The sequence below is a fragment of the Scomber japonicus genome, chromosome 7, assembly GCF_027409825.1.
Source record: "Scomber japonicus isolate fScoJap1 chromosome 7, fScoJap1.pri, whole genome shotgun sequence".
Taxonomy (NCBI): domain Eukaryota; kingdom Metazoa; phylum Chordata; class Actinopteri; order Scombriformes; family Scombridae; genus Scomber; species Scomber japonicus.
The window spans coordinates 16,228,026-16,361,652 of NC_070584.1; the positions used below are offsets into that span (position 1 = coordinate 16,228,026).

The 133,627-nt window shown below is 39.4% G+C and overlaps 5 protein-coding genes across 6 annotated transcripts in view; 1 reads left to right on the forward strand and 4 right to left on the reverse strand.

The window, feature by feature from the left end:
• Nucleotides 1-5,161: 5,161 nt before the first annotated feature.
• dmrta2 (DMRT-like family A2) lies at nucleotides 5,162-6,980 on the reverse strand. Its single transcript, XM_053322532.1, has 2 exons — nucleotides 6,515-6,980; nucleotides 5,162-6,042 (listed from the first exon to the last, which is right to left on the reverse strand). The coding sequence occupies exons 1-2, from the start codon at nucleotides 6,978-6,980 to the stop codon at nucleotides 5,162-5,164; spliced, it is 1,347 nt and encodes a 448-aa protein (XP_053178507.1).
• Nucleotides 6,981-17,749: 10,769 nt separating this feature from the next.
• Nucleotides 17,750-80,107, reverse strand: faf1 (Fas (TNFRSF6) associated factor 1). Its single transcript, XM_053322966.1, is given in 21 exon segments — nucleotides 17,750-18,989; nucleotides 20,312-20,391; nucleotides 25,804-25,887; nucleotides 25,890-25,935; nucleotides 29,587-29,664; nucleotides 30,083-30,163; nucleotides 33,996-34,084; nucleotides 34,207-34,343; nucleotides 39,620-39,774; nucleotides 46,126-46,207; nucleotides 46,340-46,403; nucleotides 46,524-46,647; nucleotides 46,842-46,937; nucleotides 55,305-55,391; nucleotides 60,666-60,771; nucleotides 69,172-69,281; nucleotides 69,915-70,006; nucleotides 70,134-70,402; nucleotides 72,627-72,673; nucleotides 75,633-75,701; nucleotides 79,832-80,107. Coding segments are annotated over 21 exon segments (2,040 nt in total). The 5' UTR covers nucleotides 79,892-80,107; the 3' UTR covers nucleotides 17,750-18,905.
• Nucleotides 80,108-84,183: 4,076 nt separating this feature from the next.
• Nucleotides 84,184-86,180, forward strand: cdkn2c (cyclin-dependent kinase inhibitor 2C (p18, inhibits CDK4)). Its single transcript, XM_053322967.1, has 2 exons — nucleotides 84,184-84,306; nucleotides 85,824-86,180. Exons 1-2 carry the CDS (start codon nucleotides 84,184-84,186, stop codon nucleotides 86,178-86,180), a joined length of 480 nt encoding a protein of 159 aa, XP_053178942.1.
• A 6,514-nt stretch (nucleotides 86,181-92,694) lies between these two features.
• rnf11b (ring finger protein 11b) lies at nucleotides 92,695-115,122 on the reverse strand. Of its 2 annotated transcripts, XR_008321604.1 has the most exons (4): nucleotides 114,572-115,122; nucleotides 96,584-96,753; nucleotides 95,344-95,899; nucleotides 92,695-95,179 (listed from the first exon to the last, which is right to left on the reverse strand). XR_008321604.1 is itself a non-coding variant. In XM_053322536.1 (3 exons), exons 1-3 carry the CDS (start codon nucleotides 114,692-114,694, stop codon nucleotides 95,728-95,730), a joined length of 465 nt encoding a protein of 154 aa, XP_053178511.1. In that variant the 5' UTR covers nucleotides 114,695-115,122; the 3' UTR covers nucleotides 92,695-95,727. The 2 variants fall into 2 exon arrangements, 1 of the variants encoding a protein (XP_053178511.1); XM_053322536.1 differs by having other exon boundaries at nucleotides 92,695-95,899.
• Nucleotides 115,123-117,170: 2,048 nt separating this feature from the next.
• Nucleotides 117,171-133,627, reverse strand: part of ttc39a (tetratricopeptide repeat domain 39A) — a 23,369-nt gene continuing 6,912 nt past the window's right edge. The window contains exons 3-19 of the mRNA XM_053322537.1: nucleotides 132,526-132,630; nucleotides 125,459-125,590; nucleotides 123,319-123,359; nucleotides 122,932-122,999; nucleotides 122,758-122,822; nucleotides 122,562-122,661; nucleotides 121,924-121,989; nucleotides 121,571-121,679; nucleotides 121,425-121,492; nucleotides 121,266-121,325; nucleotides 120,841-121,002; nucleotides 119,326-119,417; nucleotides 118,974-119,094; nucleotides 118,647-118,758; nucleotides 118,310-118,424; nucleotides 117,954-118,070; nucleotides 117,171-117,728 (exon numbers count right to left, since the gene is read on the reverse strand). Coding sequence (XP_053178512.1) covers nucleotides 117,614-117,728; nucleotides 117,954-118,070; nucleotides 118,310-118,424; nucleotides 118,647-118,758; nucleotides 118,974-119,094; nucleotides 119,326-119,417; nucleotides 120,841-121,002; nucleotides 121,266-121,325; nucleotides 121,425-121,492; nucleotides 121,571-121,679; nucleotides 121,924-121,989; nucleotides 122,562-122,661; nucleotides 122,758-122,822; nucleotides 122,932-122,999; nucleotides 123,319-123,359; nucleotides 125,459-125,590; nucleotides 132,526-132,590 — 1,608 coding nt within the window. The 5' untranslated portion in view covers nucleotides 132,591-132,630 and the 3' untranslated portion in view covers nucleotides 117,171-117,613. The remainder of the gene's footprint in view (nucleotides 117,729-117,953; nucleotides 118,071-118,309; nucleotides 118,425-118,646; nucleotides 118,759-118,973; nucleotides 119,095-119,325; nucleotides 119,418-120,840; nucleotides 121,003-121,265; nucleotides 121,326-121,424; nucleotides 121,493-121,570; nucleotides 121,680-121,923; nucleotides 121,990-122,561; nucleotides 122,662-122,757; nucleotides 122,823-122,931; nucleotides 123,000-123,318; nucleotides 123,360-125,458; nucleotides 125,591-132,525; nucleotides 132,631-133,627) is intronic.

The window sequence follows — 133,627 nt, forward strand, 5'->3', positions numbered from 1 at the left end:
TGATAACCCCCACCATACTCTAATCATAAAAGTACCGTGTTCTCAGGTCAGATCATTCATGTTGATCCATTAACACTAAATGTGGTGAAAAAAGTGTTTCTCAAATACTTGTATTGATGTGAAGAGATATCACACATGATGGAGTGACGGTTCAAGAGACAGAGGAAGAGAGGGCAGTATAGGTGATGGTGCAGAGAGAGATGGTGGGGGAGGAGGCAGGCTGGTCAAGGGTGCTCCTGGGGCAGAATGATGAAGGGACCCTTTGAAGTACAGATAGGAATGAGTTTCCCGAATCAATACCATCTAGGGTTGCTTTGTTATTAATGCATATAGAGAGGAGACCATATTCAACACTCCTTACCTGAGACCAAGAACCCCTCATATACACATATACACACACAATCACATGCACACTGTCCTGCTGCCCTAACCCTCATTCATCATTCATTTCCTTTAGACTTACCCTAATCTTATAGCAATTATTCACCCTAAAATTTGGGCTTGTTTTTGTTCCCAAAAGGGCTACAAGTCCCCACAACATGAGTAATACATGGTGCACACATATTTACCATTCTACCTCTGCTTTCATCTCCCTTTCCTTATTCCTTCTTCCTTCATACTTCTCCAAACATTTGACGTTCTCTTTGACAGCTGAATGCACCAAACATCTCAAAACTGGGGTGAGGTTTAGGTAACAGCAGTAGGTTAAGGATTAACAACATGTGGACTAACACTCATGTATTCATGTTTCCTTATGATATGGAACAGTGGATGTCTAGAGGTCATTGGTTCAACTGATGACAATTTTTAGTTATTTTCAACACTGACAGCTTTATTATTGAGACAACTCTATTGCTGGTGAGCCAATAAAGCATTATAATGTCTGAGTGCATGGCTCAACTTACATATTTATTTATTTCATTTATTTATGTATTTTTCTGTGGGTTTACAGAGCTGGAAGAGTCAAGACTCTAAATTCAGTCCAGAATGTGCACAATTGTTTCCCCCTCAATGCTGTTTTGTTTTGCTGTTATCTATTTGTTATTCTGACAGTAAACCAAACAGTGGCTCTGAAAATGAAAATGGGTTTTATGTATGATAACCTAAATGGATTTCTCTCTCTCTCTCTCTCTCTCTCTCTCTCTCTCTCTCTCTCTCTCTCTCTCTCTCTCTCTCTCTCTCTCTCTCTCTCTCTCTCTCTCTCTCTCTCTCTCTCTCTCTCTCTCTCTCTCTCTCTCTCTCTCTCTCTCTCTCTCTCTCTCTCTCTTCACCGCTCTGGCAGCCTGTGGCTATTTATCTGCCTATGTCTAATTATTCATCAGTGAACAGTGAGAAAGAAGCATAGAAACCAGAGTTGTGCATTTACTATAGCAGACCAACATTTCTCTCCAAACTGTTTTTCTTCCTCCTATGTGTATCACATTTTGCTTCAGTTTCATTTGTTTCTTACACACTGGACCATCGGCGGTCGAAGGTCGATCACTTGAAATAGATCAGAATATTGTAGATGTATTGCATTATGGTGAAACTATTAATTGATTAGTCACAGAGATTTTACTTCCAACAGTGTCTCAACTCAAATGTTTTTGTCCAGATAAAGAATATTGATGACTATAATGCTAATCAGTGTAATCACCATTGTGACCACACATCAATGTAAAACTCTGTCAGTGCTTTTCACACAAATGGCCAGCAGAGGACACTGTATGTTCTGTAGCATGCCAGTCAAAAGCCAAGCCAGCACCTGAAGTGTTTGCTATGTGTATAATGTTAACTTGCATACACAAATAAGAGTTCCTGATTGTCAGGCCTTTGTCAGGATTAGTTTAAGTCGAGCAAAATTAAGTGCATACAAACAGAAGGTACATTTTCAATGAAATATGAAACCTGTGAAATGATGGCTTAGATTAGGAGTTCAGATTGTGTTTGAAACTACAAACCTCACAATGATAACATCTTTAATGTCTGCAGCCACGGGCTTCCACTGTGAGCAGTAGACTGAATCTTATTGACATCTGTGTTGAACAATATGTAAAACTGAACTATAAATGTAATTTGTTAGACAAGACTGTCATCTAGTGGTGCTGTCTGTTATATACACACACATCCAACACTTCATAAATATGAAGGGACTCATGGAGGTGACAGCTCCCTTCCACAATAAGTGTCCATGTCAGTAAAGTATTGGTTGTGATGAAAGATCTGCTGGCTGTCCAACATAACGGGGGCATGTACGTCCCAAATTTTCAATGGTTATCTGCTTTCCTCTGATTTTAGAGATGATGGTGCTGAACAGCAAAGAGGACAGATGTTGCTCATAAAGGCAGGAGATCACACCCACAACAAGACATAATTGACAAAAGACATAAGAAATGTGATATTTAACTCCATCATCTCACATAAATAATGTTACAAGAATTATATTAGTAAGAAACTAAAGACACACTCATGAAAAGTCTAAATCGACTATGAATCCATTAACATTAACAGAATGGCAGCTATTAATATGGATTTTATAACCCATTACGGGCCAGTTAAGGAGCAAAACTAGTTATTATCCAGAATGAAAAAAGTTAAGCAGGTATTTTGATACAAATACTTGGGTGTAATGATAGTCCTGTGATATGTTATCCTGGAAAGATCACACTGAATTAAAGGACGAAACAGAAGTTATTTACTCTGCCACCTTCAATCTTTTGGGGCACAATGACATACGTCTCTCTACTGCTGTGATTATGAGTGGTCTTCAGTATTGTAATAGGAGATACAGAGCTCCATCATTTAATAGAGTTAGACTGACACACTCTTCTGTACACCAGTCAATCCTAAAATTAAACATGGAGCTTAATCCCAGATTAAATGTACACTAAAGGGCCTTGAATATTGTCTTCTGTGATTGTAATGCTGTTAAATGTTTGTATTTATCAGCATCATAATCAGCATCATCATCACCATCATAATATAATAGTAATTGGTAATCTCCAACTTTCCATTTACTGCAGGTTTTTATTGCTATTTTTACTTCTGCACAGCTGATTCAGTGAGAGGCTTCACACTTATTCAGGAACATCTATGAATCAGCATTTAACTCTTATTTGGACCAGTGATGCAATATGAGAGCTGAGGGGTAAAACAAACCTCGAAAATGTACGGTACTGACACCGGTGGACCTGCAGGTGGCGCCATTGTTCTACAGAAATGATAGACTCTTCCTTGAGGCAGTGAGATCGTTGATAGGGTGTGGAGGGTGTTGGCAGAGACAGAGCTCAACCCAGTGGATCATCTGTGCGTTTACCAGTAAAACCAGCAGTAAAACTATGTCGTCCTACTGGCGAAATAATGTCTATTAAATGTGTATCGGGAGGAGAACCCATACAAGATTTAAACACCCCCTCCAAAAAAAAAAAAAACCCAAAATGGTTTAGGTCGGTTTCTTCTCCTCCATAAATAACTGCATGTTTGTTTGTTTTTTCTTTTTTTTAGTATATTTTATTATAGACACCGTTATGTTAAATAATACGAAACAAAACATTTATTCTAAAACAAAAAAACTTAAATATTAATTTCTTTGCAGTCTAATTTTCTTATGTGAATAAACTCGAACTTCACAGCTCTTTAATCTTGCTCTCCTTGTGTGTTGATGCAGGATTGACATTGCGCTTCTGTTATTGTGAGATATTTTAATTGTTCAGCTAATTACGTAGGCTGTAGTTTAAGTTCATATACTCTCATTGCTCTTATAATTGGGTTTGATGCGAGGTCAAAAAGGATGTACAAACTAAAAAAGGTTTTCGGTGTTCATCAGCTGAAATTGACCCGCTGGCTGCATAAAAAACCATCTACAGTTTGTCATGTCCAATATGAACTAAAACAGCTAAATCTGTATAATGCCAAATTAAGCCTGTTATTCAATGAAAAAAAAGTGGATGGATGGGGATGCTTTATGAAATGTCAGTTATTGTCTGTCTATATCTTCATCCTCTGTTGGTGTGTGCAATAAGCAGTCTGTTAAATTGGTAAAAAAATAAAAAATAAAAATGTATATATATATATTTATTTATCTTTCACGCATCGATAATTTTACTGGGTTGGATTTTCTGTCTTGAAGTGTGTTTTTTCGTCTTCATGTGCAGAAACAAATGATTTTACTTGTCCGAGGCCTACTTTTTTTTTTTTTTTTTTGACACATCTGGAAGGTTCCAGCAGATGCATCGCGACACTTTGTTTTTACATGTGTTCTGAAATGATTTTACATGTGGATAATTTTCTCACAACAGTCACAACAGCAGTAATAATGATAATAATTATTATTATTTTCCACTTTCTTTAAAATAACATTTATTTCCATCATATTCATACAATGTGACAGCACAGCGTGGAACATCTGAAGAGGAATTGACTTGATTTAGCACTTTGTCACAAAATATTTGAGCTGACTAAAGGATAAATGAAGAGTCAAATATAGCATAGCATTTCATAGTACTAAATGCAATATATAATACAGGCAGTTGGACAAAGAACTAAAAAGAAAAAGGTGAGATAAGTGAAATAATACATAAGAAAAAGAGGGATGGCACACATCATTAGTTCAACTTTTACAACAGGAAAATCTTTAAAAGGGTTAACATCCGAAGGATACATGTTGTAATAACTTAAATGCATATTTGAAGGTTGAGTGTGAAAATTGTGTTAACTTAAGTTTTATCAACCAGTTGCAAAATTTGATGGGCTTTAAATAGTCATAACTCTTTTTTTATTATCCTAAATCCTGCAGAGTTAACATGAACATCAGCAATAAAAGCATCTGTGTGTAGTTTCAGCCTTTTTGTGCATTGACTGGGTTCACTTGTTACTTCCAGTTTGATCATAATTTGGAATCTATAAATATCTTTTCAGTTATTTCATTGATGGCATAATTAGGTTCATACATGGGAAATGTCATCCAGACTGTTGTAGTGTAACATATAAAATCATTTTTGAAAATTACACATAAGTAAGTTAAGTTTTTTTCGCTCCTCTCAGACCATTTGACTACAAGCCAGATAATCCTATTATGTACAGTCGCCCATAGCCAAAACGCATCACAGATTTTTGCCAGAATATTCAACACTTGTGGCTACAAATACAATGGAGTTTGTCTCTAATGGTCAGTCCAGCAGCCTCACTGTTTATCCGGCGTGTTGTTGACCAAAGGGCCGTACAGGCCGCTGGCATAGCCTTGCTCCTTGTGTAACATTGTCCTGTCCCTTATCAGGTCGCTAAAGGCATAGTCCATCGGGGGTCTGAAACCTAGGGTGGGCATCAACCCGGTGGTGGAGTAGGGCGTCATGAAAGCCAGTCCCCGGCTGTGTGCGGAGTAGGCCAGACGCAGGGGGTTCAGTCCCAGGTGGGTACCCAGAGGATAGGTACCCGGGTCAGCGCCGAAGTGCGGGGCGTTGGGCTGCAGAGGTGAAAACGCAGAGCGGTTACTCAGCGTCATGGCTCCGGGTAACATGGGCCTCGTCGGGGCGGTTGTGGATCCGGAGGACGACGGAGGCTGCTGCGCGCTTTGCAGCATCCTTTCCGCCGTCCATGCCTCATCTGACCCGGCCTTGTTGGCGCCCTGAGCCCCGCTGTTGTTGAGGATCTGCTCGATGGCCTGCACCACGTCCTTACCACAGCCTTGCAGGACGAGCTCCAGGACGCTCCGCTTGTGGCTGGGGAACACTCGGGTCAGGATGTCGATGGCGTTCATGTGCCTGGAGGCCGCGGAGGAAGGGGAGGGCTCCGGATCGTCTTTATCGGTCTCAGAACCAGAATCCGAGCCGAGGGAGCTGACGGACCCAGGTGTCTCCTCGCCGTCTTTTAAGGGCTTTGACACCGGAGAGCTGATGAAAGACTCGCTATCTCCGTTCTCTGAGCCCGAACCTCCGTGTCGGCCGTCCGGGGACGAAATGCCCGGGGCCGAGTCACTTTCGGTGGACGCCGGTTTCCCCGCAGTCTGCTGAGAGGTGACGGATCCAGACAGCTGGCTCTTTGAAAATAGCTCGTACTTACTTGAATCTGTTGACACAACCAGAAAATCACAATGCTTAGAAAGGAGACACAACACATGTCAAGTGCCAAAAACATGAGTGCACACACCGTTACAGTAGGCTAGGCCTAAAATATAACCGCAATGACTCCGCAAGAGTGGAGGAACCTGCAATCATATGAGCAATGAAGCTCACCTGTGCACCTGTGACTGCAGGACACGTTTTAACAGTAATCCCGTCAGTTTTATATCAGCAGACACACTACACACTCAAAACAGGTCTATAACAATTTAATATGAATGACCTGATTCTAGTCCAATAATTAAAAAGCTGACAACAGCTATTTAACTGCATTCACCTGACTAATGCGTTATAAAAGGGCTAATAACCCTCTCAGGTCCGTGATTTCTAAAACAGCTGGAGCCTGGAGGTTTTTATACACTGCTCTAAAACAACACACAACAACACTTAGAAACATTGATATTCATGCGTGCAGCTGCTCCACTCACCTGAGTTGCTCTCGCTGCTGACAGAGCTGAACACTTCGTAGTTTGGACGTGGAGGTATGATGCCATTGGCGGCGGCCAGGGCGAGTCCCTCCGCCGTGCCGTAGAGCAGCTGTAGCTCCCGGGCTTCGTTCTCCTCCTGAGCCTGCTGCCGACGCAGAGCCACTTGTGCGGCCATGACCCGCTGCCTCTCTGCGATCAAGGTGCATTTAGCACACATGCAGTCCTTCCAGCGACAGTAGCGCTTGTGGCCCTTCAGCGCTGAAACAACGCCGTGGTTCCTGCAGCGGGCACACTTCGGGGTGCGGGGATACTTGTCCGAAGCACGCAAGATGAGCGGAGGGCCCCGTAGCAGGTTGCCGGACATGGACACCGGGATTGAGGCAGCAGCGGCCGCTACTGCTCCTGGGTGGACTTGAGAGGCAGAGGAGACAGTGGGGAGCTCTTGTCTGAGATCCATGCGTGCTCCTCTCACTGATTTCTCACTTAAGACTTACTAGAAACAAGAAAACGTCGTTTTGATGTGAATGTTCAGCCGATCACAGCTGCTCAGCGGTTCTCAACATCTCTGTGCAACAGGTGAAGTCAACGATGTCTGTCTACTGGCGAGATTATCATGCAGGAAAACGCTCTGATCACAACGATATAAAGTGTTCAAGGACTCTGCTGAAATAATGATCACAGTCGACTTTAAATCCAAAAAGGACAGGAGCCGAGAAGAGCGATCGTTCCCGCTTCGACACAAAGTTAAAAGTGTTCCAGGAGGAGCCGAGGTTGCTACTCGCCGCAGCCTGAGACACTAACTTCCTCCAGAGATTGTCAGCGGATAGGCTACAGATCCTCTCTCCCCTCTCTATTGTTGCTCCTACGTTTTCATTAGACAAATTTGACAACAATGTGGCGTCTGTCATTGGCCAAAGGGGGAAGGAGCAATCTGATTGGCTTGCCTCTTTTTTTCAACTGTGTCCACCTGAGTTCTTTTTTTCCTCCAAATATCAAGTGTTAAGAATCTGAAGGGAGTTCCGGGAAAGCTCTAATCGATTCTGTGTATTTCCAAAAAAATATTTTTTATAGATTTGAAAGAATATTTCAGTCCCATTAATCGGGCAAAGCAACGGGCCTTAAGATTCATCATCGCAAGATAGGCTAGATATCGCCAAATAGGACACTGAAATATAACAATAGCACTAAAAATGAAGGAAAAGTTTCATTCTTTTGTTTTGTAAGATTTGAACTTGTGTCCTGTATCATTTGGCAACATGTTTGTTTGTTTATGCCATCCTTGCGTCTAAATGTATTTATACTGCTAATTACAGCCCAGTTTAAGATTTGTATTTTCCCCCAAATAAAGATGATGCGTGACTGTAATCTCATCAGCCTGGAAGGTAAGTATCATTTATTTTATTGATTAAAGAAGATGTAAAGTTTGCTCTGTCTTTTTAAAAAAAAAAGTCTATGCAGGTTATCAAGTGCAGAAAGTGATCATATCCAGTGGTGTTGAACGGTGCCCGCGGCTGGTGGTGAAACACACCGTCGTCCACCTTTATAAATGGTCGTCCAAATGATTATTACAGGATGGAATATATTGTTATTCGTGTGACTGTGAGGACATTCATTTACTTCAATGGAAACATTTCCTCCAAATAAATAGTCTCGCGCTGTACTTTTGTCAGTAACATTAAACATGTTATTTTCGTTAAATGTGTGAAGCTGTTGGTTGTGTGGATTTAAATAAGCCGACATACTCCCGTTTTTATGTCTTTCATTCGTTTCTTTCAATTTCTTAGAAATAATACAATTTGAAACAAGGAACACTTGGAAATGCACTTTAAAAATAAACATATATTAATTAAAAATGATCCACGCAATAGTTTCTGTCTGTTGTGTTTAAAGAAAAGGTAGGCCTATTAAAAATAAAACAATAATTGTTCTTCAGTTTTTCTTCTCTCTGTGCCGCCAAACAATACTAACAGTATTTGACAATCATTTGTTCTGGCTCCGCTGATTGTTTGATGATTGCATGAATAACAGAAATAAACCAACAAAAAAATCAACATTTTTTAATTGTTTAAATTGTTGTTGTTGTTGTTGTTTTCGTAATAGACACGCGGATTCCTCCAAATAATTATTATAAATGTATATTATGTACAGACAACATATTTATTGCCAGCTAAGCATTTATAGTGATATATTCTCAGCTAATCATATGTTACATCCCAATATCATAAAGTTAATAAGAAAAATAACAGTTTTATTGTAGCCTTTATGACGTAGTATTATTATTAATTATTATTATTATTATTATCACTACTGCTGCTATTACTAGTATTGTTATAATTATTATTACTGTTGTTATTATTATTATTATTATTATTATTATTATTATTATTATTATTATTATTATTATTATTACTACTACTATTTACGTGCAAAGTCCTATTAAATGAAGTTGTCTTAATTATTAATACATAAGTCTGTTTGCAGTATTTTAAAGGCTTGGTTATGTGCGACTGAAGACACAAGATATTTCTGTATTTCTTTTCTTCTTATTTTTCGTTAATATCATTTTGAACTTAATCAGAGTTGACAAACAGCAGACACTGCATGTGTTGTTCTTAACGGTAGAGTACTGATATGCTTCCATAGATTTATCAAGTCTTCATCTCACAGAGCTACAAAGGAGCAACGCGCGCAAACCACCTGCTCCCTCACCTGTTCACTCGGGAGGAAACTCATGCAGCCACTTCAGATTAAAAAGTTATAGATGTTTTTTTTTTAATCAACAATTGTCAGTCCCTCAGAGGACGAGAACAAGTGAACAACAACAACAACAAGCTGATGGAGAAAGAAATGGCTGTGCAGCCCTCCGTCTCTCCCCTCCCAGCCTCATTGTTTACTTTCTGAATCACTGTAAGCAAATGCCATCTGTTTCCCTCGCCGCTGTCATCTGCACCTTAATTACCTAGCCAACAGGCTAATAGAGACGATATTAAAACTACATCTTTTTGACATTCAAAGTAATTATCTGCACGGGCGACGTTCTCGCGGGATCAAACGTGCGCGTCCTGCATGCGTAAAGTGATAGTTGCAAACTGCAGAGAAGGCCAAGCGCTCACTGGAGAGATTAGAGGCATCTACTTTCACCTCAGGAAGACTGATTGAAAAATAAAAATAAATAAAAAATAAAATAAAAAAACAGCCTGCACTGCTCCTCAGTTTAGGAGAAGCTGCTGTGCAAAGGAAATCTAGTTTTCATATAAGCTCTTTCCACTGTTCAGAAAAGCGGGTTTATGCACTTGAAGTGTTTATTGAGTGATAGAGAGCTGATAAGACTCTGTGTTTAATATTATCACAAGTCAATTCAATCTGAAGGGTGCACAAGCAAATTAACTCAATCATGCTCCGGTTAAATTAACACTAATTTGCTGACTTCAAGGCGTGTAAACTGCTGCGTGGTTCAGGGTTATATATTTATTATTTTAGTTTGGCTGAGCTCATAACGGAAAGTTCTCTCTCTCTCTCTCTCTTTTTTTTTTTTTTTGGAAAAAATATGCATTATGGTAGGGATTAAGTTTACTATTATTCCTCCGGGCCCAATTAAAAATGCCCCCCGCGCAATTAAAAGTGACTGTGAGCACTTAGAAAATCCAACATTCTTTTAACCACTTCATTAGGCCTATGCATCCAAAAAAAACTATGCGATGCTTTCATTTCTTTGAACGAGGCTACAGCCGAGTGGGTTTTTAACACCCTTTTAAGATCACAACAAAGGCCATGCTTGACCCAACATATGTAGCAGCATGTTTCCGCTGCCCTGCACCCCGGTGCGGCTTTCTAGCGGCCGCTGCCCCGCCTGCAGCCCGGCTGGGCCCGGATCCCCTCCCGCGCTCTCCCGCTGCAGCAGCCGGCTCTGTCACACAGAGGCAGAGGTTAGAGTAGCAGTTAGACAAGGGACCGCGGAGAAAAGAAACGCACGTTTTTTTTTCTCCACACAAGTATTTACACGCTTGACGGGCACACCGAGTAGGCCTGGGCTTATAGACAAGAGGCTGTTAACCTGCCACTTCACAGCAGCTCCACTGCGCCGGGGAAATGGATCAGGCAGGCTAAATGCATTCCTTTAAAGGCAAAGTCAGAGGAGCAGTGAGGGCTGAGCACACACATGAAACAAGAATGTGCTGCTTTTTATGCACAACGGATCCATCATTTCAAATAGCTATAAATAAGCGGCCATATGCGTAATAATGACTTCAAAATGACAGCTTTGCAAAATCACTTCTTTTTTTTATATAAATCTTACTGGGCAATGAACCGTACAACAAAACGTATTTGCTGTTGCATTATGAGCGTAATTACTAGACATCATGTTCACCGTTATTAAGAATAAAAATGAGTACACACGAGGCCTGTTATCAAGTCTTTAATACCATTTCATTTAAAGGTGCAACAGTATTCAGGATCCTTTTTCTCAAGTGAAAGTAGCAAGAATGTTAAAATATTATAGGCAGAATAAGTTACAATAAATGATAAATAAAGGTATTGCACTAGGTAAGCTTAAGAAGTATAATAACAATAATAATACTAATTATTATTATTAGTAGTAGTAGTAGTAGTAGTAGTAGTACTGGCATTATATAATTTTAAAAAGTTTTTATTGTGCATAAAATGTACCATGTGAGAGTGTATTATTATATATTTTGTTTCTGGATTCTGAAAAAGTATTAACAACCATTGTTTGAGCTTACTTAACCATCTTAATAAAGGTGTAGTACTTGATCCACATCCACCTATATATTTTAAACTACGGCTGTCAGTAATAAAAAAAAAACCCACAATATTTCCCTCATAAAATATTTCTTATAAAATGTAAAGTAATGATCTGCACTGTGCTTAGTGGGCCTGCAGGAGAATAAAGGTCCTCTAAAGCAGACGTGATGTGCAGACCGGCCTTGCAAAAGTCACAAAGACAAACAGCTATCTGGGATAAATTTCAGCAGGATTGGCTGAAGAGGGCCATGAGCTGCAAACACTTGAGCTGAGGAGACACAGAGAGGTCTCTCAAGCATCACTCTTCACCCGCTAGAATAACACTTATTTGTAAATGGGGGATAACCCTGCCATGGCGTATGAATATTTCAAAGATTTGAAGGGCTCCTCCCTGCCAAAACTGTTGGCCAGCACTCAGGCAATCTCTCTCTCTCTCTCTCTCTCTCTCTCTCTCTCTCTCTCTCTCTCTCTCTCTCTCTCTCTCTCTCTCTCTCTCTCTCTCTCTCTCTCTCTCTCTCTCTCTCTCTCATCTCTCTCTCTCTCTCTCTCTCTCTCTCTCACACACACACACACACACACACACACACACACACCACACACACACACACACACCACACACACACACACACACACACACACAGAAAAAAAAATACCGTTTTTGTGCCCCCGAGGTAGGTTGGCAGGGATTATCTTTGTTTAATGAATGGGCTACAAGTATTCATCAACACGGCGAGATTATTGGGCTCACTCACTCTCCCCTATAATGGCATATAACTCCTGTGTGTGTGTGTGTGTGTGTGTGTGTGTGTGTGTGTGTGTGTGTGTGTGTGTGTGTGTGTGAGAGAGAGAGAGAGAGAGAGAGAGAGAGGTAGTGAGAGAAAGAGAGACAGAGACAGACCTACACACTGCAGCCAATTAAAATGCACTCCCCCCTGCTCTATCCCTCCACATCTGCCTCCTTTTCTCCACCGACGAATGGCGCAGAAAAGAAGGAAGCTCATGAATAGGCGCTCATTGAGATCACAGATGGAGTATGGCTTTCTTTTTGCTAGAAATTTGAGAAACACCATTGTCCCCAATCAAAACTCAATGTGTTTGCCTACAATGGTGCCGGGCTTTGAGCTCCGCCGCTTCAATTGGCCTTGTTTTTGAAACTTGAAGTGTTCAGCACAAAGACTTGGCCCTCCTAGATGTCACCACCGCTACGCTTCTGTGTGTGTGTGTGTGTGTGTGTGTGTGTGTGTGTGTGTGTGTGTGTGTATGAGAGAAGAAAAAAAACACAATTAATATGAAGCTGTAATTACTCTCCTTCAAGCCACTGCACCCATTCAGGACCCCACCGGCCCATTTATTGCTTTATCCCATGCGGCTGATAATCCGACATGTTTTTATAAGGCCTCTATAGCGGTTTAAGGACACAGATCTAGAGGTGCAAGGCTCCAGGCAAGAGAAGTTATCATACTAATTAATACCAAGTTAATAATAATAATGATAATGACAATAATAATAATAATAATAATAATAATAATAATAATAAGCCCAATTTCTTTATTAATTAACAGTGCAGTTCTTCATATTTACTCATTTGTCAAACCAGTAACAGCTATTTAGATATGTTCAACCTATTTAGATTCCCGAATCACGACAGTAGATATATATATTCGTTTATTTTAAATATTATTTAATTATTAACTATTAACTATTATTTAAAATTATAGTTAACGAAATAAACAAGGAAGTAACTTTAAAAAGAAATCCATTTAATTATTCGGACCATTAGCTATTAAGTCTCAAATTATTAAAAAAAAAAAAAAAAATCAAACTAGCCTATATATTTTGAATCAACATTACCGCTGCACGCGCCTCTTGGCACAGTCGCCACCAGTGCAACCAGTGTGACCAAAATCGCCTCATGTTTAAAGACTATTCTAAATGAAAAAGATGTTAGTTTTTGGTCATTTTTTGGAATGATCTCCAATCTCTAAACATTTATAAATCATCGATCATTTATAGACTTTTACTAAATATGAAAGTGTGTTCTCTGTCTGGAGTAGCCGTGCTAATGGTCAGGTGATCTGAAATATACTCATTTCATTTATGATGATTATCAGCACAACACAGCCAAACTCAGTGGGTGAGAAGATTAAATGTGACATTATTTGGTCTAGGGTGAAAAAGAGCAGAGCACGTTGATACATAATAAAGAAAGAAAGACATGAACTATGACCAAAAACTTTCCTAAGACTGTTTAAGCAAACCTTAAACACAAACACTGATTTTCATGAAGGAGAGCCCACAAGTCATCTGGCCGATAAAAGCTGATTTTATTACTACAGTGAGGGTTGTATTTGTTTTTTGGTGCTGTACATTCGGCCACATGTCTTTTTATTAAAAGATTTTCACCCAATAAAAGTGGATAATCTGTCAGATCCTGCTGGAGTCACCAGGTGAACACTGGCTTCTGTGGCTATGCTCAAACTGACAGCTGTGTGAGCTCTGTGAATATATATCTGAAAAAAGACTAAAGAAAATTACAATTACAGCTAGAATTTGGTTGTTTTGCTGCCTTTAAAATGTAATTTTGTCAGCCTGTTTAAAAGCATTTTAATGGGCATTGCACTAGAGTTTATGTTGAGGGGGAAAAAGGAAAATGTTACATTTTCTTGAAATAAATACATGTTAAAGTGTTTAACAAAGGATCCAATTGTACACATTTTAGCCTTGTAAGATGTTTAACCCATTTCAAAGCCAGATTTTTAAAATCAGATTGGTTGCTATTGTGTCATTATCAAGAGAGAGAGAGAGAGAGACCCTCCTTTTGTGCCCAAACCTCATAGATTCTGTTTCTTTGGACTGGGCCTCCATCTCTGAGAAAGTAAACTTGGGTTGACCCTCCAGGTTAGGGCAGTCTGGGATACGAGCGATGATCCTGTGATTCAGGGAGCTGCCTGGCCCTTGAGATCCCAGTGGGTCCCACTTCAAAAGGAGGGAGGAGAGATCACTTGTGTCAGGAATTTTGGTCCTTCGCCAGTGGGCTACATTCTTGACCCCAGCGGAGCTGGTTAAACATCATGGACGCTTCCCTCTTTTGTCACCAGAGAATCAAGACAGCAACCTGATGTTGCCACCACTGAATCTGTGTCAGGGAAGCCGGCAGAGTAAGCTCATTAGCACACAGACACTTTCTCATCCACCCTGTGTCACATTTAAAGGGTGCACGCACTGATTAAGATGTCCAACTAAAGTTTGACCAATATGTCAAAGAACAGCTGATATTACTCATCCAGCCGAGTCCAAACATGATGCCCCCTCCATTATGAGGTCAACAAATTAAAAAGTCAAAGCAGTTAATGTGCTTAATGTCTAAAGGGAGTGATGGTGAATACTTTGAAGATGATTTGAAAGGATTTTCATGCCGCCCAGCCTCTTCAGAAAAGACATGGCATTTATTGATTTTTGTCTGTTTACACTCATTTTTGATCAATCATGCACCCATGTGCTCAAATACTTCCCTACATGAAAAGCTCCAAAGGTTCTTACCCATCCAAAAAATGAATCAGATCCTCTCTACTGTGTGATGAGAAACATCTTAATAAATTATTTTGTTCTGAAATAAAGTCCTAACATTTTGACTAAACCCTGTTACACAACTGTCATTCTAGTTTCCCTCAAACAGTTAAAGCCCAGATGACTTTTTGCTCAGTGAAACAACTAATGACAAGTTTGATCAGGTAAAAGAGAGAGATATCATTATGTCTCATTGGCATTTCCGACCCGATCACCATCATCTGCTGCAGTGGTACAAAAGGAGCATGCCTGTGCACATTAGAATCAAAAAGCTGCGTGATAGAAACTGTAATCTCACACTCGAGAGGAGCTGCACTATGTACACTGTTCCCCCAAGGAAGACACTGACAGACGAGCGGAGGTGCACCTGTCTGCCTGTTGCATAAACGAACTCGACTTCATGCTCAGTGAGCTGCTCACCCTGCTCTGACCTCACCCTCGCCCTGAGCTACACACACGCACGCACACACACACACACACACACACACACAATAACCTATATGAACAGACTTCTATGTCTAAGTAATACAAATGTCATCCACAGACATTTAACATTTGCCCTTAGAGCTTCACTAAGTTCAGTATTTCCCTCAAGCAGAACATTTAACATTAAATCCAGCTCCTACTCTCACTTGTCAGGACTTCTCACTGACTTTTAAGGATTTGTTTGGCAGAATTGAAGGACACCAATGTCATGTTCAGATGCCAAATCAGTGTTTAACATAAGCTGTGTCAAGACATAGTGAGCACATATATATAATTTTAACTGAAACATATCAGCTACTACACTAATTTCCATAAAAGGTGATCATTGTAGCCAAGTTAAGGGATCACTGAAGACATACCTGTTTGGACTCTTTGCAATGAAACCTGCTTCACTCTCCACAACAGCCACCAATAGTGTCAAGGCCCCATCTATGACTCCTTCCTGAAAAAGCCGAAAATTTGCACACAATACACTTATTTATACCACTTGTACACAGAGTCAGTGGCAAAGATTTTTCGTCCTATTTTAAGTCTTTTTGAGGCCTATAGAAACCTTTCATTTGTATATTATAGTATGTCTTCTTTCACAAAAATGTTACGCAAAATTAGCTCAAATATGTGATTGTTTTTGACACTCAGAGATTAAAACAGAAAGTCAGGATTTGTCCTGTGATGTCTCTTCCTCTCTATCTCTGCCAGTGCCTTCAGCAATATGTCTTGTCTGGTCAAACCCAGGGAAGTGTGGCTGGCTGAGCACATTAGGGCAACTCATTCCTCGCGTGAGAAACAAGACAGCCACTGAAATTCTGATTAACACACACGCACACTGCAGGATGCTTGTGTGACACACACTGTGTATCACACGAGCGATCTCATGTTTTTTTTTTTAAAGCACAAGAATAACTCACATTACCAGAGCGTGATATGAAATGTCTACATGGTTGTGAATGACCTTTTAAAACAGTTTGAGACACCTAAGGATTTGATGCAGTGCTCATGAGATTCATGAGATAATTGTCTATTTCACCCACAAGGATTAAGTTGAAGCCTGCAGAACTCCCATTTCACACTGAGAACAGCTTAAACAGACTCTCCTTCAAAAAGTTCTCCACCTATTCAGTGTAGATTAATCTAATCCAGCTCATAAAGAAGATTTGAGCTACTCTGGGACTAAAGGAGGTCTTATGTTGTCCCCCCCAAACAGACAAGAGTTGATTTTAGTGGTCAGGTACAGCATTCGTCTTCTTGGTAGGAAGAGAAGTCAGACTTTATATTTCAAGACTCTCATTATTTCCTGACATTAACCTTCTTCTGTAAAGCTGTGTTTATGATCAATCAATGTTCTGAGAAAACTCACCTTCCCTGACTCTTCATCATTTCTTGAAATTGTTCATCATAGCCAGCATTATTTAAAAATGAATCTTGTCACCATTAAAGTACATAACATAGTTTAGTGTGACACAATTATTTAATATTTTAGCATGTTCTGTACACTGTCTGTAGAAGAAACTAACTAAATGCCTCATTATGAATAATAGCAGTTAAAAAATGTCTGTGATTTGACTTTTGCTTTGCTCTGGATCGTTGTTTTTACATGATTACATGAGGTCGCTGTAATCTGCCCACCTGTTTATTGATGAGGGCTGTTTTTCCTGATGTGGTTTGTTTATGACGCCCGCTCTGCTAAAGTTCTCAAACTTTGCCTTTAGCTGACAGAAGAGCCCTGCTACAGATGGAGGGCTAAGCCTGCGTGATCTCTCCTCGCTGAAGGCAGGAAATTGGCTGCGGTGTGGCTGATATTACCAGGTGGCGTGTGAGTGAGAATATTAAAACATTTTGTTAAGAGAAGTATGTAAAAGGTCTGCCAGAGATATGATGATACATATCTAAACTTTGACATCTATCTGGACAAACTTTGTCCCATATTCAGGTTATCTCCATTGTAATCAGTCTGCGCTCTGAGGAGGTTGTTTTTTCTCTCATCTCGTTTAGTCCACCCACAGCTTAGACACTAACAAGAAACCGCCAGTATCACAGAACTACCTTTGTAATTTACACTTAATTTACAAATTAAGTTTCTGGTATCTGTAGTTTTCAATTAGGAATCCTCAGATTTTAAAAGAATGGAAATCTGGAAAACCATTAGTTTTTTTGTTTGTTTTTAACATTAAACCCTGAAGTCTACTGAGGTATAAAGCATACCTAAGCATACATAAAACAATTTTCAAACAAAATCCTAAAACATATTTTTGAAATAAAGTCAGATGATCTTCCATCTTGTGGGTTGCAGAGTATGACATAAGTTTGAGTAACTTTTCTTATAATAAAACAACATTACAATAAGACACCGCAACCATCTCAACAAGGTGAAAAAAAAACATGTTTCAACAGATTTACTGGTGAGACGAATTGATGTTCATATTCATATATTTTATATAATGTATATCAAACTAAAACTAATACAGCATCAAACTTAAAAAGGATCAAGAGAAAAAAAAAAGAAAGAAAAAAACAACTGAAAACTGAGCAATTTGTTGGCTTGTGGAGCAGTGGATGTTAAAACCAGCCGGGAGCGGAGAACAGATCCTGTCGCATCCCAGTGGCAGACAGCGGACGGAGGGGGTGAAGGGCTGGAAGGTGAGGAAGGGAAGGGGAAGGTTGAGGGAGAGATGGAACGGGGAATTTGGAAAGGTAAAGGTCGGATAAATACAGGTGGAGATGAGACAGCCCCCAAACTTCTGCAGGGCAACATCTCTTCTTGCTGTTCATTTTATTTATTTATTTTTTTTAAGCATTTTTTTGATTTCAAACACAAAAACCATGTTCTAAAAAAGCAGCCTCGGTGTGTTGAATGTGGAACTGGGAGAGAACAAGTCCATGTTTTTTTTTTTTTTTTTTTTCCTGTGACAAAGATTTGTCTAGTCAGTCTCTCAAATGCTGTTATCTCACTATGTTGTGTTTATGTTGTGAGGGGGAAAACCATGACACAGCAGTTGGAAACGTGAAGTTGTGAAGTGTGTGTGTGGGGGGGGGAGAGAGAGAGAGAGAGAGAGAGAGAGAGAGAGAGAGAGAGAGAGAGAGAGAGAGAGAGAGAGAGAGAGAGAGAGAGAGAGAGAGAGAGAGAGAGAGAGAGAGAGAGAGAGAGAGAGAGAGAGAGAGAGAGAGAGAGAGAGAGAGAAAGAGAGAGAGTGAGAGAGAGAGAAAGATAGAGAGAAAGATAGAGAGAGAGGGAGAGATGAATGTTTGGCTGTGTGCTTGTGATACTGTCTTTGCTCCTCTGTGCAACATGTGTACACTAGGCATTCATGTACCACGACCAGGCCGAGGGCAGAGAAGCTTACTTGCACTTGTGTGTCACTGGATGTGCATGCCAGTGAGTTCATGTACGTCTGAGAGGGTGGTCTTTGTGTGTGTTGGTGTGTGTGTGTGTGTGTGTGTGCGTGCGTGTTTATGTTCTGTAGGCCCAGACTGGAGGGGAGGGGGGGGCCATGCTCGGTGACTAGTGTGTGTCCAGCCAGTTCATCAGTCAGTCACTTGGTCCTCTCAGCTATCAGAGGGCCAGTTTCTACTCTTTAGCCTCCAGAAAAAGCGTCTCCTGTGGAAACAACTTGGCCTCCAGCAGAGTTGACCCTGGATCCAACTGGGTGATCTGCAGAGAGACCACAGGAGAAATAGAGGGAGAATGTTAGACCACCATCAACTTAACTAATAATTATTTTTTAAAAATGGGTCAATCTAGACAGTTATGAAAATAATCAAATGTCAGAAAATCTGTGAAAAATGCACTTCACAATTTCCTAGATTCTAAAATGTCATCTTCCAATGTCTTTTTTCGCACCAACACTTAAAATACCAAAAGATATTAAATTTAGATCAATATAAAACGACTGAACCATAAATGACTGAACCAACTTATTATAAATTTCTTACATGATCAGTACTTAAAAGACATCTTGACCAAATTAGATAAGATTCATGGTAACAATCCTACAAACTGGACAAATCTTAAGTACAGGTATTGCCAAATGGGCAGTCAGACATGTTTTAAAGTCAGTTTAACAATATTATTTTAACTGCATTTTTCAGATTTATCTATGTTAGTGTGGACATGGCCTCAGTCGCTCGAAATCCCTTGGTGACTGTCCCGCCATATATGCCCTGAGATCCAGGCTGGAGAACAGTGTAGCTTTAGTGCTGCACTCATTTCATTGAGTGTGTGTACGCCATGTATTATTCTAACATTGTGTTTTAAAAAAAGTCTAGGCAGTAATCTGAGCAGCTAGAGCTTTGTTTCCCTATGAGGACCATCAGGTTTATTTTCTTAAAAAGGCCCCAATCCAGAACAAACTGACAAAGGTTACAGGAGAGGAGAGCAGAGAGTGTGTGTTGTAAAATCTTTTTGGTGTGTGTGTGTGTGTGTGTGTGTGTGTGCGTGTGTGTGTGTGTGTGTGTGTGTGTGTGTGTGTGTGTGTGTGTGTGTCTGAACAAGAGAGAGAAAGAGACAGGGATTAAGAAGAGAACTTTGTGCATTTTGGATGACTAATAATGACTAATTTCACCTGAGAAAAAGGTCAAACAGAAACGTAGCCAACGGTGGAAAGAAACATCATTCTGTGTTGAATACACATATTGTTGAAAAGCAGAGGAATAATGCAGTACCACCCACAATGGAGCTGATTGAGTTAGCTGACATGAAGGCAGTCTGACCTATGTTTTTTAAAACAGGACAATCTGACTCTCTCTCTCTGACACCCACCACCCCTGTGGGCCTCTTAGCTTATGTGAGCTAATCACTTGAGGGGTTGTGTTACATCAGGCCAATCTAACACCTGGGCTGAATGGGCTGTGTGACGGCGAGGTGGTGTGACACTGAGATGTGTCCAGGGCTTATCTGGTGGCTGCTGCGTCAGCTCCTCTGATTAGGGCTCCTATTCTAACCTCAGGGTGGGATAATTAACCAGCTCCCTGTACCTGCTGTAGAGGGTCGAAGGGCAAGCCGAGAATGTTAAAGGTCAGCCTCCAAACAAGCAGAGTGATAAGTCTGAGACAGACTATTGTAGGGAATGAAACGTGAACTGTGACCATGACCTGAGCCCCAACTTCACCTACACTCAACCTCCATAGAATACATGACAAGTGTCTAATCAGCGTCGTAACAATAAAGTATTTTAATAAGTGCAAAGGTCTTTTCATTTTGATTTGATTTCATTCTCATTGAATCCTTGTTAGCTCCTTAAAATCAATTATTCTATACACTGAAGGGGTTGAGAATGAGTAAACATATGTGATATAATAATATATATAATATAATTAAAACAATCTACACATTTAAACTTGTGTTAACTGCACAATCTGTAAAATTAGAGGATGTTCAAGGGCTCAGAAAAGGGTGAGAAAAGGAAAAAAAGAAGTCAAGTAAATTAGGGGAAAGTGAACACGTCAGCATCAGACAACCGATCCATCTCCCAAGGGAGTTCGGAAATGTCACACCATGTGCACACCAGCGGTCTTTGACTCCATGTCTTTCATCTCCTTGTCCTCATTTCGACGTGTCATTTAGACTCTTGACTTCTCAGCGGGGTCCCGAGGAGCTCGGTGCGGGCAGGGAGGGGCTGCCATATCAACCTTATGCCCTCACCTAGTCGACTGGCTCATAGCACAGCAGGGAGCGAGATGCCACGAAGAGCAGTAAAATTGTGTGTGTGTGTGTGTGTGTGTCTTTATGAGTGTGTGTGTTTGCTGTAAACATATTCCATCCCATTGGTGGGGAAAACGACCAACAGGGCTGCCGCGTTCCTTTTCCCACCTTGGGAGCGGTGTTTCGCAAATGGCTGCCATGCTAATGAACCCGACAAGCTGTTATGACACCACAGCATCAGGTAAGAGTAAATGAGGCTATGGGGTGGAGCAGGTGTGTGTGTGTGTGTGTGTGTGTGTGTGTGTGTGTGTGTGTGTGTGTGTGTGTGTCTGTGGACTATATATATAAGCGTGTGTGTAGCTGTGAGTGAATTCGGATGAGAGTTTGTGCTAGTGGTGCACCAGGGAGAAATGACGGGGGGAGAGCAGCATCTGACTCTGAAAAAGAAAGTAGGGAAACAAGATGCCACACTGACACAGGAGACAGGCGCCATCGGTGATTGTTTACATTGTTATCCAATTAACAGACCATAAGCATGGAGGCATCTGTCAACAAACAAAGCTGTTGTTTTTCCTCTGCTCTGCCTAAGCCATATTCTCTCCTCCTGTGCCTACACAGCCATGCATACATACATACATGCATGCATACATACATACATAAGACAGAGTCTAGCTCCCTGGTTTGCAGTTTGATTTTAACTTTGAGTCAATATAGTTTCCATCAACCAATTCTGATCAAATCAATCAGCTGAATTAGGGAAATGTCTGACTAACTTAAATGATGTCATTCATTTCAGCAGATTTCTTCTGACTTTGTGGAAAAACATGTTCATTAAAAATACACAACAAATTAACTGAATTGAACTGTGTCTGTCTGAACTCTAAAGAAATAATACAATAATGGGGGCTCAGCATAAAAAAACCCTAATTTTAAAACTGGAACCAAATGAAAAGACAGATGGTGTTTCTCGGCAGTCTTTGATATTTTATTATTCTTTACTTAATAAAAAAATTGTATGACATAAAATACTCAGCTAATACGAACCCCATGTATTTGGCATTATCAAATAACAGATTTCACCACGGTTAAAACCACATAATTAGCTCTTAATGTGAAGTTTAAAATAAATACCACAATTGTAAGTCACTTGATTCAAATGAATAAAACACACTGATAACAGAGGAGGCGACACTAAGCAACGCTCAGCAGTGAAAGGAAAGAAAGGGAAAATAAACACAGACCCTCAAGATGTCCGTTTCCAACATAATCAAATGTGCAGCTGAAATAACGCATTTTTAATGAAGCCATTACAGGCTCTACTATGTTAATTAAAACCAAATAACTTGTCTGTTTTAAACTAGTGTTGTCAAGTGTTTATTTGGCCAATTACAAAAGCAGTGGGAGATCATTATCTGCTGCCAGGAGCGTTGACAGCACGTAGCGCCGGGGCGTGAACAGAAAAGAACAGGCCAGAATACGGTACTTCAAAGGAAGAAATCCACCGCATAGACTGGATGAGGGGGGAACAGGGAATGTGGAAAAAGAGAAAAGGAGAGAGCAAGTGAAGTGAGAGCAAATAAGATGGACTAGTTCAAAAAATGATTTAAGAATGTTAAAAAAGAAAGAAAGAAAGGGATTTAGGGAAAAGGTGAGAATGCACATGGAGAAGTATATAAAGGCTAAAGAGCAAAAGTAAAGTATAACTGCAAAAGAAAGGGACTGTGTGAGCAGGAGAGAGGGAGGTACAGAGGCTGGAAGAGAGGGAAAGAGGAGGGAAAAGGGAGACAGAAGGAGGGAAAGCTGGAGGGAAGACAAGGAGGAGGAGGAGGAGAGGGCTGAAGGTGAGAAAGGGGCTGAGAGTAAAGAGTAAAAATTCAAAGACTGCAGCTTTTAACATTAAGAGATCAAGGAGATACTGGCCTCAGACGGAGCCATGGCAACACACACACACACACACACACACACACACACACACACACACACACACACACACACACACACACACACACACACACACACACACACACACACACACACACACACACACACACACACACACACACACAATCTATTTTCATAGATGGAGCAGGGTGCCATACAGCTCTCAGACAGGTTGGGAGAATATTGTAAGAACAGTCCTGACGAAGCAACTCTGAATGAAACTACTTTGAAAATAAACAGCTGTAGCTCTTCCTGTGAATACGACTCTTTCAGATAGCAAGAAAAGAAAAACAAAACGAACCAGTATAACAGATGTAAAATCTATTTCAGTACAGTGCTCGGCCTCTTCTGTGCCGTTGTTTATTTTTTCTGCATCTCAGGTTTTGTCTGACAATCATTTGGACCATTTCACTGACAGAGCTGGAAGAAGGATTAAGAGAGGGTGAAAGAGAGTACAGTATCACAGTGAGAAAAATAAAACGCTTGTTTGACAGTGTTTGGGTGTCTATGAGCAGCCGGGCAGGAAGGGGCGATTGCTGAGTAGGAAGACAGAATTATTATACCCACAGTCTAAACATGTTCACCGCAAACTGAAGGAAGAAGACCTCAGGCCTTTCAACGGTGGTTTGTGCTCGCCTAGTATCAAAGAAAAAGGAGGAAATTCTTGAATGGAAAGCTGAAAACTGAAACACTAGAAACCCCCCCCCCCCCCCCACCCACACCCCCCTTTCTCAAACTCGCTGACAGTCATAGAAACGGAAAAGGGTTAGCTCCCTGAGCACGGCTAAGCCTAGTACAAATGATGCCAGTGTAAGGCCTGCTGTAGTGCTGAAGAGATAAGCCACTGATACCAAATGTTGAGGAGGAGACTGAGTCCAAAAATTGAAGACTAATAGACACTTTTTGGCAAAGCAACAGGAAGGTGGCAAAAACAGGAAATTAGACACTCTGGCTCTGATGATTTATCTCAAAGTGTCAAAAGTTGATTTACAAACAGGATTAAACCAGTGTTACTAGATTTACTGATTCACTGTATAACTCTTTCTGCATGTCAGTAACGTGTTAGCTTTAGCCAAAAATATCATACGGAGCTTCACTTCATTTTCTCAAGTTGAACTGAGTAAAAATCTCCAATTTGCTGTACAGTTGAATGAGCAGAAATTAAATGAAACAGGATGATGGAGAGAGAAATAGCAAAAGAAAGAGTGACACTGCACAAAGCCACAGAAAACTAGAAAACAGAAAGAAGGTTTCAACAGTTGTGCAGTATTACAAATGCAATAGTGGTCTATCCTCTATCCTCTGATCCTGGCAGAGCAACAGTGAGAGCGTCTGGACGGGATGGAGGCTTTCAATGCTCCCTCTCATTTAATTACAACACAGAGCTGCAGGATTAGACAGGGGCCTGTGTTCACAGCCTCATACTGGCACTACCACTGATCTGCTTCCCTCTTCTCTTTCCCCAAATCTCTTGCCTTTCTGTTTTCTGGAATTATCTCCCATCTTCATCTTTTTAATATTTTTCTCACTTGTCATCTCTAACAAGTTCTCTTTCCGACAGTTTCTCTGATTAAATCTCTTCTTTGTTTAAGCTTTTGTCTTCTCTGTTCTCTTCCTACTAGTTGTGCAGCCACCATCCTCTTCTCGCTTCTCTACCCCTCTAATCCTCCCATCCTGTTTTTGCTGGAATTTCATCTGCGATGCAGACACATCTTTATCTCTGTCTCAAACACATGTTTACTCTTGATTATAAAGAGACAACTGTGAATCCTTTAAGTGACAAAGTTGTGAGCGGGGCATGTGTTTGCTTGAAAATATTTGTGCATGTGTTGAAGTGTGTGATTGTGACGAAATGAGGAGTGTGAGCTACGCGTTAATGTGTGTGTTAGTTTGAGGTGTTTGTGCCCCAGTGGTCTCTACAGACTACAATGGCACACTGCCTGGGCAAGCCTACACACACACATACACATACACACACCTCTATACAACCACCACCCACCCCTCAACATGCACTCCTCTCTTGATTAATGGAAATCCCATTTTTGTTTCCAGCAGCATGGCTAATTAAACTGGTAGTTAAAACAGTGCTCATTAGCTCGCTACCATAGAGCGCTACGACCAAGCCCTCTAATGACTGGTTGTAGCTGGCTGATTGCTGCCGGGCGTCAGAAGAAGAGCCACAGAGAATACTACCGTTAGTGCTGACAACTGTATCCTAACACAGTCATAGTGTACTGTATTCACAACGGGCTGATACTAATTAATATTCACGGAATATTAGGTGTGCGCAGGTGGATGGATAAACACTCGAATTAACTTGTCCCATCACAGGAACGAGTAAACAAAGGCAGTGATGCACTGGTGTTGCTGCAGCACACAAACACTGAAACTTAAAGACAAAACAACAATAATAAAAAGCAGGAAATAAAGAAATTGTCAATCAACCATAACATACTGTCTTAAATATTGTCCCTGCTGCACACCACCTACAGCTGCTGCTTAACTTTTAGCTCTGGCCGTCAGGAAAAAGCCAATTACAGCTGTGGATCTCTCCAGCAGAGATGTTAGCTGTGGCCGAGAACACTTCATAACCTGCTGCTACTCAGCTGAGGTATGGACAGATTTAGCAGTTGTTTGCGTGGGCAGAGAACTGTTTTGAAGGACGGCAGAAAACAGCGATTTGACAACAGGACAATCCCAGCTGTGAATTCTAAAAGCTCACGTGTTGATCTTTAAAGCCCTTTCATTGGACGTCTGTGAGGAGAAAAGAGGTTAAGGAGTCCTTTTGTGTGTATGTGCAAGTAGGTGTACCACTCACATTCTACGATGGAGAGGAACTTTAACACGGCAAGTATCCCTTGGAGGCCACACTATCATTCCTCACCATAGCCTGCCCCTCCGAAACGCCTTTCCACAAACTCGCCACTTGGTGTGCGGATTCGCAGTTTGCTGATTTGCTCTCCTGACCCCTCTTCGGCTCTGGGCGTAGGGCCTGCTCCAATGACAAGCGGATTGCCTGAAAGAATGGATGGGAGAAATACAGTACTGTGGTGACTACAGCACAATAAACAGCTTAAAATCACTGCAGACAAGTTCAGCTTTATTTCAAAGTTTGTTTGAAGGTAAAAGATTTCTCTTTTGTGATTACACAAGACAAATGTTGAAGTAAAGTTGCAAATAAACAGTAACGATATCTAACAAATATTTTCCTCAGTTCACAAAATGATGCACACTATGACAGTTAAATGAGAATTAGAGAAACAAAAGACTAATAAAAATGATTTTGGTAGATACAGTAGTGATTCAAAATGCTAACTGAAGGAAAGAATATTTGCATACAGGTGATAGTGAGATGCAGCTGTCATTACTAGTGTATATTAGAATTACAAAGTCACCATGTAATAGTGTTTTGTTGTGGAAAACAAATGCCTTCCTGAAATTTTTTTGTTTGTTTTTTTATTAATTTAGCCTGTTTTGTGTACAATTAAAACATCATAGAAAAGAATATTGTGAAAGGGAAGAAGGAGAAAAGCCATAAAGCAAAAAAACCAACCTGATTTTTAATCAAATGTATTCATAAAAATTTGGTCTGCCTTTCTGTGTTTATAGTAAATGTAAACCCAAGATTCAACAGTAACACTGACAGTTATAAGGATGACGGCATACTATCAAAACAAGGTTGACAGACAACCCAAGAAGTTGCTCCCACAGTCTGATTACAGCTCTGTTGCCTCACATTAATTAAAGGACCTTCTTGTCCTGAGAATGTTATTAAATTAGTTGCCCTGTGTCTCACCCTGGTCCCTAAAGCCTGGTGTAGCTCAATAGGCTGCCAAGCAGCAGTTCAGCCTACTAAAAGCAGAGAAGTATATTCTTGATGCTTTATGTTTTCTTGCTGTTGCTCAGTTACTCTGCTGGGGAAATCTGAGATTGGGTATGTTGATTATATCAGTCTATCGCAGATAGTTCAGTTTCATAAGAGCTGATAAGAGTCTATTTTATGGATAAAACATTTTGTAATACTGTGTACAGACAGTCACACAGTGAGCATGGCTTTGCTAGCACAAAAGACAACCATCAACTGTCATCTTCCACAGCAAAGCTAATCAGCTCTCCTGTGTTCTAAAAAACGCGTTTCAGCCGCTCCCTCGAGCCTCCCTCTTCTTTCTGTTTCTGCCCCTCACCTCCTCCTCCCTCTGCTTGTTGTTCCTGTTTGGCCAGCCGGGGAGCATATGCTGTGACAACACGCCCCGGCTTTATTTACACACCATAATGCAATTATATTTCATAAGAGTGTACAACAGTAGCTCATTAGCAGCTTCTGGTGTTGGGTGGGCAGGGTAGGGCGCGTGCCGCTCCGCCATCAGCCCCCTCAGGTATAAGAGCTGATGCTGACTGAGTTAAATGGCCCCCCAGGGACGAACAAGTACACACACACACATACACAAATAGTGTGTGTGTGTGTGTGGTAGTGGTGGACATACAAATGTAGTCAACCACAGACACAAGCATAAACACCCACACAAGTGTAAACACCCACACAAGTGAGAGGTAGCGTCCCTAAAGAAACCACAGGACACGCGTCTGGTCGAGCCTCAGGCCCGCGCTGCTCCACACAAATAATCAGGAGCATCTTTCCATCCATTTATCTGCCTCTCCAGCTCTGCTCTGCTAACCACAGAAAGCAAACAGATGACGGGTGGCAGGAGTGGTGATGAGGGGGTGGGGGGGTCGCACCTGACAGTCACACAACTATATGCGGAGACCCCCTGAAGGAGGTAAATAGTAATGTCATCCCATAAAGGCACAGGAAACACATACACACTGCTGCCCCCGACTCCTCCCACCGTTCACCAGCTCCTACTTTCATCTCCCTCTTCTTTGCACAAAAGCATAAAATCACAGAGAAAGCACTCCCACAGCATTGTTCTGCCTCAAAACCCTCAAATGAATACATTTAAAAGATTATTATGAAATTAAAGTAACAACAGCTACAATGCAGATTTAGTTTAAGAGTCAACTTAGATAATAAAGATGTGTTAAAACAGTACTGTGGTAAAAATATGAATCAGCACATCAAAATAATTGTAGCCTAAAATTAATATCAAGAATAACACTAAAATGTGCTGTCCTGCTCTCTTGAGTCTTTATGTGAGAAAAATAGCATCTACATGGGTCCTTCTAGATTAAAATCTGCGAGTTCTGCAAAGGGATAATAGAGCAGGAGAGGAAAGTTAAAAGAAGCAGTAAAGACAATTAATTGTTTCGATCAAAATCTATGTTTATAATGTAATCTAATGTTACAGTGAACAGGAGAATGTGAATAAAATCTATTGTAAATAAGAATGATTTTTTGGTCTTACTGATTTAATCTCCAACAAATCACCTTTATAGTTAGACTTGTTTTTCAGCACACCAAAAACATATTTACCCACTTTTTTTTACCCAGAAATGTATTTTAAAAAACAACAAATTAATTGATAAAGAATGGAAACGATAAGTAGTAATAACAGATAGATATGTATCAAATACTTTTAATGCCCATCTTTATTTCCCAACTTTTTCTCTATGCGTCATCAGAACTAGAAGTACACATCAACACTACCCATGTACATGTGCATACAAGTGCACTGCACTGCCTCTCATGTTGTGATATGAGGGCAGGTGCACCTGTTTCCCATTTCAGGTTAACAAGAGTTAAAGGAAACGAAGTTGATATTTTCTGGGTTCAGCAGCTACTACTGGCACTTATATTTGTAAGGATCTAGACTGTAGCACACGTACAACACTAGTATGTTAGCACAGGTAACAGCATGGAACCCATGACGCTTGGGTACAGAGAATTGATATAAGAAGGGCCATGGTGGCTATTGTTTAAAACATACAAACATTTGGTTGATGGACTACAGTGATATAATTAAGATGGCTGGGCCTGTGGGCTCTTTTGTTGTTGTCTGTTTAACTGAAGTGACGGATCACCTGAGTGAGCCGGGTCACCCAATACCTCTCAGTGTGCCAAGGCTTTCTGCTGTTGAGTAAACAACAATCAGTGAGGACTACACTGTGTTACAATAGTGTGTATTACAACGTCGGTGCAATCCTCACAGACAACTATTCTTTTTCCTGTATGCGTGACAGTGTGTCTGCCTGTGTGTGTGTGTGTGTGTTTTCCCCCTCTTCACATACAATAATTGTTTTCAAGTGAATATGTGTGTTTGCTTAGGTTGTGTATGTATGTTTGTGTATGAGCCTGTGTACATGAACTGCCTCAGTCTTTTGTTCATGTTGGTTTCAATATGATGGTTGTGTGCTATACCAGTGTAAAGCAGTTAAATACAACAATAACTGTGTGTATGTAAGGTGACATTTACAGGGATGGGCTTCACTGTAATTAGGATATTTCATTCTTCCAAAATGGCTGAATGCCTGTTCGCACACACTACACATGCTTCACTGACTGGCAGGCTTCACCAAAACCGCAATCTAATTGACTCATTATTGTGAAGTGAGAATATGACGGATAAAAAAAACGGCTCAATTGCACAAAACATATTACTGTGTGCTGGGGAAACATATCCCTGTTCAGTCTTGTACTGATAAAGGCAGAGTTATAATTTGAGTTATTTCCGTAATGTCATATTGATGAGGATATGACTCTTCTCCTCACCTCCTTCTCCTCCTCTTGCTCCTTTCTCATCTGCTCCAGGCGAACCTGCTCGGCCTCTTCTCTCTCTTGCGCTTCTCTCTGAAAAAAAAAGAAATTAAATTTGTTCAACGGACGTAACAGCTTAATCCAAATTAAAATCCTGAGTGATGTGAAATGCTTAACACTGAAACTGTTTCTCACAGGTTGTCACGTTGTTTTGATGAAGCATTAGTGAAGTTTCAATGGTTATGAAGGAACAGGTTTTTCAAGCCGCTTACATGTTAAGGCATTGCAACTTTGTGTGACTGTTATCATTTCCAGCTGAGTGGTTATCAAGTCTATGATTCAATCTTATTCTCAGGAGCCAAAACTAAAAGAAGCATAAAGTAGCATTAAATCAGTCTTGTCTGAAATCTAAGAGCAAATCTAAATGTTTGCGTATTCTAATATACCAAGCTAACTCATACCTGTGTTACAAGTAGACCAGTATCTTAATAAGTTCTGTTTTTTAAAGTACCTTCTTACGGTCAGCCTCTAGAGACAGACGGTATGCCTCGTCTTGTTCTCTCTTCACCGTCTCTCTTGCCTCACGCTCGTCCTGGGTACAGAGAAGGAGAAAAGAAAGTGGGGCCCATTAACTGACAACATAACAAACGATACACAAGCACAAAGCATCTAAGCTGGATTGCCGGGTGTGGGAGCCAGAGAGAACCATGCAAAAGAAAATGCAGCATGTCAAGTGTGGTTACGTACAAACACCAGGTATGAAAGAGTAGCACCAGAGGGGAATTCATTGTGACCGGGCTGTCATTTACCAGACCCTGAGCCTCCTTTATGTTTCCTCATCTCAGTTTCAACGTCCTTTTCTCTTTTATTCACTCTGCCTCTCTCTTCCTGTTTGTACAGAGGGAAGGGGACAGGCGGCCTTTCTCTGTCTACCTGCTGTGGCTACAAAGTGTTTTATAAAGACTGGGACTAAATACGAGTGTCCATTGTGTTAACAGTGCACGGCCATTAGTTTTCTCTTTTCTGAAGGCCCATGCTGTGTGCCAGCCCGGATATGGCAAAGTAAGCTTATTGTGATGATCAGAGGGCCACTGTGCAGCTAAGCAAAACGACAGTGTGTATTGTTGTATTGAATCAGAAAATGCAAAGGATACATTTGTGCTTTTGGCTTGCATAATAGATGAACATTGAAAGGAGACTGTAAAAGAATGGAAGAGGGGGACAAAAGCATCAATAGTGGCTGCCGTCAAAAGACTGGCCTAGAGTCACGCAAACAAGTCGCACAGTAATTCATTGTCTATATTCATTTTGTACAGATGTTATACATTTTCAAATGCACTGTTTTGAATGACCTCATGTGCATGAAAGGCATGACATGAAATGTTAATTCACCATGTATCTGCTCAACCACAATGCGGTTTTAAAGACCTTATCTTTGGAGAAAAAAACAAACAGATTGTCCACATCTATATCTTGGCTTCTCATCAAGTTGGCTTCTAGTGGTGATAATTAGCTCCTACTTAAGTGTTCAGAAGTCCAAAATGCAAGCTGTCATACATTTAATGTTTTCTCAAAAATAACAAATAATGGAAAGTATTGCCAAAAACAAATCATTTTTGTTTGCTGCTCACTTTTGGAAAAAGTGGCTGAGATCTATATTAACATTTGCAACTTTTTACTGGATTTGAATCCCAGCTGCTGGTCTTTCTGTGGAGCTTGAATGCTCTCTTAATGTTAATTGTGTGTTTCTCACAACACAAAAAAATATGCATTTTGGTATTTAACATTACTCCTTTGACCAAGACATTGACCTCAAATTATACACATTGTTTCCCATATAGAATGACTGAATACTCCAAAAACTGTATGCTGGTTAGTTGATTAGTTTGAATAACGGCAAGTGATGCTGACAGATGCAGACCACAAGACCCTCAGTGAGTAGTCAGTTGATTAGTAACTGCTAAGCTAAAACACAGACAACCATTGGAATGACTGGCGAGTCAGAAAGGATGCTTGAAGTCACAATGTGGCTGTGCAGCTGCTCCATTTCCAGACAGACACAAAAGTCACTGTCGGAGTGGAATGTCTGTACTTGTGTCTGAGTTTGCCCTCAGAATGGTGAGGTGGAAAAATAGAAGAAAAACAAAAAGAAAGAGAGAAAGAAGGGAGATAGAGAGAGAAAGAAAATGAACAATCAAATGAGAGCAGATATAGTGAAGATAGGATTAGAGCAGTGTCAAGGTTGATTTCACCGTGGAGACGCGATAGATCCTGTCAGATACAGGATATACTCAAATCCTGTGGTTATTGGTACTAATAATGAATAATCACACTAGTACATTATGCTTTCATCATCACTTATACTCTCTATGCTCTTTTTGTGACATTTCACAAGCTATTTCCTTCTGGCAGGCAGCACCTGGGCAATTATTACACTTTATTAACCTTTCAGAACAACTTGACTATACACTTATGCCATGGCAAATATGATTTCTTATCTGTCTGACAGATCTCAATCCAGTTGTTGCAATGATTATAAAATGAGTGATAACAACCCAATAATAATATACTATTATTTTACGATGTTCCCATAAATACAAAGAAAGAAAAGAGTAAAAGCTGGCATTGGATGTCTGTTCAAATTCTCATTTACACATTCTTAGATGAACTAATTCCTGATTTAAATCAAAATGTTGTCGAAGTTAGACTGATCATTTAGACAATGTGAGAACTCTGGCTTGTCTGTTCAATGAGAAGAAAAGTTAATGTACAGTAAGTGTAGATATATTTATATGTATCAAAATAAAGTATGAAAAAACTATCCTTTTTGTATTGGAACCAAATTCGGATATCAATACCTGGCTTTAAGCGTGAACCAAGATCAGAATACACCATCTGACCTGACACATGTACATACTCAGAATACTTCTTGTCTTTAATGATTATTTGAAATGTGACAGGAATGGCAAACCCAAAATGACACAAGAGCATTGTAGCAATAATAACAAGACAGAGAGAATAGCTGTCACTCAATAGTGAGTAACCCACCTGATGATGTCTAAGCCTCAGGGAGTGTGTGACAACAACTCATTCTTTATCCACTGCTCCCACAACTGAAATGCTATTGACTGTTACATTAGCATTGTCAGAGAGGCGTACTGTTTGGATGACTGACTCTTGAACAGTTAAATTTCTAATATATTGTGACATCTGTCATCTATGGATACAATACTCAAAAATGAGGCACAACAATGTTGATGAGAGTCTGACAGCAAAGTGTGGGAATAAGAGACCAAAACAAAGAGCTGACACACTCCAAAATATCAGAATGTGTGTTGTAAAAAGGAAGAACTGGGTTTACTAATGATTATAAATAAAACCTAACCGAGTGAATCTTTAGATACTGTCAGATATTATTGTCAATTAAAATTTTTATTCAAAATGTGCTTTTTAGTCTGTCTGCAGAGACTCTATATTCTGCACTGTTTTTAATTCCTAAACCTCTGAACATAAGTTATAATTATGAAAGAGAAAAACACAGCTTGGCAGGATTATTCTAATACTCAGTAGGCCAAAAAACCTGCCTGGACAGAAACATGTAATGTGTCATTCACTGTCTGAGTAAACATATACTTGAAGAATAGCTAACTCTGATAGCTAACAGTGACAATGACATGAATGGTTAACAGGGTCAGGTGAAGAGGACCTCCCTGTGTTACTTTCCCAGATTCCTGTCTATAGATGAAAGACTTCCTCATGGTCTTCTATGGAGTGTATCCCTGAATGGTGTTTGTCAACTTTCTATTGCAGTAAAAGAGGTAGTTGACAGACACAGTGCAGCACAGTGTTGCCTACACACTGGAGTGAATGGGAGATGAGTCCTGTACCTATTACCAAAGACTGTAGTTGGCACAATAAACTAGAACTAAATGGGAATGAGGTGAACTGGTTAAAAAGTCTCTGTGTGTCATTTCATCAAAACCACAACACTTCTGATCTGCCCCAGCATGCTGCTATTTATCTATTAGGCAGAAGAAGAAGAACTAAAGAAACTCCTCTCCATGTGATCTTAAGTAACAGTTTTTTATGAATGTGGCTGTATCCATTAAAAGGTCAGACAGGGTTTCAGACAAATGTGTAAATAAAAAAATAGGTAATTTGAGGACACAAGAATTAACAAACTTGCTAGTTTAGTCACAGAGCAGGCACCGTTTGCTGTGATTTTATTTTATTAGATGGGCATGTGTCAGTGTTGTCTCTCCCTGCTGTTAAACTCACCAATATGAAACAGATTATTCAATCATATATTAGCAAGTCACAGATAGTTATTTCAAAATAATCAATTTTCTTAATCTTTAACAATCTGAGCTTGACATTTGTGTTTCTTTGTAGTCTCAGGTTTCCTGGTTGTGATCAAATCTTACCTCATCTTTGATGTCCTCTTGTTGTTGTGCTGTGAAGATCTCCATTGCTCCCATTAACCTCATCATCAGCTCGTCCACTGTAGTATTGCCTGAAGAAGAAAAACAATCACTTACAATGCACAATGTGTATATAAATCTCTCTTTTTACATCATTTACAAAAGTATCTATTGATAGTACAGTAAATCACATTATCAATAAAGTCATAATTACCTTGAATAACATTTAGAACTTCGTTGGATGTGCGTTTTCCCATGACTATAAGGAGCAGAGGGAACTGGTCTGTCTTGTATGTCCGTATAGTCTGTGTCACTACACTGCCAAAGTGCCTCGTACACATGGTGAGTAGTCTGAAAGACAGAAACAAATGTAATGCATTTATTTTATTTATTTCATTTGTATGATTGTTTTTATAGGTACTGAACACATTTTTACTGGATAAAAAATAGCAATAGAAATACATAGAACCATCAAACAACGAGACACATACATAAACACAAAAGCATGAACATACACACGAACAGACTTCGCTTTCAAATATACCCAGCTTTCAGATTGACGCAGAAAAGAGAAATACACACAACTCGTGGCATTAAGGACTTTAAAACCAATTCTGCTTTTTCTTATTCCATCAGAGTGACATGCTATCTCAATTGGAACAGCAGATGAATTAGTATTCCTCACCAGACACCCAGAATTGATAGGGCAGAAGAGGATTTCTTATTCCATTACAGAACTTTTTAAATTAACATTTCAGGGAGGGAAAAGGGTAGCAGGCAGCCGAGGCCCGCCAAGCTCCCTTTAAATGTCATAATATTAATGAATTGCTATAGACTGAATGCAAATATAGATTAGCTTTTTCTCTCGCCTTTTAATAAGATCTACTTTAATAACTGGCTGGTAAAATAGAGAAGTAATGGAATAGATGGAGAGACAGCGGGTCAGAGGAAGAGGATGAATGGAAGGAATGCTGTCTTGAGAGGGGGGTGTAACTCATTAAAACATGAATCCAAAGCTGAGGAAGTTACTTGCAGACTTCTCAAACTGCAAAAAGGAACTCACTGTGGTACTTTTGAAATAATAATCATACCAGTACATTTTCAAAATATGGATGTTAAAGTAAGAGAAATACTATAGCCCCTCAGTCCTATAGCCATACTACAGTCATGCACAACTGCATTTAACACTTTGAGAATATGAATCAAACAAAACTTCTATAGACGCTGAACTTTGAGTGACCCACGTTCTGCAATGAAGAAGTTGGGTCCCCTAAATCCCACTGATCGTTTTATCCTAACACTTGTCCCTGTTCAAACCTCAACTGGGGTAGACCATAACAATAGCCCACAGGGAAACTCTAACCTGTAATGAAAGGCCAGAGAACAATGGACACTAACTTGAAGGGTAACTCAATCTTAAATCTCCCATCAAGCACAACCTAACCTGCTTGGGTTTCCTATCGCAAAACTAAGGAAGTCAGTCCACCACAACAAAAATCATCATCACAATATAAAAACAGCTCAATCTAGAAACACAATGTAGACCTAGCTTGTGTCCACTGTTGCTTAGGACTTGAAAAATGCTTTAATCACTTGTAAATCAAACTATAGAACAAGTATGGAGACACAAAGGGCAGGAAGAAGTCAAGCTACTCCAGGACCTGAGGTGAACAGTTCAACACAGTCTCATCCAGCCATAAGATAACATGGTAAAGAATGTAGCCTAGTCTGTACCAGACCTGTGGCCTTTAAAAACCTCCAGGGGCAACTAAATGTAGAGGAAACACCTGCATGAAACTTGCAACTAATATGAGTTTAAGGCGTCGCTCCAATGATTAATGTGACTGACGGCTTCTAATTTGTCACCTATCCCATCTCCATTTCTCACTGCACATCCTGACAGCTAAAATAGTTAATGTTTCCCTGAACTGTCACCTTGCATCTTATCACGTCAAAGTGGTGCATGAAGATGCGAGTAGACTGGTTAGACCTGACATTTGCTTCACTGAGCAGCTGACGAGTCAGGGTAGTACAGTAGCACTGCAGGGAATGTTTTTGCAAGCCAACTGTATGGGAGTGTGTATGGGAACCGGATGCTCTGATAGCTCACTGTGTCATACACACTTTGTTTCAAAGTGAACATGGACATGTTTTGATTTGAAAATGACATTTTGTTCTTCGTCTCAACCAGTTATGCTTTCAGGTAGGAGGATGTCAAAAGGACAAGTCAAGTGTAAAAAACATTTTTTCCCAGCTGAAGACACCAAGTTACCCTTAAAGGTTATCAAAGAATAAAATGAACACCCAAATTAAAAGTATCATTGTGTTGCATTGAACCAAATTGTACAGGTGTTCATGTTATTGTACGACCCTATAATACTGAAGAATTAGCACAAAAATAATGTCAAATAATGATAGTATGGACTATATGTGTAATAGATTTGAGGAGGCATGACAATACACACTCATAATATGGTTTAAGTCTTTCAGAGCATTTATCTACTGATAGTTTCAATATTTGCCATCTGCCATGAATGTACAGCACCTGTACAATATATCAGATTCATTTCCCATGGGTGACAATTACACTGGCATCCAATCAGCAAAACTGCATTTATGCATAATTAATCATTTAACTGGGAGGCCTGTACAGAGAGTGAAGCAACAGGCACATTCCAATATCAGCAGGTTCATCACACACTCACACAATCAGGATAACGTTTTAACAGCCTGTGTGATTGATGCCAATCACCAGTCACTTTGGATCAACCAGAGAGCGTGAGAATGCAGAAACATGGTGTATGTGTGAGTCAGTGAGTGTGCATATGTGCATGCATGCTTTAGCAGCAAAGCTGTGACTAGCTGTGTGTGATGAAAAGCTCCAGATGTTGCCTGCCTTTTAATGTGCAATAAAAAGGCTCAGCTGGGGCAAAAAGCAAAGGAGGCCAATAGGAGAGAAAGGAGAGCGGAATGAAGGAATGAAGGAAGGAGGGAATTCCCTTAAAAGAAATAATAGAGGGGTGAGGTCAGGGTCTGAGTCTTTCTTAAATGGCTCCTACCAGAGGGCAGGCTTAACTCTGGTGGTTCTGGGGAGGGGCGGTTGAGGTGGTGGGATAAAGAAAAGAGAAATACAGAAAGATGGAAAGATCAGCAATGAGATGACAAGAGAAAGAAAAGATGTAGCAGAAAGATGAGGGCAGGTGGGACATAGTGGAAGCTTGTTCTGAAACAATGGAAACTACAAACCCTCAGCAGGTCCACCTTTACATCCACCTCTCCACTGCTCAGTACTTGAGCATGCAGAGGATTTGATCATCTGTCACACGTTGCAGACTAGATTTATTTTTTCAAATTCATACTTTTCAAAAACATTCACTATCTGGTGAAAAACATCCATCCTAATAGCTGGACCTGTGTAATAAACAGGTGCTGCACTGACCTGTCAGTTCTTAACACAGACTACTGGAGCTGCACACAGACTTTGAGCATAAATGGGGAGATAGAGATGTTTGGACTTCAAGGGAGTCCTTCGTCTCCCACTGACCCTCTATTCAGACAGCTTAGTCAAGATTGCCCAATCAGGGGCCTCACCATGCAAACACAACGCCTTTTGTTAGCATGCAACCTCAGAGCTTCAAAAAGAGAATGAAGTTGAAGAGAGAAAGAGAAGACAGAGATACAGGGTGTGAGCAATGGAGTGAGAGCTGAATGCCAGCAATTAAGGACAAGTCCACACAAATGCGAATAGATTTGAAAACGCTGTTTATGTGTCAAATGGGGTTCCCTCCACACAAGCATTTTTAGATCATTTTCTAAAAGTGAGCTGTCCACACTAATATGACAAAACAAAGATCTCATGCTCTCTCTTTGAAGGCCGAGATTTGCTGGCTTTAAATTGAAAAAAATATATCTACACAACAGTAAGTGATGAGATGTGGCAAAGCACTAATAAAAACTGTCTAAGAGAGGGATGAGATAGATAGTAACATGTTCCAGACAGCTTCCTGATCAGGGTACTCTGGCAGACTGCAGATCCCTCTGCACTCAGTCAAGCTACTCGCCTACTGAAATACATTCAATATCCTCTCTATTAGATACACCACAGTATTAATGCAAACAGTCTACTCCTCCAGACGGTTAGTCACATATAAATAAAACATAAGGATTAAGCATGCAGTCAGGGTTGGGAGGTTCAGTTATTGCTCCATTTATCTCTACAGTACCCTGAATGCGGGATCTATGAGAGGCCTGTTGCCCAAAAATATTAAAAGGTACAATTCTTTTTTTTTTTTTTTCAACCAGGGCCATCATTCCTATTTATTATCAAAACAGATTTCTCATTATAGCTTCATAAGGAGACTCCAGGGAATAACATAGGACACAGAATCAGTGTGTTGTAGTAATTTGATAATTTGGGTTAATTTGGTAATAATGTGTACTGTATGTTCACTATTATTTCTACATTAGAATATACATCTGGTTTAAGCTGGACTGCTTTCTGATCACTCAAGTTGTGACAATGCATAGACAGCAGAACTATTGTGCTAGATTCAATAATATTATAAAGGTGTTCCTATTATTAGGCCTCATTCACATACAGTTTGTATGCACTAATCTGTGCTTAAACCATACATACAAACGTTTTAAGCATAAAACGTATATACTATATATATATAGTCAATATTCATACAATGTAAACTGTATATTAGAATCACAATTATTTAAAAAATGATAAACATAAATTTAAAAGTGTGAAATTAGAACAATTTATTTACTAATTACAAATATAGTTATGCAGTTGTAATATATAAATCATCATAATAAATGTAATTAAATTATTATTATATTAAAATTATTAAGATGACAACAGCTTATATATCAGAATTTCCATATTGGAATGTGACCCTGATAAATTTCTCCGGTCAGATTTGGCTGTGATGAATGCAGGTTAACCAGCAGCTGGTTAACCAGCAGCCTGTTCAGTGTCCTGACAGTTCAACCAACTTTTTATTTACTGCGTGGTCATGGTACAACAGGTACGCTGCTGTATACAGGATACACAACCAGGCTCTAAACGGTTGTGCCAATGACATGTTCACCAGCCAAATCTGCTTTTTCTGGCTTCTACTTCTGAAACTCATGGGGAGTAAAGTTTTTCTAAATGTTTACCATCATGATCATCTTTGCAATGAGTGACAGTTCTCTCCACTGCTGCATTGCTCCAACAGAGCTTTCCTTATATAGAGAAATGGAGGCATGGTAGCATGCTAATTACATATATCGGGCATGCACCTGTCAGTTTAGAATTATTCTGATTCACTTACATACACATGGTGATAAGAACTAAAATAAGCACACTCACGTGTCATAAAACCAATATTTTTTTGTAAGTGACAACATTTCTATACACATATTGTGTCCACCCCATGAATGTGTTCAGTACCAATAAAATAGACAGATATATATTTCAGTCAAAATTAACAAACTATATTCATTATGGTTGTACTGTGTTTTGCCAAAACTTTCTTTTTTGTTTTAAATTAAACATGAGAATTCAGACTGTAACTGCACTATGCCTGGCGGTTCATCTGAAAATAATTAAACAACCATCTGGTTAACTTTGGTACCTGGCTTTGTTAGCTTCTTTAGTGACGTCCCAGGCCCATGTGATGAAGTTCTGGCTCAGATAGGAGACAATAGAGTCGGCACACATCATTTGGGAGCAAAAGACGTTGCTGAGGACACTGTCATCATTGTGGAGGTAGATGGCCAGCAGCTTCCTCTGTGGAGAAGAGCAGAATGAAAAAGAGTGTTAAAAGTAGAGAACAAAATGCACAATAGAACTTTTGTCGACATTTTTGTCAAAGAGTCAAAAAGCTGTTACATTTTTTTTTCATTGGGAGTAGATTCAGTGTTGTGGAAAAATAAACAACACAATTATACAGCTGGCTTTTAACAAATATTTTAAAGTTTGTATGTGAAAAGGAATATTTTTCATTATAAAAACTGAAATCCACACTAGAAATGAAAAAAAGGTTAGTCTTTGAAGATTTGAGATCTCACCATGTGTGAGTGTCTCATCACTGTAGAGACATTCCCAAATTACATGACCATAAAATGACACGACAGAGCCAGCATGACTTCTACAGACAAAAGCAAGGCCACCACTAAAAAAAAAAAGCAAATACCACACAAAATCAAATGGTGAGCGGTGTAAATAAAACTTCTCTTGGAGGCGACGAAGATATGGAGAAAACAAAACAGACAAATCACTCTATTTATTTTACACCAAATGCCAGCAGCCTGTTCAGGTTAGTAGCGGCAGGGCCAGACAATATTGACGAAGCTCCAAATCCAAGGATATTGACACCATCATATAAGCCTGGCAGATTCTCCCCACTGACAATCTAATTAAAAAACAAACACACCCACAAACATAAAAAGGTTCCAGAGGACAATGTTGGAAATAATGCTCTCTAAATTACATGTCACTTCTCTTGCTATAAAAGAACAAATAAGAAAACTCTCTCAGTCTACACTTAGTTCATTTTTAACCACAACCGCAACGGGGGAGTCAAGAGGTCTGTTTCTCAGGAATAATACTCTAGGCTACATATGACAAAAAGCAAAAAATCTACACCGGGCGTAAAACGTGAGTGGAAGTGAAAGAAGAAGTTGTGCTATACTGTGGCCTGTGAAGAATAGGAATGGGAGAGCACTGCTGTGTTTGCTCAACGATTAGTGCTTTAGAATAATCTCCAGGGCTCCTAGAGAGAAGGAGCTGGGGACTCATTCATCGGCCCGATTCAACGGCCTGAAAAGATTAAACACTCATGCTGAGAAGACAAGCAAATTCAGTGTTGAGGGAGGAATGAGTGTGGGGGGCGGGGGGGAGAGAGTTTTACAACATGGAGAAAAAAGAAAAAGAAAAAAAAAAACACCCCGAAAAAATAAAAACCTGATACACGCTCAAGCACTGACGTCCCATCACACATGCACAGATGCACAAACTTAACTCTGCTGTACCCAAACTTGAAGGACTCACACTCACACACATGCATGCTCAATTAGAGCAAGTGTAAAGACTAATCAAAGTGGGCATTTTGGCCAACTGAACTCCTTCATCTTAGTCAAACTGTCCATACCCCTCTGTTCCTTCTCCGCTTTCAAGTCAGATCTTTTGTATTGCCTGTCTTAGTAGGGAGGAGCAAATCTCCTGTTCAGCTAAATTACTAGGTCCAACCTGAGCTAGATAGTGACCCCATAGCCCTTCCTCACACCTGTTCACCTAAATTTAAGCTTGCTTTGTATGTATGTACGTACGTACGTATGTATGTATGTATGTACGTACGTATGTGTGTGTCAGAGAAAAATATTTCACACAGCATATCACTGTTAGCATGAACTGTACAATCAATGCTCTTCTTATGCAGGGGTAGAGACTTTGAACCATCATCAAATTTGGTAAAAATTGTATAATTTTTCAAATTTCAAATCCAATGTTTTTCTAGTGAAGCAAAACCTCAATGACTTGGATTGAATATTTTGTTTTAAACACTACTCTGTAGCTAACATCCTGGGTAAAAACAGTGCTTGTCAGAGCCACATAAAGTAACATAACCAAGTACTTCAATCTATAGATCTGCTCCCACTAACGTTCAAATGTTGTAAAAACTATTCAAGTTCTGCCACAATAGCACCTACATTGAAATATGGCTCGTCCAGGGGGGAAAAAAGTGGCATTTTCTCAAATTAACTGTTGATTTTTTCTTTTAATGGAAATTGCTTAGAAACCGCCTTATTGTCCATATACCAAGGATAGTCATACATCCTCTGAATACCCGAGGTCTGTAGTTTGTGGTTGTAAAGTTTACTGAGACCGATTATCTTGGGGGTCACAATAGGTAATTTTTTCCAGTGAGGTCAAGTTTTTTTTTTGTTTTTTTTTAATTGTGGCTACTATGAAGACTAACAACATCACGCATGAATACAATTGAGCTCATTGAATCCACAAGAGTCTCCAGCTTTCCAGTCATACCAAATGTATGAAATTCCAGTTTTTCCCTTGTCAAAATTTAGCTTAACCTTCAAGTGTTATTTAGCCCCCTTCCTGACAAGCTATCAAGACACTGTTGGTACCAGTGGATGACTGTTTTATACTCTACTTTCATGAGATACCAGTATCTACTTTACTTGTATAAAAACTGAACCTACTACAACCTCTGAAAGGCAGTAATGATGGCTGAAGCTGCTGGCATCCTTGTGTAGTTAAGGGGGTTAAAGGACAATCCAAGATAAATGGAAAAATAACATATACTGGAGATGATGTGGGGCTACTGTACTTCTAACTGCACAGAATAAATGTGTAGAGATTATTCAAATGTTGGATAACACACTCACTAAATTAATACTTTGCCGCTGTACTACATATTACAACCTTAAAATAAATAAATTGGAAAAATTACTCAATTATGAGAGACCATAGCCTTTAACAGTTAAAGAATCATGTGATCTGCATGACCATGGAATAAAAAAAGCAACCTCAATCATACTTTTTAAATCATTCTGATGGTAGGATAATGCAACTCACAAACAGGGCTTTCTGACTGTGAGTGAAATTATATTTTTTATGCAGACTTGCTATATTATTAGCTGTATCCAAAATCACTCCAGATTTACTCCTTATTAAAATAAATACAAATAAAATAAAATAAAACCAAAAAATATGTAAGTACTACATAATGCCTTCAAAATATATCACAAGAGAAAAAAGAATATAGCACACATAACCTGTATTATTACGTCTTATTAAAAATTAAATAATCCTTTACAACAAACTGTCACCCAAGTAAGTCACACTCACAGCACTGGTACATGCAGATAAACCATACCAATATCAACCTAACACATATCAATGTGACATTGTCATCATATTGTCTGTGATTATTTTGACATTAAAACCACTTTAGAGGAACTTGAATGGGAACTATTGTGCTGAAGAAGTAATCTTGAAGTACTTGACAGACAGATCGAAGACACATTTTCAGTGGATGGTATTTGTGTCACCTCAAGAAGAGGATTTTAATCATGGGTATAGTGTGCTTATCAGAGCCAGGGGGACACAAGTGAATGAGATACAGATATACACAAAAAAGGGACAGGGGGGAGGAAGAACAGAAAAGTCCAGATAATGATTCTTCTACAGATGGCAGCTCAGTCTGGAAAAGCAAACACTTCAAAATGAAGAGCTCAAATGACTGATCTAATGACCTTGCAGACACAGTGGGAAAACGCATTCAGATCGATGGCCAACCACACAGGAGGCTCGCTGCTGAAAACATCCTTATAACAGAAAAATCATCAAATTTGAATCTCTCTAAATCTGTGATTTAACTAAATTAATTACATGCTTAAAACTGAGTATCTTTTGAATGTGTATGCTTCCTAATCATCTAATGATCGCTGGAAGGATAAAATGTGGGTTAAAACATTCACATATAGAAACATTTACAATGGACACTCTACATCAATTTATTTTTAATCTATCAATTAAATAGTATCAAGAGATCATTTGGTGTGCAGTTTAGAAATCATGACTAAGTGCTGCTTGTGATTTACAGCCCTAGATCTGATAGGTATACATACATCAATATGCCATATGCCATTCTGGTTTGTCGCTGCTCTTTCCTCTTGAATCTGCAAGGCTATAGCTTGGTTGTAAAGCGGATACTTGGCAGTGATAAATCCCCGGACTCCCTCTTCAGCAAGGCCATGAATTTTGATGTGTCTTTGTGTGTGGCAGACAGGAGAGATGAGCGGAGAGCGTAGAAGAGTGGGGTTAGAGTGATTAACCACTGCGTTGATGGGGATTTAGCGAGGATCGTGGTTAGTGATGGGTGGCCTATCTCTGGACGCTCTGACTAACCACTGATCCCCAAGAGGGTTCAGCTCAGCTCAGCTCAGCTCTGCAGCCCAAAGCATTTTCATTAAGGATGGATTGAGTCTATCTCAACAGTCCCCCAACACACACCTTCAGAAACACTTCATCAAATGTAGTGTTTTGCTTAGTGATTAGCCTCTCCCAGGCTTTTAGAGAGTGAGACTGATTCCTCTGTTTATAAACCCACCGAGTAGTCCCCCTTCAGTCAAATCTGCCCTATTCCAATATCCTCTTAATGAAGTAGACTCTTTCTGCCATGAGGACACAAAAACTAGATTCCTTTTCAAATGGCAGGAGAGAGCAATGGACGGGATGACTGGATAAATGGAAGAAGGGGCGTTGTAATCGTGCACATATGTTACTGTGTAATGAAACCGTCAAAGGCAGCATGTTTTGGCCTGTCGTCTAGGACAGTTGTGACAAAACAGGACAAACACAAAGCAGATGAAATAGCTTCTGTTTGCATGTAATATTCTTTGCACATATCTAGCTTCCCTAAAGTCACTCTAACTGTGGCACAGTTGGCGCGCTAAATCAAGCTCACCAAGAATAAAACAAAATACAGTGAAAATGAATACTATTTTGCCCCTGAGCTGAGTATAGCACAGTGGTACAGTACAGAGTGTGTGAACACCAGGGAGACATCAGCCATATTGTGCTGGCTTAGGAGAGGAGATCAGCTGGGAAGCAGGCAAGACGCCAAACTTCTCTTTAGGGTTTTCCATTTCTGTTTATCTCATACTCTCTCCATCTTTACCTTCACCTTGCAACCTCTCAGAATCTTATTTCTCCCACTTAGCCTCTTTTTTTGAGTCACTCTTTTTGCTCTCTCCTCTCCTTTCAGACCACATCCTCTGTATTGTGCCCCTGCTATCTTCTATTCCATCCTCCCTCCCTCTCTGTGTGCCGGTTGATCTGAACCCCCCGAACATCTTGCTGTGTCCTCACAGTCTAATAAGGCTGTAATCCACACAAGCTGTCAGTTGATACAAGCATCCTTAAAAGGACAAAAGCCGAAAAACAAGAGGGAAAAGTGGACAGCTAAAAATAAAGCCTCAGCTGTCAGGGTGAAAATTTGATGAGGGTTTTGATGAAATGATATCAATGTGGCTGCAAAGCCTCCACCAGACAGCACTACACAGGGGGTAGATGAATAACAGTAAACACTGTATGAAAAACGACATCAACTTCAAAATAAATAAAACATCAATGCCAACACACTACAAAAGAGGACCATTTAAGATTGCATGAAGAGTGTCAGTTTTTGCCAACCTATAAATGTCAATCATATCCACATTAGTTAAATTCTCCTGTGGCATTTCAGTATGTCTGTGTTTGGCATTCAGTATGTTATAATTTTCCAGACTACTAACCTTAATTTAAAAGGGAACAGTATACTGTTATAAATGCTGCTAATAGGTATATGCATATATATTATATATAACAATATCACAGCTGTCCCACAGCACCCTGTACTGGTACCTGACTAGAGGCAGCCCATTGCATTTAAAAAAAACCCCATAGTGCTACTTTCAGTCGGAACAAGCCAAGACAAAGTCCTTTGCTGCTAATATCTCATAAGGACTTCGTCAACAATAGAAACTTACGAGTCAGTACCGATAAGAATCAAAATCCTTGGCAAAGTATCACATTGTCTCTAATTGTGTGTCAACTTGGAATTTTTGCTAAATCATTAAAATGAACTCTATCTCATTGGCTCTCAGGAGAGGAAGAACCATTCTACAGTTTATTGAAGGTTGGAAAAGAGTAGAACATATACTGAAATTTGTTATAATACTGACCATTGTGTTCTAAATTCCCACCAGCTCAGTAATGAAGGAGGGGATATGAGAAATGCAGTATCTCCCTTGACAGATAGAGAATGAATAATATCCTGCTCACTCTATGTTCCTTCTCTGTGTTGTCTTAAGCAAAGAAAACTGCCCAAAAAGGCAGTGGCTAGACTGTCATGCAGTGTTGAGACTACATCAAGTAGGTATGACATCAGTGCAAAAGATTCAGACCAGCATTAGCATCAGAACATCAGTTCCTTGTATCTTACATGTAAGACAAGATTAAATTTGTTAGAAACACAAAGGAACACAGAAATTTATGATGCTGTTACCTAATACAGTATGTCACTAAATGAAAAACCTTTCAATGAGGCTCCAAACAGTCAATCAGCTCACTTACATCTCTGGCTTTGCCATAGAAGGCCTCTTGAGATGCTGCCTCCAAAGACCCGATGAAGAACATTGGGTGGGTCTCTCCATACCTACAGGACACACACACACACACACACACACACACAAATCCCCAGAAAAACAGGACACATTGTTACATGCTAACTGTCTGTGGTTTTACAGCACTTTGAAATAACAGAAGAAACACCTGACACTTATCTCACCTTGAGGAAAATTCGGCAGTAAAGTGCAGTAAGGCATCAGCTTCATTCTCGCTATTCTCTGGCACTGAATGGGGACAGTAATAATTATATGGTCAAGCTTTGGATGTACACCACTGACATTCCATACAATCAATATAGGAATCTATTTCACTTTAACACTGTCAAACTGCTCCACAGTACATACTCATAGGTGATTTCCGACAGGTAGAGGAGCCCATTCCAAACATCTCTGAATCGTCCACACCGAACTCTGACGCATCTTCAAAATCATCCCCCTCACTGTCGCTGATCATATGGACATCTGCACACTGTAAACATAAATGATTCAATTATTCCCAGACTTGATTCAACAGAAGTTAACAGAAGCATTTCCTTGCCATGCTTTGAAAATTAGCATGTATACACCGTACCGAGGGGGAAAGTAATCAACAGCACAGGTACTAAGAGTGTGTGTGTGTGTGTGTGTGTGTGTGTGTGTGTGTGTGTGTGTGTGTGTGTGTACCTCTTCTGTGGGCTCCTGGGCATTGGCTGGTGAAGACCTTCGACAAACAGTGAGATGATGGCAAGGATAGCTGATCCCAGAGACAGCTAGCGTCATCTAAAGCAGAAAACATAATAAAAAGAGTAATATTAAGTATTAATTATTAGTATTATTAATATATCTACTAGGCAAGGCCAACTAGTTAGTGACACCTTAGACCATATAAATAAAACACTGAGCTTAAATCAGAACAAAACAAACGTCATCGGAGTACCTTCCCAAATACTTAATTTAGCCTATTTAAGCTGTGCGAACACAAACTGTCAAATCATGAGATACTTTATGACTTTTAACTTAATCTTTCTCATCTCTCTAATCAGGAGAGATGATGAGGTTTCTGTACACCTGCAGTAGCTGTTAGTGTGGTGGTGGTTTAGTGGTTTATAGTGAGAGAGCACCTGACTAATGAGCTCCCAAATCCTGAGCCTGGACTGAAAATGTCAGCGTTCAGAAGGGACTCATTACAGCTGGTGTCTCCAGGCTTAGACCCGAGGGACATCAACAATACCGGCAAGGCAGTTGCAGGATGCAGAGCGAAACCAAAGACACCTGCTTTTAAAAAGTCATATGCCTGATTTTATATTGATTCCTATCATGAGATAATGTTGAGCACGTACATAAAAACATATCTTAATGTCAATATTTCCTCAACATGACAAAATCTTCCTCAATTGACTGATAAAAGCAGGGCGGATAACATCTAACTGTCTCATATGGCCTGAACACACAGATAACATTGTGCAACACTATATTCACTGACATGCACAAATTATAAAGAGCAAAGCAGATGCCCAGATGCAAATACTTTTCTGGGAGAGTGAACTTCTAAACAACAGAACTGAGGCAGGGCACGCAGGCTGGGTGTGATAAGAGGTAGAGAAGCTTCTCGTCCCCTGCAGAGGTCCTGTGATCTCCTCCATTGTCAGGTGCTAAGACACACAAGAGCAGCTGGACATGGTTGAATCAGGAGGCGATTACATGCAACGCCAATTGAGTCTGAAAAGGGCTACACAGACTGCAGGGAGCTTCTCGGTCTCTCATAAAACAGATAGCGTCTTCTTGCTGGCTCCAGCTTTTACAGCAGGAGAAAACAGTGTGACCACCTTGTCAGCAACATAGACTAACTACTGACTGCCTGCTGTATACCTGGCACTGATAAGAACCAAAATATAGAGTATGTCTATTATATTCCATCTATTCACACTACCTTATCTTTTCAATGTGAGAAAGTAAGTTAGCAACAGCTGAGAGACAAATATGTTTGTACAAAAAATATTTGCACAATTGTGGCTGAGCTGAATGCATGACGAGGCGCCACTGTGTTCCTTGTCCCACATATATAAACTAAGATAACGATCTCTGTCTCACTAGTCCTCTGGAGAGGAGTGACCATTTCACAATTTATTACAGCCTGAAAAACTGAACACTGACACTGAAACTGGTTATAATATTGACCACTGTGTCTTAAATTCTCATAAGCTCAGTAACGAAGCAGCAGATATGAGAGACGCAGTATCTCCCTTGACAGATTTGAGAATGAATAACAACCTGCTGAGTTCCTGTTCCTCCTCCGTGTTGTCTTAAGCAAAGATAACTCGACTAACATGTAATGTTAAAACTACACAAACCAAGAACTACATCACCGCTAAAGGGACAAGCCAACATTCAGAGTTGCCTTTCAGAGTATCTCATACCTTACTCATTGTCAAGAATAAATGCCTTAGGAATAAAAATGTGACTTATTTTGTCAGTAAATTAAAACCTTTCCCACGAGGCCTCGAACAATCATTCACATCACGCACAGAGACAGATGTGTACAAACAGATCAAAGAAGAAACAGACTGTGTTTCTTGTGCATTACCAATTAGTAGGGAGTGTACTTGAGAAGTATGTAAGTGTCACAACACGAACAGCTGAGTATCCCAGGAACACCTACGAAGAACACTTAACTGAATTGCCTGGTAGTTGCTCATGTAACTTAACTCTAATTAAGTTAGTACTGTGGGCCTGATTATTAGATCTGTGTGTTTTTCATATCTTCTCAGAAAACGAATGTAACCACAAAAAATAAATATAATTCCTCAAGCAGTGAAAATAAAGTAAGCTATACTTTTGCTAAAACAAATAACAAAAACAACAATAACAACAACAACAACAGAAAAGCTATGGCCATTAGAGACATGATGGGTGCCAAGTTTGAGAAGTGAATTAGCACAGTGTAAGAAAGTTGTAGGTATTGAGCCAGACAAAGACATAAAGGGTGTGAGCCTTAAGGATGTGAAGGAATGGCCCCAAGTCTATTCTGCCTATTGCCCAATCGAGTGGCACTCAAACGTGAGAATCTGAACAGCGGCTGCCGAGAGGATCCCCATAAACCTTTTACCCCCACTTCTCACAATAAGAGGCTTTCGTCTGAGGGCCTAATAAGTGTATAAATAAAGTTGATCACTTCCCCTGTCAAAAACAGCCTGGAGGGTTTGGGCTGACATGGATGCAAGGAGGGGAGGTGAAAAGGAGAGAAAAATGAGTTGAGTGCCTCTCAATCCTCTTCCTCGCTTTGACCCGATGGCTTCTCCTGATGTTGAGGTACACAAGTGCAGCTTGACGGCTCAGTGGTAAAACGTGGAAACAAGGCTGAAGCGCCGCAGGGCACGGGGGGTGGGGGGGATGAGGTTAACCCCCCCAAATGACCCTCTCCCACATCTCCACACAAAGGAACTGGCTCCTCTTTTTTGGATTCTTTTAATTAACACTTGCATTGAGGCTCTAAGCATTCAGGGGCCGATACAGGGAAAGAATTTTCTCTCTCCCTTTTCCCCCCTCCTCCTTTCCCTCTCCCCCTCAACCCTTTCTTCCCTTCTCTATCTCCCTTTCTCTCCCTTCATTCTTTCCGTGTTTCATTTTTTCTTTTCTAGTGTAGGCAGTGTTTGGATTAGGTGTCTGGCTGTGAGTTTGAGATAATTACTACTGACAGCTGCACTGATGGCAACCACAACCACAGTTCCACCTTACTCCACTTTCTCTTTGATGGGACAAGAGAAGGAAGAGAGTGAGGGAACAGGGGGTGCGAGGCAAAAAGTGAGACAGAGAGGGGGCAAAGGAACTGGAGAGAGGGAGAAGTATGGCTGATAAATAGTGCAAAATCTCCAAAAGTAAGGATTTAAGGCAGAGAAAAAAAGAAAGGCCAAGCACATCCCAACATTAACACCTGTTAGAGTCCTTGTTTCAATCTCCTTCTGCTTTGCTGAATATACGCATTCCCTGATAGGTATCGGGGGTCCTGTACAGTGTTGGCCTGACAATATGCACACACATACAAATACAGAGCTAGAGGCTAAGTTAGGCATAAATAAATGACTCTTGGATCAGTAGTGTGCTTAAGAGGGTGGGTGTTGTGATGTTATCCCTTACCATCCAGCATCCAGGTGTTGTGCGTCTAATACTCGGCATACTTACTAAAAGGTGAATAAGCTCATGAGAAAGAACCCCCTCTTCTTCAAATAAAGACAAAAAATACTTGAGTTTCACAGAAAGAAAAAAGAACAGAGTTGGAATAGATACAAAGAATGAAACAGTTTGGTGCTGAATGTCACCTGAAGGCAGCCAATCACTCAAGGGAGAAGAAGGGGGGGGAGGGGGCTATGCCTGAGCTTACTGCTGAGCCATGTTGCTATAGAAACCACCAGGCCCCCCTCAATAAACCCTCGGTTCCATAGGCTCCTATCAGGTAGAGGAGGATTCCATTAATGCCAGCTGGGAAATGGAGGGAGGTGCTGGCCTACAAGGAAAGGCACCTCTGTGGCTCTGCAGCATTAATACATTAGCAAACACCATGAAACACTGCATAAATGTCAGCAATTACGGTCTAGAAGGAAGGATGTGTGGTGGTGGGGGTTGAAGTGCTGAGGGGATGTAATAAGGATGTCCCACTGCCTGTCAATCACTCCTACAGGTGTGGAGGAAGGACTGCCAATCAAAACAAATCCAATGAGATGGGGCCTGTCTGGAAAGTCTCCATGCTGTATTGTTTAGGCGAAGGAGTAGAAAAGGAGAAGGGAGATGTAGGAGGCAGGGGAAGAAGCTCAATCAGCATACTTCAAACAGCACAGGATGTTAACGTCCCATTGGCCTCTAAAATCAACTGTTGCCAAGACCTCTGCCGTAATCTTCAGCACTGTTCAGACGAACTTTGCCAAAGCCACAAGACTCCGGATGATTTTGAAGGCAGAGGTAGATCATGGTATTTGAAAATAACGCCAGAGCATTTGTTTCAATCTGCGTGGAGTAAAACTAATCCCACCAAGTTTTTGACTACAGCACAATCCAACAAGTGTACTTTTCTCAGACTGAAGACTACTCCAGTACTATCTAGATAAACAAATGTTAAAATGTTATTTTATGGAGATTTTAAAACATATGGTGTAACATACATACATTATTTCTGTGATTAATGTTTTACAAGGTTGTGTTTTATATACTCTACATAAACACTGAGACATCTTCAAATTAGTTCTTGACCAAAGTCATCACCGTCTGCCTGCTAGAAATGAGCAACACCTCCCGTTGCTACTACTTCAACTACACTTCCTTTTACATTCAACTTCCCTAGTCTAACACCACATACAATAACACAGTACACTGAATAAACTGATCTGTTGTTCGGTGTTACTTGAGAATTACTCTTCCTGATCCAATTTCAACTCTCCACATGGCCTTGAATAATTCAGAGCACAATAAACAATGAGACACATTGAGAGGACAGTATCAGGGAGGATGACGTAACACATAAATACTAGCTTTTCTGAAAGGTGAGAATTTCTTTCTGACAAACTAATTTTCTACACTCCAACAATACATGGCATGATTAAACCAACAATACCACAACTCAAATATCTCTTTCTAGGGTAAGGTAACAGATATTCTGAGCAAGGTCATCAATTAGAAGAACAATATATGTGTTCCTTGTGCCTGCATAAAATGGTGTTACAAGTTCGCCAGTGACAATGTGTTGCAGCCGGTCAGTAACTGCAGCAACCAACCAGGTTTGGCAATCAAGTAACTACCAACTCAACTGCTACAGCAGTCATGCTAGAGGCGACAACACTGCTATTCAGTAGCAGTACTAGTAGTAGTCATAGTGTCAAAGTAGTAGAAAAAAAATCTGCTTTAAATACTAGAGTATCCATACTAACAGCAAAATGATACTTTCTACAAATAACTATGACTTTTCCACTTAAATCAATTCTTAATCACTGAATCATTGTTAAATGTTGTAAATGTTACCGTAATAAAATATATTAGTATAATTAACAAAATGTTTCAATCAGGAAATATTTGACCTGCAAAAAACAACAGTTTGACCAAGCATTCAAAGTTGATGCTACAGACACAGCTCAGTCGGTACTCAAAAAGTATTTAGGTTCAATACTCAGCCCTAGTGTGTACTATTAGACACGCACATCTGCAAACACACATGTGCAAATACACACACATAACACACACAAATGTAGATGCGAGCAGACAAACAAAGTAATATCACACACTTAAAGGGGAAGCAGAGTTAAGTAGTAATCGATTCCACAGCAAGCAGGCTAGTGTGCAGAGCTAAACGTAATCTGGGGCCTCTGGCTGCCATGTTTATTGGCCCAAACCCCTGGAGATGAGACTGGGCTAATGAGCTAGACACTAACACTGGCTCCCTATCCGCCTGTTAGGCCAGCCAAGTCGTGGGCTTTCTCTGTTAATACCTTCAGACGTTTCAATAAGAGGGCTGTGGCTAGAACAGAGGCCATTATTACTCTTCTGTCTCTGTGCTTTTTAATATCCCCTCATCCAGGAAACACAGACGCTGCAGATGTGTGTTAGCCAGGTGCTGCCCGGGCCTATGATGCCACAATGAGCTGCAATCTATTCCTGATCCCTTGCCATCATATCCACAGCAACCTACAGGGACCAGCTTAGGCTCACTGATAACCAGTTCACAGATAACAAAATAAAGATATAAATAGTACAAATATGAATGATTAAAAGAAAAAAAATCTTATTATTATTATTATTTTTCTTAAATGTTCTTCTGTTAATATTACATTGACAATGGTGGAGTTTACTCAGTGATGGACCTTACTCAGTAAACATGCCATGCTGGTTAATCTTGGTTAGGTCACACAGTTTTTCTATAGAAATATACATAAAAATGTACAAAATCACTATATTTATTTTAGGAATGTTCAAAATCATTTTCCATGGACTAAACACAGAATACATGCAACAGATTTTTTTAAATATAAATTTCTGACCAGAGTTATTTTAGATTGCATAAATATTTTTCTTTTTCAGTGAGTGAACCGAGGACGTTGTGGATCATGGTCAGCATCTTGACCCACGATCCACGGGGGTCTTCCGTAAATAATAATAAAACAAAATTATTTTACATGATAAAAAAACATTATTTTGAAGCTAAATAATTGGAGAAATATTTTACCATAGTGAATGTAATTTCAAGGAGGGTAATTAAATAGAAATGTTTTAATACTCCAGTTTTGTATAATGCTTCATTTTTGTGCTCTTTGCCTTATATTTGGGCATGAATGGAGGATATATATAGTCAATTGACTTTATGATGTATAGATTTTCTCATTGACCTTGCCAAAGGTATACAAGTAAGGGATACTTGTTTATCAAGTATTGTGTTCCAAAATACACAAAAATACTTTTAACTTGATTATTTAAAAAAAACAAAACTCTAACGTTTCCTTCCCTTTCTAGCAGCACACTCGCATCCTAAACAGAAATTAAAGAGCTCTCTTTTCTTTAAGTGTAAACAGTGAAGTCGTAACACACAAGCAGCATGTTGTGGTTTCAAACTGGATGAGTAGATCATATAGGTGACATAATACATAAGCACTCTCACCTTTCACTCAAAACTAACCCATTGTGTTACATGTCCACAATGTGGTTTTAGATTTTAACTGAGATTTTTATTTCTGTCGACATCCCAGACTGTTTACTGATCACATAACTGGATGTCTCCAAAGATAATGCTAACAATGATAAACCAACCATATAGCATCATAGCAGTATGGTATGTTTGGTGGTCACAGGCTTTACAATTGCTCGGTCTGAGCTATGAAGGAACCAAAATAAAGCAAACAATCTCTTTCCATTAAAGGATGCGTAACCCTTTGTCCTCTGACCTTTTAGGCACATTATTGGGTGTGAAGTATTTGCTTTCACTGTTAATATTCAAAGCTTTACTTTCGGTCATAAAAACGGGTGTAGTTATTATTCATTCACTTTGAGTTTTTGAAACATGAATAATAGGTGACACATAAAGCAGACTGTATCCTCTGAAATACTGTATATAGAAAACAGGTGTTCCCAGCCAATATCATTACAACCCACAAACCTACACAGTCACTTAAAACATAGAGACACTACACAGTAATTGCTACTGCTGATCAATTTTTGGCATAGGAGACATCTGATAACAATAGAAGAAAAATGAAACAAAGTCAATATCAATACTTCAACTCAAACAACAATCACATAGATCTAAAAGGGAAAACGTTAGCTGGGGGTTACCACAAGAATGTGTACGCAACAGCTCCTCAATGTAGCATGATAAACAATCCCATACAATTAGCATGGGAACACATATGCTGTCAAAGAAGAGGTGAGACAAAAGGGGTCAGAGGTTCCTCGAGATTGTGTATGAGGGCTGCTTCTGATCAGCTTGACTGTGGTCTGGGTGAATGGCTGGGAACAGCGACCCTGGTACGGGAGAGGTCAGCGGGACTCAATGATGTGAGCTTTAATGTCCACAGATAGGGGACACAGGATGGGAGCCGTCTTTGACATCTTAATTAGTTTCAACATCTTACTCACATGCTTCCGACAGATGGTTTTGGCATGGATTATAAAGTGTAGAACAGTTTCCAATTTGCACGTATTAAAATAAATGTAAATCATTCATCTGTAAATCAGGGACTTTTTTCGGGGACTAATTTGTGGTGGATGTTTAATTATCGTTATGGCCACTGTTTTGGATTCAAGAACCAGGGAGGGAAACATATAGGCAGCATTTACTGTACACAACAAAGTGAAGACAGAGGCTGAAATTTCTCTGATCGAACTGTTAGACCAGTGATCTCCAACCCTGTTCCTGGAGAGCTACTGCCCTGCATGTTTTACTCATCTCCCCCCTCTAACACACCTGATTCTACTAATTAACTCGTTATCAAGCAGCTGAAGCTTGTCAAAGGGATTGATAATGAGTTAATAAATAGAATCAGATGTATTAGAGTGGGACGATACCTAAAACATGCAGGGCAGTAGCTCCCCAGGAGCAGGGTTGAAGACCACTGTGTTAGAGTATGTTTGAGTAAGAAGTGTCTAATTTTGATAATATGTGTGTGTGCTTCTTACAGAGTCATCAGATGCTGATGCAGGCCATCCCTCCCACTGTTGATGTCGAACTGGGATGTTGGTCAAGTCTGAAATGTTCCTCTTCACCTGCAAACATAAAGAGAAGATACAATTATTACTGTATAAAAAGACACATATCTCTCAATAACACTATTGGATTGAAAAGGTAAAATAAAATCAATAACAAAACAAACAATAATTAAAAAAAAAAATCCATCAAATCTCCACTAAGATCTTTTATCTCTTTCAGCACCATCTTACATTATCAATATGAAACTGGAAAATATTTGGATGACTAATTTAACAGTAAACACAGTGGTTTATGTATTGTAGTAAGGGCTACATCAAAATAACCTGCGCTCAACATGAAAGAAAACTGGAATGGAGGTAGAGAATGAAGAAGGAGATGAGGCAAAAGGAGGGAGGGAGAGAGAAAAAATTACAAAAAGACACCCAGTGTTATCAGCATTCTTCAGATGCCACAGCTAATGCCCAGCAACAACAGCCCCACGCTCTGAAATGAACAGTATTTCTCTTCTCCCATTCATGCGCGGACGCTGTATCTGCATCACTTAATAACATTCCGTGCTTTTAAACAGTTAGCAGCCAGCAGCGCCTGTCCCGCCGAGCGCCGTATCACATTGTCCAGTGGGTTGTTGGTTTAAAGCCCTAACGCCAGCCTGATGTGCGCCAGCCGAAGGTGATCAAAGCCCGTCGGCGTCTGAGTGCTGGCGGCCGTGGATTCTAGTGCATTTGTTCTGCAGAATTCTGGCCTTCAGGCCCGCAGGGCTGGACACTGATGCTGAGAAAACTGTCTATTGTGGGGCAAAGATCCCTCCACACACGGGTCAAATCCTGTCTTTGTAAAAAGCACTGAGGAGAGATGGATCCTTGAGCATATGAGGGGCTGCTGGTCATGGAGGTGGAAACTTAAAGAACGCTACAAACACAAAGTCAAAGCCAATGTCAGGCAAAGCAGGAAAGCAGCTGCAAAACACTGAACTATGAAGAGTGTGGGGGCGGATTCTGCTTGGACGCTTGCACCTCAATACTCTGATATTTCTGCATTTTGCATCTGTATATATACTTTTGTGTGTGTGTGCATACGTGTGTGTGTGTGAGAAGACAAAGACATGATGGGCTGTTTGCAGAAATGACTACATTCAAATGTTAATCTATCATCATCAAGGCAATAGCAAATATTCTATCCAAGTTATCAATCTCTCACTGAAATAATATTTTATTTGCCTGGCAGAGCAGAGCAATTCGCAATACAAACAAGCTGAGAAAAAAATAAAAGCACAATAATAAATGAGTGGCACAGTCCATCCTTTGTCTTTCTATCGTAAATCCCACACCACACTGCTCAGTGCCTATCCTTATGATGAGAAGCTATGGCCAGGATAGCAGGCTAGGGTCAGAGCGGGTGGCCAGTGTTATTACAGAGTGTAATATCTATGTTTGACCAGCCGGACTACAGGGATTTGACTGACCGGCTGGCCAGCCGATGAATAGAGGGGAAAAGGGAGGAAAGGAGAGGCATAAACACTAGTAATGAACAGGCTGCAGTCAGAGGTTAAAGCAGCATCAGAGAAACAACAAACTAACGCCCACCACTGAGAGAGTGAGGGTGAGAGGTGGAGAAGGAGGAGAGTGGAGACAGACAATGAAAGGCACCTGGCAGACGACAACCTGATCTCACCACAGAAAGAAAACACAGCTACACAGCGAGCCTGCACACCTGAAAACACACTGCCAGAATCCTCAGTTAGTCATTCACATCAGCCCTTTCTGACTAAATACAAAACACAACATGATTACCAGACTCTGTATATAACCATATCAACAATAAATTAAGTGATTTAGACTATTTAGCAGCCTGACAACCGGGTGACACAACGCCTTGATCTAACTTCTCTAGGTATCTGAAGTTTTGGATGCAGCACCCAGTTAGAAAGCTTTGCAGTGTTCATGTGTTGGCCACAGCAGCCATTATATGAGCAATACTGTCTAATGCTGCCCCCTGTCTGCCACCACAGTCATCTCACTGATAAGTTAGACTAAAACAAATTAAAATGTTTGTATTCATTTTATGACTGGAGTGACAAATTTTACTTTAAAAAATCCTCCTTACAATAACCAGCTAAAACATGCTTTGCCTAAAACAATGGAGTGTTGTGAAATGTCATTACATGAAACTGGGCTGTGTTGCTTAATGAAATATGCTTAATATGAGGCTATGATAAGTATCCATCAACCTCCCGTGTACATACAGAAGCTAAAATTTAAGGGCAATGTCTTTAACAGAACAGGACTTAAATCAGAGTCTTAATAGCAGATACAGTGCTGCTGATGTGAGTGTTGCTGTTCATGCTGAGTTGAGGCAGGGGTGTACGAGCCAGCTATGCACAACATTAGTGGGACTGGCTGTGGTGCTGAGCTGCTGGGCAATACGCCTCACGGCAAAATTAATGATCCAATCATTGTAAATGCCAATTGCCTATAATCCCTGGCTGGAAGCAAATCAAAGAGAAGGAAAGGTTTCCGTTAAACAGTCACAAGCTCGCTCTCTCTCGCTCTCTTTCTTCATCTCCCCAAGGCACCAGATGCCTTTCTTTCATTCCTCTTTCAATCCAACCTTCCTTTTCTCAGCTCTGCAGCCCTGTCCGCATTTGGTTCCTATATGTCTCCCAGCTGCGGAGCAGGGATGGGGCCCAGGCCTAGCCCCGGGGGGCAGTAGAGGAGGGAAATCCCCAGGACAACTGGTCTGGTCACGGACAACTCAGGGCCCAGCAGCCATCCCTATTCTACCCTCTACTTCCCTGGCAAACATTTGCTCTCCAGCTTAGCTCACAAGCTAGCCAGCAACTTACCCCCACACTCTTGTCTGGTAATGCCAATCAGAGTCTACACAGCCCTGTGCTCTAGAGATGGAGAAGAAAGAAGGTAGAGAAGGGACACTGAGACAGAGAGACGGAGAATGAAGGAATAGAAAGGGAGGGGCAAGGGCAGTTCCCTGAGAGCCACAAGGCAAAGCCAGAGCCTTTGGCAAAGACAAACACGAAGACAGGACTCTATCCCTATTGATATGCACAAGCAGGGACCATCGGCTAGTTTTCAGCTAAGACAAAAGGGAGAATAGGGAGAGAAAGGTGCTCTGTAGTGGAGTCCATATGTGTCTGTGAGTGGACACAGTATGAGCAGAAAGGGGAGTCAGACCGGCTGAATATGGTGTTACTTCTTTGTTTCACTCTCAAGTCTACTTATAATGACAGAAATACACTCCCCCTCGTTTCTGTCTTTTATTATTGGTTTTATCTCAAGATTTCACAATCAACTCTTTGTCTTTACTACAAGCATCACAAATTACTTCAAAGCAACATGATGCACTACTACTACTACTATTTGATTGCTTCAACATTGTTGTACATACACCAGCAGCTCATCATACTAGCCAATGAACCTTATAAACATGGTGTGTACACATGGTTTAAAGACATATTATGTTCTAACACATTACAGTAATAAAAAAGTAAAGAAGTCTGTTTCCCAGCTGAAGAGTAAATATATAAAGAGCACGGTCAACATGGGGCCAACAGAGTCCAGATCAATGCAGGTTAAAGTTCTGGGCCTCATTTTCTCTGCAGGGGGCCTTGAGATGCCTAAAGACAAGCATGCGTAAGGAAAAGACCACGACATGGAGGCCTGTTTAAGCCCACATTGTCCCTTCTCTCTCCCCTATGGCCTCTTACAGAACCCCCACCAAGCCAACAGTCCTTTGCCTCCTTTCTGTGACCACGGTTCCCCCCTCCCACACCACAGGGACCCCTCCCCTGTATTTGTAATCCCAGCAGAAACACTTAAGGTTCACAGTGGGTGCTCATCAAAACCATCTGCCTGAGAAGAGAATGAGAGAGAGAAAGAGAGATAGAGAGATAGAGAGATAGATAGATAGATAGATAGATAGATAGATAGATGGATGGATAGATAGAAAGAAAGAGAGAGAGAGCGAGAGAGAGAGAGAGAGAGAGCGAGAGAGAGAGCTAGCGAGCGAGCAAGAGAGAGAGAGAGAGATATGACAGAGGGAGGAGAAAAAGGAAAGAGCGAAGGAGGAGAGGGCCAGAAAACCAGGGAGGCCGGCTGCTTCCTCCAGTTCAGATGTTGGTTGTACTAATCTGTTCAATTAGCACCATTACAAGCTCTGCTAGTAGTCTGATTATTATTAGTGTAATCTTCACCCTCACTGAGGAGCCAGGTCTGAGCTGCAGTGAGCAAAAAAAAAAGAAAAGAAAGGAGGAGCACCTTTCAATGATGCTAACGAGTAAATGAGAGAAATAGACGTTGTGTAATAAAACACAAAACTGTCAAATAAGAAATGCAAATGATATACAGGCACCACAGGAAATTTCATTTAAATTTCATTTCCAATCCCAGATGTTAAGTGCAAATAATGACCATTTTACTAACCTGCAAGATCAAGACTGACTCCTCTATCCTACCTGATCTATCTTTGGGGAGTATATTCCTCTCAACTGTAACAGCAGGCTACCCTTTGTGAATAATAAATGGCACCTGCTCAGGTCTCCCTCTGCACAGGGGGTTAGAGTAGGACGGTACAGGGCAATAATATGTGGAGTTGTGTGTATGTGTCTTCATGGGGCCAAACATTGACACACACACACACACACACACAAACCCACTTAGTCCTCTACACAGGCCAGAAAGCACACATAGATGTACATGGTCTTCAAGGTTTAATCCATTTGCTGCTGTGATATTAATAAACGATGGACAGAGAGGTGTACTGTCTTCACACTGGGTCCTGTATGAGCAGCTATAAATATTTCATTGGCTGCCAAATCTACTGTTTAGTTTCAGATGAAGAAAATGAATGGACTCTGTCTCTTTCCATTGCTCCTGCATGCCTAGATCAAACAGTTTTCAGTCATTTAAACCACCTCCTTGACTGCAGAGACTGTTGGGAGTGAGAGATGGAGAAAGCCGCAGCGTAGGGGGAGTGGGGAGAAAAAGAGGGGGTTGTACCAGACCGCAGCTGTGAGAGTAATTATGTGCTCGGAAATGTGATTATTTGTGATGAATAATGACTCGATGGCTGAGATAGACTAGCAATGTTTGGCAAATGGAATGAAAGCTGTGTTATGGGAATCATGTACAATAATATTATGTATGTGAAAGTCCATAGGTGAGTGTTTGTGTGTGTGTATGTGCATATCAAGTGACTTTCTGATTCCCTGTATGGGCTGTTTGTTTGTTTGTGTGAGTGAGTGAGTGAGTGAGTGAGTGAGTGAGTGAGTGAGTGAGTGAGTGAGTGAGTGAGTGAGTGAGTGCTTTAAATCATACCTCCTGTATGGTTTTGGTGCCGGGGAAGTTGAGGCTGTAGTCCCTCTGGGTCTCATGGTGACTGATGACCAGCAGGAAGTTCTGATTTAGCGATTCTGGGAGAGCACTGAACAGAGAGAAAAACAACTGTAACACTGGAAAAACAGGGAAGAACACAGTAAAATAAATAAAAAATGTGAAGCAGAAAAAGGTGATGTAGAAGAAGAGAGGCAAAATAATGGCATATGGAAAGAAAAGGGGGGCAAAGAAAAACAGACATTATCACTAAGAATGACTGAGTCAAGTAAAGGGCAAGCTGAAACTTGTCAACTAATGGTAGCCTGCTGGCCCAATGGGAGGTGGGTGCCTCCTCTGGGGGCTAGTCGCCCACTTCACTGGTTATGTCTTAACAAGCCTGGCCAGAGCTTCGCTCAGCACAGCAGGCTTGCACAGCTATGACCACCTGCACAGTAACAGCATGGAGTCTATCAATCTGCTTTCGTCGCTAACAAACCTAGCTGCTATTATGAAACAGACCCAGGAGAGCTTTCAGCACCTTCCTAATGACAAGCCCTAAAAATACTTAAAAAACAAGATTTTACTTTAGACATACAGTAGCACAAATAGTCCACATCTGCAGGATTTGATGTGGTTAGTTTTTGGCTTTTCAAAAATCATTTGTTTTGTTCCAGTGAGTAAATAATGATGCAAGTGATAGACCAGCCCTGTGTCTACTTTTATTCTTAAGACAAAAGAAGTAAATATTAACATAGATATTATGGTGCATCATGATGCACCACCTCTTCAGCAGATATTGCTGGATTACTGTTGTATTTAGTTATTTCACCTTCTCTGTGTGTCTCACAAAACATGATATGAACATTTCCTATTAGTTCATATCAATTATAGGCTACTGTAAGCTGTGCCAGTGATGTGTTGAATACTATCTCTATCTGCATCAGTTTCAACATGGTGAAACCTTCTTCTTCATTAATTTAGAATTTTTTACATCATAAAACATGGAAGCAAAGTGATAACTGACAAAATCTGTTAAAGCAGAATGAAGAGAAACCGAATGAAGAAATTATTAGAAGAAGTTATATAGGGAAAAAAACTAAAACAACATCACATACCATAATATCTCACCTCCAACTGAATGAATCACGAAATTAAATATATTCAATCATAGCGTATTTACTTATTATTTCCTTTAAGCATGAACAAGACTACTGTAGGGCCAAAAAAGATAGATACAAGTTATTTACAGGTAATCACTAGTCCAAGGCAACCATCTCACAGAAGACGCCATGTACCTATTTTATCGTGAGCAGACACATGGTGGTGGAGACACAGGTCCACGAGGACCTGAAGGAGCTGATTTTCTGGATTGGTACAATGCCTCGCTCAGTAGCTTATAGCAGTGACAGAGATGCTGCGAGCGGTGCAAAAAGCAGACACTTTGTGTTTCACGTAGAGAGGAGGAGGTGGGGGAATCAACTTTTGGAAGCTTCATTTACAATAAGCTGCGAGGTTAAGTAGCGTTTTGAGCAAACCCTGGGTCTGTGAGGCTGAATATCAATGGGAGGCTTAAGGGCCGAAGCAGGCACTTAATCAGGGCTCAGAACCCAAGGAGAGGAGGAAGAGTTGAGCGAAAGAGAGGGATGGGGGAATTAATATGTAGCACACACATTAATAATGCAATCACACCCTTAATCTGCACAGATCTGGACGAGCTTATGTTAACAGAAGCTCAAATTTACTGTAATGACATCATATTTACATTGACTAAAACTACGAAATCAATATGTAAATGTAATGTTTGTTGTAGCTAACTGGGGAAGATTGGAAATGTGTGGAGTGGGAATGATGGATGCATATGTAATAAGGCTGAGCAGAAGGATGAGAGAGAGAATGTGTGTGTGTGTGTGTGTGTGTGTGTGTGTGTGTGTGTGTGTGTGTGAGTGAGAGAGTGAGAATGAGAGAGAAATAGAGAGAGGAGAAATGGAAGGGGTAGGGACACATAAATAAGGATCTAGCTAATATCATGATTATGTTTGGACACAATCCCGGGCTACTGCTGGCAGGCAACTCGTCTCCTAAATAGACAGAGATTGAGGGTAAACTGAGTGGAAGTGTTACTCTGTCCTTCCAAGCAAAGAAGGAACATCTTATCAGTCATTTATGGCAGGCCGATGAGCCATTTGGTGTGTGCGTTGGTGGAGTTCTGTTCAAGATTTACTTTGAAAAACCACATCACACATTGTGCTCTATAGTACAAATATAGCCACTCAAAATATCAAATGCATTCAGAGGGGAAAAAGACTGCCGTTCATAATGAGTCATTGTCTTGTAATTTCCCATCTGTTTGAAGAGGCCTGCTGCTTCATATATAAACAGAACACCCATGTTTCAAGAATAATATCCCTCCGTCTCGATTGCGTTTACCACTAATGTTTTCAAAGCTGCCGTTTTCTGAAAGAAGCAGCCCCCCCCTCACCCCCAAACAGTACAGGGTTGAAATGTGGATGTCTCAGTGTTTGCTTCTGCCTCCAGAGGTCTCCTTCTCACTCAACACACACACTCTGTGACATCTAGGTCGGCCTGCAGCATCTCTGGAGGTACTTGACATGGCACAAGGGTGCCGGGAGGAAAATGTCATTTAACTTTATGGACAGAGAAAATGGAGCGTTTTGCAGGGGAGAAGAGCAGTCTAAACAGATTGGTTTCATTCTGAGGTAAGCCCATCGCCTAAGCTGCGAGTCCCCGCGGCACAGAGCAGACTCTAGACCTTATTAAACTAGCACTGCCAGACACAGACACACACGCACGCACGCACAAACACAATGTGACATGTGCCTGCAAAACACAAATACCCATACACACACGTCTCACCTAACCTCTCATACACTCATACATAGTCGCTAACCTGCAGGGTGTGTTTCAAATTAGAGACACATACAAACACTGGCCAGGAGATTACATGCTGACTGACCATCTTGCCTCTAATATGTACAGAGGAGGTCATGAAGCTCACACAAGGTCTTCTTACCTCCTCCACATTCTGCATCCACAACAAAGCAGAAGAATATGAAACCGTTCACGCTGTGCTCTGTTTTGGTCTGCCATCTTGTCCCAATCAGCATGCTAACTGTTAGATACTATCCATCAGGGCTTTAGCCAGCCAGCTAGCTAGCTGCCTCCCTAAAGCATCTGGGTATCTGCTACTAGATAGCTAACACACAAAGGGAGAGGTGGGAAGCTGCAATAAAAACACAAATCCTAATGAATCATTTTTGCAATTTCAAATTTCAAATTAAGTTCAACTTAAAATAACCTTTCGTTGGCAAGCACGCTTCCTGAGAGCTGGAGCGGAGAATAAACGAGGAAGGAAACAGGCTCCATTGAAATATTCATCAGGCCTTCATCATTTATGCAGGAGATTAGCTCCTCCTCAGCACCCTCTTGTATTCACAGGCAGTCATCAACGTGGCCACAGAGAAAAACCTTCTTTAGACCAGGCTTTACCACTGCAGTACTAACTGCACATTATATCGCTAACTAAATAACTACCTGAGATGGATTGGTGCTCAAAGGAAAATCTCCCAAAGCCTCAAGATTTATTTCTAATCAAACAAGACAACTAAGAGGAGTTTACTCAGCGGGATCATAATGACAGTTCAGCGCTATTTAATCAGTCTGTTTGGTTTAGATGTGTGTACTGCATAAGACAAGCTCTACAAAGTAATTGCCAGTGATATTACTATTATGGGACATTTGCATTTTTAGTCAGAAACAATTTGGTGCAAATAAATATTGTGAAATTACATTTTGGCGGGTAACTGCCTTTTTAGATAAACTACAACAACACACTAACAAATGTACTTCAAAAATGGAGAAAGTTCTAATCTAAATCTAATTCATTAATCACATTTAAAATATAGAATTAAAGGTAATCCTTTAACCCGAGAATGATGGTTAAGATCTTGGAAAATAGCCACCACAACACAACCTTTAGTGATGTTCTGGCTACTAAAACAGTGTGATAAAAATGTATACATTCTAGGGATGTCCCGATCCGATATTGATATCGGAAATCAGTCCGATATCAGCCAAAAAAGTGAATATCGGATTTTATCGGACTGAATCTAAAAACTCCGATATAAACGCTCCGATATAAGCTGTCCATTTACCGCTCCAGCACTTCTATAATAATAGGTGACTCTGGTTTGATCACTCTCCAACACAGTAGGTAGCGGTTATGCCCCTTAATTAACGTTGGTGCCGGCCGCGGAAGAAGAGCGTCTCTGATCCAGCATGCACAGCCCACGTGATCACAACAACGACAACGTGTGTGCCTGCAGCAAGGTGTAGTGATGTCGGCTGTGTGGAAGTATTTTACTGTAAACTCGGACAAAGACGTTGCAGCTAAATGCAACATTTGTCAGGCGCACGAGTGTGGAGAGTGAAAGACTCTTCAGCACAGCGTCAATTATCATTGAGGAGCACAGGAGCAGGCTGACAGCACAGAATGCTGAAATGCTTATCTTCTTAAAAAAAATCTCCACATTATGCTCGGACTTCTGTAAGGGTAGTCAGCACTGACTGATTATTATTTGTTTTATGCTCTTGTTATTAGAGTGATATGTTTATTGTGTTTACACTCTATTCTTCGTTGAAGACTAAGAGTAATTACTACATTGTTTTGGGCACAGTCAGTCAGTGAAACTGGAGCTGTGTGAACTCTTAACTTAGAGCAGTTGGACAGTGGACAATATTGTGTTGTTGTTGTTGTTTTTGTCCCTGCCCACAGTTGTTTCCAACATATGCTGACAGTAAAAAAAAATAACTGGAGTGAACTTGAATTGTTTGCACTTTAAAATTTAATTTATTCTATTCAATTGTATAATGATGTTGGTAACCAGTGGTTATTTTGCACTTTAAATATAACATTTTGTTTTTATTGGATTTGTTGAGGTAATACTCTTTTATTTATGTTGAAGGTTAAAATTTATGTAACCAATTGGTTAATAATAAATGGGTCAGTTTTTCCTATACCTACTGTTGCTGACTATTGTTTTCTGTTATATCACTACAACATCAGTAACAGTAACAGTAACATCACTTTATCAAGTCTTTTCTAACATTCCACACAACAAAATAAGGAATAAATATATGTATGATTCGTGCCTATATCGTATCGTATTGATATCGGTATCGGCCAATACTCAAGGCTACAATATCGGTATCGTATCGGAAGTGAAAAAGTCATATCGGGACATCCCTAATACATTCTTACTCTTGAAGATGTTTATCTGTTTCATACTTTGGTTACGAATTACCATCACATTCACTCACAGATCCTAAACCACAGTCTGTAAATTCTGTAACCGCACTGTTAAATAAAAGTATATTATGTACAATTAAGCAGAGTGTCATAAATAATATTTATGTCTCATTGAGTTAATAGTGTCATGCAGTGCAGTCCGTTTTAATGTCTCTTATGATACTGCCACAAACACAGTGTAAAGTTGATTTAATTATAATTGACTTTGCGTCTAACACAAATATCATCTGTATGCTACTGGCTAGACAATGCAACCCACATAATGAGACTTTCTGATGGTGAGAAAACTATTTTTTTAATGCTAGCTAGCTGAATCATATTGTGTCAGTAGAGGAGAGAAGCAGATGGCATGGGGAAAAATAGATAGACTACATGTTGGCATGTTAGCTTATGCAGTGAGGGGTTTTCTTGTAACTTTTTTTTTTAATTGACACCATGGACATAACAGTATCTGTGACTCTGTTGTTGTAAATTGGACTGTTCAAAATTAAAAGGCAGGACACCACAACCCGTCTTTTGGAGATACAGTATGTCTTAAATTAAACACACAAGCAAAAATATTTTGCAGTTTTTCTTAACTTTCTCGAAGGTGTGCTTCCAAAATAAATTTGATTTTGTTTTATATAAAGGCGACAACAGAGGGAGACTGTGTATGTGCCCTTGCTTTGAATGATACTAAAGTTAAAATACAGTACATTTAAGAAACAAAAGAACAATAAAGTAATATGGTTTTCTGGCAAGAAGCATACAGATGTGATTAATTGTGACAAATTAACATTATTATTAAGTGAGATTATTTGATTTGATCATGTTTGCAATAATTGTGCAGTAGTAAGTACCAACATCGGACGAGTTCACTTTACCCTTATATATTAGTACCTTAAGTTAGTATGGCAGTGATAAAGTTTGCTTCCCTAACAGCAAATTTAGGTTGAGCTCTGTCTATGAAACAAATTTGCACACACTACACACAAATTGTGTGTACTATGGATATGAGGTGTGATCAGTTATTTTTACTGCATGCTAACAGCTTGTCTGGTTGCATTACAGGGGGCTGCTTCTCCCTTCTCTGATCTGTCACCTATCTTCTCCCAGTGTGACAGCAGGGTCACCATACACACACTAATTTATACATAAACGAATGTGCATACACACAGACGCAGATCCACTCCATTCAGCCCCGACTGTCCTCCATCAAAATAGCTGACAAAGAATAATGAGCTCCTGACACCCAAAATGATATCGATAACACTTTGAGAAATGGCAACGGTGCTGCTAAAAAGACACAGCAGTTCATGGGGGAGTGAGAAGATGAGGAGAGGCAGAGGAGAGAGAGAGGGAGGGAAGACTGAGGGGATGAGGGCCATTAGCTGCCAACACAATATAACTACCACTTAGCCTAACTAGCAGGCAAAGCGGCAAACTGCCAAATGAATTCTTTTACAAATGTTCTGATGACATGCGGATGCTTTCTTGGCTGCTATCATGAGGAAATGTGGGGGGAGTTACAATACAATTTTTATCTTAAATCCACTGTCAACAAAACAAACCAGGGCCATTTCATGTGAGACTACAAGCATATCTGACTGATAAAGACCATGTAAGTGAAGGGAGAAAAGCAACTTAAATTAGTCAGAAGATCTTACTCCATGATCTTTTTTTTAATTGGTAATTTTTTAGGTTAAAGGTCAATTTTATAAACAATTCAGAGAGAAACAATGAAATTAGCAGTCATAAGAAATACTTCATATATTTTCTAAACATTTTAAAAATGTATTATTAAAATGCTTGTTTAGATTCAAGCTGTGTTTTTAATAAATATATTTTAGCTGACAACAAATTACTACTACAGTAAAGGAGAACACAAAGACGCTTTTAAGAGGCTCCCTGTTGTTTAATTTTTGAAAAGGCATTGTGATAATGGTAATGCTTTGCTTGACAAATAGGCACTAGACTCTGCTGAGTATTTTGTTCTTAACTCTAATGCAAGTGAAGCCAATCTGACAGGATCAGCATCAGGTGTCTCAAATATCTCATAAAACAGTTCAACTATTTTCACATTGTTACAGTACATAACTTTTTACTGTGATTTATTTAAAGGTTTAATTGTCTGCTGATTTGATCTTCAATTCCTCATAGACACTAATATCCTCAGAGCGAGGCTGATTAATGATCAGTACTGGCTCTATTATTATGAACCAGACTTTTAATAATTGCAGGTGAAGCATTTCACATCCTTATCTCCCTCTCTGGACCTCACAATGTCTGTAATCCAGACATATTGTGACTCCAAGGACAATGACATCCATCAAACATACACACCGAACCATAAACACAAAAAACTCTCAAGTTCTCCAACCATTCATACATATGACAAAAATCATCTCATACATACATTTACCTGTTTTTAATTGCCCAATCCTCTTATTCTTAAATAAGAGAAGTTGTAGTCAACTTTGAGTAATAAGTCGTTATAAAGGGAGGACTGTCACCATTAGAGTTAGATATTCTCACTTGGATGATGTTTCCTTACACTGATGAAAGGACGACTGCACATTCAGCTGCCAGCTGTGATTGTATTACTGCTATGACTTTAAATTGAGCTGTCTGACATTTCAGCAGGAAAGGTTGTTAATACTGTCATGCATTTTTCCAAGACTATCAGAAAAACCTCTGGATGGAGAGAGAACGCTGGCTAAATAAATCTCTCTCACCGGATTACTATTGTCACAGGGTACTCACACTAATGTGACAGACCGGTATACTTTGGAAACAAGGCATAAATAATAGATATGTAGTTTGGATATCATCAACACTGTCTGTTAAACAACCTTTAACAAGCAACAATGTCAGACTGAAAGATACAAAGAAGGGAGAGAAAATGATTATTTACACACAGAGATTGCAGCAATAGATGTTCCTTTCAAAATGTCACAATGGATGTGAGAAAATGAAAGTGAGCCGGTAGGTCAAATGTCTCTTAATATACCAGTGAAAATGGTATTTGCTGGCAGGTTTCTTTAGACATCTTCTACTTTACTGGTCACAGACCTCCACCTGGTGTTCACTATTAGGTACTACGCTCACACCACCACCGGTAGTACTTCATAATGTAGATGTACCGGGATGGGGAGAATTTATTTGTGTTGACATATGAGAGTGAGAGAGTGCAAAGATGAATACCTGTTTTTGCTGGTGCTGGTGCTGGTGCTGGTGCTGGCAGTAGGAGCAATGTCTGGGGTCAGGACATACAGGCTGATATTCTTGGGCAGGTGTAAACTTCGCAGCACCGTCTGATTACACACAGAGATGCACACAACATCAAATACAGCTGTGGAGATATTGACGTTTTTAAGCTAACTTTGGACTCAGTAAATTTGGACTGGTCAGCTACTAGCTCTAAAAATGGTCACATCTCCTGATTAAACCATAACGTAAACCACGCTTCTCACTATGCACTACTGTCTTATAGTTGGAAATGTATTCTAAATTCCTAAATATAATTGTGGAGTAGGTAAGGTCTGTTTACCTAATGGAGCTTGGTGACCTGAGCTTTGACAGCCAGGACTAGGATTTCTACTTGGCCTTAGATGTTATAAAAACAAGGCACTCATGGGTCTTTATTGCATTTTAGATAATGGTGTCAAAATCATGATGATCATGAAATCTGCTATATCCCATATAAACCCAAAAAAAGACGTTTACAAGCAATTATCAATGTGCGGCATCTGCACTGACAACATTTCTAAATTATGAAATTATATCTAAAATATTAAAGACACCAGGAACAAATTAATTTCAAAACAAAAATAATAATAAAAACGCAAAAGGAAGAAAAGATTTAGCTCGTATCACCAGTGTTATTCTTCTCTTCTTAACCCTCAAATGTGTTTTTTCACTTTCATTTGTGTGGGCTATTAACTCACACTATCAGATACATCTCCACTCTTCCATCCCTTCAGCTGCATTTTGGACACTGGAACCCCAAGCTCTGTCTCAAGGATTTGTTTGATTTCTCCTGTGACATGGACAGAAAAAATAACTTTTATGCATCACAAGGCTGTATCCAAACATGTTTGCTGTATGTGTGTGTCGACACATTTTGTACATCAGAGTATGTGTGTGTGTGTGTGTGTAACGCTCACCGACTGAGCTGCTTTCCTCCAACACCAGCTCTACAGTGCGCTGTCTGTACTCCACCCTGAAGTTGAGCATCCGGGACTGACGCTCTACAATGTGTCGGGAGGAGGAGGAGTTGACGGGGCAAAAAGCTGAAGTCGAGGATGATGGAGGAGAGGAGGACGAAGACGAAGAGGAGGGGGGAGGAATTGAGCCTCCTGCTGCTGCATCGGCTGCTTCTGATTGGCTTGGAGGTCCGTACATGCTGGCCTGGCTCGCCTCACTGGAAAAGTTACTGTGGAGAGGTGACAAGGTTACTAATGGTGTGGAGAATTGATTGCCAAGTGTCAGGTTTTTCATTGAAGATCATGAAGATATTTGTGGCTACGTCAAACTTTTCGTCATCCCCATGTTTATCTTGTAACCTGAAACGTATTGAATATAAACACATATTTCCCTCCCAACTTCTCTGCTTATTCTCGCTTTGCTGCTCGCTCAGTGAATGACCCACGTTTCACACAACACAGTAAATGATGTCTTTTTCCTCCTGACCATGAACAAAGCGTGCCCTTTGTTCCTTGAAGTGTAAGCAGCAACTGTCTTGCATGAACAGACTGCCAGACTCAGGATTTTTAACAAGGCTTGTATTTTATTTGGCCGACTACATTAGAGGGGCCACTGTCCTGAGGCGTAGGTTGACTGTCAACAGCCACAAGATTTCAGCAAATAGAATGGAATAATAATGTGAGAAATTAACCCATCTAAATGGTAACACATTATAACGGTCTCCTCCACAAGATACAAATCTTTCCCAAAAAAAGTAAGTAAAACCAGTGTTGAGTAATTACATACTGAACTCAATACTGATCTGGTCTGAGATAATGTCAGAAAAATATAAAATGCAATATGGTTCAAGGGTGAATGGATCACACAGACATTAAATTATCTGATTAGATGCCATGTGTGCCAGTTAATGGATGTGAAAACAAAAATCAATTCCTCTTTGTGACATGAAAGCATCTGAAAACCATCTGAAAGCTCTAAACAGCCATGCTGGAAAAAAAATCTTTTTGTATGTCTGCGTGCAGTAATACAGATTTGACATGACTGTGGAAATATGTGGAATGGACATGGTAGTAACAAAGTAGCATTTGGCACAAAATATAACTTCAATAAAGTTAAAAAATGCAAATAGTACTCTTTAAATAATCTAAAAAAACCCAGAAAACATATGGCATGAACTCTAACAAGAAGTAGGCGAGATCTTGAGTGCACTTTCACCTAAACTTGGCACAGTAACACTGAAGGCCGTTAAATTGTTTATTGTTGCAGTGTGAGCATAGTCCCATGCTGCCCTACATCTAGATGGCATTGTTCTCCTGTGCAGTCCAGGAAATATCCCAAAGCAAAAAAACTGCTGAGTCCTTCACCCACAGAAAAACTGCCAGAGCAGAGACAGAGTTCAACAGAGGATTCAGTATTTTTGGTAAGTACCAGGAAATATTTTTTGATGGCCAGAGGAGTTTTGGTTACTGATCAACAAGCAGGCTTCTTATAATTCTCAACCTGCTCACTAAAGAGGACACAAGGGAGGAGGGAAATGCATTTTAGACAGGAGCTTTGGCGTAGCCTTCAACTGGCTCCAGCTCAGGTCACGTCATCAGAGTCTGTTTACTGGGCAATGCCAGCCTACTCATACCAGTGCCAGCCACTTAGTAAATGTGTTGGCTGCCGGTCACGCTGCCAGCCAGCCTCCATTCATAGCAATGTGCGCTCTTCGAAAGACCAGCAATATTCTCATGGCCTAAGGGCCTGAACCACACTGCAGCACATGCGTGCATGCGCGTACATGCACGCAAGTGTGTACACAAAATAAAACGGTTTAACAGAACGTCTCCAGTTTGAGTGGGTTCGGATCAGCTCAGTGCATTCATGAGTGTCAACTAACCGTTGAAGTAGTGTGAGGGGCACAAAGCTTCTTAGAGAAACCTTTTCTATTCAGAAACTGTGTACAACTCCACTCTTGGCAGAAAGCTTCCTTGCAGTTGCAGTGTCTTTTATATTATGCCTCTATCAGCAGAACTGAAATCATAGCAGGAGCAATAACCTCCAGCTCAGTAGCATCCATGTTGGTGTCATCTGCTGGAAAAGTATTAACAAAAACACTAACTTTAAGATTTAATATTGAAATGCTATTTCATCGTGGAAGCAGATGATACAGAAAAACTAATTCTCATCTCTTCTATAATGTTGAAAAATGATACCTGCTGTAATTATGATAGGTGCATGTGTCACTATGCCTGCTTGTTCTTCAGGGAAACAAACAAGGCTGGTATCCACTCCCTTAACAACTATTAAAAATATCCCTTCCTTTTTCCCCATGACAATGTTAGGACACAATGGCTCTAAACATCACATACCTAACATGGCTGCAAGTGTGTTGGCATTCATTCACTATTATAAGGTCCCATGATACTTTTCTGTCTGATTTTCAGTGAATGTGGCAATGTGGTTATTACCTCTGCAAGATCCCATTCTCCTGTGGTATCACTCCATTGATGGCTGCCTGTAATGAAAGAGGAAGTCAATTATACAACGCAATAGACACCATGTTCTTGTTGTAGTTACTGTAATGTATCAATGTACAAATCTTAGTTATTGAAAATAGTTGACTCTGCTCTGGGATCAGTAAAGTTCACCCTATCTCATTTTTAATCATAAAAAATGAAAAACACTAACCAATACTGTTTCGCTTCAAATACAATGTCAAAGAGACTGGATGTTGTGCAGCACATTTTGTTTAGAAAGGGTATTTTGACAGTAATTGGAAGAACCACATTCCATTGCTATATTAACACAATCCTGCTATATTATCAGATATGTATTCACCACAGTCATAAACCTCACCCTTAAAAACAATCTGTTTTAAATGCTGATATGATATTATTAGTTAAATGAGCATTATGGCACTCAAATGTCATAAAATCCTGAACAGTTGCCTTTTTTGTCCTTTTGACAATGTCCAAGAAACATCTTCCACTATGAGAATTTTTCTTTTTAGTCTAAAAGAGACCTCTAAATGATGGCTGATGACCTACAACTGTGACTGGTTGGGTCTTAGGTTATCCTTTATTTAAAAAAAACTCAACAATATTTTGGTTGACTCTATAACATAATTCTCATCAGATTGACAAGGAGTGTGTGACATTTGCTGGCAGTGAGGTTTCACTCTAAAACAGTCAAATATGACAGAGAATTATGGAATATTCAAGGTGGGTGGCTGATGGGCACAAAGAGAGCTGAAAAACATGACAGTGACCACTTTTAGCTTGCACAGAGCTTTTGTTTGAATGGACAATTGAAAGGATTTCTCTCGAACACTCACTATCCTTCACTGCAAAACAAGCACAAACTAAAGATAGCTGATATGTGCTGGTATCATCATCTCCCCCTATTCTTTTTTGTATTGAATGAAGGAACTATACAATAGCAAAAAAAACAAATGTATGGCTTTTATATTAAAACTGAAAAGCAAACTAATTAACCGTTCGTACTTCGTATCCAAGGAGATATTTGCAGGACATTTGTAACAAGATAAAACTCCTTGTCATGCTGTAAGAATTGTTTGGGATTTCATTGGTAAACAACAACAGGAATTCAGACCAAAGGAAGCGAATGAGCAGCTAGGATAGTGGGGTTTTGACAAATTCACAATTGAGATCGAACAGTGTATTTAGCGATATAGGGGTAAAAACTATGACACACTGACCCTTCATACCCTAAATACAGATGGGCAGTGGAGAAGTGGATTGTACTGCAGAAGTGTGTGTTTTGTGTATTTGGTATCCACTGGATTAAACAACGTCCTGCTTTGCTAAATCATTTCCTGTGGCAATCAATGCTCAAGAACAGTTTCCCTTTAATACTTTTTCACCATCTCGCTTCCCCGCTCATACCCAGCTTTTGTCGATGTTTACAAAAATTTACAGAACCAAGTACTGCAGAAGAACTGCAAGTCATCAGATATACAAGTGCAGTGAGTCTGGGCCCCACCGTCTGTCCTGCCACTGCTTGGACTGCTTTAGCTTCCTGCTTTGAACTGCCAGCATCAGTCTAAATATAGACTGACCCCTTCCAATATGCACTTTGCAGTAAAGGGCTCCTTGTTTTTCAGACTCATCATGAGTTAATCCAAACCTGGCAGGACACATTATTTCTCAGAGGGTCTCTCACGTCAATATTCACTCTGCCACACTCCTCTGGACACAATGGGCATTGTGTAAGAAGCACTCATAAGAACAGATTTGTTCTTAAAATGCATGTACAAATGATTTCAAGACATTTGTGGTATTTATCAATGTCCTCATACTTTGAATGCTCTCTTAGGTACAAACGTAATTCATGACTGGTCCAGACCTGTCGTATGTGTCAAATCATCTTTGCCTTTCTTCACTGGGGAGAAACTTGTTTGACTAGCAACTACAATGTCCTAGTCTGAATTCAATTAAGTTTAAATGTGATACTGAAATTAACAACAACAAAAAAGTATTATATAACATTATGTTTTGTTTACCATATTTTCATCATCATGGCTGCCAATTTACTGAAAAGGGTTTTTTTCATTTTATGATTTATGCCATATTTTGGCAAAGCAACTTCTACATTTCAGTAGGCCTGGTTGCTAGGAAACTTCTCTCACTGCAACAACTGGCACTGTGTCTCTCTGCAGGTCTCTGTCCGGTATCATCTTGTGTGGCAGTTGACCATTTAACGTCACCTGTGAGCTATAATATTCTCCTCTAATATATCTGCACCTGCCACATGACCTCCTCTCATCACAGAGAGCTTTGTTTTGGAAAGATGTTTTTTAGCATCTAACTTAACATCAAGGCATTGCCTCTTTGTTTCTGTCACAGTGTAGAGCTGAAGACATGTCAGCTGGATTTATATATTGTAATTGTTTCAGGTCTGTCACTTCTTTGTTGTCTCTTTCCTACTTATTTCTGAAAACAGCACTTGAAGCAGCGTGCAGTGTTTTTACTCTTTAGGAACTGTTTATGAATGAAACCCTCAAAGGGAGCAGAGCATGGAGCCTTATATGGTTATTTTAAGGGTGTGAATTATGCTAATGATCATATCTCAAGAACTCACACCTCCTCATGAACAGGTGGCATTCATCAGGCTGAAACAAGCAATTTACAACAAGTTTAGGCAGTTTAGAGAGTATGTTGAATCGGACTTGCAACACTCGTACAAGCAAACTGCACAGAGAAAAGTCGGAGAGTTTTAGGATTAAAAGACGAAAATGCTTTTTCAGCATGAGGCCCATTGTCTCCCGCAAAGTCACAGCATTAAGGGTGCCGGTCCTGCCAAGGTGCTGTCTGCTTAATAAAACACACATACTGGGTAAACTGAAGAAATAATAAAGTGACTGTTATTGGATGTAAACTGCCCTCTTGAAATGGCAGTCTAGATGACCTCCTCCCTGTCTGTCAAAGAGCAAAGCCTGCAGATAATGAACTTACCACTAAATCCCAGTTATTAAGCTCTAACAGAGTGATTGCCTCTGCAATGTTGTCGATTCCAGTGCAAGCCTGTAAAAGGAAAAAACAAGAGAGAATGAGGTCAAATGCATTGTATGAGATCATGCTGCAGTTTCTTTTATGAAAGATTATCATCTGTCTGTACATAAAAATACACTTCACAACAAATCAGAACATAAAGAATTAAATCAACAATAACAGGTTCATGAAAACACATTACGATACTAGTAGGAGTAAATGGCAATATTTAACAGCTGGAAGTTGTATTGTGTGGAAAACTGATACCTTGGTCTTCAAAATAGTAAAGTCTTTCATAACAATAAAGGATTTCAATACTGCAAAATAGGTCAGGATTCAACAGTTCCAACTACAGCATTTCTGATATCTTAAATCTGTCTTTTTGTATTGTTCCTGAAATGTGATAATGCAAACAATCCAAAGCCACGGGCATTGTGTCTTTTTTGACCTAATCCTTCCGTTTGTGTAACTAACACAAATTACAGTTTTGATACCAGCAGCGTTAGAAAACTGTTCTCCCTCCTCACCAGAAAGGCCTGGAAATTCAGAAAGTTGCTCAAAACATGTGCAGAGCTGATGGTTTGTATTTATTGGTCTTAAACAGCAGAGGTTTTCCTCCCTGTGGAAATACGATGTATTCCCATCCCAAAGACCAAAACACTTAGGGCCTGATTTACTACTACATTTACTACTGAAAACAGGTGCAACAGGGTGGAGACAGCAGTATTTAAATGAGGGTTTTGTGTCTTAAAGGAGAGTTTGGACGAGCAGAAAGCTGCAAGTGCAAAATGAAATGTGATCAGGTTCTAGTGGAAGAGGTTAACAAATATATTGAGTTATAACAAAAACAAATATTACCAGAAAAACCGACATATGGGAGATTATTTGTGACAAAGTCAATGATGTTAGTAAAACCAAAAACATTCCACTCCAAAAATATTAACAAGGGTAGAAAAAATCTGTCCTGTGCGTATTCTGTCATTGTGCCTCCGTCTCCTCGTCTCCACAGTGCGCAGATAGTTAATACCTGCTACCTGGTATTATTTATAGACGCAGTTACCATTAGCAAAATTACCTTCAGCTTTGGTAAATCACAATGCGTGTGCTAAACAACATATTTTACTGTATTTTTTTGTCACACGCAAACCTCTAGTAAATCAGGCCCTTAAAGACTGATGATTTTAGGTGAGCAACCTTGATTTCTTGAGTCGTGAAATTATTTGAGAAACTATGCAAAGGTTCCCAAATAAGACAATATGCAGTTTGGCCATGAGGCAGGTTTAGGAGTTGATGATGCAACTGCTGCTCTGTTTCCCCACAAGAAGATTGAAAACATGTGAATAAACACATGAGGTTTTAATTTGTGAATTTCTTACCAACTGTTCACACAATTTTGTTTTTGCAGAAAAGCTTCTCAATCATTTTAAATTTGATCCAAATATTATTGGATGGATTGTGGATATTTGTCAGGTGTTGTGGTGTCCCAGTAGGTGGGTATAGCCACCCACCAATGGTGGATTGTGACTAAGTAGGCTACATTAATGTATTTATTCAATGTTCATATTTGGTACTTAATTAGTATTAGTATTAAGCTACTTCACTTGACTCTCTACTTTCTACTTCAACTCAGATACAATTCAGAGGGAAATATTTTACTTTTAACTCAAGTTTACATTTATTTGACAGCTTTAATTACCAATTGAGTAAGATTACATACAATACATATGACATTATACACACAATACATAAACATATACATACAGTAGCCTATATGAAACACTTACCTCCGCCTCATATATTAATGTATCAGTAATAATAATCTAGTAATATAATATATAATGGTGTAATACTCATTGCTTTTGGGGCCATTGCTTTCACTTAAGTGATTTAATTGCCATTACCTGTAACAGAGTATTTTTATTTTGTAATATTGCTTAGTAAATGATCGGGAAAAACAGTAAAATGATCAGAGATGAACACTTTTCTCACCACTGATCATCATCATCATCATCATCATGGAGCTACCTGTGTTTACCTGTTTTATAAACATCGTCTGGAGTTGTTACTCCCTCTAGCTCATAACTGTCATTTGTGCGATCACTGATAGTCAGGTTTTTCTTGTTAACAGAGTTTAACGTGCCTTAGTGGGTTTGCTTCATATCTGTGTGTGTTTGTGTTTGTGTGTGTGTGTGTGTGTGTGTGTGTGGCCAATCAATGTATTACTATCTAGGCCATCTCCAAATGAAGAACGTGTTTGTTCAAAAGTCACCTGTGCTTAGGTAACATTACAGTTTACATGAAAGACTGAAACATATACTGATGTGTATCTGTGGATATACAGTCAATTTTTGTGATCAGAGGTGATATATGCTATACAACTTGCATATACATTATGCTACAACTCTATTGTCAGGTAAACACAGTTTACACACAGTTGAGTTTATTAATTTATGTGATGACCATTACTTTAAACTTAACAGCAGTGAAACTAAGGATAAGATAATTGTATTTAGGGAGGGGTGCAAAGTTACTTCTCTGCCAACCACAAAAAAAAGCAGGAGAATGGCACCAGTAATGATGAACTGTCACATTGACGTAGACTTTATTTCATGCAAAGACTAAATGTTTAAACTGATCATAAAATTGTTCTGTTTTATCAGTGTTTTAATGAATCAGTGCTTGTGGTGTCTTTAATGTGTTTTTTCAGAAGTTTACAACCTATATCATGTAATACAGAGCTGTAAAATACTTGGAAAACAATCTATGTCATCTATTAGCTACAGGTGATATATAAAAACAGCAGCATTGTGCCTAGTTAAAATCATCTGCTAAAGAAAGAATTTTACTTTTTAGCTTAAAAGTGAGGATGGTTTAAAGTGCCTTGCATCTCACAGTAAACACTAAGTGATAAATGCTCTCTCTGTTTTATTTGTTTTCTCATAAAACATATAGTATGTATTGTATATATTGTCATTTGCTGGTAGTCTCCCATCTTTCTTTTCCGTTTGTTTCTGGACTTTCTTTTTTGTGTTTGACAAATTGGTCACACTGTGGAATTTTCTTTTTGTTTGGCTTGTGTCAAAAACATGAGTTTACACAAAAAATAGTAGGCCTAATTCATATATTAGGTGGCTCATGTGCCTGTTTGAAGAGCATCTAATTGTAACTGTAAATGTAACTTTACCTATTACTGTTATAATACTTTAAAATCAGATCTCTCCACATCATATTACACAATGCCACAAAGCTCAGAAATAAAAAGGACTCCCTCGATGTCTTGGCATTGCAGAACAGTATGATAAGTAAGGACACCATACACGATTTTAAAATGTGGCAGAAAAAGATCCCAGTGTAGCATAAATTAAAATGTGTGCCCTACAACCTCAATATGCTCTGTGTGATAAGTTGTTTTAAATTCACTCTCACCATAGCATCCAAAGCCAATTAGGCAAGAGAGGAGAACCTGCACCGGTTAGGCCTGCTGTCAAATGTTACCAAAACACAAGCCTACAGTAAGAAACCCATAAGGGGAGGGGACAAAATAGAAGGCCTGTGGTTTATATTGATGTAAGTAAACAGAGAAGCCAAATTAACAGGATGCTAAATTACTAAAAAAGAAAAATTAGAGTAGAAGCCTATTATGGCATCATGTGGGTTTCTTCACTATTAAAATACTTCCCTAAATACCTGCAAAGGGAGCTAGAAATCCAATATCTTCGAGGGGGAGACACCGTTTCTGACGAAGATGAGAAAACAAACCCTGACAGTGTGTAAACAAGTTGCCGTGAGCGGCGTAATAGCCCCTCCATTAAGCTAACCACATCACCGTTAGCTTTCAATCTAGCAAACTTGCAACAGAAAAAAAATAACCAAAAAAAACACACCATTTATCCTACTGTTTAGATTGACAGTTTTGGGGGAAGTCTTATCTGGTATGTAGTTAGCGAGCTCCCAGCTACACGGTTGCCTTGAGAGTCAGTTAGCAGGCTGTCAGTGACTTAGCTCGGTGTGCTAACTTAGCTACTGAAAACTGCTCTGCTGTTTACGACGCCAGACAGGTCGTGTGTGCTGCTGTTGACAGTAGCCTGAGTCAATTCAACCACGGCAGACAAATTACTGACTACTGAGAGTAATATTTGGGGACGTGCAGGAGAGACACACACCTGAAAGTCAGCCAGAATCATCTCTCTATCCATGTTGTTATCGCCGCTCTCGGAGGCCATGGCAATGACTGGCTAAAAGCGATTCTTCTTCCACTTGGCTCCCGTCGCTTTCCTCGCCTCACAGAGGGACACTGAATAACTAATAAACACTTTTTCTCACACGTGGCGACGAGTGAGAGATTGGCAAATTGAAAATACTGAGCTTTATCGGGATTTCACGGCGTCAGATAGGTAAAAATTCAGTAAAGAAGCGTTACAGTGCTCAGTTATCTCTTATTATTGTCAGCTAGTCCATTGCTTTACGCCTGACGTAAAGTGGTCGTAGATGCTGTAAAAAAAAAAAAAAAAAAAAAAAAACTCGACCCGAGGACATGAGGTTGATACTCACAGTGGACTTTTTGAAGTTGCTTTCGCCACAAAAAAAAAGACAATATTACTATTTCCTACATTACTAAAGAGTCGTGTCAATCTCTGTTCATTATTAATAGGCTACAATTAGATAAGATAAGATAAGATGAGATAAGATAAAATAAAATGTATCTTTATTGATCCCCCTTGGGAGAAATTCAAATTGACAGCAGTATAGTGGTGGGCAGGGTACAGTAAACCGTCTCTGTGTAAATAAATCTGCAATACATGCAATATGCAGAAGATCCTGATATTAAATACATGTGCGCAATGTTGCTGGGATTTACACAGTAAGGACAGCATCAGTGTCTTTGTGGGAGTAGGAGGTAGGCTACTGGGAGCTGTGGTGTTATACAGTCTGATGGTTGATGGTATGAAAGAGCCCCCAAGCGCTTTGAGGAACATGACTGGATATTTTGTCCCCAAATACATTCACCACCCGACCACCATAACAACTAGCGCATAGTTTTTAATCTCGGATTTGATGTGATTTTGTCCCAAATATCTCCAGAGTTATAATGTGATATAGGGCGAGCTGTGCAAATGCACTTCAAAGTAACACACAATCGTCTAAACGTGTATCCATACTATACTTCCAATCCTCACACGTGATGCTATACTATGGTTAATTCAATTTAAAGTTAGTTCTAACTTTGCCCAACGAAGACAGGATATGCATGTATAACCTTGACTCCACATTCAGCAAAGAATGACATGCATCACAAACTCTTTAGAAGTAGCAAAAATTAAACATTACCCAGGGAGAAGAGGATCAAGCCAATGATTATGATAATGGAGATGGAGAGAGAGAGAGAGAGAGAGAGAGAGAGAGAGAGAGAGAGAGAGAGAGAGAGAGAGAGAGAGATCGATCCGTAGCAGTAATAACTGGTTGTTGTCTAGGATCAGGTTGGGTGCAGGTTAAGGGTTAGGGCAAACTCATAAAGGGGACAGACTTCGACACAATCTGATCGGATACGGCACGGCAGGTTAGGGGACACATAGGGCCCATAGCCTAAACATTTGCTTTGAACCAGTCTAAATCTCATTATGTCTTTTGGAGATGATGGATTTGTATCATTTACACCAGCACACTTTTGCAAAGGGTTGGGGCCAAGGGGCAATAGGAAGAAACTTCGATTTTCTTTTTGCACACAGGTGCTGTCTGGCTTTTGTGCAAATAAATGAGTCTACCAATTCAATAAGGAATGCGCATGTTGACACATGCGCCCACCTCCATAATTAAAATACAACACAAAATAATATCAACCTTTGTGTCCTTACGCACAGCCACATATACACCATGTTGAATACCTAAAAGGTTATTGACCTATCACACCTTAGTGAAATGACCTGATTTGACCTTATCATTGTCTTTTTTGGCCTATGTTGTCCACATATACATACACGTGACATAGTAAACAAAAGCCTGAGTAATAAATCATGTTAAATTGTACATGTTGTCTTACTATATGTGTGAAAAGTGGCGCATGCATTTCTTATTTGAGGATACAGTGCGTCCTTACACCTGACCCCAGTGCTGCCAAACCTGACTTGGAGGTGTTAATAACTCTCATCACTAGAGGGCAGCACGAGGAAAGGAAAGTGTTGACAGTAGCGATGACACAATAAAAAAATCCTCTCCTCTTTTTTTTTACTGGAAATTATAATTATTATATACTATATTATGGATTAAGCAGAAGAGACTGATTTTTTTTATCAACATGGTACAATGTGACTGTTCACTGGAATAAAATCTCTCCAGGCTAAAAATGAATGCGGGCACCTTTAACATAGTTGCTTTGTAACAGCATCATGCTTTAGTTTTCACCAATGGTTTCTTTTCAAACGCTCCCCGCCTACCCCTATTGACTCCTCATCCAATCAAGCCATCTCATTTTTTTCGGTAAGTTTTTCAAATATTTTTCTATCAGCTAAACTGTGAGGACAAACATCCTCTTTCCCAAAGCTCATCTACACTTCAAATTAGCGATCTTTTGCGATGTTATGGATATTTCGTCAGAAGGCAATGCACTTTATTTTGGGCATTTAGACTGTGTGAGAGTCAGACAAATATAATCGGACATCGATGTGACAGTGGTTTCATGCTGGAGGATCATCATTAAATTCGGTCGGTGTGTTTTTGAAAATGAAAGTAGTCTCTATCGCAGTGATTGTGCTCCATGCTGTGTCGCTGGTGTCGCTCTGAGCCACTGAATGCTTGAACATTATAACAGGGTGGTATCCTATGATGAAGCGCACTTAATACATGTTGGCAACATCTTTGAAAATGAGCGGGAAGTGACCGTGAGTAACATCACATTTTTCATACCAGCTTATGCGCAGATGTAGCCATTCATGAGGCTATTTATTTATCTGATGCAATATGTATGTGTTGCTTTTTTTTTTTTGAAGTGCTCGTCTCGGTAGGAAAAAGGGTGGCACCTGATGACCTCATTTCATTTCTAAATTTAATTTAAAGTGAGAGCTTTTAACATCAACCCTATACATTCAAGCTGATGTTACCATAGTTACAATAAGCTTGTGGTTGCAGGTGTAGAAAAAAATGGCCAAGTGTAAATAAATATTGCTGCTGGAGATTGTAGATATAGAGAGGGGGGCAGGGGGGGGGGGGGTTGTACATAAACACACAAAGCTAGCAGTTAGGTTTTTTTGTTTTGTTGTTTGTTTGTTTTTTTAAACATTATCCAGGTTACAGACAGTGTATCAGATCACAAGACTGGATGAATTATACTGATATAATTATGACCTACAATACCATAATAAAAACTGAGTAGGCCTACAGTATCTGACAGATGAAGTAGATGTGTTTGCTGAATTGTTTGTATAACACTACAGGTGCCCTAGTAGAAAATCTTGAATTTGGAGTTCAAGTGCGCACATCACAGAACCATCTATTACCCTGATTAACCCTAAAGTCATTAGGCTATGCCAGAATGAGGCTATATAAGCTGCTGTGCCAAAGTATCATCTTGTACAGCATCCTATTATTGTGTAAAATATACGTCTCCAAATGTTTAAATGTAGCTGCGTAAAAGTAAAAAGTAAAGCATGGGGGAGCACCTTCCAATATAATGCACTTCGTTTATTACCCGTGTGTGTGACTGATAAAGCTTCAAAGTCATTATGCCATACTTAAGCTGTATAAACTGTATAAGTGCCAAAGTATCATGCTATAAAGTAGCCTATCATACTGTAGAATATATTATGTCCAATTTTGTGAATGGAGTTGCGTAAAAGTTAAAAAGGGGGCAAACTATTAGGAACACCTTTATAATATATTCCAGTACACCACCAACACCATCTGTTAAGACCTCAGTAATAAAAAAAGAAATAGGTAAATAAAAGGTAGGTATATAAAATTTTTGTTTGCACAAGGGTGTTGTAAAAAGTAGAATTTGTAGCAGAATCTTTGGCAGAGCTGCTGCATTGGGTTACGTTAGTTCTCACAGGTGTTATGTGCGCAGTGAGTGTTTATCATTGTGTAGTGTCTTTGTATTGTAGCGAAGCTGAAACATGAGCATTTATTGAGTTATGATCTAAATATTTTTGAAAAAAATAAAATAGCTTCTCTAGTTCCTCACCTGTCAATATTACAAACTATTTTTAAATGAAATGACACACAAACATAAATTGACAACATAAAACATACATACATAAAACAACATAAATTGGGTATGTCCTATCCCAGAAATAATATAAGGTAGGCTACTAGGTGTCTTTATTTCCCCCCCCCCCGCCCCCCCCCCCCCATTATTTTATAGTGCCAGTATAAAAGTGTGAAGTTCAAGCCCCTGTATGATGTAAGGGTAGTAGGGGAGGTGCCTATGGGTTGTAACTAAGCAGACTGCCATTCTGGACTGTAGTTTTCCACACAGCTGGTGAAAAATCTTGGCTCCTGTCTTTTTATATTTTTTTTTATAAGAATGGCTTCAGTAGATGAGCTCTGCAATGCTTCTGCCAGTGGAAAACTAGATAAAGTAAAGACTTTGCTGCACAATGGAGCAGATGTCAATGGATTTAATGAATTCAACAGAACTGCACTGCAGGTTGGTACATATACCTCTTTCACATTAGTTTCTATCAAAGTGAATTTGGGAAAAATGTATTTGTTCTTTGTTTTATTGTTTTTTTATTACTATTTTTTTGCAGGCTGTAGTGTGGCAGCAGCCTGTTAAGCTTCCCATTGTCCACATGTACTGCTTACAGGAAATAAGACTAAGCATATTTTGTGTTAAAATATCTAGTACACTTTTTTCATCATTTTATAAAATTAAATAGTCTAAAGTAGATAGATGTAAATTGTTCTCAAATGAAATAAGCAGACAAGTAGCAGAGAGTAACTTGGATTTTGTGCTATTGATTTAGACACATTAAGTCAAATAACTAAATACCTGGCAAAAATAGTATTCAAATGTGTAGTTTTACCCTAATTAATTGTTTAATGTCGAATTGCAATACATGGATGGCTTGTTATGAACAAATATGTGTTTTATTTAATGGAACAATAAGATTTTCCTTTTTTTACTATCAGTTTCATAACTGAATGCAGTTCAAGTAAAGCTTTTTTCCCACATGACCATGAGAAAAAAACAAGCTTATTCAAATATAAAGAGTAGGCCGATTTTAGGATTATTATAGTAAAGAAAAAGCATGTTACAAATCAAATGTTACTTTGAGGGTTAGATGAGGTATGTATGTGAGAGAAACAACAAGATGGTGGAGATGAGGAAATGGTGGCTAGAGGCCTGTCTACGTAGCAGCATGTTCTTGCTTGAATTGCACAGGCCAAACATTTATTTTCATTCCACAGGCTGCACAATAATTGTATTACTGTACTTCTACTACTAATACTACTACTACTACTACTACTATTACTACTACTAAGCTACTACTAGTACTGCTGCTGCTGCTACTACTACTAACAATAATGATGATGATAATAATACAGTGAACTATTTTTTGCGCATTTCACTGTTTATTGATAACTTCTACCAGTATTAGTAGTAGGCCTACTATTAATATATAATAATATATTAATATATTAATATAATAATAATAATAATGTCTAAAAATGATCAATAACCTCCTTTCACATGTTGCTATAATTTAGTTTGAATGTTGTAAAAAAGCTTCATGCCTTCTCAGTCTCTTTTGCATATAAGCTGAAGTGTTACAGACCTTCATGTATGATGGTTAACTGTAAGCCTAACATGTAGGCCTGCCTATATGTTGTTATCAGTTGTTAAACATATAATAAATGAATGTAAAATCTCCTGCACACCTTCAGCACTTTGACAGGAGCCTCTCAGATGCCCTTGGTGCATATAAGAGGAATTCATTAAAAATGGTGGTCTCACTTCCAATAAACTTTATTAGCGACAAACCTACATTTCTACTAATTAACGGCCCTAGCCCTCGCATCCCTATTAAAGTTTATTTCAAGTCAAATGACAGTATGCTGGAACTCACATACTCACATACTCACCTTCACATCTTCTCCTCCTCCCTCCTCCTCAATCTTCCCCGCCCGTTTATTTTCTTCCTCGCTCTTTCCTTTATGCAGGTGGTGATGTTGGGAAACGAAGCAGTCGCTGAGGCTCTTCTTAAGGCAGGGGCAAACCCAAACCTGCACGACCCGGCCTGTGGTCTCACCGTGACTCACGACGCAGCGCGCGAAGGATTTGTAGACACCGTGCGCGTGCTGGTGAAATACGGGGCAGATGTGAACCTCGTGGATAAACAAGTTAACCTGCCGCTGCACCTAGCAGCCAAAGAGGGACACCTGGAGGTGGTCAAGTTGCTGATTGGACTCACCACGGACCCCAAAAAGTCCAACACCCACAGCGAGACCGCCGGGCAGCTCGCTCATGACTACAAGAGGACGGACACTGCCGCGTTCATCGACCAGTACCTGAGCTAAGTGAGTGGCCTAAATGATTGTTTGGTTTTGCTTGTCGTTTTGTTTGTTTGTTTTTTATTGTCAAAATGTCGTCAAGTAAAATAGTTTCCTGCCCATAAGCCATAAATCTCACTTTTAGAAAATCGTATATCATTACCTTACCATTACCCGCCTGGTAGAAAATTGCATCTTTAAAAGAAATCTAAATGTGTGTAAAGTAATGTAATGTGTGTGAAGTTGTGTAAACAGTTAGACATTGTATTGTATTTTTACAGTAGTAACTAGTTAGTTGCTGGTCTACCTTTACTGTTACGATGTGTTACTGCATTGCGCTTTACAGTATTATTTAGTAATTGTGTTTTACAGCATAACATTAAGATTATGACTGTATAGTATTACTACTAATTCAAACACATACAAAATACTTTAGTATAATCAATTGAATTGAATAAAAAAGCATTAGTCTGAGTAGTACAAATAAAACATGTGTTTATTGCCAACACATTTTAATAATACGGCATTAGTGACATTTAACGACAGTGGCATTATGATCATTTAAAAAAACAACGTCACTATACAAAAACTAAACACAGATAATACACTACAGGACACAACTAACACATACGTACCAACATGAGCTCATGCATGTGCGTCATTTAAGTGCCAGCTATAAACACAAAAAGTAAAATTGTATATATGGATAATTTAATTTGAATATGAACTGTATTTCATTCTAATCTGGTCATAATGTGTAGAATGAAAATATGTCCATAACTTTAATAACTTGTCACAGTTTCGACAATTCAGGAATTCAGCCTTAGTGCTTTTTTAGTGCGTGCAGCCTTTATTCTGTTATTCCATGGCACAGCAAAAATGTCGCCTGAGAATAGTTCTAATATATGTTCATGAGCTTATCAATATCCAAATTTAGCAATTATTATAATAATAATTCCTATATGCTGTGTGTAAAAACTATCGAATCTAGACTGTAGTTGAGTCTAAGCATAGTTTATTGTGTATGCCCGACAATTTAAAAATCAGCCAGTTAGGGTATCAAATGAGTTTAATCAATAAGGACAACAAGTTAATATCACTATATAATAAAGAAAATGAAATTCTGAATTTAAAACAACAATAACCATATTTAAAACTATTCTTAATATGGTTTCTAGCCTGAAGTATTTGCAGTTTTTATACTTCTCAAACGGTTCGTCACAGTAAATTACAGCTATTTCCTTGTGGGTATAATTTACCGCATATCTCCAGCAAACTGGAATATACTCATATAGCGCCTACCCATATAGAGCCCTTTTCTAAACTCAGTGTCATATTACGTTTCCAACCGCCTTTTCAATCCGAATTTTGTCATATGCTTATATGTTATGCTCTCTGACTGCAGTGTCTCTGTTAGGTGGTGTCAGTATGACAAGGAATATACTCATATAGTGCCTACTCATATATAGAGCCCTTTTCTAAACTCAGTGTAATATTACGTTTCCAACCGCCTTTTCAATCCGAACTTTGTCATATGCTTATATGTTATGCTCTCTGACTGCAGTGTCTCTGTTAGTCGACTCGTGGTGTCAGTATGACAAGGTATTAAATGAAATGAATCATTTTCCATACATCTGAAAGCGTAGTTGTGGCATGCTGTAATGTTTTGATTTGTGATATATGTTAATATGTACAGTCAGAATAAACTACCACGTCATTAGGTTAAATGAACTTTAGAGCTGTTGCTGTGCAGGCTGTATATTGGCCAAACGTTTTTAGCCTCGACTCAGTTTCCAGGATATCGAAAGTAAAAGCCTTCACTTCTATCTCTCTCTCTCTCTCTCTCTCTCTCTCTCTCTCTCTCTCTCTCTCTCTCTCTCTCTCTCTCTCTCTCTCTCTCTCTCTCTCTCTCTCTCTCTGTGTGTGTGTGTGTGTGTGTGTAAAAAATAAATGCCAAGTTAATATGCTCCCATAAGTGACAATACGCGTGTGTATTGAAATGAGAGCCCTGCAGCTCTAATCAAACTGAAGCTGTTATTGTTCTCTATATTTCTGTTATTTCTTATATCTTATTTTTTTAAATATCTATTTCTCCTTTCAATTTCAATTTCAAATAAACCTCATTGGCATGAACTGGCAGAAATCTATATTGCCAAAGCAGTACAAAAAATTACTTACACTGACAGATGATTACTTCAACTTCAACTTCAACTTTATTTATAGAGCACTTTATAACAACCACAGCTGAACCAAAGTGCTGTACATAAATAGATAAAACAACACATGATCATAAAACAATTAACAGGAAATAAATACTAAACAAATTCAAAACAATAAAACAATAATTAAAAAACAAACAATCCATAAAACACTAAAACAGGAGCAGAGTCTCATGCTGGGTTGAAAGTCAAGGAATAAAAAAGGGTTTTAAGACGAGTTTTAAAAATGGACAGTGAGGAGGCTTGTCTAATATTTAAAGGAAGCTCGTTCCATAGTTTAGGAGCAGCAACAGAAGTTTTTACAAATAAATATACAATATGCAAATATCAACAAACATATCAAATGCAATATACCACAAGTTTATATATATACACATATAGATAGATCGATCTATATATCTATCTATATACATATACACACACATATATATGTATGTATATATATATATTTCTTCTTTGCAGTGCCGTACCACAATTTAAGTATTAATATAAGTCAGTGTTGTAATTCTGCTTTGTCTGAAAACATATTGAAGAATATTTTAGTAGGTTATTTGCAATGTGTGTGTTAAAAAAAGGGTTTCAGCTAGACACTTTTTATTATGGCTTAAAATGAGGAGTTTTGCCCACACATTTAGCTATATTGATGCATATTAATATGCGCATATGCGTAGTTCACTTTCACAACTTATTTCGGACATAATCATTACTGACAGCAGGACTGTAATTTAAAGATTTCAACTCAGAGAATGACCTCATGCTCACCATTTATAATAACCTTTATTTGTTGACTGTGTGCATGTCCATTAGCAAATATGGAGACACGAATAAAGATCATCTTTCAGTGTGGTGTCTTTATCTACACCCTCCTCTCTGCCTCTGTCCCACGTCAGACTTTGTTTTGAAGATGCACTGCAGAAAACATAGCAGCGCATAGGACTGTGATCACATCTGTTGAGCCCGGGCGAGCAGGAGCCTGCACGGAATGTGTCACAGGCCAATTTTAGTTGTCGCCACACAAGCCTCGATATTTCGGTTGCAGTTGGAATCATTTACATCCTCTTATGCATAAAAACGTGTAAAAGCGTGTTTAATTACACATATGCCCTGTGGTTTTCTTCTGCTTATTATAGCTCTGTGTCAAAACACAATGTCAAAGAAGGTTAACTTAGTGAGAAAATGAATTATAGTCACCTCAAAAGAGAGATATTTTCCTCAAGAAACCGGAAATATTATTTCAAATGAAATAATGAAATCCAGTCCAGTGTGCAGGCCTGTGGGCGAGGCTGGGAACGAGGTGGGCAGGGTGTTGTTTTCAGAAAAAAAAAGAGGAAGGAGGAGTTAACCATATATGGGATTTACTCTGGGAGTCATTTGAGGACGAGTTCGCTGTATAGTGCCCGGATTGGCTGAAAGACATAACTGATGCAACGCGTCTGACGTCAGAAATTTAGATTTAGCACAAACTAGTCTTTCTGTTCTCTATTTCTATAGCATGGGTGAGATGATTCTTAAAAACGCTTTAAGGTCATTCATTGCAATAAACATAATCAGGTTTATTTTTTCTATAATGTATATGGATGAGTGTGCGATAGACAACGGTTATGTTTCATATAACATGTCTGTATTATTGCGCTTATCTTTCACTACACGTGTTTAAACCCACCCATGTGTTTTCTCTCACACAGGCTAGAGCAGGAGGAGGAAGAGGAGGATAAAGATGATGATCGACACCTTTTTCTCTTGCTTCTGCCTTTCAGCTCATGCCTTTGTGCCAATATTTTGTTTTATAAAATCCCTGTTTTGTTCTGTTCAGTTCCACAGTGTTGTACTAGAACGTAGAGACTCAACAACTGAGGGAGAGAGGGAGAGGAGAGAGAGGAGAGAGAGGCACAGTGACAGCATACAAATGTGGGTAAAGAGGAGACCAAACACACATTTTGAAGAAAAAAAAAGCTCATTCTGGACGCAAAAAATAAAAAGCATGCAACTCAATAACATTAACCAATAATAATAATGATAATTTTGGTCAGAAAAGTTTTTGGATTCTGAGAGCCACGTATATTCTCTTGTATACCGATTAAACTATTGGCTTGGTATATTGTCTGCAGCCTCATAGTGTGAGTTGTATAAAGAGAGCCTTACACTGTTATATAACCTCAAAACAGTATTTTCTGTTTGAAATGAACAGACATTTGGGGTGCAGCTGTGGTTCAGGAGGTAGAGCTTGTGATGCACTCCCTGTTTGAGATAGTAAACCACAAATGGTTGCTGCTTTTGGTGTGCACATTTATGTGTCCAAAAACCTGTAACACTTTTTTTTTTAAATTACATATTTAAGTTGCACCACTGCTGCTATCTTTACAGAAACTAAAACAATATAACACACCAGGATTACAATATATATTCTCCATATGAACTTATACAATATATTAAAAATATAAAGTAATGTTCAGGTTTTTATGACACATTATCAGCTATGTTGATTAAGCTTGTATTGTTATTGTGTAAGGATGTAATTGTGTCCTGAGCTATCAATATTTTGGCCATCACTTCTGGAGAACAAAACAAGGATGACAAAATGGAGGGGCACATCTTCATCATCACTCTGTTTCTTTCTCTGCTGCTTGATTAACATGAATTGAAATTACAATTATTGCCAAAGCATCAGGTGTCTAAAAATGTGAAAACAGCATAATAAAATGTAACACAAATCCCTACTTGTCCCCATTGTCATCTGTGTGTGTGTGCGTGTGTGTGTGTGTGTATGTGTTTTGTAGAAGACAATAAAACAATGACATTAGAGTTAGTCAGAATAACAGGATAAACATCAATGAACACACAGAAGTTATGCAGGTCTGTCTAGTCTATTTGTCCAAGCTTTCTTACATTTTTTGTGTAACCCCCGCCCCCCCAACTTCCTTGTTTATTCCTATCGTAAGCAAAATGTCAGTGTTTGCATGTGTGTGCGCATGTACGAGCATGTGTGTGTATAACCCTCAAAGTGTTAGAGAGTTTCTGTTGTGTATCCAGAGGGTTGTACCATTACCCGCAACAGTAGTACCACAAGGTCAGGTACATTTCTACATTTTCAGATGACACACTTGCTGTCAGGCCGCTTCAAGGAAGTGAGTCATCACATGCTCAACAGTCAACAGCTTAAAAACTTTTTTTTCTTTTTCATCACATGAACATTGTATTGTGTTTTGCATTGTGTTTGTGCTTTTATGGTACCTTGCTTCAAGAAGCAGTTCCTCTTGGGGGCAATATGATCTCAGCATAGAACAGACACTGTATGTTAGGTTTCCTTGTAGCCTAAATTCAAAAGTCTATGCCATTTAATCTTTCTATAATGAATTAATTGTTTGTTAAATGTAAATTGATATTATCTGTTGAGCATGGCCATAGTGAGATAATTGAATCTTTTGGTCATTTGTTCAAGTATTAGAATAATTCCAGAATATTATTTTCATCAATTTAAGCTCATGGGCTGTCTTAGCCTAAAATTCAATCAGTAGCTTAAGCACCACTACTTAGTGCCATTATTCAGCCAAACGCTGGAGTTAGCAGATGTACTTTGTCAAAACACTTGCTTTTGACATAAATACTATAGTATTCCCTCCAGATGGAGCAAACCAGTGATCTATGCCTCTTGTGTAAAATACATTGTTGTTGTTGGGTTTTCTTTGTTAAGCAACATGTGCTTTACACTTGAGTTAGGAAACTATAATAATAATAATAACAATAATAACAACAATAATCATCATTATTATTATCATCATTATTATTATTATTATTATTATGCATTTTATTTATAGAGCCTTTCAAAGCACTGAAGGACACCTTACAAGACACACATAAAACAACAACAGTACATCATACATAATAAAATCAGCAAACAATATAACTAAATATACAAATAAGGAAAAGGCATAGAAATGAGAGACATTTTGCTTGCAAGTTGTACCAACCTGATACAGAAATAGCAAGAGTATAGGGTAACACTTAAAAAAAAGGAAAGGAAGCTGTTAATGACAAGGTAGGTCATGCAATTACCAGTTTGATAAAACCAACTTCATATTTCTGAGTATAGTTCTGTTTTCAGAGAGGCCTTTTCTGTGTGACTGGATTTCAGTGACATAAAAATGAATGTATGACATAATTGCGCAATCAGTAACCATATTTATACCATACTCTGGATGACATTGTCTTGGATGCCTTATCGTTTACATTCAGGTTCCTTAATTGACAGTGATGAACTGGAAGCCCTTCAATTATTTTCTTTCGAGTGTTTATAGAGGAAATAAATCACAACCAGTGGCAGCTGTGTCGCAATGTATATTTATTATTTGCCTGTAGTACATAGCATATGCATAATTATGCTTACAAACAAGGTAAGGTCTAACAAGCATCCATACACAAACATACAACACACATACCCAGTTCACGTATGAGCAAACTTTGCTGATCAATCCTGTACTTAAAGCACAAAAAAAAAAAATCCACCCGAAAACAGCACTCGCTTGTCATTCCTGTCAATTTGGACATTTTAAATAAATAAGTTTCTCCCAAGAATCAACTTAGGAGGCAAAGCTCTATCTGAAATGTGGTGAGGCAGCATTTTTGTGCAGCTGCTTCCTCATCAAAAGAGCAGGGTTTAACCAACAGTGTGGACATGAGTCATTTTCTTGGGAACACATTTTATCCCTCAAAGCCTTTCAGTGGAACTCTAGTCGGTTCCATGAAGCAGCTCCACAAAACGTCACCTTATTGAAGAAAGCATAAAATATGAAGCTTTGGGAGAATGCTAGTCTTCACATGAATAAGGATTAGGATACTTATGTAGATTTAGTTAAACCAATTATTTTGTTGTATGAAAGATACACACACATACACAATGACATGGTCATCTTAGTTTCCTTTGCATTTGCAGTCCCACCCAGCCTTGATTTGGTCCAGACTGAGATCAAAACCTTTCCTGCTCTGCAAAATGTTCACTGTATCCATAGCGGTCATCCATTGTACCGCAGGAATGCTGTGGAATGCAGATAAAGGCAGTGGGAACCCTCCAGGGAGCAGGTGACGAGACAGAAATTCAGTCCAAACACCACAATACTGTTTGTTTATTAACAGTTTATCTTAACATGATATGACATGTACAATGACTGCCAGCGTGCCAGAAGAATTTGCCATCTAAACTTCTTGTTTCTTGTAATAAACTGGACTCTGCTCCACTTTTTAGCAGCTGATTCTGAGCCTCACTCACACTTAACCTAAGGCCATGAAGCTCCACTGATGGAGAAAAATGTACAACATGAAGAGTTAAGTAGATTAAATTACTGTGCAAAAATGCCTCCCCCAGTCTTTCTCAAACACACACACACACACACACACACAAACAGAGGCTATAAAGCCAAGTAGAAACACACACACACACACACAGATCACTAAAGGCATGCCTTCAAACTGTCAGATCTGAGTCATGCCCATTACGCAGGGGGAGCTCAGATGAGTATGTTTACCATGTTCCTGCATATTTCATCTTACTGACTCATTTACATGCTGAAGTTAGCAGGGAGAAGGAAAATATAACAGAATATTTGTATTTATTTGTGCTTTAATAGTAAACTGGGTGACTTGGGCAATAGATATTTTAAAAAAGTGTAGCAACATGATGTGTGAATTAGCACAAACATCATTTTCATAGTTTTTTTTTTGATTGAAATAGACCTTGTTTAAACTGAAAAATGCATTATCTGCATTGTGTAACTACTGACTCTGACTACATTAGGTACAAATGTCATTTGTATGAACTGACACAGGACCAGATCCATCTTGAAGGCGGTGCCTGCCATTGTGTAAATATTTCCCTAGAGCTGGTTTAATGACCATATGTCACAGGAAAGTATGCTTAATGAAGTTATGCTTTATAACACATTAAATAAGATTGACCTTGATTGTATTTTTTATTATGGTGTGGACTTTTGTTGAGGATTGAAATTGGAGTTTGTGGTTATTGCCACCAGTAATAACTTCCATTTCCACTCCTGGTCCACAGAGATTTGTTGCTTTCAATAAAGTTCATGAGAATGCAGATGAAGAAAATCATATACTGTACTTCACTTTGACATAACTTCTGAACACATATTCTTGACTCTTGTCACAATGAAGAAGTGCAAATATCTCTGATTTGTAAAATGGTTTGTTTATCAGTCTACAGTCATATTTTTGTGCTTTGGCCAATAATCTGAGATCTCACAGTGACTGAGAGTCATGAGGAGTCGATAGCTTGACAGCAATAGTCTACCAGCTACACATCACATTAGTGACTAAAGCACACATTTCCTTTTGCCATGTCTGTGGTAAACACTGGTTCAACAGAGCCCTTGTGCTGACTGACAAAACTAAACATGGAACAGATTTCACAAAGCCACAGGACAATCAATCAATCAATCAATCAATCAATCGTTTCTCATGAGAGAGCTATACAGACTACTCGAGGCCTGTGTCTGCAGAATTCATCGGATGTCCGTAGTCTTAAATCTGATGTCCACCTCTGGCAGTCTTTAATCAGATATCTGCATCTGTGGCAGTTTCTGATGCAGATGTGGAACCTCTTGCAGAGGTATCTGTGTGGAGATGCATCAAGCATCTGGCAGATCCTGCAATCTTCAGAAGGCTGTTTCTCTCTTCACCTTTTTCTTGCAGTAGTTTATTGTAATCAGACTTCAACAGTCCAGGAAGCACAATCTGCAGCCAGATGATGGCCGGCAGATATCCTCCTGCATTCTGTCACAATTCATTTTAATGCTGGGGAGTAAATAGAGGAAGTGTGTGACTGGTTGCGTGCTTATGTGTGCATTTGCGTATATAAAAAGCGGATCTTTGAAAGATTTCTTAATCATAACAGATAATGGCCATCGATTCTCCTTGACTTCCCCTTTACACCCATATCCTCAGCCTCCCATTGTCACCTCTCATCTTTTGCTCCTTCCTGCTTGCCTCAAACACCAATACTCTGTTCAGTCCTTCAGTCCTTTCCCAGATGCAATCCTGTCCAGCAGGCCAACTGAGGAACTTGTACATGCATACACACACGCACGCACGCACGCACACACACACACACACACAAACACAGACAGACAGACACAGAGTTCTTCCTAAATCTTTTACATCATCACTGTTTTGATATCACCACCTTACTAATCCAGGATAAAGGTTAGTAAGATGGAAGTTGTGTATTTCCATTTGTGTGCATATTACATGTGTATATGTATGTGTATGTGCGTGTGTGTTTGTGTGTTTGTCCAGTCTGGTCCACAGGTGTGTGTGGGCATGTGTGCGTGCATGTGTGTGTGTCAGTTGGTCTCATAGGAGGAAAGCAGCGCGGCGTCCACCGGCTCCATGCAGGAGGGACATGTGAAGGATCTCATCAGCCAGTCGTCTATACAGTCCATGTGGTAGATGTGCATGCAGGGCAGGAACCGGATGGGGTCTCCGTACACAAAGTCCATCATACAAATGACGCACCTGCAGAGGAGAACACACACATTCATTATTAACTCAATACTATGTTTTGTTAGGTAAAGATGTGGACAGCAGAAACATGCAGGAAATAGCAGAATAGAAATAAAACCACATACTTGACACTAAAGCTATAATTATCAGTCACTTAATTGCTTAGTTGATCAGCAGAAAATTAATCAGCAGCTATGTTAAATGCTGTTTAATGGTTTCAGTCAAGTGTCTAGGCAGGAACATTTCCTGATGAAGGTCTGAGGACCAAAACCTTGTCAATAAAGTGAGTACAAGTGACTGACAATATGCAGGGTTTTTTTGGTCCATTTACACTAAAAGGCAAACATTTGGCATTTTTGATATTTACTTGATTAATTAAGAAAATAACCAAAAAAATCATCAATGATAAATATTAGTTGCTTGCCTGCTTAAAACTACATTGGTTTATCTGAGACGAAGCACATTAAAATATAAATACAGTCAATTTACACTCTTCATTAGATATATGATGGGAATTCATTTGCATGTGACAACAGCAAGTTGTGTTGCAGTATAAATCAAAGTATATAATCCAGGGGATGTTTTGAGGTTTGAGTCTTCAAGTCTTTTAAGGCCATACAAACACCCTGCTTAAACACAGATTACTGCAGTGAAGGAGCCTCTCTCTGAGTCTCACCAACCAGGGTTTCTACTCACTCTCTTATCTTCTTCTCAGAGCCATCCCGCCCCGGATCATATACACCCTTTGGGAGGTGCTGGATGAGTCCGATACGTTGGGCGATGCGGACCTGCTCCTCTTCTGTCAGCTGAGTGGCCAGCCGGGCCTGGCTGGGTGTTGGGTGGTAGACAGGCACATGGATCTGCTCCTGTAGAAAGAGAGAGGGAGGAGTGCAAGAGTCAAATGACATAATTGCCTTTTCTACAATATGAAATTACTTCTAGGTAAAAGGAAGAATCTTAGGGGAGGATTAACAGAGAAATACACAGAAAATCATGAGAAGCCATGATAATTTTGCTATTCTCAAGCTAATTTTTTATTTTATCCAAGCCATCTGTCTCAGAATCATGGCAGGAAATACTTTAAAATGAAAACACTGTGAATATAAGCTGCAGTCAGTAAGACTGTTCTATAGTCTTGTTTCATAAGCCATGCTTACCAAATCTCCTCCCTTCTTAATGTTATTTTAACTAAAGCACAAGATGTCATTCTTTCACTTTCGGCAGAAGTCAAACTGGGTCTTGCAGATGTGCTTCAAGCTTGTGAAACTCTCTTTTTCTTTTCTTTTATGGTACAAACACATTACGGGAACCGGGATTTAAGCATTTCCTTTCATACTGAAAGACGGATTAATGTCACCACCTGCCAACACAATACTGGTAAGCATTAGTATGTAAGTTTCTTTGCTTTAAGGGTGGATTTCACTTCTGCTCACCACACAATGGAAGCATTTGACTGTGATTTTCAAAATTCACCACATATTCTTTGTTTTAATATGTTATTATTGTTCATCTCAAATTCCCCCAGTAACTATCTGATGTAATCAATGATAAATTACAAACTGGCATTATTTCTGGCCATGTTTTGGATATGTGATCTCAGGCAGTAGGTGGTGGTGTTTCCACATCTTATTCTAACAGCCGGCGCAGCAGAAACCTACTAAGCCACGGTCTGACTTGGCTGAAGATTAGAAATGTGATGAATAAAAAAATCCTAAATGTTGTTCAATTTTTAGTATGTCAATGTCACAGACTGGATTTATGAAATTAGATTACTGAAGCAATTAAACTTTGATTTGATCACTACATAACAGATCACAGCATGAACAAACATCTATCTATCCTTTCAATTTCCCTGGAAATTTGATATGGTCATTGGTCAGACCTCAACCTGGAAAACGGACACTGAACAGTGCTAAACTTCAAAGCAGCTGATGCCTCCCTGTCCGCTGACAACTGGCTCAACAGCAATCCCGCTTTTGTTTTAACCAGCTAAGACTGAATGTGAAAAGTGACAAGCCCTGAGTCGTTCATTATGCCTGTCTGTAAATATTGGTGTGTATAACCACATCGAATCAAAGCCACCAACAGGGTTTCAGTATTGGATTGGAATGAGTCAAACAAAAGAAGTTATTATATTACCACACCCCAAAGCTGTACTGTAATATAGAGTATAGCTTTGGAGTGTACAGAGGATAATACAGAGTCTATATTATACTAAACATGTTAGATATTTCTAAATATCAAATATACTTTCTGAAAGAGGATGATTTATTGTCCATGTGACAATCTAAAAAGTGTAACTGCCACAATGTCTGAAAAGATCCATATTAAATGTTACAATTAATTTCAATGGTAAATGACACAAATAAACAAAACTGAAATAACATAAAACCAAACACAGCCTTTAATGTAAATGCTTTAGCCATCATTTTGAAACATGGAAAACTAAAATAATGACGATATAATAATGACTTCCCACACAAAACAAAAGAGAATGATTGTCTATTGATGTGCTTTAATTTCCTGCCAAAAACACCCAGCATGACATTCATGATGTGTGAAGAAATTCAGCTTTTATGAGGTTTTTAGTCTCAAGTGAAGTTGAGCCACACTGTTGTAAATTTGCTGTATAGTGTCGTCCTCCATCATATGCTATACTTGATGAAATAACATTTATTTCAAACTCATCACAGCAGTTTATAAGTGTGGGTGAGACTAGGTGATTTTTGTTTTCTATCGTCTGTACAATCAAACGTGTTATTCTCGTGCTCTTCTCGGAATTACTTTCTATTCACTCCATTTTTCTCACGCTGTGGTCTATGGCTTTGCATCTGCTTTATCTTCCTTCCTTTCCTTCCTACATATATTACTCACTCACTTCTACGAAACACTCATACACAATGGATGTGGTTTCTTGTGGTGTGTGCTCGTTCATCCTCTCCCCTCTTCAGCGCATCCAGCTCAACTGTGTGCCAAACCATGAAGGGTCCAAGCCTCAGGTCATGGATTAGGCTATGAATCCAGTCTAATGCCATCAAGTGAGCTCCTTCATTAACCACCAGTATAACCACACTGCAGAGATGACCTTGTGACACAAAGCAATGACCAGCTTGAAATCAGACAGGCGTCGGCCTAATCAGCAGACTAAACATTTATCAGACAATGCAGTGTCGCAGTTTACAAGCCATCTGCACAAAATATCGAGTAGGATCGACCTATGAGTGGCAGGCATGAAACTTAAATCACTCTCCATTTCCTTCTTTCTTTTTTTGGCTGATTTGGTAATTGGCTTAGTTTAAGTGCTATTGTAATATTGTGTTTTTTTTCTTCCTTTTATGGCTTGCTGACTAAACCTTATTTACCACAACTGAAATGAGTAAGAAGATCACAATTTGTCAATTTGTTCTTTTTTTATACAAAATATTTATCATACTGTAAAAAGTAGCAGCAGCCCCATACAACCACAGAGATCTACTGACTGTTAAACCACTCTAATAATAATTGCAGCAAATAGTTTGCTTAATGGACATAAAATCACAATACCGTCCTTAAGAGAAAAAAAACCCCCATCAAACATCATCAGCAATGATGACGGCTAGCTCGCAGTCAGCCTCTTAGCTCCGTAGCATTTTAGCCATGAGTCAGCATAACTGGTAGTTGAGGCAGTCTGCTGCTTCCCTGACAGCCACTCCTTTGGTTCGTATCAAAAAGAGATGGCAGCCAGGCAGAAGGACTAAAAGCCACAGACAGGGCCTCAGAGGGGCCAACAGCTGTACTCTGTGTGTGTGTGTGTGTGTGAGAGAGAGAGTGTATGTGTGTGTGCTCGGGTGGTCATCTGTGCCGTGGTCAGCAGTGTAATTGTTATCATATGCCTCTCCCTCCTTTCATACATGGCATGTCAGCTGGACTGTGACAACTGTTCATTATGTGACCTCAGGTTGACCAGAAGGACAACAGTCAGGGAGACAGAGTAGGCGTGGGTGAAAGGGGGGTGCTGGGTCCACAGTGGAGGGTGGTGGCTAGCTGAGTCAAAGTACAGACCTTGGTTTTGTTTGCCAAGTATGCTCTAGTCTGCTGAAGCAGGCACTGAGCAGCTGAAACTGTCAGCCTGCCAGGCCCCAGGCTGCTAATGGTGAGCAGGAAGGGAGGTGAAGATTATAGGCAACAAGGAATGAGAGCAAACACAGAGAGAGAAAAAAAGAAAGACAAAGAATGAAGATATTTATCCTCTTCCTTTAACCATTCATCAGTAATTGTGAGAAACTTGGGAAAAAAGAGGAATGGGAAAATAAAAGATAGAGACACTCATGACCAAGAGTGCAAAGTTCAATAACAGATGAGAACTAGTCTGAACCATAAAACCCAAGAATCTCCAAAGAGCTGTATAAATGCATTCATGTGAATGTGTGTGTCCATGTAGAGGATAAGAAAACATCAAAGATGTTTACACAGTATTGAACACAGCAGTGTTTGCAGCATTAGCAGAGCAGCTTTAGTCAGTAGGATAGTTTGAAATGAGTCAGGACTTCACAGAATATACTGGTTAGATTGACTTGATCGGACATCATGCACACGTGGGAAACGATAACTTCTTGAGATCAGGGTAGCTACGGTTTTTGAAGCAATGTGCAACAGCTGCTCTTCACTTGCTGCAATACCTGATCAAAGAGCTAATTAGCTCAAGTGTTTAAACAACAATGTGATGTGTTCTAGAAACTATTCATTTTTCACCAATGAGACAGAAACATTCAGTGTCAAAATATTACAATATGAACACAATATGAACATTATGTCATTATTTCATTCTTGTCAGCATTATGAGCTGAAATAACATAAAACCTCTGGTAACAAGTGTGACATCAAGATTATTCTCCTCTGTACAGGTGTGAAGTCCTGACAGCCTAAATATTCAACTATTGGTTGCTTTACTTTATTTGTTTACAGTTTACAAAATAAGTGTTATTTAATATGTATTTTATTTAATATTTCAAGATTTGATATGTGCTAGACATTCACATATTAAAACATTTTACCTGCATATACTCAGCTTAATATGAACTTCAAGCATTTGTGCAGGAGAGGAAGTTAAAGCTTATACAAAGAACTGTCCAAAACACTCAAGACAAGATAAGCAGACTTACACTGAATAAAGATAAATTAGTTTTATTTAAATTTCTTTATTTTGTAGATGAGATATGAATTAGAGAAATAAGTTTGACACGTCAGCTATATAGTCTGCAATGTTGGTCTGCCGTGGGTTCATTTCTACGTAAAATCATTTACTAATATTGAAGATTTCAGAATGTTTTGATGATCACAGGGTACCAGGTCATTTTTGGTACTCTATCATGCAGAGCACAATTAAAATAATGCGAGTAATTCAGTAGCCACATGCTTGAAAAGACTCGATAACATTTGATTAAATTAGGATCAGAGAAACAGGATGTAAATATTTTTTGTGACTTCCTGTATATTCTTTGAAGGCTGCTGGAAACCGTATAACTTGACTGTTGTTCTTTGTCACCTCCCCCTCGCTGGTGTTGTCTGATTTTGTCCACTATACAGGCAAGGCGCTGTCTACACTAATCGCATTCAGTCACAGTGCTGAGTGTAGGTCACTGGTGTTTTGGCAGTGCTGAGACCCCAATACACAATTATTGCGATTGTGTGGTCAAATAGGAGGAAAACAGAAAAGATACATGTGTGGAGTGATTGAAGATCAAGCCATTACTCAGTCAGTATTGATTAAAATAGAAGTGTATGGGGGACTGAAACATGTGGCTGAAACAATGGCGACAACCCCTCCAATACTGACAAATACCGGGTCAATGCTTTTTAAATAACTACAGCAGTGATGTGGACAATAACACAACAAACTTCCTGAGTGACAGAGTTTGAATATTGTTTTGTAGTTAGTTAAATGACTGCCTCTCTGACTGTGGAGGTAACACTTAACAGAAAAAATGATCTTGGTCCTAGAGCGAAACTACCCAAGATACCAACAGTCTCTCTCTCTCTTAGTCACTGTTGGTAGAATATCCCTATAATACCTTCAAAAGAGGAAGTACCATGATTGATAATGGCAGTTTTTCTCCTCTTAGCTGCCATCTAAAAACTGTAATGTATAGCTAATGCCTTGTTGCATGTAGAGCTGCAAAGCTTGATCAATCAACAGAAAATTAATCAGCAGCTATTTGGATAATCAACTGATCATTATAGTCCTTTTTTTTTAAGCAGAAATGGAAATATTTGCTGGTTGCAGCTATCCAAATTGAATCTGCAGGTTTTCTATGACATACTGTGCCTGACAGTCAACTGGATATCTCTGGATTTTTGTTTTGTTTATTGACAAAACAAGACATTTGAAAACACCACCATGGACTCTAAGAAATTATAAAGGTAGGCCATTTTCACCACAAAATAATAATTCAGTGGCATATTCCTCTTTAAGCCTCAACAGTAGCTTAGTGACAAGATATAAAAAATACAATTAAAAATACAATTAAAGCTGCAAGCAGCGATGATCGGGCCCAAGCTCCTCCACGCACCGCCCCGTACGCGCATGCCGGTGCATGCTGCAGTCACACGGCAGACACAGCGGGCATGTAGACGTCTTGGCACCCGGGCTTGTAATGAACGTTGTGTGATGGGGCTAAGTCACATTGCATGTGTCCACTAGGTGGCGCTAGAGATCACCCACCAATGACATGTCATGTTGAAGTGTGTGATGTGGAGAACACATCCTGTAAATTTCATGTAAATGGGATAATGTTTGTCATATGAGGCTGACTTCCTGTGTCCAGTAGGTGGCGCTGTGTATATGAAGCAGTATTGATGCATAGATGTGTTCAGGGCGCGACCCTCTACATGTGTGATCAATTTGGTTTAGGTGGGACAATGTCTGTAGGAGTTATAAGGACTTCCTGCTTTATGGCGAAGCATCGAAATTGTGTGCACAGCCACGCCCAACAGGAAGAAGTCATAAAAAAGCTTTTGATAACTTGTCATCTCCAATGTCTCAAGATGACTCTGAGCGAATTTGAAGTGGATGGGATGAAATCTCTAGGACTAGTTTGTTCAAATATGAGGCCTGGAAATGAGCAAAAAACTCACTAAAATATAGCATTTTTCCCAAGATGGCCGACTTCCTGTTGGACTTAGGGTATGGGTCCAAATGGCGTTTTTGTGCGTCTGGAGATGTTACATAAACCTACCGAATTTCATTCTTCTATGTCAATCGGGAAGGCTGAGGTTCAATTTTGAAATATTCAAGGGGGCGCTATTGAGCCGTTTAGTTTATCCCATTGAAGTATATAGGATGTTAAATGAACCCACTCCAGACTTGTGTGTTGAGTTTCGTTACCGTGGAGGCATCCTTTGCCCCTAAAAACTGTAATCGTATTATCATGGCGTTGAATGTGTTGTCATGGCAACGGTATTTGATGATGGGTCATGAGTTGCAGAATGTAGCATCACCAAGGTCTTATGTCTCAGCTGAGCTAATTTCAGGTGTAAATACTTAAGATTATGGGAGTAATCAGTGAAAGACTGAAGCAAGTGACTTCCTGTTGCCAGTAGGTGGCGCTATGACTGTCAGTAAATATGAGACTGTACATGTGTTCAGACCAGGACGCTGAACAAGCATATTAAATTTGGAAAAGCTCAGACCATGTGGAGTCAAGTTATGAGGGTTTGAAATTTCATGGTGAAGGAAATTGTCGGCGCCGCCACGGCCAAACCGGATCCCTAATCAGAAAGTTTTTGATAACTTTTCATCTCCAATGTCTCAAGATGGTTCTGAGTGAATTTGAAGTCGGTCGGATTAAATCTGTAGGAGGAGTTCGCTCAAATGCGATGCGTGGAAAACACCAAAATGATGCCAAAAACGCAGATTCGATACAAAATGGCTGACTTCCTGTAGGAGTGAGGGCATGGGTCCCAGAGACTTTTTTGTGCGTCTTTACACAATATATATGTGTACCGAATTTCGTTTGTCTAGGACAATCTCAGTGGTGGGGCTCGTTTTTTAAAATTTTCTAGGGGGCGCTATTGAGCCATTTTGCCACGGCCATTTTGGCAAACCTTAAAATATCAAATTTTTCGCCGGGTCGGACATGATTGCACATTTTGGTGACTTTTCGGGCACGTTTAGGCTGTCAAAAAGGCGATCGTTTTGTGAGACGAATAATAATAATCTTTACAGATACAATAGGGCCTTCGCACTGTAGTGCTTGGGCCCTAATAAAATACAAAAAAAACCCCAGCATTTTTAATGTTCTGAATATTTTAGTATGTTCCATTTCGCCTGCAAATCTTCACAAACTCAAAACATCAGAGTCAACATGCACTTCAGAGGAATCAACACTAGAAACGTGAAGCATTTGCAGGCTCTGAAATATTATCCCTCTTTCGGAGCACTTCAGGGTAACGAAATCTTTAAACATGACCTACAGACACATACACACAATACAGGCAAGCTTGCACTCAGTTGATCACATAAAGACAACAATGGTAGAAGGATGGACATCAGCATCACAGGATGTGTTTTCTGATGTGATAACAGGACAGACTGACGGTGTGACGGTAATGATGTGTGTGTATCGCATTGCTCCATCAGTGTGGTATAAGCAGGAAGCTGGGGTTAGGCTAAGAGTATTAACCCTGATATTTGCGCTTAACACATGACAAGGCTCATACAATACCTCCACTGTAGTAGAGGTATTGTATGTAAAAATGGATTAACATAATAAATATATACTGGTGAAAAATGCAAAAAGTGCAAATTGGGGGGGAGTCAAAGTTAGTTGAATAACTGAAAAAAACCCCAAAAAACAACTTTATTAATTTTTAATTTTACTAGCAGTAGCAGCAAAAGTGACTGGAGAAAGGTGGCAGTCTGTACAACATATAATCATTTACCACTATGACAGATGTTACTGACACGTCACTTAGTTTTGACACTGTAATATTATGACCAAAACCTCCCTGAGCCCTCTGAGCTCCTGAAGATGAAGACGAGGACTTAACTGCGACGAGTCATGGAGAGGACAAAAGAATGCAGAGGCGGTTATCTGAGTCCTGGCCCTTGTGGTGAGCAACAGCAGCCTCTGTGTGGCTGTGTGTCAGCCAAAGCCTATGTCAATGACCTGCAGCACAATGGCTTGTTTGTCAGCTCCGCCCCCATCCACCACCCCCATGCCTGTTAACAAATTAGGAGAAAACAGTAGATAATTTGTCACAAGGGGCTCTCAAATTGGGGTGAATGACTGCCTTACAATCCGAAAACTAGAACTGTCACGAACTGTACCTTTTTTTTGAGCTTTGAAATTTCGGCAGCAATTAGTCGAATTTATTCAATGCTTCGCCGCAGGGGGTGGGATGGGCGGTCAGATGAGGTCCAATGTGGGCAAAGGATGAGGAGAGTGAGGGAGAGATGACAGAAACAGCAGGGAAAAGCAAGTCTCACGGTGCAGGTGCCTCAGCCTGCTAGTGTTTTGTGTTCTGCATCCTGCTCAAACTGAATCTGCTGCTGCTTCACTTGTGCTGTGCGCCCGCTACCCTGTCCTCCCCAGTGCTGCTTACAACTGTCTGTCTGTCTGCCAGTCTGAGAGAGAGACAGCAACAGAAGAAGCAGTGTTAATGCACTGAAGCAGCCAGTGCATCATAGGCCAGCAAAGCAGGATGAGGAAGATGCACCTGCACTGTGAGACTCATCTTCCCCCACTACCTCTGTCGTCTCTCCCTCTCTCTCTCCACCTACCAGACTGCCACCGCCGGGGGAAAAAAACACATATTCGAATCCTGATTATAGCGTTCGAATACCATGGCAACAAATCTTTCAGGTTTAGCTGCGGGTACAGCTAAACCTGATTTAAGTGACCAATTGTACCTGCGATTAGGTCAAAAGCACTTCAGTTGAACTCAACTGCCAAACACATTATTATGTGAACACAATGTTGTGCCTTACCTTACTATAACTGAAGCTACGAGGGCCTGACATGAGCAGCATGAACTTCTCAAAATGTGACTTTTGGCACATCTGCAAGTGTAGTTTGGGAGAATTTTCTTCTCCTTCTTGAAACATTATCAAAATATTGACTCAGCAAACAGTGAATCTGGCTTATATATAGTATCCGCTGAATGCAAGAGGTTGACGAAATGCAGTCTGGAGATCTGGCCAGAAGGAGCAGTTGTCTGGTGCGAAGGGGAATTAAAAGATGAACACACAGAGAGCATTTGTCTTTGAGAGTTTTATTGCAATATTCAGTAAATCATTTCCAAGCGCAGGGGATAAAGCTTGCTGCATAGTTGCTGACAACCTTTTGGAGAACTGACATCATGAAACTAAACTTTGTCAATAATCATTTTCACAACTGACCTCAGCATGGGAGTATTTGGAGATAGGATACCACGGTGTGTGGCTATTCTATGGAATAACAAGCTTGACTCATTGATAAATGTGGTTAGGTTTAGTGTTGACTGGTGTATTGCAATGCAGTTTACATCCAATGACAAGAAATTCATTATCTTAAATGTGTATAGACCGTCTGTCATCAGAAGGAGGATGAGTATCTATATAGATAGACGTGCCTTCATCTATTCCTTTAATCAAGAACATACTTTTTCCACTGTATTTGTCATTGAGGATATGAATGTATGAAATGTATAAAGTCACATGGCTCAGTTCTTTCAAGATAATAATTTCATATTGTCAAGCTAAGTGCTTTTTGTGCACTTTGATAGATAGTTATACTTACATTAGTGAATCAAGCATTAAAACAAGACACATCAGGTCTGGTTGGAACGAGCATGTATCTGAGTATCCTGCTGAAGCCTCTAAATCCTGGTCTATATGGCGAGTACACCCAGACCAGGACCTATGCTCAAGTACAAGAAGCTCACTAATGCAAGATGTACATATGTCATTCACTTTATTTGTAAAAATGAGCAAGCCGTGAAGGCTGATTCCTTGGCTAAAAAGCTGTTAAATAACAATGTTATTGAGCTTTGGAAATAAGTTCCTAACGACTGTAAAACATCTGTACCATGCACTGTAGATTTAATCTGCAGAAACAGACAATATTGTTGAATTATCATCATTATCATACCTTATTAATGATTGAATGGTGATTATTTCACATGAGGTGTACTGAACTGTAACAACCTGTCTGGTGTTAGATGACCCTACAGATGACCGGATGGCTTTAAAGTTAAACAAGGCACTGACTGCTTTTAAGGGAAGCATCAGTATTTTTCAACCTGGATCCCATTGTCTCATCTTTTCATGTCTAAGAGACTAATGGCAAAATGATTTTGAAGTTGGTCCTATTAAGTGAGAGTGCTGCAGGGGCTTATTTTTTGAGTCAGAAATTCCAGTTGATATTTCCAACCGGAACACACGATAAGACTAAGCGTAACTTTTCTGTACTCCAATACAACAAATTTCTCCCAGCACTCCTCTCCCCACCTCTGTCATGTGTGAAAATGTTTGTCACAATCTGTAATAACAGTTGCTCTGAAAATGACCCGAAGCATTTAAGACTGTAGCCACAAACATTCAGAGGAAATATAATTGTTCATGTCTTCTTCTTCTTCCTCCATATTCTGTGCTTGATCTCGCCTCTACTCTGGGGGTTAACAGCTAATTAGAAACCACCTCCAAAGTAAACTTTCTCTACCCATTACTTCTGATAAAGCCAGCTGAGCTCAAAGCAGCTGTTAACAGTAAGCACTCTCATGTTGACAGTAATGCAGGTGGTTGACAGACTCTCTGCTCCTCAACATTGTGTATCAGTCAGGTGTATTTTACTCCCCCGGTTTAATAACCTGAACGAAGATTTGGCCTTGATTTTTTCTTTTTTTGGCATACCAGCAGGTGTTTCTTTGATGTGTTTTAGATCCTATTAACCCTTAGAAGCCTCAAAAAAAGTGAGAGACAAAGTGAAAAGGGCTGAAAATGGAAATGTTTTAATTAAGATTCAATTGCAGCTATGTGAACACAAGCACTGCAAATCTTTTTAAGTATGCAAAGTGTTGTAGCCAATAACAGCCGGCTATAAAGCAGCTTGCAGCAGAGTAAAGGCCTCTGTGCCAAAATGAACGTGATCGATAAAAACTCCCGTCACTGCTCTCATCTCTGAGGCTTACGGGGGTGCAGGAGGGGTATTACAAGCCATACCAGGAAGCCAGTACACACAGACACACACTCCCTCCCTCTCAAATGCAATCACACAGGGGTGCCTTATCTCACATAGCCCAGTCACACCAGCAATGAGTCAGCACTCGTCTCACCAGCTGCTTTCCAAATCACCACACTTGACACACACAAACACACACGGGACCAGGATCACAATGAGAGCCACAAACAGACCTGCACCTCCCTCTGCCCTGTAGCCTCCCAAACTGATACGAAACACTAACACGCACACCACTCAAGACTCACACGCAATCGCCTCACTCACTTTGAAATCATTTGGACAAGACATTAAATGGTCCACTAGCCTAAGTGGTCGGCTCAGAGGAGTGATCTCATCCACTTAGCTTTCAACATCCATACATCCACCCATCTTACTCTCTGTCTATGTGGACCATGACGAAGACATGCTGTATAAAACTTATTTTCTGATTTAAATGATCTTAAACAAGGTTTTTGACCAGTGAACACAAACTACATTAAGATGAGTAGAGTAGTTTGTATGATTCAGAAGAATGCTAGACTAGTCTGTTGCAAGGTTCACACAAAGAATAAATTTCAAGTGGCTAAGACTTGAAAAATAAAGGTTAATATTAGGTAAATATTTAAATACTTTACAACCACTATAATAATATACAACAGTATGATGCAGTACAATCATGCAACTGTTTTCGCACCCATAATATTCAGACCAGTTTTTATACTGAGACTGTCAAACTAATCCATCAACACTGCAAATAAGAGGTGCTTGTCCTCATGTACACGGCCATGTACTGTGATAATGACGGTCGCAGTGATAGTTTGCGGTAAATCTCTAAAAAGTGGTGATAACATGTTACACTTCTATCAACAGTTATCAAAATGTGAACATAGTCACACAGCTCATACCACCGAAATGAGAGAAAGACACTGTAGTATGATATATAAAAGATATTATCTAGCATCTATCTTCTGTCTCAGTCTGTGCTTCACAGATTTAAACAAACTTCATACAATTAATCAATTGTTTCTATTTAGAGTAAGGTCAACATTACAAGGCCCACATCTTTTCAGCCCAGAAATGATTAAACAACACTAAGTGTAATGTCGCACAAGCAGAGGAGAGACACAGGAATTCACCCAGCTTCACCACAGACTGTGGATTCAGGGAAACATGGAGCCAGATGCATAAACAATGAACACACATATTTCCCACATATAAACTCGTAACAGAATGGGCACACCTCATTCTTCACCTCATTCTTTCGACCAGATGTTTTCAAGTGTCCCCGGAGGGGCTCCAGGTTTCAAGGGAGGCTCTTTTCTAAGCTTCGTCTGAAGGGAAGCCCACAGCTTCAGACTGTGTTCACGTTTTTCTACAGAGATCTGAGGGTGAAGTGGTGAGCCAGAGATCACAGAAGGTAAACAATAAAATCTTTTAGAAAGTCACTATTTGTTTAAGCTGATAATAATGAACCGCACTGATTGAGTGAGATTATATGTATGTATATTGTGTTTACACAGATTTGTAAATTTTTTTACAAACTTTTTATTCTTTTCATTTACATTGATGTCAAGCTTTATCTTTGTGTTTAATATTGTTTTTCATTTTATCCTTAGCTGTGACACACCCTGTAAAACAGTTTAGATATGAATGCTACAAACTGATGATTGATTACATTTCTGAGAGATCACTACAATGGTTTATGGGTTCATGTGATGTATTAACGACATGGATGCTATAAGGAGCCACACAGCTGTGCGGAATGACAGCTGTTCTGGCTGTTGGAGGACTTCACCAGGAACACAATTGGTGAAACAACACCTCATGTGTTTCACTGACGGGTGTAAAGATATGAAAATAGCTGGTTGTGGGCGTGTCTTCATCAATTTATGGTTGATTGTGGGAGTGGAAATTAGGCTTGTGCATGTGCACCCAGCTCCTCAATGACTGAGATTTATAGTGCGTCTGAATATTTTTGGCTTTGAGCATACACACAGTTTTAGTCACAGAGTGGAACGCATGCGGCTGCAGGTCTGATGGGTGTCAACATGACTAACAAACTCAAGAATGAGCAGATGTTCAAATGTTTGAGCAGGAATTCAGAGCACTGCATTGAAATAACTCAAAGGGGCAGTTTTTTGTTTGCTACATTTTTTAACATCCATGACATCATTAACTTGAACTTAATACAACTAGGGGTTAAACTACTTTTACTGGATAGTATTATTATTTAATACTTCTGTTAATCCCTTGAGCAAATATAAGCTTCTGGCAACATGCTGCATAAAAGGATGGACTCTCTACTTTCACCTTTGTCAATTAATGCCACACTGTGTGTCTGATATCTGGCCGCACCTATGTAGCAACTAATAGACTACTTTTTTGGGGGTTTTAACCAACCCCTTTAAAAAGGCATAATATGTAACTTTTCCACATTTAAATGTCTAAAAATTACATTATATATTTTGCTGGGTTGTGAAATCCGTCTGTTTCATTTGGTCTGCAGTTGATGGCGTCATATCCCATTTGTGCATTCATTAGTATTGTGGTTGTCTGCCAGACGCTGTAATAAATGTGCTTTTTGTCCACTTTTATGCCACATTTTCACGAAACACTTTTTTGATCTTGGTTATTTTTAACTATATATTTCAACCAAGTAAAGTATTTTATTAAATTGGACATCTGGATCTTGATTTATCAGTGAAACAGGCTGAGCAAACATTAGCAGCAGCTTGGCTTGCAGCCCCTCCTGACGCTGTGTGTGCTCCAAACAGCCTCAGAGAAACACTTCACAACGTTATCAAACATCTTTTTATACTGTTCTGATTGAGAGAACCCCTGGCAGAAGTATATTATATATTGTGCATTTCAACTGGCAGTACTCCTGACATGAAATAAAAATGTGTATGTTGTTGTAAGTAATACAGAAATAAGTAACCCATGAAAACCGTGCAGAGGGATAGCAGCAATATGTCTGAGTCTCTGGTCAAAACATGTTGAAATCTGAACACAGTGTCATTCAACAACAACAACAGTGTCACTGCTCCCTAAAGCATTGTCTCCTGAGGTTACTCAACACTGTGATTAGTCGTATAGTCTACGTGTGAGTCTGTTGTTTACAGTTCATCATTCCCAGCCACGAATGACTGTGTGACACCAAGAATAAATCCACCTTGTTGTTTCTTTCAGGTCAGAATCACAACAGAGACCAGAGGTCTGTACTACGAAGCTGGTTATCAACTCGGTAATTGAACCCAGGGTTTTCCAATCTTGATCACTGCACGCTCACATAAAGGGGTGCTGTTTGCAGACAATTATTCTTCAAAAATATGAAGAATTCAAACACATCATCCAGGCCAAAAGCAACACTTGCCGCATGTGCCACAAGGATTCTTTTTAAAATATATATTTTGGTCAATTTTTACAATTAAAAAATATGAATAAAATTCTGCTTTTCTGCACTTTTGCAGCGATTACTCTCAAGATGTTCTTGTCAGGTTTCCTGACAAAAGTTCTGAAACTGGAGTGGTGGTAAGGTTATTTATTTATTGCATATGTAAAAAATTGACAAAAAGATATATTTGAAAAATAAGCCTTGTTGCACATGAGGGATATTAGTCTGTATGTTCTACAGTTAGTTTGACATCATTCACTGAAATGGCTGAAGGTTTGTGTTTTGAATGTCAAATGAATGTTGAATATTAAACTAACTTAATGTCGCTTGAAAATCTGTACCTTTCGTATAGGATGTCATCGGGGACATCAAAAGGATTGCATCTCCCTAAAAACTCTTTCTCTCCTAAGCGCTCCTCTCACAATACGCGCACCAATGTCTACAGCATCTTCTAATGGGCAGGCCATTTTCCAAGAGAACTGATTGGTCAGGAGGTGGTGCTTTTATACTCATTGATCTCTTATACAGAACATAAGCCGTTCAGCATAAATTACCATGGTGATTTACCCCGGTAAGAAGTGAACCAGCATCGTAGGACAGAAAACCCAGGGTTAACCCTGAAGTTACCTTGATAAGAGAACATCCAGCTTCGTAGTACAGGCCTCTGCTGTGATCATATGTTTGGATCTGAATGACGGCACGTATACAAACTACACAAGACAAGATCAATGATGAATGATTTTTGTATTTCTTATTGTTGTACTTCTAATGTAATAGACTGATTTTCAAACATGATGAATGGATGGGTTATATCCATCGTTTCTCCTTTTCTGCTTTTTGTTTTTCAGCTGTAAAAACAATACCAGAGTTTTATTGTATCACTTCAACTCTCTGCAACTTAGGTACAGTCAGAGCTTATGTTGTCTTTTGTTTTTTCCTGCAGTGTGTTTTTCACCATGACGAACACGCCTCACCCTCTGGTATGGAGGACAGACCTCCAGCACAGGATACAGGCATTTGCAACCAGGGCCGCACTCTGTAGCTCTTAAGAACACAGAAAATTCAATCTCAAGTAGAGTATAGTGGAGCCTTTAGTCTCTCTTCTATCACACACAGCACTTTTAAAGCGTGTTAAGCCGAACTGCAAGCACACAAAAAGTGTGCTGTGTTCTCAGCTTGGGTTCACATGGCGAAGGTGCTGATTACTGTGGTCACTGGGGAGAAAAGAGCTGGCAGGTATGAAAGAGTTCTTTATAAGTAGGATTTAACTAGTTAGTTAAGCTTCTTGTGAAATTCTGTCAGTAAACACACTGCACACTGACTTCCTTCAACACAACTGAAAGCTTTGTCAGAGCTCTTGCAAGGAAACTGAGCAATGTTTGTGTCATTTATTACAGCATCTTTCCTCTATGATCCCAGAGTAGGCTGCCTTAGTCTAATTACATGTTGCTGTGTGCCAGACATGACACACTCATAGTAGGCTGGACAACAAGAGATCCTGGCCCTGTTAAGATATCATCGTTAACGGACTGATAGGAAATGACAAAGATTATGAATCAGATGTTGAACGTCTGTTAAATCAAACGTCTCTACCAGTTTAAATTAACAAGCACTGTCATGTGAGTTTTCAGCAGTAAGCCTTCAGAGCTGCTTTGGTACTTCATGAAAGATTATCATTCAAAATTGAACAAATATAAGGACCAGTAAATAGAAATATGGGAGATCATGATTTAAAATTTGGCCATTGCAGATGTTGTTTTTCTCACAAACTACCTGTAATACAAATACTACAAAATCAAAAATACATAAACCTACTGTTGTACTTTTCAAAGATGAAAATAACACCAATTGTGAGGCAATATGTCACCAGTTGGCCAACAAATGGCCTTTATTGTATATTGTAACTGGTTTTAATAGGAGGACACATTTAGTGCTGGCCACAGTGTTTTCGTGGAATTTCTTGATATCATCACAAAGATAACCACACTGACCTCGCCAATGATGGCAATAGAGTGGCACCTAATAAAAGAAACAAAAAAATGTCACATAGACCAATCATATGTGGTTAAAATGAAAAATTACTCATGGTTAGACGCAGCTGTAAATGTCCCCCATATACTGGGTATATAGTGAAAATAAATAAGATCTATAAATGGGACATATTAAAAATATCATATATTTATAATTATTTTAAATTATAACTATTCATATGACTATCAAATAGTCAAAATAGTAAAAAAAGTGAAATATGCTCCTCGCATGATAAACAACAGTACTGACTTAGACCAACTTCAGTTTCCCATGTTTTAAAAACACTTATCCTAAATCTACAGATAAGGCTTGGCTTAACCTAGTAACAAGCAAACTGGCTGCCAAGGCCTTACATAACACATACCAGCCAGTTCTTAACATAGAAAAACACACAAGAGAAGGGTAACAGCACTGTTACATTTACAGATACAGCATGGCCTGGTCTATGTGTGTATGTGTGGATGGTCTAATTTGGGAAATAAGGACAGACAAACAACGTAGCTGCCCTGCAGGGAATTAATGAATGAGGCAGCTGAGAAAGTTATGAGAGTCACTCTTTTACAAAACTAAAAAATCCCCCCCTCTTACAAATAGAGAGCTGGGATTTATTTAGAGCCCATTAAAACTGCAGTTCAGACTATTAAAGTGATTGAGGCTGTAACACATAACACATGCCTGTGTGTCCTCTCCATTGAGATAGGCTGGGTGTGAATATTGACCACAACAAATGGTGATATACAGAGGGACGAATCATATGACTTCAGGGGAGTGATAGACGGAGACAGGATATAACAAAGCGGATTAGTGTCAACGCCATACAAGGACAGGGTCAGTGGGCTGGTCTGATGCTGGACCTGTAAACAGCTGATCCGGCCTCACATAGGCGTTGTTTGTCTCATACCAATTTCTTGGTGTCTCTATCAGCTGCTTAGATGCAGGAATTGACTAAACGAGACAGTAGAACGAGCCGGACGTGCTACCTATCATCTAAACATAAGATGTTAAATTATTCTGTTAATGTGACGGCTAAAACACAATGGTTATCTGGTCATGTGTTGGTATGAAACTGTTGGCCAAAGTTACCTGATAAGGGGGCGGTGGCTCCTGGTCGGGGTCAGCACCGTCTCCGTAGCTGGCCCGGTCCGATTGAGATTCATGTAGCAAAGAAATATCATCCGAGGTCGGAGATTTCAGACAGTTTCCCATCTCCTTCCTCTTCGATTAAACTCCCCCCTCTCTCTGTGTCTGTGCTTTTTCTAATATAACACGGCGGGGGCTTCACACGGGCCACTTTCACAGATAACGGTAGTGGATGATAATGCGTTTTTCCATACACAGCTGACCAAAAAATCCTCTCCCAGACGACGGGAGGGCTGCTCCGTTCAACAACAACAAAACATCCCTCAGCTAGCAGCTAGCTACACAAAGAGCTAGCCTGATAATGCCAGCTAGCACTCGCTGGGAGAGCATCTACTCGGTTGGCTTATAAAATCCGAACTTAAACCACTTGGCAGTATTTTATACCCGCGGACGCAGCGAAGTGGAGCAACTACTGATACAGCTCAATTAAAATGACAAAGCTAACCGCAGTTTTCTTGACTGAAACCTCCCTTGCTGTCAGGGACTTTCCAGCTTTTCAGCTGCCTAACAACGACAAAAGGTGGTGATGTAGCAACACCAAGCCCCGCCCCCGTCAGGAGACTAACCAATAGACGCCCGCCTACTTGCAGCCTTCTTCTTTGCAGCCAATCAGATTCGTGGTCACATTGCCCTTCAGTGAAAACATAAACACAGAGTTAAAATCGATAAATGACTCGTTGTGGTTGCAATTTCAGGGCAGTTTTTGCTGTTACCAGTACTGAAAATATCACATGGATAACCACAATTTCTTGCTGGTTAAGCCAAGTTTTCTTTTTCTTTTTAATTAAATACAACGTTTGCTCTATTCCAATACCCCTCGTCATCATGAATAATGCCTGGCTGCCATTGCTTTACATTATCATCAAGATGAGATGACTTAACCGTATCTAGTGGATTAGACCGTATCTAGACGTATGAGAACAAGGAGTACAAAGACTTGCAATTATGCGTCTTTGTCCTGTAAATAATACCACTTTGTATTGTAGTGTACACGTTGTATTCTGTACTACTGCTTGTGGTGCAAATGGGGGGAAAAAGACAACACAATATGGGATGTTTTCCTTTAGTTGCTTCTCATCATTTCATCTTAAATTACAATACAAACGTTCAGTATATACAGGAATGTCATTCTGCTCAGTGGTAGCCGTGCCCAGTAAAATATGTTGATTGTAAACATCACAATGCCAATAGATTTGGTTACAATTTCTTTCAGCTATATCAGTAAAAGGGAACATGAAAAAATGAGATTAATTAACTATTAGAAAATAAAATATGAATTGTTATTGGAATATTCCAAAGAGCGGCTGCTGTTACAATAATAATAAGAAAACATTTCCTCCACCTTTAAAAACATTTAAACTGACTCCTAAAGTCATCATGTTGAATCCCTAATCATGAATAAATCAGCAGTGCTCCAATTCCAACATCTGTGACACCATCTAAGTTTCTAGGTTTTGGACATCCTGTTGCTGGGACACTGCTCTTCAAATAACCCAACCTCCAATATAGTTATAGACGATCCCCTCTCCATCTTATTTCAATCATGACAAGTATTTGTTCATATACAGATTAATAATATTTGACACGTGATCGTGCTGTAATTATGATGTTCAAGTCTTTTTACAGGTGGTTGCAGTCTAGCATGGCTGATACAGGAGCAGCAGATGATGTTCACAAAGCAGGACGTCTGTAGTGGTTGCCGTTCAGAGCTTCATCGAAAGATGCAACAGGCGGACAAGCACGCAGTCCTTCGCTGCTCGGCATGAATGGCCTGTTTGTTCAAGCTCAAGTGCTGTTGGACCCTGTCCCACACACCAGGAGGAGAAAAGGAGGGAGTCTGCCTTTCTAAAAGACACATTCATCTGTCCTCTTAAAATGGGACAATTTGTGTAAAAGGTGCCATTTACAGTATATAAATGTAGAGAATAACTCTCACTTTAAGTCTGATAGGCATTTCTTTTGACTAGAGAGTTTGCATGTGCTGGCTGATTTACAAAGCCTTGTGCAAAAGCCACATGTGATTGTTAAATACAACATGATTATAGCTTTGATCATCTCTGAAAGAAAGTATTCCACATTTACTAAATTTGTCTTTTAGTGTTTTCAATATGCTTCAAGGAAAGGAAGAACATTATAAATAAACAATAGTAAATTCTCAGAGAAACAAAATGAACCAAAAATTACTTAGTGTAAGAGAGAAGTGATTTCAACATATACAGAATTTGTCTATGTTGGTCATAGTGGTTTTGGTGAAAAACACCAATCATAGATGAAAGCTTGACCACCTATCAACCAAAGTTTGTCAAATGACACAGTCCAAAGCACTCATCTCATGGACAATGTAGCAAGTTGCATTATGTGATATATACCTGGTGTAACACTATGTGAGTACATAATTATGTGTCACCTTCCATTTACTAAAGGGACTTTACAAATTATATCCAAATAATATTAAATTGAAGAAGGGGGCGGCTGTGTAGCAACAAGGTCATATGATGCTAATTTATAGGGAGCTCTTTACTACCTCCACCAAGTCCAAACCAACTACCCTGCACTGGGCACATTTTTATTAGTGGAGGCCATCTATATATTACTTACATTTCTATTTGTTTCCTACCCAAGTGCGCCCCATATGGGTGGCCACAGTGCTGGATAAACAAGCCTGCTAGAAGCAATGGTTGATAAATATAGGCACATTTCTCAACTTGTCTCTATTTCAAATAACACAAGGAAGTGCAGTTCATCCAATATATCTCTGGACAAGGACATGGCAAACCTGTCTAACCCCATCAGGGCCATATAGAGCGGTAGTCGCCTGTAAGGGCGGCACACACAACAAAATTGAGCATCCCTCTTCCCCCTACCCTTCTGATGAAAAAACAAATCACACGCCTAAATAGGCGGGGCTGGGCTAAGCTGAGTGGTGCATTGTGGGGCTGTGGAAACAAGAGGCTGTCTCAGCTCTAGTGTGCCCTCCTCTGTCTGTTATGGGCTGGAGGGCACATGGATCCCATTCTCTCCGGTGGCCTTGGCTTTGTGCAGAGCAGCTTGGATACGGAAGTGTGTCCGTGATTCCATGGAGTAGTTTTTGTAATTTTGCCTGAAACGGAGCAAGAGAAGTGATTAACAATCACATCAGTAATCAATATAATTCAATCACTTTATAATTTCACAATAGTCAACCTCATCTTTCAGTTGAGCACTGACCATAAGTATAAGGCATAGTTAACAATTCTTTCAACAGGCAAGTGGGGAATCATTGATTTAACAAACTTCTCCAAAAGTAACTATGACTTTAATTCATTTTATTCTTTGAAAAACTTACTTTGCTGTTTCTAGGAGTTTGATAGCTTCATCATTTCTGCCTTGTTCCAGACACAACAGACCATGCTCCAGCAGGGCATTAGGAACCAGGTAGTGGTCATACTTGATCTGGGACTCACTGTAGATAAATACCAAACCAGAGTGGAAGTGAAGTAAGCATGAACAAAGATTCCCTTCAACAGTTATGCAGAGTGTTTTTAGAAACAGAAAAGCCTTTATTCACAAGAGAATGCACAAAGATTTTGATCAGGCTTGATGATGACACAAGGCAAGAAATTGGAGCACATCTGTTTTTGCTGTTTTGTTTAATTATGTGTATAGTGTGCATGTCTGTGTGCATTATTAAGACAGGCTTACTTGCAGAGGACAAGGGTAAAGTAGTGTTCGGCCTCCTCCTGGTGCCCAAGGTGTTTGAGACACAGTCCTTTCAGGAGGCTCAGCAGGCACTGATCGTCTATGGAAAACTCAGTCCCTGATAAAAACACAAAAAGTGAGTTAGGCCCAGATTACAAAATAACAAGCTTGAATGAACATTTTCAATAATCATATCTGCAGAAAACATCCTTCTGCTGGGATTTAATTAAGAAACAGTACATCATCAAAAATATGTGTAATCAGCATATTAATGTCACAAATAAACAAAAGAATGATTTTACTCTATAAGAATCTTGAATCTAGTTGTGATTTCGCATACTTTGGCTGCTCTCGAGGTTAGCCTGTGCCTCATCCAGTGTTTTCAGCATGCCTTCAGTCAGATCTTTATGTTTGCCAATGACTGTATAGCCATTCCAGATGTACATCATCTCCTGGATAGGTCATAGATACACGCAAATCAACCATAACAACCAACAATCAGTGAACTTTGATTGATATAAATTAACCTGAAAAATTAAGGCACTACATGACATTTCTGATCAAATTACTTCACATAGATGATGCAGCAATACACTGTATGGTAACAGAGGAAAAATCGTGTTACAAATGCAGTGTGACAAGGCAGACGGCATCGTCCAGTACTGACCAGTGGAGGAGCAGGAAGACAAATGGGGTTTTCTGCCAGGTAGCGGCGGGCTTTCCTGATTGCAAACTTCTCTGTTGGTAAAGATTTGCCTGCTATTTTCTGCTTGAGCCCTGGAACCTGCCTGAAATATACAATATGATGAAATGTGCGTTAGAACACATGTCAAAAAGTTAGTAAAAATATGACTTGCACTTACTACTACTGATTACACACTGTATGCAGCAGACTGAATATATCAAATGTCAAATTACATTTTAAATTACCAGAGCATTTATTCAGCTGTTTACCATAAATATATACATTGCAGTGAATCATCTATATTTCACTGTATTTGCTGTGGGTAGTTTCATACCTGAACAGAGTAAGCGCAGTCTCCCCGAAGGTTAGGCAATCATCCTTAGTCAGCATGCTGAGGTAGGCTGCTTTCATATAGGCATAGGTAGCCTGAGGGAATAAAAAAAGTAGTTACTACTGCAATCCCATCTATCTTTTTGAAATGAGTTGAGGAGAGAAAGTTTAGAGAGCCAGATCAGGGTTCCAGAGTTAAGGTCTATTTTTTATCTGGAGTCTGGTTACAAGATGTGTTTGTACTTATTTTTATTTTATACAGCTGCTGTTTTGCCTTTTAGGCCAATCAAAAATACATAGATTGTTGCTGTCAGATGAAAGTATTGCAACAGGTTTGGTGAATGTTGTTTTTAATTTAATGGCAAAGATTACATGTTTTTTTCTATGAGCTGAGAAATGTTAATAATATTTCTGTTTGAGCAATCAGATATGTTGAAAACCAGTTTGATGTTAGTTCATGAAAAGGTCACTAAACAAAGAAGCATGCTCAGTCACTTAACATCTGCATTTTATTTATTAGCAAGACAGGATATATTTAATCCCTCACCATGTCATCACATCAAGTCTGCAAGGGCACTGGGCCGCAAGAGGATAAAATGCACTCTGAGATGGAATAAAGACCTCCACTGTGTTTCCGTGTCGATAAATTCAAATTATTGACGTCATTTCAAACTGTTTTTCTGAATGTCTCCTAATGGTTTTGATATGCGTGTCAGCTGATTACCTGTGTGTACATTATACTTCACTACATCGATACAGTTTTTAATAAAAGTTAAAAAAAAATCAAATGTCAACAAAAGTAAATATTTTACGTAGCCTATTATTAAATATTTTATTATGATAATTATGGATTCTTTTTTATTGATAAAAATAATAAGTTTATTTAAGGTCTATTGCTGCAGGATTATAGAAAATGTTCTTGTGAAGTCTGTACCCCAAGCAGACTCTCTGGAAGCCCTCAGCCCACAGACTTCTCAGGAACACACCTGTTCCACAAGTCAGCAAGTGTGGTGACATCCAGAAAGTTGGATTCTTTTTGTCTTCCGGACATTTGGATTTAGCCTACAGCGATGGCCGCTCCCCAATCTGCTGGTATTTTTATTTTCGTTATCATTTTTAACCATTTCCTATTTTATTTTTGGGTATGACTCACCTTTCCTCCTCTTTCAAATTAATTTCCTGCCCCTTCTGTAACTGTCTGCATCGCCCTTGGTCTGATTACTCACACCTGATTCCCATGGTCCCCCCTTTCCTAGTGTATTATTGTGCACCTCCCTTGTTTCAGTTTGTCTTTCTTTCATTGTGACAAGAGGGCACAAGAGGGCACAAGAGGGCACAAGAGGGCACAAGAGAGCGTGTATTTCCTGCATTAACCACAGAGTGGGTTGCTTGATCCCAAAGTGGCCGCTCTGCCCTTGACCTATCTACTTTTCCTAGGCTTTGGAAACTGCCTGTGTTCGAGTCATGCCATTGAGTCCTTGCCTAGTGGTTCCCTCAGTTCATATTAGTGATGGCTCACCTTGGACCAGGAGTTCTCCTTGCTGAGCAGGTCAGCATAGAAGTAGGCCATCTTCCAGTGCCTCTTGTACGTAAAGCACCACATTAGCTCCCAGTAGCACATGTGGTGGAATTGCTTCCACTGCTGCTGAGCCTCACAGCACTCCTCAAAACGCTTGATGGCCTGGCCAAAACATACACTCATATTCATTCATTTATTTTTCTTACACATATTCAGTTTGCATGTTGAATAAGTCAGTGATGCAACCAAATGTATTGTCTTCAAATGCAGTATTTGCATGGATGCTTTTTTAGATATAAACATGTTACTGCTTTAACATAATAAAATAAAAATATTGCATATCTATTGCACTTGTTTTATCTGTTTGGTAATAACAATCTTCATTATACTAATGCATTTTCACATCCATTAAGTCTCTCACTTACACCATCCAGGTTGCCTTTGATCTCCTCTATTCGACCAGCAAAGAACAAGAAGATGGATCCCTAGGAGAGAAAAAAATCCCACAGCATGTTTAGCAACATCACAGATCAAATTATATGGGAAACTTTGAAAAACAAAAACAGTGCTTAGTGCTGTCAAACCTTAGGATATTTCTTGAGATATGGCTGCAGCAGTTTCTCTGCATCTTCAACGTCTCCCTCCCCAGTGCCTGTAAGACACAAACCCAACTAAGATCCTTGTCTGTATATGTGGTCGGATGCAGCTATGTGTATGTGTTCATGCTCACCTAGTATGAAGCTCATGAAGGTGTGATAACAGAGCAGCAGCATGTTACATAAGAAGGACCTGAATGTGCTTTCTGCAGAGCCCTCCTGAAGCTGCTGGAGACCAAACTCCTGCAGGAGCATTCAGATACACACAATCACACACATGCAAGTAATTTCCACAAATAACAGGCAAGTTTTCCTGTAAAACAACAAACTAATAGAACCACAATGACTTATCAATTTACTTTCCAGTGTCATTCACAAAGCATAGAATGATCCATGTTCTCTGTTGAGCATCTCTAACTGGACACATTACACCCTTCACACTCCTCCTGTCAGCCTTAACTGGCTGTCACTTGTCCGAAGAGCTCACCTTATTACCCGAGAAACCAACAAACTCCAGCAGCTTGAGTGTCCTCGTAGGCAACATGGAGATCATCTACAGAGGAGCAGAGGAATGAAAAGGCTAGTAATAGGATTACAGGGTCCTTTCTTTAGAATACAACACCAGTGGTTTGCAAGGAAATACAATATACAAACATATGTACAGGAGCCAGTAATTATAGATGTGTCCAAACTACAAAGCTTTCTCTGCACATAAGCATAACAGTCAAAGGAACATGTGCAAATGTTTATATAATGTACATTTCTCTTACTGACAACTTATTTCAAAGTACTTCTAAATCCCCAAATTGGTGGCATTATTAATATTTGAAACTCCTTGAAATTCCTTGTATAAAGAGCACCTTTTTATGATGCTGTAGATGATCATAAATACACATGAACACAGAAGAGCAGATGAGCAGTGAACTTTTTCTCCCCTTCTCCTGTTTTTATGTGTTTGTCAATTTCCAAACATCTAATGAAGTATCAATTAACAGGTGGTCATTTTTAGGATTAAGCAAGATACAATTAGGAAGTTCTTTTCCCCCACAGTTTGGATGTGAATAATTATTCTCTGACCTGTGTTTAATTACAAATGAAAAGGACTACATTGGGCTGTTTACTTACTAGATTAAAGGCTCCTACTCCCAATTTAACACCACCCTCAAAATGGCCATGGTTGTCACCATGAGTGTATCCAGTGGACTGGAGGACTGTGTGAAGCTCTCTAAGGTCAAGATAAAAGGAGCAGATTAGAGAGGAAAAGTTAATATGTGACAAGGTAGAAAGGAAGATAGAACAAATCAAGAGTTTGGATTCTCACTTGTATGTCTGGTAGCTGTTCCTCACTTTGATTCCCCCTTTAATGAAACTGATCATATTTTCATCCTGAGACAAGGGGCAAGAGACAAGTGAAGGAGAAGAGAATGAGTTGTAACCAAGTTAAAATCATCAATGGTGGCAGATTAAGGCTATCTGAGAAAGCCTTATTCCTGACCTGAAGGAAGGTGAGCGCTGCCCTCTGGAGGAGACACTCAGCATAGCAAACTTCAGCATGGAGTTCCTCTGAGGTGAAAATGATTATGTCACAGTTATCTTCAGTCAGGCAGCCTGAAAGCTCAGCAGAGCCCAGGCACTGCACAGTAATGACCGGAACACACACAAGCATACATACATACACATGCACATATAGTATACTTTAGCAAGAGTGCACATTCACCAAAAGAAAAAGAAAATCAAACTGGTGGTCACAACATGCACAAACACTCAAATGCTCACACTGAAACTGCTGCCTTAATACTGACATCTGTAATTATGAATTATGGTGACACATTTTACTCTATTTGTCTACTTACTTACTCTGTCAGTACAAGACTATACTGACCTTCTGAGAAGTTTTTGGAGAAGCTTGACTTCTTGCGGTGCCTAATGAAGAAAGCATACAAGTTGTGTGTAGTTATTGTATTGCACTGTTCCGCGTTTCTTCTCTTATCTTGTTTCAAAGCAAATCAATGACTCAGCCTCATTCTTGGGAAGACAGGATGCTGACCTGCAGGGTGAAGTTACCATAAGTTGCTGACCAAGCATTTATGTCCCCATTAGTAATAAAAACCTTGAAAAGGAGAACTACAGCACTGACCTCAGATCTGTTCGGTGAGGTGACAGTGCTGCAAATACCAAAATTGTGTGTTTTTAAGGGGTGGCGTGATGCGTGGTATTCATGACTAATTCTCACAGTCCCCCGAGGACAGATGTTATAACATTTTTTCGAGAAAAAGGCCCTGGATGGCCTCTCCATGTCCTCTGACTTAAGTTGCATGTTATTAATGGGATCCAGAGTCCAAAAAATACAGTATTATTTGCTATGTGTGTATAGTAAATATACAGTAAGTAAAGTTTATTTATATAGCACCTGTCACAAAGAGCTACATAGGTTCACACAAAAAAACTATAAATAAATAAATTAAAAACAATAAATAAAAATGCATTAAGAATAAAGAAAAAGATAAACAGCAAATAATACACACAGGAGACAAAAACAGGCACAAGTAAAATACTACATTAACTAAATGTCTGTTTGAACATTTGGGTTTTTAACTGCTTATTAAAAGAGTACACAGACCACATTCTTTTAGAGAGACTATTCCTATTACTCTGAATCAGCTCTTGACACAACAGTCTGGGTATGTTTCTTAAGTGAAAGAAACATGACCAAGTCAGCATCCTAATATAAGCATTAAAACTCATGGATTGGTCAAAAATCACACCAAGATTATGCAGACCAAGAAGACGAGGATAAAGCAAAAAAAGATTCTGCTTCATCACTTAATAAAAGTTATCAGGGTACTTAATTAATAAGGAATTATTTGCCATCCAGTTCCTAATTGTATTTAAACTGTTTTCAGTACAGTGTATCAAGCTCATCAAGTTGGAAGGATAAGTATACGTGGATTTCATCTGTGTATAAGTCATAAGAGATGTTGAAACTGTCTTAGTGGAAGCATGTATATGGAGAATAAAATAGACCACAGGACTGATTACAGGGGGACGCCACATAACAAAATAGCGGTTTGTGACACAAGTTCTATTACGACTGAAAAAATGTTATCAGTGAGATACAAGGAGAACCACCATCCAATGCAGTCCCAGAAATGCCCACCAGGTGTTTTAGCCTGTAGATTAATATGTGTTGGTCAACAGTATCGAATAGTGCACTAAGATCCAATAAAACCAAAACTGAGCACTGAGCCACAAGGATATCATTTGAAATGGAAAGCCAATTCAGTGGAGTGTTATTTATGAAAACCAGACTGAGATTTGTCAAACACACTCAATTCTGGAGAAGACGGGAGGGGAGTTTAGAAAAAGGGCTACAGTTCTCTGGCAGGGAGGGTTTTGGGGTTTGTTTCTTCAACAAAAGCTGGACAATAGCCTGCTTAAAATAGCTGGGCACATCCCTGATAAAGGAGAGTGGTTTCATAACATTAACTGAACAGGGACTAATGCATTTAAAACCTTTAAGAACAGAGAGGTTAGTAGGACATCTAGTGGACTTGAAGAGGGTTTCCTTTTCCTAACAAGGCTGTAACATTGTCTATAGAGACAGGACAAAAGGAATCCAAGATGGATGGGTTAGAGAAACCATTAATGAATAGACTGGACGAGAGTGAGATGTTTGCTGTAACATTTACAACCTTATCTATAAAATATTTAAGGAAGTTATTGTAGTCACTGTTAGAGAAAATGTGAGTGCCTTGAGAAACCTAAAGTATCAAACAGGACTTTAGGTGGAAGATTGATGGAAGATATAAGATTAGAGAAATGCCTTGATAAGCAGGAAAATATCTCCTCTAACTTAAAAAGCCATTTTTTAGTCTTGTCTCTAAACTGACTGGCTAATAAGAGATTAAATTCATTTTTCTGCAACTTAGTAGATTTTGACAGTTTGAGGGGAACTAAAAAAGGTTTTGTCACAGCCCATCATCAGCACATTATTTCATTCTGGTGATGTGGGAAATTCTCACCGTTGACAGATAGCCTGGGCCTCCTTCATGGTGTTTCCTGCAGCCAAGATGTGATGGGGGTCAAAGGTCATCATGGCCTGCATCTCTAGGATGGTGGCATAAGTCAGGGCATGATACATGCTGTCTTTGGTTCTATTAAAAAAACAAAAGACAAAATGCAAAATTTGTTTTAGTTGTTTTGTCAGAAACAGAATAGAGGAAGTAACACATGCTTATCAAAACAATGATGTGCTCTGTTTCTGGTGTGAACATGGAAATGACAATTGGAGAGAGACCTTTTGTTTAACTGTGACAAAAATTGAAGATTCATACAGCAGTCATGTAACCATGTAGAACCTGTGACAAAGGAACAATGTGGATACAGATTATAGTCTGAAACTTAATTCCCACTGACGACAGGTGTAACTGTATACTTAAAGCCACACCTCTACACATAAAAAACTGCTGGTGTCTATTTATAGCTACATTTTTTAGTGCCATGTCATTCTGAAAAAGTTGCTTTTACAGGTTCTAAAACGATGAAGGAGGAGCTAAAGCGTTTGGCGTCACAGACATTTTCCTGGTAGATGCTCTTGTTATAAATCATTATTAAACCTTATTGCTAAAATAACAATAGCAACAAAAAACATGGCATAGTTGTTAATATGCTAGCCTACAGTCTACAGTCACAACTGATGGTACAAACAGCCTCATATAAAGTGCATCTATTTCACTTTGTCTTGATACAAAAGGACTACAGACCACACACGCAGATTTGTAGCAGCACACACAAACATATGCACAAAGACGTGGCAGACTAATTGTGGTAAAACATAAAGGCTGAGGTGTGCAGGAATGCTGTCAGTCTGCATAACAAACACTTCATTGCTGTTCACTGCAGATGGACTCATGTGACGAGCCTCTGTGATGTTACTCTGAGCTCAAACCACTAGACTTTTACAGCCACATAAATTACATTTGTGTAAACAGCCCATGAAAACAGAGTACAAGGTCATGACAATTAATGTTAATCCTGCCTAACTTACTTTTCGTAGTAGCAATTTTGATGAAGAAATAAAACATTACATTTTAATAATAAATCAAGATTAAACTCTCCACCTTAAAGAATACAAATGATTCATTCTGTTGCCGCAACCAATCGGGAAACAAGAATCAACTCAAGCAAAAGCGGACAGTCAGAGAGGGCGGAGATATTGACGTAGAAGCAGGGAGATTTGCCTGTCTTACATTTCCATTGCATCAGGCTTATGTAAGAGTGCCCAAACCATTTAGGAGGGAGCTACGAGGTAAATTGAATTGAGGTTACTTGTGTTGAAAGTGGCAGAGAATTCCAAATATTTCACAGCAGCACAGCAGTTTATTTCTGTCAATTTACATCACTGTGTTCTTTGTATTATTCTGAAATGAGATATGTATCATCTGAAAAACAGGAAAAAACATTTATGAAAAAGTGAGCACAGCTTCAAAAGGAACAATATCACCAAGTCTCTCCAAGAAGAAGCTTCATCAATTGCTGTATTGTATGTCATGTACAGCAAACTTTCTACACCCACTCATTGCAACAGCTGTGAGGAAGAGCACAGTGGGAGAATAAGATTGCACTGTTGTGGCTGTACTTGGTCTCATGGCATGTTTGAACAGAGAGCTGGCAAATAAAACTAAGCCTGCAGATTTGATGAAGAAAAGAAAAAAAGAGTAGAGGAGTCTGCAGTAGCTCAGAGTCCATGACTCATAAAGAGAAGAAACATGCAGCCCGGGTACAGCAAAGCCTAAAATATCTGGACGTGTATAATCAACAATCAATACTAACGTTTATGGTTTTTAAAAAAAATCTATTTATGTTATATAAATAACACACACAGCTAAATAAAATAAATACAGTGGTATAAGTTGCTCATGGACATTAGTCGAGTCCAAAAAAACTCTAGTCGGGTATATCAAAGTTAGCTGGCAGCCTGTAAACAGAAATTAATCATGACAAATGGGGCCAGATGATAAACCACATTTCAAAACACAACACCATACTCATAAAACTTCTAATTATCCCATAAGAACATCAGACAGCACATCTGCAATACATTTCCAAAGCTTGATTCTTCTCACAGCCTCTTAAACTAATAACAGCTGTTTTGTTTGGTAAATGTTACATACATATACGGCCATGCTCATACATTACATTACATACAGTGAAACCTGTTTGTTTCCAATCCCTCCAGTGTGACGATATGTTGCTTTTCACTATTTTATATCTCAATTTTATAATTTTACATTGGTTCCAGTGAAATTTTGATGAGCATTTTGATGACATGTTAAAAAATTCATTATTAAAGAATGGAATTCAATAAACCCTAAATTAATTATATCATAAATCAATAATGAAACAAATAGTCACAGCCTTTGTTCACAAAATAACAGTCAGTGGCTCAGACATGAACTCATCTCACTGAAAAGGAATTTATGTTCAATTCCTGACCCCACTCATCCCCATGAGAAATATGATTGTTGTGTCCTTCGAGAGTGCTCCTACACTCATAAAAAACATAGTATCCATATGTGTATGTGTGTGTTTGTGTGTGTGCATGTGTGTGTGTGTGCACTGCAGAGCTCCAGTATACCCTGGTCCCACCAGATCACAGCTGGAGGGAGAAAGGAGAGATGGACTAAATAAGACACTTTTGAGAATGAGGAAAGCTTTGTGTTTCTCATCTGTAGGACTTTTTGTTCCCTACAGAGTCCTTCAGTGTTTATCTCTCTCATGCAGTGCTAAAGATGTCATCACACCTTACATAATATTACATATTAGAGGCCCCGAGCCATCGCCTTTCGTACAAACCTCAAAATGCAATTTCACTGTATCCCTACTGTCTACTGAATTCTTTTGTTATAATGACAGAGATGCCGGATGGAAGGAAACAGCAATTGTTCAGAAACTAACCCTGTGTATTTAATCTAATTCTCACTAAAAAAAGACCACAACTGTGTCTGAGATCACAACGGAGCTCCTCATTATTATTGTTCAGGGCTTTTTCTCTTTTCTCTAGTTCTAGTCTCTACTGATTTCTGGCTTGTAATGCTCCACTGCATGTGCAAAGCTAACCACCTGGGATCACAACAGCTGAAAACATACATATTTGCAACTTCTATTTGTTCAGGTGCACTTCAGCAATTGGAAGAGGCAGAGATAGCATACACAGAGCTGTGGGAGGAATCCTGAGACAAAAATGATGACACCTGCTGAGCTGTTGAGCCTGCCAAGCATTAGGTGGCAGCAGCTCGAGAGACTGCCAAAGTGGATTTAGACAGATTTTCCTCCAAGTTGGAATATTGCACAAATCCTGATTTAGATACTAAAGCATATTGTGTTTATGACACCAGGATAGTCACTTGGCAACAGAGTATTTATGTAATGGTCCAATGAAAGTCTGCATAATCGAGTCTGAGCCAAAAATCTAACTAATTACATTACTTAGAACATTTCCGAAATTCCTAAATGCACCATAACAACTATTATCAACAACTAAAGCACCAAACTGACAATATCTGTTGCACAAAGAATGTACAGGGCGACAGGAAGCTGTTCTTGGTGTAAGCCAGCACTGAAAAGAAGAAACTGGGACTAAGGAGTAGTCCACAACCCCAGAGAGAAGCTAGAGGGTGGAGGATAATAGCGATGATACGATAAAGGACAATAGAGGAGTGATTGAACAATGGAGTAACATGATGACACAGTGTTGGAATACAAAACTGGAGGAGGTAAGTGTTTGTGAATAGAAGTCAAAGCAGCACGTCAATCATGTAAAACCTACAGCAAATCATCCGAACAGCATCAGCAGCAAACCAAAGTTCCTTCAGCTCATCTTAATGTAGACAGACAGTGTCTGTTCCTGACCTGTTCTTGTGCCAGAAGCTGAGTTTGAACTTTAAAAGGGTAATGCACAGATTTATTTATAATGCACCTCCATAAAACTTGGGGGCTCAAGAGTCATATAAAGAAAAAATGGTCAAAATCAATGCAGCAGAGGCCCAGATATATATAGATAGTTACAGGTCACTAATCAAAGACGCTGGATCCTACATTCACCACAGTGCAACTCAATTTGTTTAATACTTGTAATGTAACTTGTTTAACCCTGTCAGTCTGGTAAATGTTCCAAGTTCCAAGGTTTGTCACACAGGCTGCCTGTTATAAATGTGTAGTCCCCATGCCCAAAATATGATAACCATGATGGCATCAAGAAGACGAATAAAAAAATGACACAACAGCAACAAAATACATTATAATTATAATTGTTTTCACAATGTAAATAGTACTTTCCATGACAAGTATACTAATCTGGATGGTGGTATATTGATTTTGCAATAGGTATCATTTAAAAGGTATAAATTATGTACCAGAAGGAATGGCATTTTTGACACTTTATTACGAAGAGTTTTGATATTGCTGCATCCATCAAAAGATGGACAGAAATAATTTATTCACGACCGACGGCATCAGTTATTACTAACCAGAACATCTCCCCTCCATTTGCAGTTCACCACGGACCCGTCCAGGTTGCCCCCCTCCCCCTTTTTGTTTGTGATTATCATCGAACCACTTGCTGCCAGTATAAGACAGAGCCCTTTAATCTCTCCCATCAAAATGTTTGGCGGTAAACATTATCTTTCGCTATATGCGGACGACATTCTCTTGTACATTTCCCTGCCACAAGTATCAATATCTCCTGTCTTGATTCTCATTGATAAGTTTGGCAGTCTGTCAGGATTCTCTATCAACTGGGAGAAAAGTGAACTTATGCCAGTCTTCGCAGCAGTTAACGAGGCATATTTGCAATCCATTCCATTTATGAAATCCTACAAAGCTTTTACATATTTAGAAGTGACTGTCACCAAAAACCCAAATGATCTCCTCCAATTAAACTGGCAAAGCAAAATTGAGCAAGCCAAAACCAATATTGAGTTTTGGAAAACTCTCCCAATATCCATGGTCGGGAAGATGAATGCAATCAAGAAGATCATATTGCCCCTCTTTCTACATCTTTTACAATCCATTCCATGTTGTATTGTGCAATCATACTTCAAAGAGTTAGACTCAATTATTATACCTTTCATTTGGAGCTATAAAACAGTTATAATCTCTAAAAAACATCTATCAAAACCAAAGGATATGGGAGGTTTTTAGGGAATTTTAAGTTGTATTATTGGGCTGCACACTTATCTATTCTCGCATGGTGGAAGAAAGGCCCTCCTTCTGAGGCTGACTCCTGCCCTGCGTGGTTGTGTACAGAATGAATGCTTTGCAAAAAAACTTCATTATCTGCTCTTCTTAACAGTCCCACTGCTGTTGAAAAAGCATGCTTTAAAACATTACATCGAGGCTCCAAAAACCTACATGGACACCCCGATATGTGAAAACCATTCTTTTTTATCAGGTCTGACTGATATTGTTTTCCTCCTCTGGAAGCGGAAAGGCATTTACAACATAGGTGATTTATACATTAACAGCGTTTTTGCCTCATACCCACCTGTAGCTAAATATGACATTCCTAAATCTGGCATTTTTCGAAATTCGAAATTACGTCAGGACGCATTTATCCAACTTTGACATTCTGGTAGAGCATGAGGTCCTTGAGGCAATAAACAAATTTGACCTTGCAGGGGCCCTAAAGGGGCTGTTTCGTTCTTTTACCAGATCCTGCACAACAATATTTCATTGAACACAGCGAGTCTTAGACAGGCATGGACGGATGAGCTGAATGCAGAACTGGGAGATGAAGTATGGGATGAATATTTAAAAAATATACATGATTGCTCTGTGAATGTTAGGCATTGCCTTATACAGTTTCCCTTCATAGTGTACTTACACTGTAAGTGATGGGGGTCAAAATCCACAATATGAAGCTTCAGGCAACCGAATTAGTCAAATCCTGTAGATATCTTTCGAAGTCCCTTTTTGTTACTTTGTACTATACTTCCACCACAGCTCAACAGGGAAACACTGTCTGAGGAAATACTTGAAAGAGCATTTGAAGGGGATCTTTTATGAGCAGGAAGAATTATTACAGCAAGGAAAACTTTTTCATTGGTTATTTGGGCAACTGACTGTTTGAAGACTGACTAGAAAAATGGTGAACATGTCCTTTAAAGCTGTCCTATGATACAAATCCCTGCCCTCTAATCTGACTAGATTTTAAATTTGGAGTAGGATTACTCAGTGCTATCACTAGCAGTCCTGCTGTCAAGGCTGGGGTTACAACTGTATGGGGTGCTCTACGTTAACATTAGCAGAGAAAAGCTGGTCTAACTCATGGGCACGTCTCTCTTGCAGAGACACCATCACTGCAAGACAGGGAACAATCAGCACACACCATTGATATAGAGAGGCTGCATTAACTGTGGATGCTGAAGGCTAACTGCTAAACCACTAAGCTAGGCTAACCTTGTAGCTAAATTAACAGGGCAGGAACAGAGGATACCTAGTAATGCTAAATTGCTTCTGAAAGAAAACTAGTGTAGACAGAGAGTGTAGACAGTGGTCATCAATCTCACAAAATTCAGAAACTGTATTATCAGTAAAGTAGCATGCTAATGTGCTGATAATAAAAATGCTAATATACTGGTGATAAGTTATAATGTTTATCATTTCCACCATCTTAGTTTCGTGTTTTAGCATGTTAACACTTTCTCATGTGTGCCAAACAAAAGTGCAACATCTATTAAGAACACTGTTTTATTGAAGTGTCCCAGTAAGTCAGCATGCAGAATACCAGGACCCTGAAATATAAGCAGCTAAATTGAATTCAGCCATTATCCAACTACTGTGATATGTCAAAATGTCCTTAATGAAAAAAGGCATATTGCATGTACATGCAGTTCCCTCATGAAAATGTTTGCCTTCTAACATCTAAGAATGCAAAAATACCTCACTAAAAACACAGCTGTTTGCATGAACAAACACTTCTGTTGGCTCTGATTCATTATATTTGTCGCACAGAAGCACAGAAGCCAGATGGGCTGGACCGATGCTACAACTCAGCTGTATTAGCTTGTGGCGCAGGATGTGCTCCTACCTGGATCTGAGCTGTGTCTGTGCCTTCTCAAAGTCATTCCTGAGGAATAGATCCAAGGCAGCCATGCAGTCCTCCAGAGCCAGCGACAGGTCAGACCGTGAGCACCTGGGGTACACAAACAAACACACAATGTGAATGATGAGTATAGTATATTCTTGGTTAATTGAGCAGTATTCAAATGATAGCACATATCAGTCTTATTAAAACAAACAGCTTTTAAACCGGCTTGCTGTTGGACAAAAAGTCAGTCATACACTTCAAATTCAATTTTTAGCGACCTAAAATTCCTCGAGTGGTATTTTTTTAAATGTAAAACTGTGGAGTCACTCTTGAGGATCCTCTGCCACCAACCAGTTTCTCTTTCTCTGTCTCTCTGCTGCAGTGACCCTGTTCTCATTTTTCATTCTTCCAAACACTGACCTACTACAGAGAAAGTGGGATTTTGATATTTCCTCTTTCTGTATTTATTCTGTATGTACACAGGCTAACAAGTATTTTGCTGTTAGCGTTGTTGCTGGTTGCATCATATTGCACATTACAGGCGGAAACAGCATACATGACAGTACTTGCACGCACAAACTAAGTCAGCAGCTTTGGACAGGGTCATTTATTATAGTGAAGATGATGGCTTAAATCAGTCTTGTTTCCTTTTTTCAAATACAACAATCTGTTAAGTCGTCTTTGTGAAAGCAAAGAAATGCTAATAATAAGTTCATTGCACAGTGCACATGACCCTCACGAGACATGAGAATAGTGTGGCCAAACTGAGCACAAGTCATGACTAAACATCAGGCTCTCTTCCTTCATGACACACTTTCCCTCCTCTTCAATTTCACTTACTGTGCTGATAATGAATCTGCTTAAAGTGGGGTTTTATTTCTCCACTTTAGGGTGAGAAGAGCACACAGCATGGGAAAAACACATTAGCATTTAGCATAATGAGCTGAACAAATGAACTGGTACATATGAAACTGTAATGGCTGATAGGAGCACTATATTAATGTCATCATTAAGCTGATTCATTGTGTCTTTGTTGCTTTGTAGAAACCTACTTTTTCCCTTAGATTCAATTGTTTATCATTTATGTTCATTTGTATTACAG

What these genes read in the sequence shown, in the direction of transcription:
- dmrta2 (XM_053322532.1), bottom strand. Translation starts at nt 6,980, where the DNA reads ATGGATCTCAGACAAGAGCTCCCCACTGTCTCCTCTGCCTCTCAAGTC. An exon ending in GAGCAACTCAGGTGAGTGGA is followed by an intron (nt 6,043 to 6,514) that starts GCAGCTGCACGC and finishes TTGTGTCAACAG; the next exon opens with ATTCAAGTAAGTACGAGCTA.
- cdkn2c (XM_053322967.1), top strand. Translation starts at nt 84,184, where the DNA reads ATGGCTTCAGTAGATGAGCTCTGCAATGCTTCTGCCAGTGGAAAACTA. An exon ending in TCAACAGAACTGCACTGCAG is followed by an intron (nt 84,307 to 85,823) that starts GTTGGTACATAT and finishes TCCTTTATGCAG; the next exon opens with GTGGTGATGTTGGGAAACGA.
- rnf11b (XM_053322536.1), bottom strand. Translation starts at nt 114,694, where the DNA reads ATGGGAAACTGTCTGAAATCTCCGACCTCGGATGATATTTCTTTGCTA. An exon ending in AGCCACCGCCCCCTTATCAG is followed by an intron (nt 96,754 to 114,571) that starts GTAACTTTGGCC and finishes CTCTTTCTACAG; the next exon opens with GAGCAGATCCATGTGCCTGT. An exon ending in TCTGAGAAGAAGATAAGAGA is followed by an intron (nt 95,900 to 96,583) that starts GTGAGTAGAAAC and finishes TCTCCTCTGCAG; the next exon opens with GTGCGTCATTTGTATGATGG.